This window comes from Eubalaena glacialis, chromosome 9 (genome assembly GCF_028564815.1).
Source record: "Eubalaena glacialis isolate mEubGla1 chromosome 9, mEubGla1.1.hap2.+ XY, whole genome shotgun sequence".
Classification (NCBI taxonomy): domain Eukaryota; kingdom Metazoa; phylum Chordata; class Mammalia; order Artiodactyla; family Balaenidae; genus Eubalaena; species Eubalaena glacialis.
This window is the reverse complement of record NC_083724.1, coordinates 86,487,950-86,632,128: the sequence shown is the minus strand read 5'-3', so window position 1 is coordinate 86,632,128 and position 144,179 is coordinate 86,487,950. Positions and strand designations below refer to the sequence as shown.

Below are 144,179 nucleotides of genomic sequence, written 5' to 3'. Positions count from 1 at the left end.
TGTAAGGACCCACCTCCAGCACCGTCCCCCCAACCCCAAGGAGGGAGCTGCCTGCCAGCTTGGAAGCAGGACCCCAGTCTCCTCCAATCAAAAAGATTGAAGGATTTAAAGGACTAGCCTTTTACTGCAGTCCAATTTCTAAGCCTCTTTTACTGGGCTTACAAACCAGATCCCTGCGGGTTTTGCCTTTGTCCTGGAGTCTGCTAGGATTCTGGAAAGACAGCTCTTGTGGGATGGAATAAGCCCTTGATCTGGGACAGGGGTCGGCAAACATTTTCTGTAAAAGGCCAGAGAGTAAATAGTTCAGGCTTTGCGGGCCATATGGTCTCTGTCATTAACTACTCAACTGTGCCTTGTAGCAAGAAAGCAGCCATAGATAGTATGTAAACGTGGTTGTGTTCCAAGAAAACTTCATTCGTGTATGCTGAAATTTGCATTTTATGTAATTTCCTTGTGTTACAAAAGCTGCTTCTGGGACTTCCCTGGTGGCGCAGTGGTTAAGAATCCGCCTGCCAGTGCAGGGCACACGGGTTCGATCCCTGGTCCGGGAAGATCCCATATGCCGCGGAGCGACTAAGCCCGTGCACCACAACTACTGAAGCCCGTGTGCCTAGAGCCCGTGCTCCGCAACAAGAGAAGCCACCGCAAGGAGAGGCTCGCCACAACTAGAGAAAGCCCGCGCGCAGCGACGAAGACCCAACGCAGCCAAAAATAAATAAACAAATAAATAAATAAATTGTTTTTTTTTAAAAAGCTGCTTCTTTTTTTCCTAACCACTGAAAACTGTAAAACTCATTCATATCTTGTATGCCATGCAAAAACACACAGTGGTTAGGATTTGGTCCATGGCTGACAATTGCTGAGCCCTGATCTAGGAGATCCCTGGATGAGGGACTTCAGACAGGCCTTACCTTCTGAGAACATAAGTCGGAGAACCTACCAACCAGCAATGGGATAAAATGAGATAATGTCTGTGAAATTGCCCTGATGACTCTAAGGTGTTTTTATAAATTAACATTAATATCACTGAGGTAAGTCTTCAAGCAGAAAAGTTGGTTCCAATGTAGAAAGATGTGTAAATTTTCCAGGGATCCTTTTTAAAAGGAGAATTTCAACCTCTGTGAGAAAAATATAGTTCAAATGATCTTTTCCAAGTGTTTTGTATTTTGTAGGGAATGAAAAACCACAACCAAAATGTGACTTGTGGTTTTGGATGTTGGAGGGTTTTTGCCACCACTTATATTATTTTAAAAGTCATAAAAATCAACCACAAAATATCTAATTTCTCAAATTATTATTTATTACCATTTAATTAATCACGCTGTTGGTTGAAGCTTTTCTTCCACAATTTCCCCCTTTTCTGTGGTTTTTCTTTTACACTAACAACACCTGAAACAGAGCATTAGCCCCTGATGTCAGGGAAAACAGAAGCAAATGCAGCACCTTGAGGACATGAATTATCTCCCAGCCTCAGGCTGACAGATGTCCTGGGGGCCACAGGGTAGGAGAAACTCAATAGAAAAGGGGGTCTCAAGTGGGACCCTTCAAGTCTTGTATTCCCCTGAACTTTCTTCCTGGGGGGTGAGAGAGTCACACTCACACTGGCTGCAAGGGAAACCTGCAGGGCCGGAGAACAGGGCCAAGGAGAGCTCCTGGCCCAGACGCAGGAGTCTCTTTCCAAAGGCAGGTTTCCAGTGAGCACTCAGGGGCCATGGCTTCACAAGGACATTAACAATCCTGATAAAATGGAGGGCAAGTGTGGGCAGTACGTGTTGCCAGGCAGAGAAACCAGGAAGCCCGGAAGGAGGGAAGGCGAGGCTAAGGAAATGTGGGTGCACTTTGTTTTATTTTATTTTTTAAATTAAAAAAAATAGTTTTTTTTTTTTTACTTTTTATTTTAGTCATTAATTTCAATTTTATTTTATAAAATGAGAAATGTAGACGTTGACATCAAGGATGACTGGGGAGAAGATCTAATCTAGAAGAATTACCCAAGTTTCATCATGAATTTAACAACTCAAAATCAACCATAGATGCAAGAGAAAAGGTGGAGGGGCAGGGGAAGGAGGAAGAATGAGGAAAGAAGAGGGGAGAGGAAGGAAGTAGAGAAGGAGATGGAGGGAAAGAGAAAATCACTGAAAGAGAGCAGACCTCCTTCTGCCCTGCCATTTTGCCCATTAGGAGAGCTCTGGGGTGAGGGATGTGTCTTCTGCACCCTCCGTGAGGCTTGCTCCTTCCCAAAGTGTGGGCATCTCCCATCTAGGATTTACAGATGCACATTTTCCATTTCACAGATGCAAGTCAACTTAGCCGTGAAAGGACTAAAATAGGCAAGATAGAGGCCCCGTTTCCCCCTTGCCCTCTGCACTTATCCTCCATTTTTCCTTTCCTTCATTTTCTTCTATGTCCCCTCCCCATGAACCTTGACTAGCTGAGAAACTCGAGGTTTGCACAGTTTTCACAAGTTATTGGAATTGCACCAATGACCCCAAGCAAGAGGCGCAAAAACAAGAAGCAACTAATCACCAACCACAAGGGTTCGCTAAAAACGAAAACTGCCACTTGAGCCAAAAAGCGCAAGGACCACAAAGACCGCAAAGGACTCTGAAAACCGTGGCCCTGCTTAACTAAGGGGGTCTGCAGATTATCCCCAGTGTGCGTCAGCTGAACAGAGTCTTGAACCTCCATTTGAGTTCCTCCCATCATTTTCTTGTGGCTATACTCAACGAAAGACCAATCTTGACAAAACCTAGGTTGTTGGGTGATGATTTGTTGCCCTCCTGAAGGATTTTAAAAAGCTTCCCCTTTGCACATGGATTTTCATGCCCGTGGCTGTTTTGAGGGTGGCTTTCCTGCACAGGACCTGGAAAGATCCCACGTGAGCCCCCCACACCTTTCCCTTTACCTCTTTCATACTGTCCCCCACATTCATAAATCTAGCAGACCAGAAGTTCTTGGCAGAATGTTATATGGGGGAACCTAAGGGTGGTAGGCTTAGGGCTAGTGGAGGAACCACGAGTTTGCGTTTCCACACCCAGCCTCGTTTCAACCAGGATCCCTCCAGCTTTGCTTGTTGGACACTGAGTTCGCTTAGACAAATTTTAAGTACAAGTTGGAAAACCACCCTAGAAACTGAGAAGAACACCAAGAATGGAGGCAAATCACAAGTCACTCAGCAGCCCAGGGAGGGGGATGCTGTGGAAGGGAGGAAATGTCTCTGTCTTTCGAGTGCTGGCACTCTGTTTATTTATTTCTTGTCTATTCCACTCCCTCATTTACAGCAGCCCCTCCCAGAGTTACTTTCCAGCCCAGACTCACCATCTTCCTCTGCTGGCATTGCCTGGAAATAGAACGTATAACCACGTGTTGTCCGTGTGAGTACAGCACAGTGGGTGGAAAAAGGAGCTTTGAGACAGACACACGCGGGCTAAGATCCCTGGCTCTGCCACTTATGACACCTACAACTTTGAGATTTTTTATTTAATTTCTATGAGCCTCAGTTTCCTTTGTGAAAAAATGAGGGTACAAATATTTAATACCTCTAGAAGTCAATAATTTTTTCCTTCCCCTTTTCTTTTTAACTATATCCACTTAACTTCCATTAAATGAAGAAATGCAGATCTCCCAGGAGTACAACATAGCACGATAGCCTCACTTCCAGCATTAGTTTCAGAAAGGAAAAAACACATCTAGGACAGGGAAGCTCAACGTCAGCTGTTATTGGGGTATGCTCATCAGAGACCATCTCAGACAAAATTGTCTTTTTTACCTTTTTCTTTATAATAGACTTTATTTTTAGAACAGTTTTCTATTTACAGAAAAATTGAGATGATAGTCTAGAGTGTTCCCTTATACTTCACATCTAGGTTACCCATTATTAACATCTTACAATTAACGAATCAACAGCAATTCATTATTATTAACTGAAGTCCAGATTTTATTGTTATTTCCTCGGTTTTCCCCTAATGTCCTTTTTCTGTTCCAGAATTCCATCCAGGTTACCACATTACATTTAGTTGTCAAGTCTACTTCGATTCCTCTTGGCTATGACCGTATCTCGGTTTCCTTGTTTTAGATGACCTTGACAGTTTGGAGGAGTACTGGTCAGGTATTCTGTAGCATGCTCCACTACTGGAATATGCCTAGTGTTTTTCTCACGATAAAACTGGGGTTATGGGTTATCAGGAGGAAGACCACAGAGATAAAGGGCCATGCTTGCTACATCATATCAAGGGTACACTGTGACCATGACTTATCCCTGTTAATGTTGGCCTTGATCACCAGACTGAGGAAATGTTTGTCGGGTTGCTCCACTGTGAAGCACTTCCTCCTGAGAGACCCACCGAATGCAGTTCCATGTAGGATCCTCTGTGTTTCTTACACCCCCCACCCCTCATCTGCCAGGCCAGCTTCCCTTCAGTGCATGAACTGCATAAGCATGGGACTCCAGTTATTTCCCTTGCAATTTTAGCAAATTTCAAAGATTTCTAAATATTCTCAAAATGTCTTTTCTCTCACTCAAGTCATGAACTTTCCTGTTTTCAGCAAAGCATGACTTTTACTTTGAGCTCACAAAGTGAAATGTAGGATGATTGTACACCCACATCTACATTCTTGGTAGGAGCAACATTTCTGGTTGCTACAACTGCTCAATTCCAAATATATTTTCACGGATCAACAGGAGAATGGACTGCAATTTCCCAGACAAATGTTCCTCCCAGGCAGTGATGCCACTACGAAGAATGGGCAAAACTGTGTAGGTATGCAACTCAAGGAAATAAATGAATCAGGCTAGGCTAGGTGTATGCTGCTGTAAGAAACAACCCTCAAATTGCAGTGACTTCATATATAGTGTTTCTTCCTCATTCATGTGAAGTTCTCTGTAGATCTGCTGACTCTCAAGGATAATCACCTTGATTGGAGACAGAGTGATCAGTCTTCTTTAATTCCGTATCGCCTGACTCAGCTCCTGGCTCTGTGATCCCCTCACAAGGGGAAGAGATGGCTGAGAAGTCACATGGTACCTTCATGGCCTCACCTTGCCACTTGCATTCACACTCCATTGGCCAGAACAGAACACGTGGCCCCACCTAGCTGCATGTGGGCTGCGTCCTGAGAATTCTTGGATCACAGGCTCAAGTCCACCCTTCTATACAATCAAATTTTTCCTTTTGGGATGAAATTCTGTGCCTGACACAAAGCCTCCCAAACTTCTTCCCAGATTTTCCCCCCAAACGCATAGAACTAAATAAGCCAAATGTTGCTAAGTTTCAATAACCTTTACCTTTACTTTACATTCATATTTCTCCCTCAATATAATGTAACCCATTGTTTTAGAGATCAGAAGTGGGTCCTGCCCAGTATGACTGTTGCTCAAGACTTAACCCTAATTGGTTAAATGTTCACCTTGTTCTTGGCTCACCTCAGTTTTTTAGTTGTAAAAATACAAAACATTCTACAGTCTTTTTTTCTTGATTTGTTTGTTTCTCCACAAGGGCATGTTGATGTATCCTTTCCCCTAAATTTGCAAACTTAACTCCTTTTATTTCTACTCACCAAAACTGATGTTTTTTCTCCCCCTATTAACTCCTTCCCCATCCCTTCCTGAAATTCTTTGTCTGCCCACTCCACAGGGGATCACTTAGGCTGTTGTCGCTTCATCAATCTGGACCTCGGTTTTATCATCTGTAAAATGAGAGGTTAGAATGAGCTGTGCCTTCCAATTCCAATGGTCTAACAATGTGTACAGAACCTTTTCTGTTGTTGTCTCTTGGCATCTGCCTCAAGATTTTACCCTTTTAAATCATGGGATGTGCTTATGAGGCAATTAAAACCTGACATGTTTTAAAACAGAAAATAAATAAGCCTTATGAATTAAACCTTGGATTTGAAATCTCTCCTTTACTTTAGAAATTTCACCTTTCTTTAATATTCTCAAACAGTTCTTCATGAATTGGATCATTTGGAATCATTCTTTAATTTACATGCCTAATTATAGAGTTTACTCAAATTTAAGCACTGTTGTGAATCATAAAGAGTGAAAATATAAAATTCTCCCAAAAAGAATAATGGAATTGATTCCTAGGTATTTTCCTTCCATGGTGTTCCCAAAGACTTAGTTACATGTAACCAGAACTAAATAGAATTATTGAGTTAATTTTGAAGTTAATGGCTACCTACGTTAATGAGATGCTTATATAGAAACTTAATCCTTCACTTGTAAATAGGTGATTTTCTTGTTTGCTTTAATTGCATAAAAATATTACAATAATATAAGTGAATTTTTTCAGAAAATGGGATCAATCCTATCTCTGTCTCCTTAAGAGAATTTTTGTGTTTGCCATTTCTTTTCAAGATTAAACATTGAAAGAAAACATAGATTTTTCCTCAGTTGCTATGGTTATTTATTAAGCAGTATCAACTTTTAAAACCATTTAGCCATATGTAATGTTTAGGTCATGGCAATGAATGCAGTGACTTTCCTGCCAAGCTGAGAACATATCCATGGACTCTTGCTAGCAAATGGTTGCTGGTCCAATTATCCCCCTATCCAGGAGCACACAAGAATTCTTTGTGAGCTTTAGTTACAATGAAGACCATTAACAATGAATTCTACAGTGGTCTGGGCTTTTCAAAGATGGGGTAAGGAGAGAGGATAGCAGGTAGACATGAAAAGTATAGATACATGGAACACGTTTTGCCCAACTGCTTTCCTCTCTTAACTTTGTTGCTGTTGTTGTTCTGTTCTTGCTGCTAATGCTGAAATGTAGAGAAAGTACCTCAGCTGCTGGAGAGAGCTTTCTGTTAGCCATTCCATATTATGTGCATCATTGAATACCAATTAGTGCATGATTTCCACTTTGGTGCTGACTGAAGTTTTGGAGTATTTTAAAACAGAATTCTGGGATTTCAGCTGTGGGAGTTTACTCTAACCCTGTGCTTTCACTGTAGAATACCCCTCTGGCTCTAGGAGACAGGTCTGTGGGGGGTAAGAGCCCTGAACTTGGGAGTCTTAGCCCAGGAATTGGCTTCTGACTGCCATTTCCCAGTTTGTGACCTGGGATGAATCATTTATCATTACCATTTTATGAGAAAATGGATGGGTGGAAATGCTACTGTCACTTGCAAAAGGCATTTGTAAACAATAAAAATGTTATGATTTATGATAACACTATTATAATCCAGGCAGCCTAGTGTTGGCATAGAGACAGATAAATAGATCAATGGAACAGAGAAGAGGATCCAAAGATAGGCCCATACAAAGGTGCCAAGGCAGTTCAATGTTGAGAAGATTGTGCTTTGTGTTTTTAGCAAATGGCAATAGAACTACTGGACATTCATGTGCAAAAAAAAAAAAAAAAAAAATGAACCTCAACCATACTTTCCATCATATATAAAAATTAACTCAAAATGGATCATAGACCTACATGTAAAACCTAATGCTATAAGACTTATAGAAGTAAACGTAGAGAAATATTTTTGCAACCTTACTGCAGAGAAGGAAAAAACAGACATAAATGAATAAGTATAGTAGAACTTTATCAAATATAAAATCTCTATTCTTAAAAGGCCCTGTTAAGAAAATAAAAAGGCAAGCCACAAGGTGAAAGAAAATATTCACAACACATTTATCTGACAAAGGACTTGAATTCAGAATGTATAAGCTTTGCTTATGACTCAAAAATAAGAAGACAATCCCATATTTTTAAAAAGGAGATTCAAATAATTGGAACACACAAATCACAAAAGAAAATATACAAATGGTCAATAAGCACATGAAAATGCGTACAGCATCATTAGTTATTAGGGAAATGCAAATTTTAAAACCACAACGAGTTAATTGCTATATATCACTAAGAATGGTTAAAATTAAAATACTGCATGTTGGCAAGGATATGGAGAATATAAAACCCTCATACACCGCTGGTGGGAATATAAAATGGGACACTTTGGAAAACAGTGTGGCAGTTTCCTATAAAGAAAAAGTGTATGTTAAACATATACTTACCATATGTTCCAGCAATCCCACTCCTAGATATTTATCCTAGAGAAATGAAAACATATGCCCATACAAAGACTTGTCCTGAAAGTTCATTGCAGCTTTATTCAGAATAGCCAGAAACTGAAAACAACCCAAATGTTCATCAACAGGTAAATGTATAAACAAATGATGGTATAGCCATACATTGGAATACTATTCAGCAATAAAAAGAAATGAACCACTTACACACAACAATGTGGATGAATTTCACAAACGTTATGCTGAGCAAAAGGAGAGAGATACTATCTATATATGCAGTATGATTGCATTTATATAAAATTCTAGAAAATACTAAACTCGTTTATAGTGACAGAAAACAGTGGTTGCCTGGGAACTGACTACAAAGTAGCATAAGGGAACTTTTTGGAGTGATGGAAATATTCCACATCTTGAGTATGGTGGTGGTTAGACATTTGTAAAAAACTCATTAAACTTATAATAAATAAGATTGATTTTACAAATAGCTTAAAATGTTATACAAATGTAAATTGCCAGGAGAAGAGGTGTAATGTAAATCATTGCATATGTGTGATATTTGAATTTATATGTTATACCAATAAAAAATGTAGGTGCTGGAATTCAGATCCCAGTTTTGCCTCTGATCATTCCCAGCCATACGACCTTGGGCAAGTTATTCAATCTCCCAGAGACTCAATTTTCAAATCTGTAAAATGGAGACTATCATAGTATCTACATCACAGAGCTTTTAAGAACTATTAGATGTCAAGTGTTTAGAACAGTGTTTGTAAATATCAGGTATTATAATTATTAATGGACTCTAAATTAGTCTTTTCTTTCCTTCTTCTGTTAACTAGGTTATATTCAGTCTCCAGTGAGTAGGAACAATGGGGAAGAACCTCACAAACTGTCTCCACTGTCTTGATCCCCTTTCTTACTCTTAATCCACTAAGACTTCCCTTTTCCCAGGATCTTGAAGAACCAAGAGTTAAGGCAGATCCTTTCCAGATCGGCATTCAAACCAAATCAGGAATCCTCCAATAGTTTTCAAGTGCAGATGAGGGACTTTCTTATTTCCCACCAGAATCTGCACTTACAATGTGACGGCATTAATAGCTCTGTTTGTCACATGAATTTTTCAATTTTTCTTTTCCTTAAGCTACTGAATAAAATCCAGACAGCCCCTCATTGGCACCTCATTGCTCTCGGCACAGTCTGTCTTCTCACACCCCTGGTGGCAATTCTTTATCGCCAAGGGGGAGGAGGAGTGAGGGGCAAGCCTGGAGGTTTTCTTGCTCCTTCAGAATAGTTTTCAACTTCATTAAGTGGAGCTCTTTCCAGCACACTGTGCCACCTAAGAGACCAGGAAAATAGGCGGGTGTCTCTCCTCTCAGCCCGTCCTGCCTGTCCTCCTAAGCTAAACTTTAACTCCCACAAGGACCCTTCAGTCAGGCCCAGCCCTTGACCTGTTCCTGGCCGGGGTGCTTTGGGTCAGGGGGTTGAGCCTGAGGTTGGAGGTGATGAGCCAGGCCCGCAATCTCTCTCTTGGCACCTGCTTTTTTAGGATCATTTCACCTGGCCCTCCAGTGCCTTGCTGGGGTGAGAGCCCTGTCCCAAGCACCAGCTGGCTGGGCGTGGTCCTGGCACCCTGCAGCCTCCTCCTCCTGAGGGTTGGATTCTGTGCCCTGCATCCCTGCCCATTGACAACGAGTATTAGACTCTACGGTCCCACGAAAGACACAGGTCTTAGGGTTACTCAGGCCTGATTCCGAGTCTGATCATGCCCCATTTTAGCAGTGTGGTGTGGTTTGGATGAGTTTTTAGCTTCTCTGAACCTCGGTTTACCCTTCTATAAAATGATATAATAATGTGCACCTTTGAGGTTGTTGTGAGGAGTGAATTAGATCAAGTGTGTACTCTTAACACCATGTCTGACCCACACAAGTAGGCCTTCAGTCAAGGGTGGATAGTAATACCGTATCTTGTCCATTTGAAACGAACATCTCCTTTCACATTTTAATATCTCTGAAATCAGAATGTGTGTTACAACAGACGGCATCTCAATCACCGCAGGCAGGAGACTGGAGCGACATGGCTGCTGTCGCCTGCCCACATATCATTGTTCCCGGAAACTTGGTTATTCCTGATGGATGGACAGGACCATAGTCTGAGTGCCTCCCATTGACACCTCTGGGGTATGAGGAAAGCAAGCATCAAATCTTGCTGAGGGGTGTCAAAGACTAGAAAGAAAGTCCTGAAGACAAGAGCGGAGCCGTCTTTATGAAGCGCTGCCTCACCAGTGCTCTCCTCTTGATGGCCCAGAGGATGATCCTGTGTGCAGAAAAGCATGTACATTGACAGATTTGAGCTGAGAAAACTGTTCAGATGAGCACATGCTATATGTGAAGAAGGTTTAAGAAGTCAAATAATTTGTTTCTATTCCTCTTCTTAGGTGAGCACAAGAATAATATAAGATGGTAATCTCTGAATCCAAAAGAGCTCTTTCAATAAGTATTAAATAAGTCCAAGTGATCTGAAAGTGTTGTGTTACATTTGAATAGGGACCATATTTTCTTTCTTTTTTAATGGCATATAAACTATGGTGCATCTTACCACTGACAAAATAAAATAGCACAAACAGGATCGCCCAGAACATGATTATTTTCTCCCTCTTGACTTGGGAAATTCCATTTTTCCGGGAATTCTTTTGTGATTGAGTCCCTGGGGATGGCAACAAATTTCTTATCATTGCTCTTGCGTGCTGGCCCCTGGAGGACTTGGGAAGGAGCAATGCTACTTCCTCAGCCCCCAGCTCTGCTCACTCTTGGCATCGTACTCTTTCCTTCAGGCATCCCTCTGAGGTTCCACATGGGCAAATCATGGGCATGTTAATTTTTTCATGTCTATGAGTGAACCTGTCCTAATTATGACACCTACAGCATGAAGATTTAAGCTAGTCATTTGCTCTACCTGATGAGAAACATAGAACTAATTTTTTTCCTGGTGATCCAGTGGTTAAGAATCCATCTTGCAATGCAAGGGATGCCAGTTCGATCCCTGGTCAGGGAACTAAGATCCCACATGCCATGGGGCAAACGTGCCACAACTAGAGAGAAGCCCTTGCACTGCAACGAAGAGCCTGCATGCCTCAACAAAAGATCCTGTGTGTCGCACCTAAGACACGACGCAGCCAAAAAATAAATAAATAAATATTAAAAAGAAAAGAAGCCTATAATCAGTTATTAAAAAAAAAAAAAAGACAACCAATAGTGTTATACCTTAGTACATATCCTCTCTAGACAGTGGTTCTTAACTCTGCATATTAGAATCACAAGAGGTTTTTTTTTGGTTTTTTTAATGCTGATACCTGGGCTCTCTCCTGGATCAATTAAATAAGGGAATCTCCTAGAAATGGGGGCTTCATGGATTCTGCAACCCCCCCCCCCCCGCCGCTAATCTGGATTGCATTGAGAGTTACAAATCATTTATTTATTTATTTATTTATTTATTTATTTATTTATTGGCCACACTGTGTGGCATGCAGGATCTTAGTTCCCCGACAGAGATAGAACCCATGCCCCCAGCAATGGAAGCACAGAGTCCTAACCACTGGACTGCCAGGGAATTCCCCATAAAGCACTAATTTAGACTTTGAGTAATGCTGACTTAAAGTGGGCTAGAGTCGTGCCCTCTTCCTGTCTCCTATGCTAAGGCCCAATTTCAGGATGCCTTAGGAAGCACACGAGGGGATTTGTGGCTGGCCTACAACAAAACGCATATTTTAATTATTTTCATTCCTGTTTAATTGTTTAACAAAGGTACTGGAAGAGTGCAGAGACACTTTCCATCTCTCAGGTTAAAGCCACAGAATTTGAACAGCTACCAGTAACCTCAAATCTCACAGTTAAGCTCTGACACCTCATTTTATATTGAAACTAAGTGAATTTTCTGGGATTTTTTTATTGTGGTAAAATATATACAATATGGAATTTATCATTTAGACCATTTTTAAGTGTACAGTGGCATTAAGGACGAACTACAAATATTCATGCAAGTAACTACAACCACACACCTATATTCAAGATGAAAATCCCCAACCTCCCACTCCATCCCTCCCCCAACCCCCTCCCCCTTGGCAACCACCAGTCTGTTCTCTATGTCAGTGATTCTGTTTCAGCAGATGTAAGTTTTTATATTATATATAGAATGGTTAAACAACAAGGTCCTACTGTATAGCATAGAGAACTATATTCAGTATCCTATGGTGAACCAAAATGGAAAAGAATATAAAAACTGAATATATAACACAACATTGTAAATCACCTATACTTCAATTAAAAAAGAAAAAAATAATAATTTAAAGCAGAAAACACACACACACACGCACACACACACAAAGATGAAAATCCCCTAGGGTGATGGTTACAGAGAAATTTAGATGAGAATCTAAGAGATACTTTACCTCAGAGAACTGCTTTCCAGTAGCTACTTAAAAAAAAAAATTAAAAACAAGCTGCATTTGTAACTGCATTTAAAGCTTTCTCAACAACTAGGGGAAACAACGATGACAGCTGCCCTGAGTGTCCATCAGTGTGCCAAGGACTTTCCAGGTGTAACATGGGGCTCACAGACCTTGGTTCAGTTCAACCATGGCTTCATCCAGTGCGAGTGTCTCCATTTAGACACCCACTCCTGGTAGGAAGGCAGCAGAGCAAAATCTGCAGGCCTGGCTGGGTATCTTTGTCCACTGGTGAGTCAGTTCAGGTGGCATAGAGTTGCCAGCAGCGAAGATGGAATCATCACTTGGGGAATGTCCTAGAGGAAGGGATGTATGGAGGCTCAGGGGTCTGGTGGTAAGAATGCCCATCAAGGCCCTCCCTGTGATCCTTCTCCTGATGCCCTCGCCCAGCACTCCCACTCCCCCATTGACAACTCCCCGGGATGCCACCCCAAGCATCAGAACCCCATCATCCTTCTCCCCACTATCCCACTCCATCCTCCAACCCCTAAGGTTCCCATCCCTGCCCTCTCTTGATCCTCAATCCCAAGTCTGGGTTCACTATTCACAATAGATCTTATAACTTGTTAAAGCCAAATCCCAAGTCATTAGCTGCAGAAAAACTGGTTCACTGTTTCTCAAGAGAAATGGGAGAGGTGATGACCCACTTCTTCTGAAGCAGCCAAGAAAGGGAAGATGCAAACCCCACCCCCCAATACTTGACACTGTTAACACTAAACTTTTACATCCTTCTACTGATACATTATCTCATTTTATCTTTCAAAACAGCCCAAGGAGGCAGATACTATGCTTTATTTTTTTTCAGGTGATAAATTCAAGGCTGAGAGAAGGGGAGTGACTTGCCCAAGGTGACACAGCCAATCGGCGGGCGGCCGGGATTGAAAGCTGAGGCTGTCGGTCTCCAAAGGCTGAGCAGGCTCTTCACCCCTAGTCTATCTGCCCGCATCTGATTCTCATCCAAGTTTTTGCATGAAAAGGTCATTTTAAACACTGTTAGAGAGAAATATTCCAGGTACCTAGGTTTAGAAAAACATTATTTGTTTACTGATCAGTTTTTCCTGGCAACTGTCCTGAGAGACCAGACGTGTTTTGTTGGATAGCAGAGCGCTATTATTGCAAAAAGAAGAGAGGCTCAGGCACAGCTGGGGATCAGCTGTCTGCACCGTGTCCTTGCGTGGCCTCCTGGGACAACAAACTCCCCTTTGCTGCTTCAGATGCTGCGAGTGGGTCAGAAAAACACACTCAAGGTTTCCCTTTGCTGATGACACTTTTCCCGCTCCCTTTTTAAGCAGCAATAAATCTCCTTCAGACATTCCCAAGCCTCCCTCCTATTTTGAATGTTGGGGCAGTGACCAGTTTCAGCTGGGTATGAAAGTCATGTGGGTTTTAGACTTTTACACTCAAATGTCTAGTGTTCTTTATCAAGACAATGTGCTGTGAGGGAGGGAAAGACGATTTCAACAGAAATGGCCTGGGCAAGACATCAGAAAATGTCAATCACAAACCAGAAAATGACAATAACAATAATAATAAAATAGCTAATATTCACTCAATATTTACTACTATATGTTAACTATTCTAAGCTTTTTATGTGTTACATTATGTATTAACTTATCTGTTCTCCAAACAGTGCTATGAGTTAAATATTAATAATTATGATTTCATTTTTCAGAAGAGGAAACTAGGATGCAAGAAAGTTAAGTAACTTGCCCAAGTTCACAGAACTATTGAGAGTTAGTCCAAGATTTAAACTCAGGTAGGCTGGATCCACTGAGCTCTTAAATATTGGGATACTCTGAAATGATTATAGCTTGAAACTGTAATTATTTAATTTGAGGGGAAGAGTCATAGTTATTATTGGAGGAAATACCCAAACATAACTAATATATTGGTTATTAAAAGGATAATGCATAGCTAGGGAAGGAAGAGCAATTGCTTATAATAGAATGGCTATTTAGAGAGGAGAAATGCCACCTGCACATCCTGGCTGATGAGCATCCTGGAGAAAGGGAGAGATGCCGCCTGAGGCAGCTGACCTCAGACTCTTCAGCTTAGGCAGAGCCCAAGGTGAGCAGAAAGTTCAGTGGGTCTCTGGGCTGGCATTCAGGAACATTCTCATGAGGGGCAGGTGTTCTCCAATAACCTTGAAATCTGGTGAAAACTCCATGTATGTCTGATATAACTTGCGTTTTTAGAAGCCTCATTCCCAGACTGAAATTCCTGCAGGGTCCCTGCAGAAATCGGTGTCTTGCTCCACTCTGTGCCAGCCCAGAATGCCTAGCAGAAGTCTGAGAAAAGACAGATAACAGTCCTTTGGGGAGGGAAAAAAAATAAGTAATTCAGGCAGGCAAAGGGACTGGTGTGCCAGTTTGCAAAATCCTTCGGTGAGATGACCACCCCCATTCCCAGCGCTCCGACCTTCCTGTTTGGGATGTATAGTTTCAGAAGTGTCTCGCTAATGCTTGTAAATCTTCCAGTATTTTTGAATGTCAAGTTTAAAAATATTTCAAAGTGTCCCGGTCCTGTCCTGTGACTCTGGAGCGTTGAATGCTACAGCAGAGATAATGCAGGCAGCTCGGGACTACTGCTCCAGAGAGCTGAACTGTGGCTTCGTAAACTTATCATGCGAATCCATGATGTCATCTGTTCCCTCAGAGTTTGGGCTCCAGAGCCCCAGACCACCCACGCAGGCGGCTATTCTCTCTGCGCGTTGTCGGGAGGGACCTGCCTTTATAAATGATTCGAGGTCTAAACGGAGGACGTAGCTTGAATTGTTATACAAAAGTGCTGCCTGCGACAGTGATAAGCATTTGGACATGTCGATGTGGTAATTTTTTTCTTATTTGAACATTTGAAATTCTCTTTAACACACAGTGGAAAAAGGCTGAGAGAGTGAGGCCAGAGAGGTTTCAGAAACAGGTTGGAAAATCTGTGATAGAAAAGTATGCAAGAGGGAAAATATGTAAGATGGGAACTCTGGAAATATTGGGGCAATAAGTAATTAGATCATCAGAGATGTGAGATTCACACGTGACTCCCCCCTCCCCTAGTTATAAGAGGGAAATTGAAGGGGGGGGGGAATGCCACATTGCTGAGATGTAAAGAAATGAATTTTTCCAAACAATTTGAAGAAAACCAAGACATTTGGATATTTCTGACTAATCCTTAGTTGGGAAGGAGGAAGAGCTCATTTGGGACCACAGAGTGAAGGCACATGTCTTCTGGACCAATCTGCCTTTATAACAAGCAGCCCTTGACCACTGGGGCCCTGGTAATGTGGCAAGTGATGGGAGGGAAGGGACCCTGTTTGCTATTTTCCTTGGGGATAGTTTGAGGGTAAAGTGTAGGAACAGTGAAGGAGAATAATCAGATCCTAAATTTATAGCACTGCACACACTGATATTGTTAGATAGAAAGAAAAATTAACGTAGAAACTGAAACACCAGTTCTGCTTTGTCCCTAGAGAAACAAGTCCTCCTTAGGCTGGGGTCTTGATCTTTTCTGAGCCATAGATCTCTTTAGCAGTTTGGTGAAGCCTATGGATAAATAATCTTTTCAGAATTAAGCGAAACACATAGGATTATAAAGACAATTAATTATATCAAAATGTGTTTATCAAAATATTTCAAAAAGTCAAGGGGGGAAGGAGTCAAGATGGTGGAGTAGGAGGACGCAGAGTTCGCATCTCCTCACAACTAGGGTACCTACCAGATGCTGGTGAGGGACCTCAACACCCAAGGGGATGGGAGGAACCCCTGAGTGACTGGGTAGGATGTTGGGGGGAACGAGGGGGGAGGAGAAGTGGAGGCCGGATGGGACTGGCACCACTGAGGGGTGGATGGGGGAAGGGAGGGATTCCTATGCCTGAAGAGGCCCACTCACTGAGAGGGAATCAACGGGACTAGGGGAGAACCTCAGGGGTTTGGAGGATGGGGTTAACACAGCTAGTTTTTACCCCGCCACTCAGGCCCTGGGAGCCTGCTGGGGTCCCAGGTCTGGTCTTCCACCCTCCGAGGCCTCCTCTGACTGCATGGGTACTGGGGCCATGGAAGGGAAGGGGGGGAAGAAGAGTAGCGGTGAGCAGGGAGGGACCCTCGGGGGAGGAGGATGGGGGGGGAACTCGGCTAACATTTCCCCACCACACTCGGGCCCTGCAGAGGCTGCTGAGGTCCTGGGCCTGGCCTTCCACCCTCCAAGACTGGAGGCACCCCAGGACCCCCCTCTGGCTGTGCTGAGCCAAAGCTCCACTCTCCATCACCCCCAAGGGCTTTCTCTGGCCGTGGGTCCTGAACATAGGCCCCAACCCCGCCTAAACCCTGCTCAACTTAAGCCCCGCCCCCCACAGCCAAGACCTTTTTTGGCTTTATTTTTTTGCTACTGTATTTCTGTTTTAACTTCTGGTTGCTGTTTCATTTATATTTTTATTTTTTCTAATATATCTGTTAGTTTTGTAATTTTATTTTATTTTTTATTCTTTGTTATTGTTCTGCTCCTTTTTTTTTTTTTTTTTTTTTTTTTTGCCACACTGCACAGCTTGCGGGATCTTGGTTCATGGGCAAGGGGTCAGGCCTGAGCTCCTGTGGTGGGAACACTGAGTCTGAACTGCTGGACTAACAGAGAACCTCAGACCCCAGGAAATATTCATCAGAGCGAGGTCACCCAGAGGTCCTCATATCGGCACCAAGACCCGGCTCTACCCAACTGCCTGCAAACTCCAGTGATGGAAGTCTCAGGTCAAACAACCAGTTAAGACAGGAACATAGTCCCACCCATCAAAAAAAATAAGATGACAGAAAAAATGTTACAGATGAAGGAGCAAGGTAAAAACCTACCAGACCAAATAAATGAAGAGGAAATAGCAGCCTACCTGAAAAAGAATTCAGAGTAATGATAGTAAAAATGATTCAAAATCTCAGAAATAGAATGGAGGAACAGATCAAGAAAATAAAAGAAGTGTTTAGAAAGGACCTAGAAGAACTAAAGAACAAACAAACAGAGATGAACAACACAAGAACTTATATGAAAAATACACTAGAAGGAATCAATAGCAGAATAACTGAGGCAGAAGAATGAATAAGTGAGCTGGAAGATAGAATGGTGGAAATAACTGCCAAGGAGCAGAATAAAGAAAAAAGAATGAAAAGAATTGAGGACAGTCTCAGAGACATCTGGGACAACACTAAATGAACCAACATTCAAATTATAGGGGTCCCAGAAGAAGAGAAAAAGGGTCTGAGAAAATATTCAAAGAGATTATAGTTGAAAACTTCCCTAACATGGGAAAGGAAATAGCCACCCAAGTCCAGGAAGTGCAGAGAGCCCCATATAGGATAAATCCTAGGAGAAACCCACAAAGACACATATTAATCAAACTAATGAAAATTAAATTCAAAGAAAAAAATATTAAAAGCAGCAAGGGAAAAGCAAAAATTATAAAAGTGAATCCCCATAAGGTATCAGCTGATTTTTAAGCAGAAACTCTGCAGGCCAGAAGGGAGTGGCAGGATATATTTAAAGTGATGAAAGGGAAAAAACTACAACCAAGATTACTCTACCCAGCAAGGATCTCATTCAGATTCAACAGAGAAATCAAAAGCTTTACAGACAGGCAAAAGCTAAGAGAATTCAGCACCACCAAACCAGCCTTACAACAAATGCTAAAGGAATTTCTCTAGGCAGGAAACACAAGAAAAGAAAAAGACCTACAAGAACAAACTCCAAACAATTAAGAAAATGGTAATAGGAATATACATATCAATAATTACCTTAAACGTAATTGGATTAAGTGCTCCAACCATAAGACACAGACTAGCTGAATGGATACAAAAGACCTGTATATATACTGCCTATAAGAGACCCACTTCAGACCTAGGGACACATACAGACTGAAAGTGAGAGGATGGAAAAAGATATTCCATGCAAATGGAAATCAAAAGAAAGCCAGAGTGGCAACACTCATATCAGATAAAATAGACTTTAAAATAAAGACTGTTACAAAAGATAAGTAAGGACACTACATAATGATCAAGGGATCAATCCAAGAAGAAAATATAACAATTGTAAATATTTATGCACCCAACACAGGAGCACCTCAATACATAAGGCAAATGCTAACAGCCATAAAAGGGGAAATCGACAGTAACACAATAATAGTGGGGGACTTTAACAACTCACTTACACCAATGGACAGATCATCCAGACAGAAAATTGAAAAGGAAACACAAGCTTTAAATGACACAATAGACCAGATAGATTTAAGTGATATTCTTAGGACATTCCACCCAAAAGTGGCAGAATACATTTTCTTCGCAAATGCACATGGAACATTCTCCAGGATAGGTCACATCCTGGGTCACAAATCAAGCCTTGGTAAATTTAAGGAAATTGAAATCATATCAAGCATCTTTTCCGACCACAACACCATGAGATTAGAAATCAATTACAGAAAAAAAAACTGTAAAAAGCACAAACACATGGAGAATTTAGCCTTTAGGTTATTTAGCAGCACACTGTGAACACTGCGCTGCTAAATAACCAAGAGATCACTGAAGAAATCAAAGAGGAAATTTTAAAAAAATACATAGAAACAAATGACAATGAAAACACAATGACCCAAAACCTATGGGCTGCAGCAAAAGCAGTTCTAAGAGGGAAGTTGATAGCAATTCAATGTCACCTCAAGAAACAAGAAAAATCTCAAATAAACAATCAAACTTTACACCTAAAACAACCGGAGACAGAAGGGCAAAGAAAACCCAAAGTCAGTAGAAGGAAATAAATCATAAAGATCAGAGCAGAAATAAATAAAATAGAAATGAAGAAAACAATAGCAAAGATCAATAAAACTAAAAGATGGTTCTTTGAGAAGATAAACAAAATTGATAAACCTTTAGCCAGACTCATCAAGAAAAAAAGGGAGAAGACTCAAATCAATAAAATTAGACATGAAAAAGGAGAAATTACAACTGACACTGCAGAAATACAAAGGATCATAAGGGACTACTATAAACAACTATGTGCCAATAAAATGTACAACCTGGAAGAAATGGACAAATTCTTGGAAAGGGACAACTTTCCAAGACTGAACCAGGAAGAATTAGAAAATATAAACAGACCAATCACAAGTAATGAAATTGAAACTGTAATTTAAAATCTTCCAACAAACAAAAGTCCAGGACCAGATGGCTTCACAGGCGAATTCTATCACACTTTTAGAGAAGAGCTAACACATCCTGATCAATCTCTTCCAACAAACTGCAGAGGGATGAACACTCCCAAATTCATTCTAAAAGGCCACCATCACCCTGATACCAAAACCAGACAAAGATATCACAAAAAAAGAAAATTACAGACCAATATCACTGATGAACTTAGATGCAAAAATCCTCAACAAAATACTAGCAAACAGAATCCAACAACACATTAAGAATCATACACCATGATCAAGTGGGGTTTATCCCAGGAATGCCAGGATTCTTCAATATATGTAAATCAATCAATGTGATACACCATATTAACAAATTAAAGAATAAAAACCATCTGATCATCTCAATAGATGCAGAAAAAGCTTTTGACAAAATTCAACACCCATTTATGATAAAAACTCTCCAGAAAGTGGGCATAGAGGAAACCTACCTCAACATAAGAAAGTCCATATATGACAAACTCACTGCAAACTTTCTCAATGGTGAAAGATCAGGAACAAGACAAGGATGTCCACTCTCGCCACTCTTCTTCAATAAGTGGTGCTGGAAAACTGGACAGCTACATGTAAAAGGATAAAATTAGAACACTTCCCAACACCATACACAAAAATAAACTCAAAATGGATTAAAGACCTAAATGTAAGACTGGACATTATAAAACTCTTAGAGGAAAACATAGGAGAAACACTCTGACATAAACAAGATCTTTTTTGACCCACCTCCTACAGTAATGAAAATAAAAACAAAAATAAACAAATGGGACCTAATAAAACTTAAAAGCTTTTGCACAGCAAAGGAAACCATAAACAAGACAAAAAGACAACCCTCAGAATGGGAGAAAATATTTGCAAACGAAGCTACGAAGGATTAATCTCCAAAATATACAAACATTTCATGCAGCTCAATATCAAAAAAACAAACAACCCAATCAAAAAATGGGCAGAAGACCTAAATAGACATTTCTCCAAAGAAGACATATAGATGGCCAAGAGGCACATGAAAAGATGCTCAACATCACTAATTATTACAGAAATGCAAATCAAAACTACAATGAGGTGTCACCTCACACCAGTCAGAATGGCCATCATCAAAAAATCTACAAACAATAAATGCTGGAGAGGGTGTGGAGAAAAGGGAACCCTCTGTACTGTTGGTGGGAATGTAACTGATAGAGCCACTATGGAGAACAGGTTGGAGATTCCTTAAAAAACTAAAAATAGAATTACTATATGACCCAGCAATCCCACTACTGGGCACGTACCCTGAGAAAACCATAATTTTAAAAGGACACATGTACCCCAACGTTCATTGCAGCACTATTTTCAATAGCCAGGACATGGAAACAACCTAAATATCCAATGACAGATGAATGGGTAAAGAAGATGTGGTACATATATACAATGGAATATTACTCAGCCTTAAAAAGGAACAAAATTTGGTTATTTGTAGAGACGTGGATGGACCTAGAGTCTGTCATACAGAGTGAAGTAAGTCAGAAAGAGAACAAATATCATATATTAACATGTCTATGTGGAATCTAGAAAAATGGTATAGATGAACCTACTTCCAGGACAGGAATAGTGACACAGATGTAGAGAACGGACATGTGGACATGGTGGGGGTGGGGGAGGGGAGGGTGGGATAACTTGGGAGATTAAGATTGACATATATACACTACCATGTGTAACATAGATAGCTAGTGGGACCTGCTATAAAGCACAGGAAGCGCAGCTCTGTGCTCTGTGATGACCTAGATGGGTGGGAATGAGGGGTGGGGTGGGAGAGAGGTCCAAGAGAGAGGGTATATATGTAAACATATAGCTGATTCACTTCATTGTATAGCAGAAACTAACACAACATTGTAAAGCAATTATACTCCAATAAAATAAATATTTCAAATAGTCATTGACATATGTGCTTCTTTATTGACTCTTTAAATAACAAGATCCAGGGGTGAGTTTAGTAACTACTATGATTCCCAATTCCTGGTGAACATAAAGAGCAGCCCTGGATAGCTTCAGGTATTGTGTATGATATGTAGGATTCTGAGGTTTCCGTTGGTGGCAAAGTCACAGGCAGTGCCCTTACAATTTGTGGTCAGTTGCTTACATTTATAATTGAAGAAAATGCTGAATTTCAGCTAGATGTTAAAAATAGAGATTATCTTTTCCCCTTCAAGTTAATGGTCGCTCCTTTTAAGAGCCCCTATCCTAAGGAAGGTGTTTTCAGGCAGCTAAATGACCTCAGCATTGGAGAAGAAAATCAGTTCTGGCTAGTGAGGTGTCTGACCTCAGATTTTTCCTCAAATCATTTCATAAAGAAAATACTGAAAGAATCATTTTCCTAAGAGTTCCTTGTGACACTGGGGCACAAGGAGCTATGCTTCAAGACCTCTCTAAAAACTGTGAAACCAATGCAGACTCTCCTCTTTGGAGGAGAATGCCCTGATGGGGATGGTGGTGATGCCAGATGGAGGATGATGGGCTGGTCATCTCTGATCTACATGTTAGCAGTGCTTGGCCAATAAGACAGTGTCCAGTGGAGGTAGAATAGGCTGAAGAAAAGAAGGAAATGGGGGGAAAAAACCCTCAGATATCTTCATTGGGCTGATTAGACTGGTTTGTGAACCCATATGAGTATTCTTCTGCAGAAGCTCGGAAATCCATGGGGTGGGGAAGACTTCACTGTTGGGTCCTGTATTAATAGAGATAGGAGACTGTCAGGCAGCACTGAAAACAGGCTTTATTGGTTGCCTAATCTGGCATCCAACTCTACCCTTCCTTTTCCTAACAGTATCTAGAACCTCATATTGCCTCCAACTCCTCCCGCCAGCCCATGTGATCTCTGTTTGGGGGGAAGTTTCAGGAGTAGGGCATGACCAGTTTAAGCCCGTCACTGTGCTTTCTTCTTCTGGCCATAGTCATTGATTCAGGGGTGGGCATGCCACCTGAACTGATGCAATCCAGGTGACTTTCAGGACTCTTTCTGGGAAGCCTGGGACAGAAGCATTCTCTTTTCCCCTGAATTGGCAGAGGGGAGATATGAAGCCTGAATCTGCAATGGTCATTTTGCTACCAAAAAGGAAGGCCAGTTTGGGGATAAAGCCAACACAGAGAGCAAGGCATAATTAATGGAATCTCAGAGAAATGAACCAGGGCCCCAGATGAAACAAACCCCAAATCTCAGTCTACAGTTGAATTTCCAGTTAGGAGAATCAATGAATACCCTTCTTATTTAAGCCAGTGTGCATTAGGCTTCCTGTTATTTGCAGCCCAAAGAATCCCAAATGATAAAGCAGGCTTCCTGGAATAATTAAGCCGACAAAAAGCACCAGATTCTTTAAGGAATCCCTAGCACTTCCCAAAGTTTCACCCAAACATCTACAATTCTGTATACTCTTCCATGTTGCGTCTTCAAGGGGCTGAAGTAGGATGTGTGTCTCAGAGTCCAAACTCCCAAAGTGAATTCTCAACTCGATGGAGTTTAACTTATCTCATGACCAAGAGCAAGACACTTTGCCTCTCTGAGCCTTAATGTCCTCATCTGTAAAATTAGACCACAGATGTAAATGGTTGGAGTAATTGATCCCAAAAGCTTCTTCTACCTAACATAGATCCAAGTATATCACAAAGAGGTGAGCTAGTACTAATAGTCACCCCAGTTTGACTGATGGCTTGGAAGAGTGGTTACCTCTCTAGGATACATTCATAGCTGTGTTAATATTATAGAACTGAGGGCTTTATGTGACCATGAATATTAATAGCCCAGGGAATATAAGACTTTATGTTTAGAGATTTTCAGTCATTCATTCATTCAGTTCTATATACCAGGAATTGTAGCAGGCAGCAAAGATATGGAAATAAAAGATAGGCACAGTCTTTGTCTTTAAGTGGCTCCCAATGTAGCAAGGAAGACAGCTGGACTGCCATGTATAGTTATGCAGGTTTTACACTGAACAACTCTGGGGTTGCCTTTCATGCCAATGTCTATGTGAGAGCTCAGGGAGACAAACAAGTAAAAGTAATAATTAGATAAAGTGCAATATGCTGGACAGTATATACGCTGTGATCCCATCTGTGTAAGAAAAGGATGATGAGACATGTATCTATATCTATATGTTCAGATGATCTCTGTAAAGACACATGAAACTGTTAACTGAAGTTAACTCTGGAAAGTGGGACTGGAGGGAAGTTGGAATGGAGAAGAGGGAAACTTTATACTTGATATCCTTTTGTCCTCTTTTATTTGTTTCCTATGAGGCAAATTTATCATATATCAAGATACAACTTTCAAACTTCAGTAATTATAGCCTAGTTGAATAAGTGCTCAACGGAGATACCCCTGATCTGCAACATCATGGAGGTATGTCCAAGCCTGCCTGGTGTGATGGTTAATTTTACATGTCAACTTGACTGAACTAAGGGATGCTCAGATAGCTGGTAAAACATGATTTCTGGGTGTGTCTGTAAGGGTGCTTCTGGAAGAGATTAGCATTTGAATCTGTAGCCTGAGTAAAGAAGATTGCCCTCATCAATGCATGTAAGCATCATCCAATCTGCTGAGGGTCTGAATAGAACCAAAAGGCAGAGAAAAGGGGAATTTGATCTCTGCCTGAGTAGGGACATCCATCTTCTCCTGCCCTCAGACATCAGCGCCCCTGGTTCAGGCCTTCAGACTCAGACTGGGACTTATCGCATCGGCTCCCCTGGTTCTCAGGCCTTTGGACTCAGACTGAATTATACCACCAGCTTTCCTGTTTCTCCAGCGTGCATAATCTCAACATCCATGATCATTTGAGACAATTTCTATAATGTATAAATAAATATCCTGTTGGTTCTATTTCTCTGGAGAACCCTGACTAATACATCTGGGACGGCAGGAGCCATTCAAGTGATAGAGGAAGAGGAGAACATTTCAGACCAAGGGAACTGCATGGACAAGGTACAGAGGCAAGGAAGAAGGTGGTTGCTTCTTCCAAAAATTGAGAACTTGGCATAGTTCTCATGGAGGGTATATGGGAAAATGACAAGAGCCGAGACTGCAAAGATTATGCAGGGCTCAGGATTTAACCATATCAAGGCAGGTGGTATGGATCCACTGCAGGACTTCAAATAGGGGAGTGACATGTTTATATTTGGGTCCTCGTTCATTCTCAGGGTAAAAAGGAGGTTAAAATGGAGACCATACATGTGGCATCCATACACACACACACGCATATACACACGTACACACACATATAAAACCTATATCAGAAATGTTAGCAAACACTTTATCTAGCCTTTCCTATTTTTTCTTCCTTTGCTTTACTTTCTTTTTAGTATTCAAATCTTCAGTCTACTTAGAATTTATGTTTGTGGTGGTAAGTAGCTTTGCTTTGCTTCCAAATGTTTAACCAATTGTCACCTTACCATTGATTGAATAGTTTATTCTTTTTTTCACTTATCTGAAATGCCATTTTTGTCATATATTAAATTCCTGTAGCCATCAGAGACAGCTTCTGAACACTTCCTTTTCAAGTAAGTCGTCTATTTTGTGTCATGTTTTTCAAAACACTATAGCTTTATATTTGTTAATATCTGATAATTCAAATATTCCCTTATCATCTGCTTTCCCAAATGTCTTAACTATTTTCATAAAAGTATTCTCCCAGATTAACTTTACAATCAGTTTGCCGAGTTAAAAAGAAAGAAAATCTCTGAGATTGTTTTGGAATTGCACTCAATATATGAACTAATTTGGGCATAATTTAGCACTTTTACCATTATAAGTTCTTAAATTCATTAAATCTGAGATAGTAAATTAGTCTATCCCTCACTTTTTAAAAGAAAATAATAGTTTTTAAAAGTGTGTTAAGAAAAGAGCACAGAAGTAACGTACATATTTGGTCTCCTCCCGACCCTGCACAACCAAAGTTTGAAATGATCTTTTATCATGGAGGTTCAGTGTGAAAAATTCCAGTACTTTATAAAATAACAAGGGCAGAGCAAAGATAATTCCATTAGCACCATGACACATGACACACTTCCTCATAAAGCCTTCCAGAAGTCAGCAAGACATGTCCTGAAATAGTCTCATTTACTTTTGTGGTAAACAGGTCCCCTGCCAAACAAAGCCACCCTACTAAACTTTCAGGTGAGAGTCTTTCTTTTTTTCTTGTTTTTTACTTTTCAAGGGCAGCCTCCCCCCCACAGAACTCCAAAATAATGTCTCCTATGAATTGAGAAGTCTTAGCAGCCTGGGGACATAAACACCCCATATTTTAAGGAATCTCATTACAGTTTTGTTTCATGCTAGCAACTCTTGACTAGAAGCTAAGACAACTTAATTCACTGTAGCAAGTCCTAGGGAGAGAAACGGTTCTCTTTAGGACTTTGAATGTAATGACATCTGCCAAACTAATGTTAGGAAAAACACACTGAGGGTCTGTGGCCAAATTCCACGGCAACAGCTGGTGAATCACAGGTGTTGTCAGGAAAGCCTCCAGCCTTGCTTAAATGTTCCAGAGAGTTCTTTATTATTTTAAACACCACGTTTGGAGAGTGCTTAATTTGCTCGAATTCAAAACATTCCTCATGGGCAAAGTGCAATATAAACAATGCTCCAGGAGAAAGTCAAGTCAACCTAATTTGTTATTTGCAAACAGGGTCGTGAAAAACAAAGTGCTTAAGCATTTTCTGACGGTGATGTTGCCACTTAGGCATTTAGGAAGGTTATGCAGGAAAAACATTCTCCTAGTTCACCCGACCATAATGTGAGATTTTTGACATTAGTTGGGGGACATGGAGACTTCTAGACAAATTCAGTGCATCTGCCTTTTCAGAGGGGACGAGATACCCAGCTAGAGGCTTTAGGATGGCGTGCAACCTTCGGGGTGCTGGAGCAGTTTGAATGCACTCAGATCTGCCTCATGAGCTCTAGTCTTAATCTCCATTGTGGCCTATGGTTTAGAAAGTGAAAAAAATCACCCAGAAGCACAGAGCCCATGGGTACTAAATCCCACTTCACACAAGAACATACCTGAGACCAAGTGTGTTGTCGTTGTGCCCGAGCAGGGCTTTCCTTTCTGATTTAATATGGCCCCTATTGTCACATATGATTTCATTCATTCATTCCTTCATTTTTCAAATATTTAGTAAAGAGCTATTGAATTCCAGGCCCTGTGCTAAAGCAAAGACACACAATGGGTACAGATATCATCCTCATCCTTGAGGGGTTGTGGGTGAGGGAAGGACAGACGAGAAATAACAGTTACAGCAGAGGAGTGAGTGCTCCCAGAAGACAGAACAAAGGAGGATGGTTCAGGTCACGGATTTCTCCATTTGTCAGGGGCAGTGCCCCACTGCCCCTCCAGGAAGAGCTCCAGCCTCACGACTTCAGCAATCAACCCATGTCAACCTTCTGACCGGAGCGACTGGTCTGGGAATAAACCTGTTATCCAAGCTGGTAAGGAAGGCTGTCCTTTCTCTCTGCTCACCACCCAGGCCATCAAAGCCACCATGACAGGAAAGAACAGTGCCAAGTCCCTGAGAGGAGCAAAGATGAGGCAGAGACACAGCCTCCTGAGAGCATCGAGACCCAGGGCCACCTCCACCCAGACCTCTCTGTGGTTTGACTATTTGATTCAATAAACCCCCTCCTCCTTTTATTTCCTTTGCTTGAGCTAATTTGAACTGGGACTCTGTCCCTTGTTGCCAAGAGAGTGCCATTTATTCCATGCACCAAAAGATGGGTATAGGCAGGAGTTAGGAGAGCATGAGGGTGGATGGATGCACCGAACCCAGGCTGGGGACCAGAGGGAGGCTTCCTGGTGGAAGTGGTACCTAAACAGATGTAACTAACAACAACAAGACCCGGAGCTGCTCAGCTCCATTGTTTTGTTCCCCTTTATAAAATAAACAAACAACTCGTTTTCTTTCCCTTTCTCCTCTGAGAAGAAGTGTACTACACACACACACACACACACACACACACACACCCCCCGTCAACGGGACCCTCTAAGTGTGGGTGGGCGGGGTCCTGGGATGAGCGTCCAGTATTGTTCCCTGGAGACGGAAGCGAACTGACTAGGGAGCAGAAGTGCAGAAGGAAGATACCTCAGAGCTCGAGGTGATGTAGCTTTGTGTTGTCAGGATGCCATTGGCATGTCCATGGACGGCCGAGGCACCTGTAGGCCTGAGCTTCCGTCACTTAAGCAGATCGGATGGTGACCCCTCCCCGTCCCACAGTGGTCACTAGCTAAGCCAAATCCTTCCCTCCCAAGAACCATACTTCCCATGCTTGCTCCCACTTCCCCACTACCCAACTCCATCACCCCCTGGGGAAGAAGGGGAGCCCCTTCCTGAATGTTCAGGGGGCCCAGCAGCTAGACAAGGCAGGGAGGGGCATTTCACCAGAGGGAACAAGAGACACCCAGGCACGAGAGCACAAAATGGCACATTGTGTCCAGAGTGGTGCCAAGTGGTGCCACCATTAGGCTGGACTGTATGTCATCAGCAATGCATATGTACATGACCTTGAAAGGCTGTATCAGGGGAAAGTGTTTTGCGGTTGTAAAGTGCTCAACAGAGGCTATTTTCTATTATGATACATATCGAAGGGTTGTTTGGAGACCCAAATGAGATCACACTCCCATAAAGTGGCTCTGAAGGCCAGGAAAGCATAGCACACATGCTAATTAACAGAGTTTGGTGTACAGCTGGGTTACTGTTCAGACCACAAAAGAATAGTAAAAATTGAACTAAAAATTTCCCCCAAATCCACAGTACTAAATGTGTTTGTTGTAAACTGAGTATTTTAATTAAAATACTTCCTATCACCTCTTTATGGATAAATGAATGATTTCATTGTCTATTAAAAATAATTTCCTGCTAACAATTAATTAGACCACCAAGCTTCATGCTTTGAGCCTGAGAGTTGTTTTATTGATTTACCACATCACCAAACCCACTCAATATGGCATCTAAAATATATACATATGTATGAATGTATGTGTGTGCACATATTTTTTGTTTTCAAATCAAAACAAAACAAATCATTACCTTAGGACATCATTACCTCACTCTCAAAATGCTGGAAACGTGTCTTAGTTGTTCATCCTGTCTGCTCACAAATCCTTCATTCCCAACAGCTGCTCAGAAACTTAACAGCATTTAAGTTTTTTTTACAGCACTGGATTTGGGTGTAATGTGGCTTCTTTCATTATGAAAAGACATAAGATAGAAACTAGAAGTATAATTACAAGGAAGGAAAAGGAAAATTATTATCTATTCAAGGTGCTATGATTATTTACCTAGATACCCAAGAGAATTAGCTAAAACATCCCTGACACTAATAGGAACATTTGGTGACATTGATGGCTATCCAATAAATACCAGAAGGACCATGGTTTCCCCACCTTCCTACAAAACTATTTGGAACATATTATGGGAAACAGAAGTCTTTGTGGGTATCATAGTGGTGCTGAGTGTTGTCCCTTTGGGCTCCAAAGAATTCTGATTGTGCCCATGGCTTCACCAAGTCTCCCATGGAAACAGTTCCTCAGTTCCTAGTCTTTCTTCTCCAAACACGGAGGCCCTGACCTAGCTCCAAGGACAAGGTGAGACAATGACATCTTACTCATTGCGATACTTCTTGAAAAGCAACCTAAAAATAAAGGTAGCGTACAGAGATGCTTCCCTGCCTCCTTCATAGAAATACCTTTTTCTTTCTCACTCAAGAAGCAGTGTGAACATCTTAGAACAACATCTTCACAGCATGTGCAGACCCTGGTTCTACACACACCTACCCAGTATCCCCTCAGAGTGGTTTTTCCTGGACAAAAAGACAATCTATCCTCAAGAAGCATTTGTCTCCATCTCCTGCAATAACAACATCTGCAATTTTTAACAAAAGATTGCTTTCAGTTTCTACCTACCAAGTTCACAAAAATTTAAAGTACCTGTATCCCCCAATGTTATGGGAGGGGCTTCCTCAAAGTTCAAGGTCCCACTTTGTCTGCACTGAGCTGGCTTGAAGCTCCCTTAAGCTGAAACCTTGAAGGCAAGCAGAAGTTCACCCAAGAGGAGGAGAGGAGGGGATGGGGAGTGGTCTTGGCAGAGAAAACAGGAGGCGGGAGGGAGAACTCACTAGCAGGGGAGTGTAGCTGAGACACTGAGATTGGAACCTGCAGATTGAAAGTGACAAGGGATAGATTAAAGATATAAGTAGGAGGTCCAGACCACAGAGGTTAAGAAGACACTAAATAGTCACTTCCCTTCATCAGACTTGCTTCCTGTACTGTATGTTGTAGATTCATAGGAAGATGTCAATGAGAAAAAGTTCTTTTTCTTCTAATTTGCATGATGTCTTTCTTGTCTATGTTATTCCCCGACAAAGGGAACATAGGTAATGATGGTGACAGCTACTAAGAAACCAAGAAAAATCCCATTCACCACAAACCCCATTCTTTAAATCCTAGAATTCATGGCTCCTGCCATTAGAGCAAAACTGGAAAAAGGGCCGGAGTCAGAAAGATTGGCATAGATTAGTGAGTTCTCAACCCATGGGAGTCCCTGGAGTCCACCCAGGGAATTGGGTGAGGTTTTGTGGCTCCAGCTACAGAGTCAAAGAGCTTGTCCAAGAGTTTGTCCGCATGGAAGCCAATCAACTATAGCCATTGGTAGAGTTAGACTGCCCAGGTTCCAGATTGGCAATATGCACCAGGACATTCCACACATTAATCAATAATGTTAAATAGAAATTTTAATACAAGGGTATTCATTGCAAGAATATACAAACATTTTTTAAAAGGAAGCCATGTAAATGTCAGACGACAGGCAGGGTTTTTTTTTTTTTTTAATCTATCTTTCTAGGGAAGCCACAAAATAAAAAACTAAAAATCTTGTGCTTGAATAGTATTTAACAGTATGGAGCAGTTCTCAAAATACATCAAGTTAAAACCTGATTATCAAACAGTATACTAATTACGATTTCCACGTCATGACACATGTTCGAAGAAGATACAAAACTCAGAAGGCAATACTCTAAAATACTAACATTCACTTTGCCTGAAAAGTATGGCTTTGGGTGGTTTACTTTTCTTGTCATTCTTTTCTGCTTTTTTTTCCAAGTGTTAAAAAATGTAATATTGTTATAGTCAGAAAAAAAGACAAAAAAAAAATATTCAGAAGATCCTGTTTTACATGGCAGCGTGTTTTCCTGACTGGTTGTGCATCTGAATCACATGGCGGTCTTTGTGCAAATAAACAAAGGTGGGATTTTCCAGAAGGTTCCAGAAAAACGAAACGTTTCTATGAGAATTATCTGTCCATGTCTATACTGGAGCAAGAAAACACAGACACAAATACACATGCTTTTTCTGTTGTGCTACCCTAGAATATTTGGGAGCTTGGCTCCAAGTCCAGAATTCCAGTTGCCTCCTCCAAATCTGGGAGCCTCTTGCGTCTGTGAAACGCAAGCTGCAGCTCCCATGGGAGAAGACACTCCTCAGCTTCCTGCCTCATCGCAAAGAAAACTGCCCTTGTGTGCACAGCCCTCACCACCAGGGCAGAAAATGAGAACCGCTTGGAAAAACAGCAAGATGCCTGTAAAAGTTTGTTTGGTGTCTCACAAAATAAAATCCATCTTTCTTCACCAGATGAGAGTCATTGCTTTCAGATGATTTGGAGGGGGAATCATTCCCTGCTCTGAAACTGGAAAGCTGGCAAGTTTTCCAGAACTATATTTTCACGGACAGGATGGAGAACCTTATGAGAAAATGAGAAATACGATTTCAGGGGCCTTGATTTCTACAGGATTTTTGCCTCCTATAGATTCTTCCAGATGTTCATGAGATCTATTCAGTCAGAATCTCCAGGGATGGGGCTCTGGCATCTACATTTTAATAAGATTTACAGACGATTGCGGTGGAGAGCAAAGTTTGAGAATGACTGTTATGGCAATACACCAAAGGGGAACTTGAGTAGAAAAACAGCAGCGGTTAAAGCACATGCAGCATTTGCAGTCATGATATTTAAATTCAGCCTTAAAATTTTTTTTTTAAAAGACTGTCTCCTTTGCTAGAAAGGGCTACATGCCATTATTTCACTTCATTCACAGAATCCTCTCACAGTCTGAATAGGAACAATAAAGCAACCCAAAAGCACACCCAGTCACAGCCCTAGGATGCCACATAAATCAGCTTTGGGCAAGCTGGACCGAGCGGAGTGAGTGCTGCCGAGGCAAAACAGCCCGTCTGGTGACCAAACACTTTTTGCCTATTAAGTGCATGTGTTGACTTTGTGTGTGGAAATAGAGAGTCCAGTTACCACAAGCCCAAGGGTCAACAGCCACTTGGCGGCCTCTTTGCACTGAACAAGCGCTGAATTAAATACAACCAGGATTTGAACAGCTCGGCATCCTGCTAGAAGTTACTTTTCAACGTTGCATGAACACATGTCCTTATTTGTAAAGGGGATTTAAGCCCATTCCCCAGGTGTAATTGTTAATAGCACACCTTTCACTCTCAGACTTATCCCAGTTTGTGGATAAATCATATGGTCACCTAACTTCAAGGTCAGGGTGATTGCACGTTGGCTAAGCGAGTGTCGGGAAGGAGAATGATTAGTAACTCCCCCAAACAGTCATGAAGCAGTAACCAGCCAGCGCCCTTCACTTGGCAAGCAGCAAAAACAACTGTTAAGGAAGCTTCCCTCCATCCTCTCTCCCCACCCCTTTCCATTCACTGTATATATTTTTAACTCTTTCAGTTTCTTTAATATCCATCATCATCTGAGCAGCACAGGGCAGTAACTGTATGTCAATTTTCACTTTGCAGCATGCATGCTTTATTCCCAAATTACCCCAGTAACCCAAATAAGAAAGGAGAAAACACACAAAGAATTACTGTGGCCATCTGGAATGCATAATGTGGAAAGATCTGCAATACATTACATGGTCTGGAAAGTGGCTGGTCGAGTTCCAGAGAGCTAAGACAGACTTCAAAGTCTGGCTGTACATCAGTGAAACTGCTGATCGGCTCCGATATTTAAAGTGGGTGTAGATGAATGAATTTATTACCGTTTTTATCTTCTAGGCTCAGATGGGGAAATGGGATCATAGTCAGGTTCTCCTTTAATTTCATGCTGAATTTTTTTTCTTAGATTTTCTTTTTCTCCTCCTTAATGCTGTACTATGTTTTGATTTTTCTTTCTGGACTGAAACATTCCTTCCTTATCTCTGCTATGAACCTGGAAACTGACTCATTTGTATGAATAACTTAACTCCAAAGACTGGTGACCTGATCATGAGATGCTGTGGACAAAACAGTCTCAATTAAAAATATATATATATAACTCCATAGTCTTTCTTCTTCCGCCAATGAAGCAAGTCAATAGTTGAGATGTGAACTCAGCTGCATGGAAATTATTTCTAAAATTGAATTTGGGTGATATCTAGTTGTATTTCCTGATTAGAAATACTTCATGAGTAAAACCTGGACTCAATAAATACTTGGAAACACTTGATTTGAGGACCGCTGTCAGAAACTCCCTTTAGGAAGGGATGAAAGAGTATTTCTTTGGTCAACACCTGAAAATCCCCTGGAGAAACAAGCATCTTCTCATCTCTGCCAACTGGGTTGCTTTTATCTCCGTACAAATTTATCTTGACCCTTAAAAGAACCCCAACAAATAGAACCCTCAGCCAACTCCCTAGCAAATGCCTCCATGTCTCCATCCTCAAGAGCTCTTAGGGTTACTTGTCTAAACTCTAAACACAACTCATTAGCTAGGAAGAAGCATTGCTTTGGATCTCTTCGGGGAATGAGAAAAAAAGAATTATTTTTCACACACACACAAAGGAAAGAAGCACACCAAGAAGGGAAGGGTAATAGTCTCACGATGACCTGCAATGACTGTGTTCCTTCTTTACTACTTTCCAAATATGCATTGGAAATTTCTCGGATTTCTACAGTAATTAGATTATTAAAACATAGCTGAAGTTCCTCCAAAACATTTAGGAATAGCTCAGGACAATACGGTAAAGTAAGGTAGAGTTTCAGTTCCAGGTTCCCTCTCAAGTTCCTGGCTCCTTTTTCACTTTCAAGGGCTCTTTCTCTACCTCCCTCCGCCAGGAAGCACAGAACAAGATATTAATTCTTTAACGAGTGGCCCCTCTCAAGAATCTTTTGCATTTTAAAAGGGAGTTGGCACACGGACTATGTTTAACCCAAGGGGAAGAATTTCTCATGGTAGGACATGAAGAAAGAAAATTGTGGGGGGGCAAAGGGGGTCTCTGACACCCTTCAAACTATATCATGACAGTGCTTTCCTATACTCAAAGGATGATGTTAGCTAGAGTTCTGGAGATCAGTGAGCTATTTGGATGCTTTTAGAATAAAAACATAATTGAATATGCTTTCTATCCATGTGCTATATTCCCAACTCAGTTATAAGACTTTTTCAAAAAACAGCTGACAGGTGCTCTTTATTGGTTTCCTAAGACTGTCATAACAAAGTGTCACAAACTGGATGGCTTAAAGCAACATGAATTAGTTACCTCACAGTTCTGGAGGCTAGAAGATTAATTCAAGGTGTGGGCAGGGCCATGTTTCCTCCAGAGCCTTATAGGGTAAGAGTTTTCCTTGCCTTTTCCAGCCCTGGGCTTTCCTTGGCTCATGGTAGCATAATTCCAAACTCTGCCTCTGTCATCACATGGCTGCCTTCATGCCACCAATCTCTGCATCATCTTCTCTGTGTGTGTGTGTCTCTGTATCCAAGTTTCCCCTTTTCATAAGGACACCAGTAATTGTCGTTTAGGGCACATTCTCATGATCATGTCTGAACTTGAGTATACAGTAATCCTTTGGTATCTGTGGGGAATTGGTTCCAGGACCCCTGCAGATACCAAAATCCAAGGATGCTCAAGTCCCTTACAGTCAGTCTCCCCTATCCACGGATCCTCATCTGGATCAACCAACAGTACCCGGCGTAGTATTTTTCATTCGCAGTTGGTTGGATAGGTGGAACCTGCAAAGGAAGGCTGGCTGTGTTCACAAAGATCCTATTGACTAAATGAAGTCACATTCACAGTCGCTAAGGGTTAGGACTTCAATATATCTTTTGACAGGGACACAATTCAACACGTAACATGCTCCTAGAACAGAACAATTGAAGAAGAACAAAGACTGGTATCATCTCCTACAGGACAGCCCTTAGCTCCTCCTTGTTGGAAAGATGTAATTCAATCTTGAAAAGCCAAGGACAAATGCCATGACAATTCTAGAGACTCCAGATAGTTCTAGAGTAGTGAGAAGACAGATAGCTTCATGTCTTCCGTATCTTGGTGCCTCAGTCTTCACATGTGCAAATCAGGGACTGTAAAACTTACCTGTCCTGCTTCTACAGAAGAAAGAGAACTGTTTAATATCCTGCATAACCAGCATATCCCAGTGGCAACCATCTGGCTGTTCCCCACGTGAAACCTCCCCAGCCACTTTCACCTTGTCCTTCAACTGTTCTCTTAAGAAAAGAGAAAGAGACCTCGAAGAATATGTATTTGGACTCTGTGGGGAATGAAAAGGGACCCAAAATTAAGAAAGAATATCTGTTTCTCCCCTGACCCACAGAGACATGTTGATTCCCCGTTTAACTCAACACTTCCTCCTGTCTAAATTCACAAAGCACCCTTCCCTCTGCTCTGTAATTGACAAATCTCACTCCATCATATCCTGTATTTTTTCCACTCTTTGTATGTCCTAGAAATTATTTAGCATAGCAGATACCTAATATAATATAAGTTTAGGGCTAAATCCTGAAATACGCACCCAGTTTCCACCCTAAAAAATCCTCCCTAATGTACTGACCCTTAGACCTGAAAGTGCCCTGGAAGAGAATCCATCCCGCCCAGCTTAGGTACTCATTGTTGTTCCCTGTGGCACACAAAATAGAGTTTTAGCTTGATACTCATGGCCCTCAATTACCTAATCCCTACCTGACCTTACTGCCACTGTCTTTCTTTACATTGTCTCTTATCCTCTACATGCTGGTAACGCAGATTACTCATCTTTCCTATTCCACACACATTTGCCCCCTTCTTTTAATAAATGTTATTCAAGTTGTTCCGTTTTGCCTGGAATAGCTTTAACCATACACATATTTAAATTCTGCATATTTAAACCCTAAGTAACCTTTAAGTTACTCTCAAGTTACCCTTCCCACCCTCCCAGTTGGAATTCATTTGTCCAAACAATCACTCACAGCATTTGGATCTACACTAACATGTTCTATCTTGCTGGAGTAATTTATAATTATCTACCACCACCACCCCTTACCACTCTGAAATCCTATGAAATGGGAACCTCAATTTATCCTTCTCAGCATCCCCCCCCATAAACCGTAGCTCAAGGCTTGCACAGAGCATATGCTCATAAATACTTTAGTCCAGTTCTGAATAAGACTCAGCTCAGGCTTTGATCTCTGTTCCTAACACAAACTATGCCAAGTTATTGACATTTTATTAGTCATTTATACTTTAGCATAAATGTGGTTCCAATCTTTTCATGAGACTGTTGCAAACGTTAGAAAACATGTGTGCATGATGACAAGGGTCAGAAGGCAGAATTGAGATGATAAAGGGTTCCACTGATAAAAAATTCCCCTCCATTCTCTTAGGAGACATGAACTTCACTGAGGTGTGTCACTCATTCTGCTGCCTATGAACTTGCGACCAAGGTGGATTCAGAAGTAAAAGCTCCCAGAATAAATCATTTTTTTTAGTAACTACATTTCAGTATCTCCCATTAGACCCCTGAATCCCCCTCCTTCTCTTTGGCAAATTCTTACCCAAAGAGCTCTCACCCAGCAAGTGGTTTCTTCCTTTTTAAGTTCTTCATTTCATTCTCACATGGTTCTTGATTTCTGCACATTTTCCATCTTGTGGCTAAAGCCTTGCTAATAGAAAGGGAGCCTTCCTGTGGATTTGCATTCAATCTTTAGGACAAGTTTCATTATGATATCATGTCCTATAGGAACTTAAAAAAATAGCGATTTGGAGCTCTCCCTATGGTTCTAATTGTCTGGTGTCATAATTCACATGCATCTGCTTTCAAACCCACCACCTTCTGGGGCCAAGGGAGGGTCACATGACCACACTGAGTGGCCTGGTGGAAGCACCAAGGACTTCCAGAATGACAGTGCCATGTGATGACAGAACACTAAATTTACCTTCCACCTGGGCAGCTTTGAGAGAAGTGCTATAAAGGGGGCTGGCCAGCTGATGAAACTTTCAAAGCCTTAGATCCCTGCAATTTTATCTCATCCCAAGTAAATTCCTTTCTGAGCTGAGCATGTTCATGTAGAGATATGGAAAGGAGTTAGAGTGATCATCAGGTCCACATCCATGTCATCAGATGATCTCCAAAATATCTAGAATTAATAGTTCAGTGGGAAAGGAATAGCACTTGGAGCCAGTCACAGTTTTAAGGCCTGTGAGCCTCAGTGGTCTCATAGGTGGGATGGGGATAGCTGGTGACCCCACAGAGCTGTGTAAAGAAGAACCAGGTGAGTAGATTGCCTAGCACAGAGTCAAGCTCATAGGACATGCTCAAAATATATTCTTCCCCCGTCATCCTGCTGTTCCCTTTCTCATTGACTCTACATATAAGTAGGGATTCCACAGCTTCATTCAGTCATCCATCCCAGAATTTCACTCTCCTGATAAAGGTGGATAGAGCAAACACCCTCATCCAGGGCCTCGCACCTAGTGCTGTTTCCCTCCAACCCATGAGCCCTCCATACAAACACCAAACTCCACTGTCATTAATTTTCTCCCCCACTCCTCAGGCTTCTCACCACAGCTTAGAGAGGGAAAAAAAAAAAAAACTGAACAAATGATTTCCAATGTAAAAATCTGGCAAGGGATTTTTAAAAAAAATTACCAGTGCTGTTCAACAGAACTTTCTACAGTGATGGCAATGTTCTGTATCTGCACTGCCCAATGCAGTAGCCACTAGCCAAATGTGGCTAGGGTGAATGAAGAACTGCACATTTAGATTAATTAAATTTTTAAATTACTATTTTTAAATTTAATTTTAATTAATGAAATTAAATAGGCAGGTGGTTACCATATTGGACGGCACAGATATAGACCAATGTTTCTCAAGCTTCAATGTACATATCCTCATGGGGATCCTGTCAAAATACAGGTTGTGATGTGGTAGGTCTGAGGTGGGACCTGAGATTCTGCATATCTAATACATAATGCTGATGTTGCTGGACCAGAGACCATACTTTGAGTAACAAGGATCTAGCCTATGTTATGCAAAGAACTGGTTTTCGGGAAAAGACAGCAACCTGAAAAACAACAGAGAAAGGATATGAATAGATAGTTTACAAAAGAGGAAATCCAGAGGGCTATTAAGCATATGAAGATGTCCAAACTCATTAGTGATCAGTGAAGGCAAAATAAAACAACACTATTTTATCACTTAACAACTGTAAGACTGGCAACGATTAGAAGGCTGGATGTCACCAAGTGTTAGTGGAGATGTGAGAGTACAGGAGTGCTATATCCTGCTGAAGGATGAGTGGGCTGGTGCAGACATCCTGGAAAGCAATCTAGCACAATTGACTTAAATGAAGTAGTTGCATACTCATGACCCAGCCATTAATTTCCTGACTATGTATCCCAAAGAAGTTCTCACACAGGTCATGTAAGAAGGTTGTGACAAGTAAGCAGAGCCAAGTTAGGCATACATCACTGGGGCAGTGGATGGTAAAATGTGGTGGGTGCACAGCATAGGATACTATCCAGCATTTGGAAGCGATATTTGCAATGGGCCTGTAGCAATACTGATGGGTCCTAAGATGGTATCACTGAGCGAAAAAAATATGAATCAGAATGAGACATACAATACAATACCATGTTCAGAAATTAAAGTACCTGCTACAAAATTACAAGTCCTGTTTTGTAAAAATACATTTTAGATGTATGTTTTGTATACAGTTAGAGTGAGGGGGCAGAATGGGAGTATGGAATGGGGATAAAAAGGAAGAAATGAAGCAAGATAAGACCTTGCATGGATTGTGAATATGTGGCATGTAGCAAAGGAGAAGTCTGGAATTCAGTACCCTCGACAAGCTGGCCCCCATGGCCTGACCAGCCTCATCTCCTACTGTGTCCCCCATGTTAACCCTCCCTAGACTGCCGGCAAACTGATTCTATTGCTGTCCTCCAGACATGCATGGGCCATTCCTTCACCGACTCCTTTTCCAAGAGTGGAATCTTCCTAATCCCCTGATCCATGTGAACCCTGGGCTATTTCCTTTGGGAAATCTCTCCAATCATCAAAACAAAAATGATCACCTCTTTCTCTGACATCTGCCATGCCTACGTTCTGCACCTCTCTTTTGGCACTGATCATACTGATTTGCATCCTTGGCTGCTATTTTTGTAATGACATAAAACTAAGCAAAAGAACAACCAGGGCATCAACAACAATACAAGTCCCCGGAGCCTGTAAGCTTCTGGAACACAGGGTCAGTGTCTTGCTTCTCTTCCCGATCCTCATCAGGGTCTATCACTATATATTTCAAAGACCTGCTTTACAAGAGCTGACTGATTAGGTTAACCCTCATCTTAAAAACTATTTCTTTACGCAAAAAAAGTGCAGTATTTAGTCCTCAAATTGAATAAGTCAGGAGTGTGTGGAAAAATAGGGTTTGCAGACCAGTGTCACTAGTGATCCTTATAAATATTTTTATATCCATTAAACTAAAGCAATAAAGATAAGACACTCTGTAAAGATAACGTCAACAGTACTTTATATATCCTAAAATAATCATGAGGAACACACTGTTCAGTTAATCACAATTTACCATTGCTTATTGTCTAGAATCTTTTCAGGATATCTTTCTTCAGCAGTTTTAATGTGATGCTTGTAAATTTGACATTCTTTGTTTATAAACACTGGGCATGATAATAACTACCATTTGTTGAGTATCTACTCTATTTCCAGCTGTACAGACCTTAGCTCATTTTTCTCCTCACAACACTGTAGGTTATACTGTCGAATCCCCATTTTATAGCTGAGGAAACAGAGGGTCAAAAGCATTGAAGTAACTCCCTCAAGGCCATCAGCTAGTGATCAACCAAGCAAACCTGGTTTCAAACCAGGTTCGTTTGGCTCCCAAATCCAAACCCTTTCTACAATCCACTTCTGCCAAGGAGTTTTCTAGTGTGTCTGATTCTCCAAGCCAATGTCTATTTGATATTATGACTCTGAACATCTAAGTCATAAAAAGTGGCCTGTGATTTACATAAATCAATGGTTCTCAAATGCATATGCACTTCTAGAACTATGATTACAGCTGAATTGGTCTGGGGATACAGTTTTAAAAGATTCCAGGTGATTCTAATGTGCAGCCAGAGTTGAGAACCATTGACACAGACTCAGAACAGGTGCCCAGATATAAGTCTACATACACTGGAATGGGAAGGGACTTGTATAATAAAGTTGCCCTCTTGTACAACATAGGGAATATAGCCAATACTTTATAATAACTATATGCGGAGTATAACCTTTAAAATTTGTGAATGTATTGTACACCTGTACAATATTGTACACCTGTAACTTATATAATATTGTACTTCAACTATACTTCATATTAAAAAATTTAAAGAAAAAGCTTTGATAGCTTTATCACAAAATTTAAATAAAGACACAATACAATAAATACAGTATTCTAAAGCTGAAAAAATAAAGTTGCCCTCAGCCCTTTTTCTAAATTAAATCTCTGTAAGGACAAGTTTGCCATCATTTTTTTCTAAAACGTGACTAATTTTCTCTCATCTTTCTCCAGCTTCTTCTTGCCTTTTTGGAACACAAATATCAAAACAGGAAATAAATATTCTGGTAAGAGTCTGATAAGTGCAGAGCATCAGAGCAGTGATATTTTCAGGACTCCCTTGGTCAGGGTAGGCTAGCTGCTGTAACCAACCAACCCACGTCTCAGTGGCTTAAAAGATAGAAATTTGTTTCTCATGCTCATAACGGTTCAGCAGGCTGCCTTCCACAAAGTGACTCAGGGACCGAGGCTGTCCACATCTTTGCCATCTTCTACAGCCTCTGACCCCTCTGTTGGATCCTTTCTATCTGGCTGGCAGATGGGGAAGAGAAGTTCATCTTATGAGGGAGGATTTTACAGACCAGGCCTGGAGAGTTGCATGTCCTTTCTGCCAACATTGCTGTTTAACTCAACTCAAGGTTGCTTATGACCTTCAGATGTTTCCCTGTAACTTTTATCCAAGTTGTCTTATCTATTTTAAAAAGGAATTAACATAATATTTATTGAGGACCCACTATGTTGCAGGTTCTAGCTAGTTATGTTTCATATGTTATCTTATTACATTATCAGAATAATCCTGTGAGGGATGTGTTGTGTCATTATTCCCATTTTACAGAGGGTATTGAAGCTAATGGAATTTAAGTGACCCAACCACACTTAGATATCAGATACTAGAGCTCAGGTCTTCTACTACTTTCCATTGGAGTGTTTGGCTTTGATTTTTAAGAGCATTATATCGAAAGCTGCTCAAGATGTCCGATGACAGAAGAATAATTTAGAGTGGTAGACTTTCCCACTTTCCCACCTTGCCTCCCAAAACTGTGCAAAGTCCCCTGGGTCTCTCCACAGTGTGCATGGTCACCTCAGTTAGATGGCATCAAAATGTCTCACTCTTAGTTATTCTTTAACATTTGTTTGAAAATAAAATCAAAGTCTTCTGATATCAAAATCTGGTTCATTCATTATTAATTATTAATTTTAATTTAATACAAATCCTACAGACAGGTGTAGGATTAAGGTGGATTGTCTCAGAGTCTTTCAACCTCTAATAAATCTGTGTGAATATTTTGATCCCATTGACAAGAAGTTGCTTCATTCCCAGAGTGAAGATTTTCCGTATTTTAACCGCCAGAAAGAAAGCTCTAGCCTGGGAACATTCTCCCCGATACCCAACCAAGTTTCTTACTTCAAATCTCTTCCCACTCAATTCTTAAATATCCAGACATTGAATCCAGCCTATAGATCCTCCCAGTTCTGCTTCTGTACTTCCTAAAAGAGATGCGGTTAGACCTCTCATTCACTCATTCAACACATTTTAGTCAAATGCTCACTTGGAGCCAGGTGCAGAACTAGATGCTGGGAGGGATACAGTGATGGAGAAGGCCCCAAACATTGCTTCAATGAGCTCACAATTTATTGTGGAGGAGGAATACACAACCAGCCATGATATCCCCTGATATTCACTCAAGGATAGAGGTGGGCTAAGAGTTATAGGGACATAGAGGAGAGAGAAACTAATTCTGCTGGAGAGGGGAGAAATGAAGTGGCATTAGGAGTGACATTTGACATGAGCATTAAGGGAGGGTGGGAGCTTTTAAAACAGAGAATGAGAGGAAGGGCATTCCAGGTCAAAGGAATGGCATGACCAAAAGCTCAGAGCACATGGCTTGGAATGGCCAGTAACTGGGTGAAGCTCAGACATGGTGCTCAGAGATGAGATCAGGGAGAGAATTTGCTAGTGGAAGCAACTGGAGTCATTACAGTTTACTGTTGCTGTTATTATTTTCTTGTTGCTATTTGTTTTTGATATTTTATTTCAGAGAGTAAGTAGAAAAAGAGCATCTGCAGCTAGGAGGACCAATGAGGAGACTGCTGCAACAATCCTGAAGAGGAAATGATGAAGGACTGAATGAGATCTTTGGGGCAATGGAGGGATAACAAGATAGAAGAGTCATTTCAGAGATGGAATTGGGAAGACTTGGTATCTCCAAGGGATGGAGGAAAGGGAGCAGCAAGCAGTGGCTGCCTCCCCCATCTTGGGACTGGGCACTGGCAATGTGGGGGCACACTTAACCCACGGAGCCAATGTCGGGGGAGGTCAAGCAGGAAGAGGGCTGTGATCAGTGAAGACAGGACGGGGGATGTGACAGAAGACAGTGTCTGAAGCGGCCACCCTGAGCTTCTGGGTGGTGACCGATGGATAAGAACCCCATTGCAATAGATACCTGAATGCTGACTGTGCCCTTTGCTGATGACATAATGATGAGACAGGTAGTAGCATTTGGTTTTAAGACCAGGAATCTGATGACTGGCCCCAACTCTGATCTGCCACTAACTGTACCACCATAAGGGTCTAGTCACTTAATTTCTGTGTTTCAGAATATTCATCTTTAAACTAAATCTTGTAGTAGATAACCTCCAAGGCAGGGTTCTAAACTCCTTTTCTGAGGACTGGACCTAGCTCATAATGAAAGATCCACAGAGAAATAGGGAAAATCAGCACAGTGTCATATAAATATTTAGGGAGACATACAATAACTAAATAACTAGAAGCTTGGATGGATGGATGGATGGATGGATGGATGGAGAAAGAGGAAAAAAAAGAACTCCAAGGTTGAAACTACATTTTCTGCAAAGGACTTTCTTTTATTCCAAGGATATATTTTTACTTCATTTTTGGTGTTAAAATTGTTTTCTTTTGTTAAACAGTGGTGAGAGTTGATAGCAGTTTTTTTAAACGTTTAAATTTTAAACTTTAAGGTTTTTAAACTCGAAAACTTTCCAGACTTCTGTAGTTCTCAGGTTTGGGTTTTTTTTTTTCATTTAAAAATTTTCTTATTCTGTAAAATTGAACAGCCTGGGAGCCAATTTCCTAGCATTTCTGCCAACTGTAGAGGCAGGGGCCAGGCTACAACAACAGAATATTGTTTTCTTTTTACAGCACCTGCCCCTGCCCCTCACCCTCACCCTACCCTCTTGAGCAGCTGTTATCCAGCGAGCACCAATGGCCCACTGATGAGTGGAATGTGATCCCATCCCAACCCAGAAATTAGGGGATTTGCTTCTGGGGACCTTCAAAGAGAATTCACATTTTTTTGGTCTTTTCTCCTTTATTCCTTTTATTCTCTCTTCTGCACCAAAAACAAAAAATAAAAGAAAAAGAAAGGCAAGCAAATCAGTGGGAGGACAGAAAATTTGTTCTCCAGATGATATTTCTGTTCATCCTGGGATCCTTTAAATGTCCAACATCCCAAGCCAACCTCCCCCACCTACCACTGGAGCTGAACCAAGGTCTCCTGTTACATGGCCATAGAACTGTCGGCCAGGACACATTTTTTCCTTCCAAAGAGTGGTTTGCAGTTGGAAGGTATAGAGATTGGTTATGCTAAAACTTCAGTACATGATCAGATAACACAGATTAAGTTGACGTATGACAGGATCTCACCCTATAGGGCAATTGTGGGATACCCCAACTGAAACCTCAGAAGATACAACCATTTTCCTCCTTCATGGAAACTAAAGATGGTATCACAAATTTATACACTGTCCCTAACCCTATTGTGTACCCACTAATCATAATAGACACACTAAATAATAGCTATTATTTTTCTGGCATTTACTATGGACAAAATACTCTTAACACCAATCTCTAAAGTAGAAATTATTTCTCTCTTAATTAGAAAGCTGAGACTCAGGAAAATTAGTTCTTTGCCAAAATTATATAATTAGTCAGTAATGGAGATGGGATCTGAATCCAGACTTGTCCAGTCACAAACCCTAATTATGGCACAATCCAGAGTAAGCCCCTCCCCCATTGTTCCAAGGTATGAAACCATTGCCAAAGCATAGCAAGGCAATGGTGTGAAGAGATGGTCCCTCTTGCAATCTGACAGAGGAGCTAGACCTGTAAACAACGAGTTAGACTACAGGGCACATTCAGAGGAGGGTTATGATGCTGTGGCAAAAAAGATGAATTGTTACCTCAGAGAAGCCTTCCATCAGGATCGACATTTGAGGATCAGATGCTTGGGCTCTGGAGCGACTCAAAATTCTTTCGAACAAAAAAGCCAAGATTATTATTTCACAAGAAAGATAGTCAAAGTCATGTTCAAAGGCAAAATTCAGCTTTCTTTTTATGAAACCAGGCTATTAGTCTTCAGTAGAAAATTATCACCTTTTTCCAGATGAGCTTGTTCCTGAGGTAGCTAGTGAGAAAACCACTCCCAGCTCTCAGTATAGGTGACCGAACTGCCTCTGGACACTGCCATAAACATCAATAATAAATTTAGGACCTACCCTGCAGCTTCAAAGATGGCAAAGCACAATCAAAGATGGATTTCCTTTGAAAGGACGAAGGGGCTTGAAGAGGGGCAGGGTGAGAAGAATCAGTGAAGAAAGGGATACCCATGGTTTCTGACTAGTACAAGAAGCAGGACCGAGGTTCAGCATTAAGACAAAGCAGGACCAGGTAACCTGGGGGAGAGAACCCAGTGTGGTTGTGAAGATGAAGAAAAAGTTCCAGGTGGAGGTGAATGAAGTTAAAGGAGGATCTCTTAGTCAAATATGAGAGATATGAGTGTGTTTCAGTGCAGTTGAAAGCAGAGAGGGAAATGTTGAAGACACAGGTGAGAGGAGAGACAGCTGATGATGTGGGGCTGCTAAGGTGATGGAAGCATGGCTCAGGGGCACCGGTGGTGGGATGAACCACAGCACAAGGAGAGATGGGTGGGTACTATGGACACAGGGCAGATGAATTTAATGTGTTGCTAGAAATTGAGGGCTGCTTGCCTAGTGTCTTTTCTTTTCTCTGAAAAGAAAGAATTGAGAGCATCTGTTGAGGATTAAGACTTGAAGGGTGTACAGAAAGTTTAAAATAACTACTACAGAGGTGTGAAAGCACTACAACATTAGTAATATGGTGACATCCTGAGCAGTGCTAGGGGCCAGACTGAGTCTAGGGTGGAGACAGTATGGCCCGCAGCTGTGCAGCTTCATGTCGTCCACCATCCCTCTGTCATGGGGGCCAGGAGCCCAGGAGCAGAGGTTGGGGTCACACCAGATAGGTGGGTACAATAATCAAGCCAAGAGATTAGGGAATTAAGGAGGGAAGTGAAGTGAGAGGACATCCCATGTTGCAAGAATATAGTCCTGCACTCTCTCAGGAATTATGTTAGAACACTGTACTCAGTCATAGGGGCCCAGGGTCTTCAGGTGGCTTCAGAGACACTACTTGACCCTGAACTAGAGTCTCCTCCAGTCTTTCCCTGTGCCCTTGTTGGTTTGCCCCTGATTGGATCCACAATCTTTTCAGCCTTCCCCCATCCCCAGGAATAGCCATTGGGACAGTGTTACCTTGGCCTTTATTTGGGGGTCTTGGGAGTGAAAAATACAGATCTCCATGATCTGGGAAGAACTGGTTTGATTTAAATTCCTGGAATTTAAATTGGTTCAAGATGGTGGAGTAGAAGGACGTGTGCTCACTCCCTCTTGCGAGGGCACCAGAATCACAACTAACTGCTGAACAATCATTGACAGGAAGGCACTAGAACTCACCAAAAAAGATACCCCACATCCAAAGACAAAGGAGAAGCCACAATGAAATGGTAGGAGGGGCACAATCACAATAAAATCAAATCCCATAACCGCTGGGTGGGTGACTCACAAACTGGAGAACAATTATACCACAGAAGTCCACCCACTGGAGTGAAGGTTCTGAGCCCCACATCAGGCTTCCCAACCTGGGGGTCCGGAAAAGTGAGGAGGAATTCCCAGTGAATCACACTTTGAAGGCTAGTAGGATTTGATGGCAGGACTTCGACAGGACTAGGGAAAAGAGAGACTCCACTCTTGCAGGGCACACACAAAGTAGTGTGCACAACAGGACCCAGGGGCAAGGAGCAGTGACTCCATAGGAGACTGAACCAGACCTACCTGCTAGTGTTGGAGTGTCTCCTGCAGAGGCAGGGGGTGGCTGTGGCTCACTGCGGGGACAAGCACACTGGTGGCAGAGGTTCTGGGAAGTACTCCTTGGTGTGAGCCCTCCTGGACTCTGCCATTAGCCCCAACAAAGAGCTTGTAGTATCCTGTGCTGGGTTGCCTCAGGCCAAACAACCAACAGGGAGGGAACTCAGCCCCACCAATCAGCAGACAAGTAGTTTAAAGTTTTACTGAGCTCTGCCCAACAGAGAAACACCCAGCACTATCCACCACCAGTCCCTCCCATCAGGAAGCTTGCACAAGCCTCTTAGACAGCCTCATCCACCACAGGACAGACCGCAGAAGCAGGAAGAACTACAATCCTACAGCCTGTGGAACAAAAACCACATTCACAGAAAGATAGACAAGATGAAAAGGCAGAGGATTATGTACTAGATGAAGAAACAAGATAAAACCCCAAACAAACAACTAAATGAAGTGGAGATAGGCAACCTTCTAGAAAAAGAATTCAGAATAAAAATAGTGAAGATGATCCAGGACCTCAGAAAAAGAATGGAGGCAAAGATTGAGAAGATGCAAGAAACGTTTAACAAAAACCTAGAAGAATTAAAGAACAAACAAACAGAGATGAACAATTCAATAACTGAAATGAAAAATACACTAGAAGGAATCAGTAGCAGAATACCTGAGGCAGAAGAATGGATAAGTGACCTGGAAGAGAGAATGGTGGAATTCACAGCAGTGGAACAGAATAAAGAAAGCAGAATAAGAAGAAATGAAGACAGCCTAAGAGACCTCTGGGACAAAATTAAATGCACCAACATGCGATTTATATGGGTCCCAGAAGGAGAAGAGAGAGAAAAGCGACTCAAGAAAATATTTGAAGAGATTATAGTTGAAAACTTCCCTAATATGGGAAAGGAAATATCCACCCAAGCCCAGGAAGCACAGAGAGTCCCAGGCAGGATAAACCCAAAGAGAAACACACCAAGACACATAGTAATCAAATTGACAAAAAATAAGACAAAGAAAAATTATTGAAAGCAACAAGGGAAAAATGACAAGTAACATACAAGGGAACTCCCATAAGGTTAACAACTGATTTCTCAGGAGAAACTCTAAAAGCCAGAAGAGAGTGGCACTATATATTTAAAATGATGAAAGGGAAGAACCTACAACCAAGATTACTCCACCCTCAAGGATCTCATTCAGATTCAAAGGAGAAATCAAAAGCTTTGCAGAGAAGCAAAAGTTAAGAGAATTCAACACTACCAAACCAGCTCTACAACAAATGCTAAAGGAACATCTCTAAGTGGGAAACACAAGAGAAGAAAAAGACCTAAAAAACAAACCCAAAACAATTAAGAAAATGGGAATAGGAACATACATATCGATAATTACCTTAAACGTGAATGGATTAAATGTTCCAATGAAAAGACACAGACTCGCTGAATGGATACAAAAACAAGACCCATATATAAGCTGTCTACAAGAGACCCACTTCAGACCTAGGGACACATACAGACTGAAAGTGAGGGGATGGAAAAAGATATTCCATGCAAATGGAAATCAAAAGAAAGCTGGAGTAGGAATACTCATATCAGATAAAATAGACTTTAAAGTAAAGAATGTTACAAGAGACAAGGAAGGACACTACATAATGATCAAGGGATCAATCCAAGAAGAAGATATAACAATTATAAATATATATGCACTCAACATAGGATCACATCAATACATAAGGCAACTGCTAACAGCTATAAAAGAGGAAATCAACAGTAACACAATAATAGTGGGGGACTCTAACACCTCACTTACACCAATGGACAGATCATCCAAACAGAAAATTAAAAAGGAAACACAAGCTTTAAATGACACAATAGACCAGATAGATTTAATTGATATTTATAGGACATTCCATCCAAAAACAGCAGATTACACTTTCTTCTTAAGTGCACATGGAACATTCTCCAGGATAGATCACATCTTTGGGTCACAAATCAAGCTTCCGTAAATTTAAGAAAACTGGAATCATATCAAGCGTCTTTTTTGACCACAATGCTATGAGATTAGAAATCAATTACAGGGAAAAAAACGTAAAAAACACAAATGCATGCAGGCTAAACAATACGTTACTAAATAACCAAGAGATCACTGAAGAAATCAAAGAGGAAATCAAAAAATACCTACAGACAAATTACAATGAAAACACGATGATCCAAAACCTATGGGATGCATCAAACGCAGTTCTAAGAGGGAAGTTTATAGCACTACAAGCTTACCTCAAGAAACAAGAAAAATCTCAAATAAACAATCTAAACTTACACCTAAAGTAACTAGAGAAAGAAGAACAAACAAAACACAAAGTTAGCAGAAGGAAAGAAATCATAAAGATCAGAGCAGAAATAAATGAAAAAGAAACAAAGAAAACAATAGCAAAGATCAATAAAAACTAAAAGCTGACTCTTTGAGAAGATAAACAAAATTGATAAACCACTAGCTAGACTCATCAAGAAAAACAGGGAGAGGACTCAAATCAATAAAATTAGAAATGAAAAAAGACAAGTTACAACAGACACCGCAGAAATACAAAGCATACTAAGAGACTACTACAAGCAACCCTATGCCAATAAAATGGACAACCTAAAGAAATGGACAAATTCTTAGAAAGGTATAACCTTCCAAGACTGAACCAGGAAGAAATAGAAAATATGAACAGACCAATCAGAAGTAATGAAATTGAGACTGTGATTAAAAATCTTCCAACAAACAAAAGTCCAGGCCCAGATGGCTTTATAGGTGAATTCTATCAAACATTTAGAGAAGAGCTAACACCCATCCTTCTCAAACTCTTCCAAAAAATTGCAGAGGAAGTAACACCCCCAAACTCATTCTATGAGGCCACTGTTACCCTGATACCAAAAGCAGACAAAGATATGACAAAAAAAGAAAATTACGGACCAATATCACTGATGAATATAGACAGAAAAATCCTCAACAAAATACTAGCAAACAGAATCCAACAACACATTAAAAGAATCATACACCATGATCAAGTGGGCTTTATCACAGGGATGCAAGGATTCTTCAATATACGCAAATCAATCAATGTGATACACCATATTAACAAATTCAAGGATAAAAACCATATGATCATCTCAATAGATGCAGGAAAATATTTTGACAAAATTCAACACCCATTTATGATAAAAACCCTCCAGAAACTAGGCATAGAGGGAACTTACCTCAACGTATTAAAGGCCATATATTACAAACCCACAGCCAACATCGTTCTCAATGGTGAAAAACTGAAACCATTTCCACTAAGATCAGGAAAAAAAGAAGGTTGCCCACTCTCACTACTATCATTCACCAAAGTTTTGGAAGTCCTAGCCACAGCAATCAGAGAAGAAAAAGAAATAAAAGGAATACAAATTGGAAAAGAAGTAAAACTGTCACTGTTTTCAGATGACATGATACTATACATAGAGAATCCTAAAGATGCCATCAGAAAACTACTAGAGGTAATCAATGGATTTGGTAATGTTGAAGGATACAAAATTAATGCACAGAAATCTTTTGCATTCTTATACACTAATGATGAAAAATCTGAAAGAGAAAAAGGAAACACTCCCATTTACCATTGCAATAAAAAGAATAAAATATCTAGGAATAAACCTACTTAGGGAGACAAAAGACCTGTATGCAGAAATCTATAAGACATTGATGAAAGAAATTAAAGATGATACAAACAGATGGAGAGATATACCATGTTCTTGGATTGGAAGAATAAATATTGTGAAAATGACTATACTACCCAAAGCTATCTACAGATTCAATGAAATCCCTATCAAATTATCAATGGCATTTTTTACGGAACTAGAACAAAAAATCTTAATATTTGTATGGAGACACAAAATACCCCAAATAGCCAAAACAGTCTTGAGGGAAAAAAATGGAGCTGGAGGAATCAGACTCCCTGACTTCAGACTATACTACAAAGCTACAGTAATCAAGACAATATGGTAGTGGCACAAAAACAGAAATATAGACCAATGGAACAGGATAGAAAGTCCAGAGATAAACCCACACACCTATGGTCAAATAATCGATAAATAAGGAGAAATATACAATGGAGAAAAGACAGCCTCTTCAATAAGTGGTGCTGGGAAAACTGGACAGCTACATGTAAAAGAATGAAATTAGAACACTCTCTAGCACCATACACAAAAATAACCTCAAAATGGATTAGAGACCTAAATGTGAGACCGAACATTATAAAACTCTTAGAGGAAAACATAGGAAGAACACTCTTTGACATAAATCACAGCAAGATCTTTTTTGATCCACCTCCTAGAGTAATGGAAATAAAAACAAAAATAAACAAATGGGACCTAATGAAACTTAAAAGCTTTTCCAAAGCAAAGGAAACCACAAACAAGACAAAAAGACAACCCTCAGAATGGAAGAAAATATTTGCAAACAAATCAACGGACAAAGGATCAATCTCCAAAATATATAAACAGCTCATGCACCTCAATATTAAAGAAACAAACAACCCAATCAAAAAATGTGCAGAAGACCTAAATAGACATTTCTCCAAAGAAGACATACAGATGGCCAAGAAGCACATGAAAAGCTGCTCAACATCACTAATTATTAGAGAAATGCAAATCAAAACTACAATGAGGTATCACCTCACACCAGTTAGAATGGGTATCATCAGAAAATCTACAAACAACAAATGCTGGAGAGGGTGTGGAGAAAAGGGAACCCTCTTGCACTGTTGGTGGGAATGTAAACTGATACACCACTATGGAGAACAGTATGGAGGTTCCTTAAAAAACTAAAAATGGAATTACCATATGACCCAGCAATCCCACTACTGGGCATATACCCAGAGAAACCCATAATTCAAAAAGACACATGCACCCCAATGTTCACTGCAGCACTATTTACAATAGCCAGGTCATGGAAGTAACCTAAATGCCCATCGACAGATGAATGGATAAAGAAGTTGTGGTACATATATACAATGGAATATTACTCAGCCATAAAAGGAATGAAACTGGGTCATTTGTAGAGACGTGGATGGATCTAGAGACTGTCATACAGAGTGAAGTATGTCAGAAAACAAATTTCGTGTATTAACACATATATGTGGAATCTAGAAAAATGGCACAGATGAACCAGTTTGCCAGGCAGAAATAGAGACACAGATGTAGAGAACAAACATATGGACATCGAGGGGGGAAATGGGGGGAAGTGATGATGGGATGAATTGGGAGATTGCATTTAACATATATACACTAATGCGTATAAAATAGATAACTAATAAGAAAGTGCTGTATAAAAAATAATAAAATTCCATAAATAACTACATAAATAATAAATAAATTCCTGGAATTCCCTAGAGAGAGTCTGACAACTTCGGAAGATGTATGAATTGTTGTTGTTTTTGTTCCTTGTTTTCTTAGAAGGAAGGTGGATTTGCATTTTAATTTTTAAATTATGATGTAGTATGTCAACACATGCTTCATATACATTTTATAAAATTAGAGATGTATATAGAGTTCAAAAAAAGTAAAAGTACCCCTTTACCCACAGCCTGCACTCATTTCTCTCTTGCCAGTAGGTAACTACAAGTATCAACTTGGTGATTCATCACTCCTACCTTATTCTGTGCGTTTACAACTTTAGATATACACTTACATATGAATATATATATCTATATTCACGTTTTTCATAAATCGTATCAAGCAATACATATTTTTGTGTGATCACTTTTTCCATGCCATATAAATTCCTTTTTCTTTTTAAAATTTTATTATGGAATATTTAAAAACAGAGAAAATAGAAGATTGAGTATAACAATAACCTATGTACTTGCCACCTAGATTTATGTAACTATTCATATTTTCTATATTTCACCAGATTTTTTGAAGAAGTGAAACTTTGCAGATAAAGTTTAATTGCCCTTCTTAGCCCACCCCAGTCCTATTCCCTTCCCTAGTTTCCCAGAAGAAGCCACAATCTGGAGAAATTGTTGGGTATACTTAAACATTTTTTTTTAAAACCACACATGTATGCTTCCATAATCTAATTATGGCATTGTTCTGAGAGTTTTAAAAATGCAGAAATGGTCTCATACTGTACATGGCTTTCTGTGACTTACTTTTCTTCCTCATTAATTTTCTAGATGTATCTATGTTAATACATGAGTGCTAATTAACTTATTTTAATTGTTGGTTTTCTTTGAATATATGACAACTGCTTTATCCATTCTTCTTTTGGTAGATATTTAAGTTGTTTCCAATTTTTGTTGTAACAAACTCTGCTGCTGTGAACGTAGTCCATGGCCCCTTGAGCAGATGTGTGACAGTTTCTTTTAGACACATGCCTGTCCCTTGCAGGACTCTTCAGAACTTGTATTAACAATGAATATTGGTCAACTGTTAATTTTACTGAAAAAGTGACATGCAGGTATGTTCAGTCGAAGAATACAAAGTATCTCTGCAAACAGGTTATGTTGCTTTCTTTGCAAGTGTTGCAGGTTTTAATGAGTCCCCAATTTCCAAGAAATTGGAAGTGAGGAAATAATATCATCCGCTGAGATTAAAAACTCCCATCCACCCACAATGTATCACAACAAAGATGTTCACAGTCCCCTGAGTGAATGACTCCCAAGCCAGGCAAGATTTAACTGTAACCTGAATGAAACATTCATGTTCTGAAGAACACAGCAATCAAAAATGGCCCTGTCTTCTGGGGAAACAGAAAATGGGAAGCCTAGGGCAAAATTCAACAATGCTAGTCCAGGTATCGCACAAATATAAGGGGAAGCCAGAACTACAGATTTCTAAACCAACTCTGCAGAGAGATGATGGGTACATAGTGTTATTCCTTATTCAATCCTGATATTCCCTATTTTTGCCCCGATTATCAACCAAAGATTACATTGGGCATTAGGACTTTGAGTGTTTCTAGTTATATGCCATACTTTAAAAATGTAAAGTAATGAATTGGCATTCTGATATTATAACATTTTCATGCACATTGTTCTTTAAAGTCCCACTATGAATGGGGTCCCTTCTCAGAATGCTGATAACCTCAGGTACAGAACTGAGACCCTGAGCTCCAGAACTGACCGGTGGTAAAATATGGGTAATGAATACACCTGGGTGGGTTCTTGGTCACACCACTCTGGCTCTCTTTTCCTGGGTCTACAACATACATGAATTCTATTGTGACCCCGTGCACATGGTTTCTACAGTTTATATCTTCTGCATTCCAGAAACCCTGAAGAACATCATGTATCTTTTTTCTGGCAAACACAAGCCATGGTGGTTCCAAATCCCAACAATTTTAAGGAGGCAAAATATCAGCTAAGTGGGTGGGTCTAAGTGCATATGCTTCAGCTTAAAAGAAGTTACTGCACCTCTGGGAAATTAGAGTGACTTAACCTTTTCATTGTATTGTATTTTTTCTTTATACCTTTATGCAGTTTTTCCTGTGTTATACATTTATACCATCTTGATGAAAAATGGTTATGAGAAATAACATAAGCTAGATATTGAGGGTTATTTGTATGTGGCTTAATTGGTGTTCCAAACATCAGGAAGAACACTTCAAGGGATGTAAGGAAAAGCCACATTTTTGGTTTATGAAGTGAGAGCATTAAATGACCCATCTTGCAGAATGCTGGGTGAAATAAGATGGTGATTAGAGCAAAGAAAAAGGAACTGTGGTTACATTCTACCCTATGACCACTTTCCCACCAAATAATAATAGTTGTGATAATTACTAGTTTGTTCAAATAAGAATTTGCATCTTTAAATATGTGCAAATCACCAGCAATCCCTGCTGTTGTTTCTGATGTTTTGGCATCACATTAAAAAGTTCAGGATTTTTAATGAAGGTCAGATTCCTTCATAACAGGAAAACATCTGTCATAAACACTATACAAATATTTACAGGGCTAAGCTGGGTAGTATGCAGTCTCCCCTTCCTAATCGGAACTGTGTCCCCAAGGGCAAACACAACAAGCAAACAGCAAACAAAGCAGGTCACAGGGCGCTGATATGAGGGGCACTGACACGCTGTCAACATGGAAATTCTCCAAGTTGGGCAAAGAAAGCACATTGTAGGTAGTTCCCAGTTTTTTGAGGTTCTTTGATAGACTCTTTGCTATATGTTATTCAATGAGGGTCTCTCTTCCTTTGTTCTTTTCATTGCAGATGTTCTCTTTTCTTCATGAGGGATATCTGAGCCCCAGATGCGTTATTTTTCCTTGATAAACTCCTCCACACCTCTATTCTGTCTGATTTAATTCAGTATAGCATTTTCATTTTACCCCACACTGAGATAACATTTATCTCTAACCATGAATATCTACATCAGTAATGCCAGAAAAGAAAGGGACTGGAAAGATTTGATCAGCTTCTCAGTAAAAAAGACGATAGAAATAACAGAGCCTTAATGAAAAGAAACACCATCTGTCTTCCAACCTCTGTTCCTCAGTCCCATGGTCACCACCATCACACAAAGTGGCTCTCCAGATGTAGATCACTATTCTCTACCAGTTCTCTATAAGTCAGTGGATGAGAGGTAGAATTTTGCTTTTGATGCTGTAGTCAACCACAGTGACTTACATGAACTCTAAATTAATTATCATTTCCATCAGCTTTAAGGTTTGTGAATCCATAAAAAGGTCAGAGTCTAGGTGTCACAATGCTTTACTTAGCAATCAGTATCAAAGCTCACTCTAGGAAGGCAAGAATCCTTGATTTGCATACTCTCCCATTATTCTGATTTGCTACCTTTCACCCCAAATGTGGGAAGAAGATAGATAGTGTGAGTTTGGAGACTGGCAGACAAAGGGTCTAATTCCAAATCTGTCACTTCTTGTGTAACCTGAGCTCATTAATAAATTTCTTTGCCATCAGTTTTCCATATCTTAGAAATGGAGTTTTTGCAGTGGTTGAGTCAATGTTGTAAAAGCACTTAGCCCATGTTTTAAGCCCAAAAAGGACTCAATAAAGAATATTTCTTTTTCTGCAATTCTATTCCCTCTCCTTCCATTTTCCTATACATTTTAATCCAAACCTGTAAATAACTCATGGGTCAAAGATAAAATTAGAAGGGAAGTTAGAAAATATTTTAACCGAATGAAATGAAAATACAGCATATCAAATTTGAAGGACACTACTAAAGCAGTACACACATAGAGGGGAATGTATGGCACTCAAATGCATTTATTAGAAAAAAAGGAAAGTTCTCAAATAAATGGCCTGATTTTCCACCTTAACTCTCTAGAGAAAGAAGAGTATATTAACTCAAAATAAGCAGAAGAAAAGAAATAATGAAAGACAAAGTCCAAATCAATGAAATAGAAAACAGTGAAATAATCAAGAAAATCAATAAAATTGAAACCTGGTTCTTTGAAAGGATTAACAAAATTGATAAATCTCCAGCCAACCTGATCAGGAAAAAAATGAGAAAAGACACAAATTACCAACATCAAGAATGAGGGAGGTGGCAGCACTATAAATTCTACAGATACTAAAATAATAGTAATGGAATATTTTGAACAGGTTTATGCTAATAAATTCAAGAACTTATGTGAAATGGACAAATTTATTGAAAGACACAACTATCAAAGTTTATTCCAGATGAAATAGACAACTTGAAGACCATATGTCTATTTTAAAAATTGAATTTTTAGTTAAAACATTCCAACAAACAAAATTACTTTCCAGCAAATTCTATCAAACATTTAAAAAAGAAAGAATATCAATTTAAGACAAATTGAAGAGAAGGGAACACTTCACAACTCATTCTATGACGTCAAAATCAAAAAGATACCCAAGCCAAACAAATACATTACAAGGGAAAAAAAGCTATAGATCAATGTCCCTCATGAATATACACACAAATATTCATAAATTTTAACAAACTGAACCCAACAATATATAAAAAAGGATAATACATCATGACAGGAATAGGAATGCAAGAATGGTTTAACATTAGAAAACCAATCAATGCACCATACAATCATCTCAATCAATGCAGAAAAAGTATTTGACAAAATCCATCATCAAAATCTGATAAAAGCTCACAACAAACTAGGAATATAAAGAAACATTTTTAATCTGACTAAAGAGATCTACAGAGACCTACATCTAACATCATACTTAATGGTAAAAGATCCTATGCTTTCCCCCTAAGGCCAGGAACAAGGTAAAGATGTCCACTCTTGCTATTTCTATTTGACATTGTCATGAAGGTTCTAGCCAATGCAACAAGGCAAGAAAGTGGAAAAAGATGTCCACACTGGAAAGAAAGAAGTGAAACTATCTTTATGCACACATAACATAAAGTCTATATAGAAAATTTTATGGAATCTACAAAAAATTGCTAAAATTAATGAGTAAGTTTACCAAGATTATATAAGATCAATATATAAAAATCAATTGTATTTCTAAATACTAACAATGAACAGTTGGAATTAAAATTTTTTAAATACCATTTATAATAACAAAAAATATGAGATAAGTCTGACAAAAGAAACGAAAGACCTGTAGACTAAAAACCACAAAATATTGCTGAGAGAAATTAAAGAAGCCCTAAGCAAATGGAGAGATACACCTTGTTCATGGGTGAGAAGACTCAATACTTTTAAAATGTTAGTTCTCCCCAAATTGATCCCAATCTATATCCTAGCAGGCTTTTTATAGAAATTGACAGTCTGAGTCTAAAATTCATATGGAGATGCAAGGGACCTCAAAGAACCAAAACAATTTTGGAAAAAGAGAAAAAAATTGGAGTATTCACACTGCCTGACTTCAAGACTTATTATAAGGTCATAGTAATCAAGACAAATGTGGTATTGGTTTTAAAATAGACAAATATATTAATGGAACAAAATGGAGAGTCCAGAAATATACCCAAACATATATGATCAACTGATCTTGACACAGGTACAAAGGCAATTCAGTGGAGAAAGGATAGTCTTTTTAACACATGATGCTGGAACAATTAGATAGCCACATGCAAGGAAAAAAACAACAACAAAAAAAGGAGCCTTGTACTGAATCTCACACCATATGCAAAAAATTAACTTAAAATAGATCATGGGCCTAAATGTAAAATTTAAAACTATAAAAATTCTAGAAAGAAAAACAGGAGAAAATCTTTGTGACATTGAGTTAGGTAAAAATTACTTAGATACACACTGAAAGTATAATCTATAAAAGAAAAATTTGATATATTGAGCTTCATCAAAATGAAGAACTTCTGCTCTTTGAAAGACATTTATTAAGAGAATGAAACAAGCCACAGATTGGAAGGAAATATTTGCAAATCATACATCTGATAAAGGAAATTTACACAGAATATTTTAAAAAACACCAAAGACAATAATAAAAACCTAAGTTTTAAAAAATAAGTGAAAGGTTTGAGCACATACTTCACCAAAGAAGACATAGGAATTGTAAGTAAGCACACAAAAAGATGACCAACACCATTAGTCACTACGGAAATGTAAATTAAAATCACAGTGAGATACCATAATATATCTATTTATATGTCTAAAATTAAAAAGACTGACCATTTCAAGTGTTGGTTAGGATGGGTAGCAACAAGAACACTAACTAATACAGTGAGGCTGGGAATGCAAAATGGTACGACCACTTTAGAAAATAGTTTGTCAGTTTCTTGAAACATTAAATATACACCTAACAAAATATCCAGCCATTCCACTCCTAGGTATTTACCATGAGCAAAGAAAACACAAAGATTTACACACATATGTTCATTCCAGCTTTATCTGTAATAATAAAAACAAAACAAAAAACTAGAAACAATCCCAATGGTCATCAAAGTGGATAAACAAATGTCATATGTTTATTTAATGGAATACTGTTCAACAATAAAAAGAAGTGAGCTACTGATACACACAATGACAAAATGAATCTCAAAATAGAATGTTGACTGAAAGAAGCCAGATAAAAAAGAGTAAATATTTTATGATTCCACTCACATAAAATTTTAGAAAATGCAAACTTATCTACAGTGACAGAAAACACTTCAGTCGTTGCCTGGGGACATGGGGTGAAGGGGAGAGGTGGAGGGAATTACAAAGGGGCACAAGAAAACTTTTAGGAGTGATGGATATGTTCACTATGTTGATTTTGGTGATGGTTTCACAATATAAACCTTACCAAATTATACGTTTCAAATACTCCAGTTTTTTGTAAGTCAATCCTAGCTCAATAAAGTTGTTAAAATTAATTAATTAAAAAACATTATCCAAATATCAGTTAAAAATGAATATCCTAAATTAAAAAGCCATGTAAAACTATGCCCTGAGGTGCACATGCTCTGATGAGTTGGTCAGTGGAAACTGACTTCATCCTGGCCTCCCAGTTTGGGGTTCACTCTTGTTTTTTCTTGTGTAGCAGTTGTTGATACTGTTACTCTATTCCTCTACCAGCTGTGTCTCTGGTTGGGGAGGTGGGTTAAGGATCTCATGTGATCCCACAGATTCTTCATACCCTCAAAACAATTTTGAGGTTCCATCACCCATCCTCCCATAACCACTTTTCAAATGAATAATGATCTTTTTTTTTTTTTAAAGTATTATTATTGCTCTTTTTATTAAGCTGGTTGTGGGTACATGGGCATGTGTTTCACTATTATTTTTTTTTAAGCTGTATCACTCTACTGTATACACTATTTTATGTGTATTATTTTATTTTTATTTTTAACATTTTTAAATTTTTATACAATTTTTAGAGGTTACTTTCCATTTACAGTTACTACCAAATATTGGCTGCATTCCCCGTGTTGTACATCCTTGAGCCTACCTAGCCCCCAGTAGTTTGTACCTCCCACTTCCCCACCCCTATTTTGCCCCTCCCTCCCACTGGTAACCCCTAGTTGGCGTACATTATGCTAAGTGAAATAAGTCAGACAGAGAAAGGTAAATACTGTATGATATCGCTCATATGTGGGATTTTTAAAATATAGCAAACTAGTGAATATAACAAAAAAGAAACAGACTCACAGATATATAGAATAATGATCGTTTTAAATGTTGCCTCTTATTAAACATCTACTATGTGCCAGGTAGTTGACATGTATTAGTGCAAATGCTCACAACAATCCTATGATATATATAATTTTCTCATTTTTCAGATGCATTAACTTGACTAAAACTAGTATTGATAGTAAACAATAGGGATAGAATCAGGACCTAGACTTGCTCACTAAAACATATCTCGCCAGATAAATTCCTCGTGGTGGCAGATAAATCAGTGCTCTGGTGGCAGCACAACTGTCATCCTTGATCAAGAAAAGAAACAAGAAAAGAAACAAACCAGATAGGAGTGGAGCACTTGGACTTGCCCCCCTCTGGGTGTTTTCCCCTTCAGGCTTCAGAACTGGCCTTTGAAAAACGTTTAGCCAAGCCCTGAATGTGTTTTACCAAACACTTTTTCCCTTGATTTTTAAACCCATGTGTTATTTCAGGAATAATAGAAACCATATGTCTCTGACATATTTACACTTAAATCATCAAGATGTTTTGTCAGAACTTTTTGATGTCTTCTGAGATTTTTTTTTTTTTTTAATGAGACCCTCCTAGAAGCAGCAAGTCCCCATCACAAATAAACAAATTAAAACAAGAAGCAGACTGACTCAGGACCCAGTTTCAGGCTGGCCGTGTGGGACAGACTTGAGACTGGGCAAACTGCATCACCCTTCCCTTGTCTCAGGAGGAGATGAGAATAGAATTTGGTTTCTGATGGTCATTTCAGAGTTTAATCCTGTTTCTAGCTTCAGATGAAACCATGAAAACTTGCATTCAGTGAGAAACTCTACAGATCAGGTGACATTGCAAAACCTGTTCTTAGAATATTGGAAAACCAAATGCAAAAGACAGAAGGCAAATCAATGTACCAGTTTATGAGATTTGATGAAGCTTAAAGCCTAGATTGAAAGACCCCTGAGAAAATGACCCCTTTGCAGAAGATGTGATCACAGTTGTTCAGACAAGCTGGCCCGTGTTATCTCTAACAGGTGTCCCAGCACACCAACAGCCTAGAGCCTTCCTTCTTGTTGGGGATACTGTGCTGAGCTCACCCATAGATCACACAGCCTGGTCCCCTAGAATTTTTCTGAAGACAAAGATAGGTTAGTGTTTCCAAAAGTCCTTTTCATAGGGTCAAGCACATTGGAGAGAAGCCAAGTGAATTTTGAGAGTCAAGACATTGTTCTCAGAGCATCTCATGGCATCACCAGGATTGTGCTGGTGAAGAGTGGACAGAAACAGGTGCTGGTTTCGGATCCCAGCCCTGCTACTTACCAGCTGCGTGACCTTGGCAAGGTCTTTAACCTCTGCAGCTCCTTCTTCACTAGAAGGATGTAAGAATGGGTTGGTATGTGAATTCGTAATACTGACACGCACACAAGAGGCTTGTAATAAATTGAAGTTTTTATTCTGACACCTGAAAGAGTGGGGAGAAAAATCTTTAAATGTTGATTCAAAGGAGCAGCACTTTGTGCTTCAAGATCTTTGGCTAATACACTTCATAGAACACATAAAAATATACAACCATTAAATTTGAGAGGTGACATCATGGTCCAGTGTCAAGCCTTCCCTGCTCAGAATCCTCATATGGGCTACTTAGTTTTCAGTCTACTAACAAGTATCTGTTTATCACATAAGGCACTGTTTTCCATATCCATGGAGTATGAGGTTATCCATGTCTGTGTATTTTGATATTTTATGTGTTCTTAAGAATTTTAGAGCTGGAATGTTGCCCGGTTTTGTAAATGAGGAGGAAACTGAAGTCAGCAATGTCGAGGGACTTGTTCAAGGTCACAGTGTTATTTATTAACGTTTGGGGATGATCTTCCAGGCCAGTGTTCACCACATCACTCCAGTTTCCAATCTGCAGTACCCTTTTTGTTTGTTCTTCTCTTCTTTCCTTTAAGCACATTACTGTATTTAAAACATAACCCAGAATCAACGTGCTCTATTAAAAAAATACCCTTGTCAACTCTACAATTGTACCTGGCCCTCTCAGCCTAGGCTTGTGGCCAGAGTGTGAGGAAAGCTCCGTCCTGGGGGACTACTCAAAGCATGGGGCCAGTGGACTGTTAGGAACCCTGCAGTCGGCTGACACATGGGGCCGCCTGCTTGTGATTTCTAGAAAGCTCGAGGGAACTGATGGGTTTGGGAAACATTTCTGTAGAATTTTGCTAACAGAAAAAAGAAAGGGAATCTGGTCTATGTTAATTGACAGATTACTCCAGAAGAATGTCCAAAAATATAAAATATAAATTGGCCAATTCAAGAATGTCTGGAACAGGGAACTTTGCTGAGATGCCCATGTGCATTGAGGAAAGTGATGACATTTGCATTCAAGCCAAACTCCAGAGTCACAGTTTCCACTTTTTATCCATTCCCACTGCATTCTCATCTGCTTTTCTGACTTGGGTTTCCTAAACTGGGTTGGGGGTGGGGCTAGAGCTGGGGTCCACATGATCTTGATTCCTGTTAGCCTTGGTTAAATTTACCCTTCTCCACTGCACCAGGCCCATGTGGCCAGTGGCTCCCAGAGGCCCCCCACCTCTGTGCAGCGAGAGAACTCAGAGCAAAATAAGAAAAGGCTTAGCTAGCTTAGGGCCAGGACTCACAGATGTTTCCAAGAGAGGAATTGGTCACCAACAGGCTCAGCAAAGGGGAGAAGTGGCCTCCGGTTGCATGAAGGGGAAAAGATGAAAGCACATGCTAGGAGGAATACTGCCCCTTGGAGGAAGGGAGGGCTCATGTGAGAGTAGGACAACTGGGAGGACCCCTGCCCACCTCCCAAGCCATGCCATGGTTTTTCGGACAGCTTAGCCGGGGATGCAGCCCAGCTGTTCCCAGTTGTGGGAGTCAGGCACAGAGTGGGGAAATGTGGGAGGTCCATGAGGACATCAGCTACCTACCCCCAATGTCAGCTGGCTGCTCCCCTTAAGGAAATGCCTGTAAACTTGTCCCTTTTCTTCTCTGTCTCTTGGTCAATAGTTATAGGTACATAGATTTTAGGACCTGTGGTTACGTAACCTTTATTTTACCACTTAGGGATCATGGATGCCTTGGTGTCCCACCCATAACCCATTGGCACTCACAGGTCTGTGGCTTAGTTTCTCACTGTAGCCACCGAGGACCCTGCGGAGGGACTGCTCTGCCACATGAACACGCTCTGCTGTGTCAGGGAATTTACAGGTCCAGGGGGCCGCCCACACCCAGTGACATATGGACACATAATCCAGATGGAACAATTCTGGGCAGTGTCCTATAAAGAGTACCAGCAGGAATGAGCAACAACTGCCCTCAGGGGTAAATAATTCTCTAGCCCACACTGTACTGGCAGCTCCCCAATCTTCCGTCTTTCTTCCCTACACCCACCAGTGCTTCGGCGGATCACTGCCCAAGTAAATGACTCACTTAAGAATACTTGGTTTAGGGTCTGCTTCTGTGGGAACGTAACATAAAATATTAAGTTTCTGTCATTCAATAAATACTTCTTGAACAGTGATGCACCAAGGATTGTGCTAGACACCAGGGGTGCAGAGAAGGAAGGAGTAACAGGAGACTGAACAAGACACACTCACTCAGTTCCTGTACTCTGCACTTGTGTAAAGGGGATAAAGCCAGATGCTGTTTGTGCATCTGCCTTTATCCCCTTTACACAAGTGCATACAACATATGTCAAGTAGCAGAAATTGTGAAGTTCCATAAAAGAAGAGAAAAAATTTACTATGGAAATTCAGGGAGGAAACATGGATGTGGCTAGGGGCTTAGAAGGGGAATTGGAAAGGCTTAGCGGGGAGGCAGAGTAGAGCTCAACCTGATGGCAGGGGATTCACTTGGACAGGTAGACACAGGTGATGAATGTCTTCTCCGAGAAGAGCTGACCACATGAGGGCACCACTCTGGCCCTGCTGGCAGATCCTGGTGAGGCTTGAATCCCCAGGCTGACCAGTCAGCTTGGGTGAGGGGGCTGTCAGGGAGCTCAGCTCAGAAGCAAACAGTCTTTACTGGACAATTCAGCCTCCCATGGGGAGTCTCTTGAAAGTAAGTTATTTTATGGTACTGACAGTTCTCAGGCAGGGAGGGAGTCCAGAGACTGTAGTAACCATGTCTTTACTTCTGCATTCTGATGGTTTGACATCTGGAGCCTTGCTGATTTTGAAGGGACTGCCCCTCCTCCAGTTAGCCAGTTCCTAGAGATAGAAAATAATTTGCCCACAAGCACACTTTACAAATATAAATCCACACTGCAACCACCTCCTTTATGGGGCTTTCACTCTCTGGGTCACTATCTGCCTGTCCTACCACCCCAGGACCAGGTACCAGACAATGCCCCTGTGCCCCAGAGCCTGCTGAAATTATTCAAACCAGCCAATCCTAGTTTACCCTGCTTCACACTTTCCTTCTCATGGAAACCACAGTAGAGGCTCTTGCCCACATTTCTTTCCTCTCACTCCACCTCCTGACCAACCTGGTGCTTCCCCATGTGGCCCTTCATGGTATGGCCTGCCCCCTCCTCTTGGGCTCTGTGAGTAACAAATCATCTCTTCAGTGGCACTTATCTCCTGGTCTGTTGGCCTTACCATACCTCCAATTTTCTATTAATACCCTACATTTTAAAACAGAGATTCACAGAGCAAAGGCAGTAAGAAGAAGATTTTAATACATACGTGACCAGAATAACTTGTACCCAGAATATATAAATAATGCCTACAAATCAATAGGGAAGACAGAATATCCAATTTTTAAAACGTGCTAAAGAATTGAGTAGACACATTACAAAAGAGAAAGTCAAAGTGGTAAATAAGTGTATGAAAAGGTGCATGATACATCATAATACCAACAGTTGGCAAGGATGGAGAGGAATTGGAACTCAGACTGCTGGTGGGAACCAGCAGTAAATTGATACAACCACTCTGGAAAATTCTTTGGCAACATCAACTAAAGCTGAACATACGCATCTATTGTAACCCAGCAAATCCACACCCAGGTATAACCCTCAAATTGGTCAGATTAAAATGTCAGTAAATTAAAACTTTGCAGAAATCTTCAAAATCTTTTAAACAAAGGTATATATATCATCACCAAAGCACATGTACACTATTAGAATGTACATAGCAACCCTCTTTGTAATAGGTTCAAAGGAAAATACAAATGTTCATCAACAATAGAATGGATACAATAGCAGAATGTTCCTACTGAGGAATATTATACAATAAGAACAAATTATATCCACACGCAGCAAGAAGGGATCTCACAAACACTATGTTGAGAAATACAGATGACACTACAGAGTTCATATGAATGATTCTATTTATATGAAGTTCAAAATATACATATAAAGACAGAGCTGGCCTGTGGTGACAGAAGTCAGAACAGTGGTTACTTTGGGGAAGGATATTGTCTGGGATGAGGAACAAGAAACTTTTCTGGAAGGCTGGTAATGTTTTATGTGCTGGTCTGCATATAAGTTACATTGTCCCATACACTCATGACTTGTACACTTGTATGTATCTTATACTTCACTGTAGATAGTTACTAGAATAATTCCCTGATCTGCCTTCCTATCAATTTATTATGGAGGTCCCTCTACATCTCTCTCAACAATTAGGCATTCACTTTGTTTCTGCTCAAACTCCTCTCAAGTAACAGACAGGCAAGTAGAGAATTCTTTCATAACAGAATTTAGAAGACGAGGTAGAGAGAATTCTAAGAAGCAAATCACCAAATGACTAATTTGCTGAATATCTAAATTCACCTATAATCTTGTAAATATATTCATGAACATATTCTTGAACATAATAACAACACACTTCTGGATGCATTCATGAATTAATCAGGCTTCCATGCTTCACCTTTGAGGACATCCTTCTTCCCTTTTGCAGTTTTTTTCATGTATCTTTGAACATCATTTTTATTGTTCCCAATTCGTTCTCTTTTTCCCCATCCTTTCACCTAGGCCTTTTCTTAAATTTGTTTTTCTAATAGTAGCCAAATTTTAACATTTTTAATTCTAATGAAACATCATATCCTCCTTCAAGGATTTCTATTTATGGTGAATGGTGTATTAATCTTACAAGGAAACTGTAAAATACACTTTTCTGAACAGTAAATATGTTCATAAGAAGCACAAATCCTACGTTCCTTAATAATTACTTAAATTGCTACTCTGAAAAAAATTAAAAATCAGACAAATGTAATTTTGTAGATATCTCCAAAAGTGATAAAAACTATATCATCCAATATACATTTCTTTAAATTATATAAATGATTAAAATTTGTAACAAATAAACAAATCACTATTGGAGAAGTTAGTCAAAGAATTCTACAATTGCTAGACTTTTTGGTGAATGAAAAAATGGCTTTTAAAAGATTTCAGAAGAACTCACAATAAACTGAAAAATTCACACAGGAATAACTGAAATTGAAAGTAATTCCAAAAATGTTATAAGAAAGATCATTATAAATACTGAGAGTATGAAAGGGAACCTCTCCACCTTGGGAAGGCCTGAACACAGAAACATAACCACTGCCATCTTCCTTCCTCACTGTCTTAACATGCTAATGGCTCTGCACCACATTTCACTTCAGCTTGTGTTTGACAGTAGAAATGAAGCCCCTATTTGTGGAGAGGAAGGGACAAAAAGAAGAGGAAGAGAAGGAAAATGTATTCAAGGGACATTTATTATGATTTTCTCCCACCTTTATTGAGATATAATTGAGATGTAACATTGTATAAGTTTAAGGTATTGATTTGATACACTTACATGTTGCAAAATAATTACCACCAGTAGCCTTAGGTAAGAGTTCCATCCTGCCACATAATTACCATTTCATTTTTGTGGTGAGAAGGGATACTTATTGAACACTTGCTCTATGAAAGACACTATAAAATTGTACAAAGATAGTTAAAGTTTTCAAGGTAATAATAACAAATTATTATTATTATTACGTATGCACTCGCTGGGCTCTGTCTTCAGCCCAACATTTATCACTTTAATCCTCACAACAGCCTTATGAGGTAGGTACTAGTATCATCATGACCATTTTATGGATGCAGTAACTGAGGTACTGGGAGTTGAAGTAACTTGTCCAAGGTGACGCAGCTTGAAAGTGACAAAGCTGGGTTTGAACCTTTGTAGTTTATGCTGCAGAATCTTTGTGCTCTGTGTAGACAGTGATCAAGCTCAGGGCATGTGACCACTTAGTAGCAGCTCCATCAAAGGGTCAGCTGAGAAATAAAAGGAGACAAAAAATCATTTAGCTACTTGGCAAGAAAATTACATAAAAGGAAGCCTTCAGATGAGTGTTGCGCTCTGCCTTTCCACAGTCAGCCTACCCCTATTATCTTTTATCGGTGCCCTCATTACTATGTCAAATTAAGAGATGACATCAGCTCTCTTCTGCTGCCACTTTGCCACTTTGCCCCAAGCCCTGCTCTCATTCAGCCAGGTTAAACCATCTTCCTTAATTACCAGTAGGAGCTCAGTCTTGTGCAAGGAGCTCTCGGATGATAAATTAAAACAAGGGACCTCTGTTTAGTGCATGAACTTGGCCATCACAGTCACCTTCATTATGCTATGATGTCACCCAGGGCCAGGGGGAAGTTCTAAGGGCTTAATCCCTGGGAGGCCTGGGAGGCCTGGGAGGAATGTGGAGGGGGCATCGTGGCCTCGGTGCACCTCCTCTCCTGGGGAGAGCCAGCTGCACATGGGCGAAGGGACAGGGAGTGTCCCCAGTTGTGCCTTCTTTCCACTAGGGAAGCAGCACAGTGCAGTGGACCAGAGCATGGCCTTTTGGACCAGACAGGTCTGTGTTGAACCCTGGCTTGGGCATGACCTTGCTGTGTGGCCTTGGAGAAGTTTCCTCAGTTGCTCCAGTCCATGGGGTAATGATATCTAGCTTGTAGGATTGTGAGGAGCAAATGGCATAGTGTGTTTTAGTGACTGTTACAGTTCCCAGGTGAAATAAGCACTTGGGGTTTCTGTCATGAGAAGAGAAACCCTGTTGTCATTAAGAGTATCTCCAAACTCCCCAGGAAAAGCAGGACCAGGACCTCCTGTGACTGCCCAGGCATGTCACCAAAGACCTGGTCTTTGATCCTACTCTATGATCTCGAACAAGCTGCTTCACCTTTCTGAGCCTCAATTTCCCCTTTTGTGAGATGGACCTCAGATTTGTGAGCCTTGACCCAGATAATGGATGTCCGAGAACCCTGCCCAGTGCCATCATTTATTTCTAAATTGGGATGGGAAACAAAGGTTTGGGAAGCACAGAAAATGAGGCTCGTGATTTCTTCCCAACCATGTGAAAGCTTTATTATAACCAGCTTCCAGACAAAGGCTCTCAAACTGCTCTGCTGAGATCGTGTTCTGTCACAGAAAATGTTGTTTTCTGACTCATTCTCTCTCCTCTTGCATCAGCTGCTGGGACTGAATATTCATATTGGCTTCTAAACTCTCCACTTCTGGTTGATCCACACGGGCTACAAGCAAGAGACAGGAGTCCAAAGATGAGCCTTGCCTGCATCCTTCCTCAGTAACCTCCACTGCTATCCACACACCACTGTTTCCACTGTGCTCTTGGTCACCCACCAGGTAAATCCCCAATCTGCAGTCTCCTTGGCATCCTCTCTGCCCCTGCTCCAAGTTTTCAGTCTCTCCTCTGCTTGGGGGACGAGTGAGAACTCCCACAGCATGCACTTGACAGGCAGACAGGCCCTGAGATTTTAGAACTTTGCATTGGTTGAGACTTTTGGAGCGCACACACATGCACACGTTTAAACACTCTCACACAAATACATTCATGTGCAAACATATACATACACACACCCTCCACCATCCACAGAGGAGACAGGATTTCACATGCGTGGCACACGACCAATGGATGAGAGCCCCCAGCCTCTCATGGAAGTTTTTGCAGATGATTATAGATGGGTTTTGAACAATGAGGGGAAAAGCTTGGCATAAAGGCAGCTGTGAGCCATGTCACAGTGATGACTTAGCAGCTTCATTAGATCCAGAGCCAGCCCCAGTGATGCGTGCTTATGGGAAATATCTCTGCCACAAAGACAAGGCCACCCATGCAAGCTGTTGCCTTCTTGCTTATCCACATCCTATTTATAGCAGTAGTTCTGTGAAGCAAATGTTTCAACCATACATCTGCAAGCATTTCTGGCTCTAAGCTCATTCCTTCTTGCTCTCAAGATGCACCACCAGAAGCTCCCCACTAGGGTATTTCTAAGGGTAACAGGGGGATGCACAGTCACCTCCAACAGAAACTCTGCTGAATCAGCAGCAGAATCCATGCTGGTGGAAAGTCAAGCCATATAAGGTTCTCAAAGAAAGGGCATGGCTCCTGTCCCCTCGCAAGCCACGAGAAGACCCCCTCAGACATGCTGGCTGATGGAGACTTGTTTCCCCTGGAGTTGGAGTGGATGGGATAAGACAGAACATGCCCACGGCTGTGCCAGTTCTTCTTACTCAAGAGCCACGTGCTTTATCATGTCAAATGATGAAAATATTTTGTTTTCTACCTTGCTTGGGGGCTTCCCACTTTGGCAGGGATTACATGGATGCCAAAGCAAACCGTCTGCTAGGAATGTGAGCAAACTGGCTGTGAGCAGAGCCCTCAAGATCCAACAAGCTGCTGCATTTTGAATCCAAGGAGTCACTGCTCACATTCTCTTTTTCTGGGGACTTTGCAAGGCTGTAATCTCCCCACTTGTGAATTTGATACTGAAGGTCGATTTTATAAGAGCTCTGACTCTGACATGAATTTGCTCCATCTTCTTAGAAAATATCTCTAAATTACTTGTGAATTTGTTTCTCCAGCTAAAAAGATCAGGATGATGCCTCACCTCTCACCCCACCCTCACCACTAAATACACCACACGCCCCAGCCAAACTCACCCCGCCCCGCCCCTTTGCCCTCGGGCCTTCGCTCATGCTGCTTCCCCTGCTTTCCCTAGAGCAGCCTCCTTTCCTTTTCCACTTCCCTTTAAGGTGCAAGACAAGGGCCACCATTCTACTGAAGCTTCCCTCAACCATCCCAGAAAAAATAAATTATCCCCCTCATGGTTTCCCCTGGCTGCCTTAACAAATACCACACACTGGATGGCTTAAACAATAGAAAGTTATTTTCTCACAGTTCTGGAAGCCAGAAGTCTGAAACCAAGGTGTGGCCTGGGCCAGGCTCCCTGCAGAGGCTTTGTGGGAGAATCTGTTTCTTGCCTCTTGCAACTTCTGGTGGCTCCAGGCATCCTCGGCTTGTGACTCCATCAAACGTGCCTGCCTCCCTCTTCACATCACCTTCTCTGTGTGGCTCAGATCTCTCTCTGCCTGTTCTTATAAGGACACATGCCATTGGATGTAGAGCCCACCTGGGTCATCCTGGGTGATGCCATCTCAACATCCTTAATTACATCGGCAAAGACCCTTTTTCTAAATAGGGCCATACCACCCTGAATATGCCCGATCTCATCAAATAAGGTCACTTTCATAGGTTCCAGGGATTTGGACACACACAGATCTTTTTGTTGACCAGCTTTCAACCCACTATTACCCCCTAACCAAAAACCCACCACCCCACCCCACCGCATACTATAGCCCCCCAAAATATATCTATCACTAAGTTATAGCACTTAGCACACTGAGCCATAAATGTCTCCCCTTGCTGCCACAATCAAGTCTTTGAACTGCATAAACTCTGCTGGCTTTTGCTTTCAGATTACAAAGTCATTATGTGCTTGTTACAGTAGACGAGCAGTAAAAGTAAAGCCAGAGTCTCCCATGCTCAGCCTAATCCAGTTTCAGGGTCTTGCCTCTGCTCCTCAAGGTGGCCAGACTTAGCAGTTTGGTTTGTGTTCTCCCCACAACGTTAACACTTATACAAACATGCAAAATATATATTTATACACACCCACCCATACACATACACAGGGCCTTTGTTCTCCCCTTAAAAGAATTTTGTAAACCTCTTTTGCTACTTAAGATTATATCATGGATGTCTCTCTCAGTGAGATAACTTAACCTTTTTAGTAGTTGCGTAATACTCCACTGCATGGAGGCACCACGGTTTAATCAATCAGTCTCATATAGATAGATATCAGATTGTTTATCTGTACTTTACCACTAAAAATATGGCCATGGAGCTTTCTCTTACGAATATGGCTGGTACATTTCTGATGATGATGATGAAGTTGGGTTTTTTTTGTTTCTTTTTTTACATTTAAGGTTTTAGTACATCTAAACCAGTGGTTCTCAACTGGGGGCAATTTCCTCCCCCCATCCCCATGATGATATCTGGACACATTTTTGTTTGTCACAACTGGGGAGAGGAGGAGGCTACTGGCATCTAGTAGGTAGAGGGCAAAGATGCTGCCAAACATCTTGCAGTGCACAGGTCGGCCCCCATGACAGAGAGTCATCCAACCCCAAACGTCAACAGTGCCAAGGTGGAGAATTCTGCCTAAAGTACAGTTTTGTAAGTAGGGTGAGGCAAAGGTCTATCTTTGTTTCATTTATAGGGATTGTTAATTATGTCCATATCCATTATTTATTAATCATTCTTTTCTCACTGAAATCAAATGTTATTTAATCCCATATTTTCTTCACATATATCTTTATTTCTGAACTCTGTTTTCAGAGCCTCTGATCTTTCCACTGATCTGTTTTTCTATTCTTGTGCCATTGCTATCCAATTTTGTTTAGCTTGTTATTTTTTATTACAAAATGCAAACATATACTAGGTATAAACTCCTCATTTTTATAGCCTTACAACTATCAAACTAAATCTGCTTTACAAGTTAAATGGAAATAAAACCAGGGACTTCCCTGATGGCTCAGTGGTTAGGAATCCACCTGCCCATACAGGGGACATGGGTTTGATCCCTGGCCCAGGAAGATCCCACATGTTGTGGAGCAACTAAGCCCATACACCACAACCACTGAGCCTGTGCTCTAGAGCCCACGAGCCACAACTACTGAAGCCTGCATGCCTAGAGCCCATGCTCCACAAAGAGAAGCCACCCCAATGAGAAGCCCACTCGCCGCAATGAAGAGTATAGCCCCTGCTCACTGCAACTGGAGAAAGCCCGCGTGCAGCAATAAGGACCCAATGCAGCCAAATAAATAAATAAATTTATTTTTAAAAAATCACAAAACCAGTACACTTCAAATTAACACAAATTAAAAATGTGTTGCCATAACACAGTTCCTGATCAGAATTGAACAAGGTACTCAGTCCTACAGGGTAGGTCCCTTCTAGCTGGGGATGCCGAGAATATTTGTCATGTGAAGACCTTATGCTGTCTTGTTGTTTGACCTGATGTCCACTTTTGTTGTCACTAAGCCACAATGGTATTTGGCATTCAACACAAACACATTGTCAATGTTTTAAATCTACCTCTATTCTTATTAGTACAGGACTATTAAATCAGTGTTACTTATCACCAGTACAATAATAAATGCATTGTAACCGTAAAAGCAAATATAACAAGGAGATTTTGTGGCAGTCCTTAGTTATCAGTGGCCATCGGATGACCCAGAATAGGATTATGTTTATTTTTTGCCATTATAATTTCAAATAAAAAACATTTTAGGTTTGCAGAGAGAATTGTCAGATCCCAACAAATATCCACAGACACCAATTTGAAAACCTCTCCGTATGTCTTTCTCCTGTCATTTAAGTTTTCCTCCAGAGCTGCCCACTGCCAGGAGCATGAGGGCTCACATGGTATTTTCCTGTCGTGGTTTCAGTGCCATACTATTCTGATTCCAGAAGTTTTATATCTGGCTCAGCAAGTCCTCTCTGTCATTCCTCAGTATTTTCCTTTTTCAAATTTTTATTAGAAAATCTTATACATTTGTACTTTCATATATATTGCAAATAAAGAGGTACAATTCCTAATGCTCCATAAAAAAAAAAGAAGAATTCTGACGGGAAATGCCTTTCATGTAGCCAGTGACTTCATGAGGGTCCAGACCTGAGATGTGAACTGTTTCCTCCAAGAACATGGTATATTTCTCTATTTGTTTCTACCTTGTTTTAAGTCCTTTGATATAGTTTATAGCATTTTTTGTTCTTATTAAATTTATTCCTGATTATTTCATAGTGTTCATATGTATTGTAAATAGGATTTTCCCTTTCCCTTTTCTAACTAATTATTGCTATATCAGAACAAAAGGACTATTCATTGATTTTGTATATTTATATGCATATTCAACACATATACTTTATTAAAATCTCATGAATTCTAAATGTTTTTTTAATAATCTTTCAAGTTTTTTAGGAATAATTAGTATTTTCTGAAAGCAAAGATTATTTGGGGGACTTTTCATTCTAACACATATTCTGCTGATTGAACTTTCTAAAACCTTTGAACAATGTTGAACAATATCGGTGGCCATGGGCACTCTCTTATCTTCTAATTGTTGAAAACATTTTACCCCTTCATGTTTTGTTTATAGTCTTTAGCATATTTACTTAGTTTACTTCTGTCTAAACTAAGTTAGAAGAAGATGAAGAACATTCTTTAGACTTCATCACATGCTTCTTTAGAATCTATTAATACCATTATTTGTTCTTTCTCCTTTAATTGAATTAAGAATTATATTTCTAGATTTCTTGATGGTGAACAATTTCTTCAATTATAAACCCTACTGTGTTATGCTATAACATTCATTTTTTAAGCATTTTCCTGAACTTCCTTTGGTAATTTCTTATTCAGAATTTGTCATCTTATTCATATGTTGATTGTTCTATAATTTTTGTTTCAGTGCCATCTTTCTCAAATTTTGATACTAAGGTTATGACAGTTTGAAATGAACTGGGGAAACTGCCATCATTTTCTATATACCAGAAAATTTTAATAACATAGAGATTGTCTGTTCTTTGACTATAAAACGAATGTTAGCTGTGAAAATCAACAGAGCTTGGTAGATTTTTGGTATGTTTATGTTTTCTACCATTGGGCCTACTTTGTTGCTTTATATTTTGTTAGAAAATCATCAGTTTCCAGTATTTTTCAAATGTATTGTAGAGTTGCATAAAACAGGGTTCCCCAACCCCCAGGCCTCACAGCAGGAGGTGAGTGGCAGGCAACCGAGCGAGCAAAGCTTCACCTGTATTTACAGCTGCTCCCCATCGTTCATATTACCACCTGAGCTCCACCTCCTGTCAGATCAGTGGCGGCTTTAGATTCTCATAGGAGCTCGAACCCTACTGTGAACTGCACGTGCGAGGCATCTAGGTTGCGTGCTCCTTATGAGAATCTAATGCCTGATGATCTGAGGTGGAGCTGAGACGGTGATGTAGCACTGCGGAGCAGCTGCAAATACAGATTATCATTAGCAGAGAGGTTTGACTGCACAGAGACCATAATAAATCAATTGCTTGCAGACTCATATCAAAACCGTATCAGTGAGTGGCAAGTGACATTTAAGCTGCATCTGGTGGCAGGCTTTATAGTGGCCAATTAAGCTGCATCTGGTGGCAGGCTTTATAGTGGCAAGTGACTTGATGTACTTCAGTTGTACAGCTGCATCTGGTGGCAGGCTTTAAGTCAGAATCTGACACTTATTTTAGTCCGTGCATGGCCCGCCCGTTATTTTATTTGCTACTTCCGTCCGCGCCTCTTTCCTGCACTGCGCACTTGTCTCAGTCTCAGTTTTGTTAAGCCCACAAGCTAACCCTAGCCATGAGTAAAATCAAACATTGCTGGAGAGCTTCTTTGAAAAGGGGGAAGGAACCAATGATGAGACAGCGGAAGACTCTAAGACTGACAACAAAAAGCTGCATTTAAAAGAAAATACCAAGAGTCCTACTTAAATTACGGGTTCATTGAAACAGGCGACTCACATTCTCCAAGCCCGCTGTGTATAATATGTGGCAACTGGCTATCCAACGAATCCATGAAACCTTCAAAACTGCTTCGCCACATAGAGACCAAGCACCCTGCATTGAAAGACAAGCCTTAGGAGTTTTTCAAAAGAAAAAAAATGTGAACACAAAGAACAGAAGCAATTATTGAAGGCCACCACTTGATCAAATGTGTCTGCACTGAAAGCAACATTCTTAGTGACTAACCATATTGCTAAAGCTAAGAAGCCCTTTACTAATGGTGAAGAGTTGATCCTGCCTGCTGCTAAGGACATTTGTTGTGAACTTTTAGAAGAGGCTGCAGTTCCAAAGGTGGCACGTGTTCCTCTTTCAGCTAGCACCATAACTAGATGAATTGATGAAATAGCAGAGGATATTGAGGCACAATTGTTAGAGAGGATTAATGAGTCACTGTGGTATGTAATCCAGGTTGACAAGTCTACCAGTGTTGACAACAAGGGAACAATGCTTGCTTTTGTGCCATATATTTTTCAGGAGGATGTGCATGAAGATATGTTATGTGCACTTTTGTTGCCAACCAACACCACAGCTACAGAACTATTCAAGACTTTGAAAGATTACATATCAGGAAAACTGAATTGGTCATTTTGTGCTGGTATGTGCACAGATGGAGCGGCTGCCATGACTGGACGGCTTTCTGGTTTCACTACTCAGGTCAAAGAGGTCGCTTCTGAATGTGAGTCTATGCACTGTGTCATCCATAGAGAAATGCTGGCTAGCTGAAAAATGTCACCTGAACTTAACAAAGTTTTGCAGGATTGATTAAAATTATCAACCACATTAAAGTACATGCCCTTAACTCACGTCTGTTCAAGCAGCTCTGTGAGGAGATGGTCGCAGAGCACACATGTCTTCTCTTATACACAGGAGTGAGATGGCTTTCTAAAGGTAGATCACTGGCCAGAGTTTTTGAGTTATGAGAGCCACTCCAGAGATTTCTTTTAGAAAAACAGTCACCACTGGCAGCACATTTCAGTGACACAGAATGGGTTGCAAAACTTGCCTACTTGTGTGACGTATTCAACCTGCTCAACAAACTCAATCTGTCACTTCAGGGGAGAACGACAACTGTGTTCAAGTCGGCAGATAAAATGGCTGCATTCAAAGCCAAACTGGAATTATGGGAGCAACGAGTGAACATTGGGATTTTTGACATGTTTCAAACATTAGCACAGATTTTGAAAGAGACTGAGCAGGGGCCTTCTTTCTCCCAGCTGGTGCATGATCACCTATCTCAGCTTTCAAAAGAGTGTGGGCATTACTTTCCAACCACAAAACACTCCCAAACTGGGAAGGAATGGATCTGCGACCCATTTGTGAATAAGCCAGGTGAATCGACTTTGTCTGTGCTAGAAAAGGATCAACTGTTTGATATCCCAAATGACAGTGGCCTTAAAAGTATGTTTGAGACAACTTCAAATCTCCATACCTTCTGGATTAAAGTCAAAGCAGAATATCCTGAGATTGCCACAAAAGCACTGAAAAGCCTCCTTCCATTTCCAACATCCTATCTTTGTGAAGCAGGGTTTTCTGCAGTGACAGCAACCGAAACAAGATCACGGAGTAGACTGGACGTAAGCAACACAGTTCGGGTGTCACTGTCCCCCATTACCCCCAGGTGGGACCATCTAGTTGCAGGAAAACAAGCTCTGGCCTCCCACAGATTGTGCATTATGGTGAGTTGTATAATTATTTCATTATATATTACAATGTAATAATAATAGAAATAAAGTGCACAATAAATGTAATGTGCTTGAATCATCCTGAAACCATCCCCCACCCTGGTCCGTGGAAAACTTGTCTTCCACGAAACCGGTCCCTTGTGCCAAAATGTTGGGTACTGCTGGCATATAATATCCACCTATAGTTTTTTTTTAGTATCTATCACTATACTTTATTTTTTATTCTTCATGTTGAATTTTTGGCTTCTGTTTTTCATTCCATTCTATGGTTTTATTTATTCTATCTTTTAAAAAACTAGTTTTTTATTTTATTTTAAAAATTTCATTAATTTCAAGTTTTATTTTGTTACTCCTTTTCTCCTAACTCCTTTCATTTACTATATTCTCCTTTAGTCAATTTTCTTAATATAATAAAGGCTATGTATTATAAATATACCTCCCAGGATAGCTTTGGTTGTATTCCCTAAGTTTTCATTTTAATTTTTCTATATGATTTCTAATTCCAATCTTTACTCTTTCATGTAGAGAGTTATTTAGATAAATGTTTCTAAAATTTTAACTAATTAAGATTTTGGGTAACATCTTTTTGTTAGAGCTCTTCTAGGTTTGAGGGTTTGGGGATAAAGGATATTTACAAAAGCTCCCTTATTTGAAATTTCCTAGGTCTTCATTCTAATCAAAGACAAAATCAATCTTTGTCCCTACTCCATGAATTATAAAAGAACGGTATATTCTCTGTGTGCAGAGATAATACAGTTTTACAATTGTCAGATTATTAGATTTTCCTAATTTTTTTGGTTGAAGAAATTTTATTTAATATTTAAATCACAGTTTCTAGTCACATCTCATCCTTTCTATAAGATTCATTAACGCACCAAAACTTCTTGACAATGGTATCTTTCCCGCATGTAAATCTTTGCTCTGCTTTCATTTGTGTATATTTCAGAACATTTTGAGTCTTTTTTCAGATAAAGGTGTTGCATTTTCTGAATAGTTACATATATAATCTCCAGTTTTTTTGTCCTTATATTAGAAGAAGTCCTGGCAGAATAGAGGATTTTTAATCACATTTTCTTTTAATAGTTTGTAAATGTGCTTCTATTTTCTTTTAACTTCTAGAATTGCAGATGAGAAGTCCAATACTAATCCGATTCTCTATACTTTGAAGGTAAGCATTTATATTGTCTGGAAGTTTACAAGCTTTTACATTCATGTTTACATTTCAGAAATTTCATCAGGAAATGTCTAGATCTGAGCTGTCCTGTGTGATAGTGACCTGCCACGTACGACTGTTTCAATATAAATGTTAGTTAAAATTAAATACCATTTAAAAGTCAGTTCCTCAGTCATACTAGTGACATTTCACACACCCGGTAGCCCTGTGTTGATCGTAGATACCGTTTTGAATGGCACAGAACATTGCATCATTGCAGGAAATTCTATTGGCCAGCTCTAGTCTGGTCTGTATTATTATCATTATTAATAATACTACTATTAATCCTACATGACACTTGCTGAACCCTTTCTTTTTCAAAATTGAAGTTCTTTAGTTAAAAATGATTTCTTTTATTATTTATTTATAACTTCTCTATACCTTTTTTCCTATTGAAATTCCTCAATATGATCTTCTTAATTCTCCAGGTCACTTATAATTTCACTCATTGCTTTTTCTTCTTTCCTTCTTTCCATCCTTCCTTTCACATTTTTCCTTTATGAAATATTTAATTTAGTCATCAGCAGTGATTATTCTCTTTATCAGTTCTTCTGTTAAATATTTTAATTAGCAAAACATTTTAGTTAAAAATTCTTTGGGGAGGGCGTTCTGTGAATGTATCTCCCTGAGAGTTTACTTTTTTTTTTTTTAAGTTAAGCATTCCTTTATCTCTTCTACTCTGGTTGACCCATCACATTGGTCTTCCTCCCTCAGTTGATTTCATTCTCAAACACAGCATACTTTTGTACTTTTTCTTGCTGCCTGTAGCTGTGGCTCTCAGGCAGTCTTGGAACCTGTATTAGTTTCTCCTGTTCCATAGGACCCCTAGCTGGCACCCAGACATCACAGACAACTGAAGACTCACACCAGGTTCCCTTTAGAGCCTCAGATTTCCATTGTTTAATTTGCTCTCCCAAGTCGTTAGAAAGACCAGCAATAAGAACAAGGCTTCCAGATGCCATCATCTGGATTCTAGGCTCTTAAAGCCTCAGATTTTCTCTTATCTGTCATTGAAGGAGAGCCCCAGGAGGGTTCTGGGTGGAACTGTTATCAAAGTTGACTCCAATTGTTGGCGCCAAACCACTGAGAATTTTTTTTCCCAGAAACCACTGGCTAGAGTGAGAAAGGTGGTTTTCACAAGGGAGTACAAATTAGTACAAGCATTCTGGAAGACAATTTGGCAATATGATTCAAAATTCCTAAAGCACAAATTCTCTTTAACCAATCAATTGTATATTTAGGTGTTTATTCTGAGGAAACAAGTAATGATATGTACAAAGATTTAACTATTAGAATATGATTTAATAGTATTTATGGTAGTAAAACATAAATAGATGATAGAGAGATAGAAAATAACTTAAATATCCAATAATAGCAAATCAGCTGCAATAACTGTAATATATTCATTAATACAAAACAATGCAGGCGTTTATAATGAGACTGTAGATGTTCATGATATAAGATTAACTAAAAAACAATGCAAATGAGTATGTGCACTGATTCTACTTTATACTACATCTAAATCTACAAATGTCTCTCTATATATAAAATATGTAAGGCCATATCAAAGTGTTAAGAGTGGTGGATTGAGTGATGTTTGATCATTTAAATTTTTATTTTCTTATTTTTCAACATTGAGCATATTTTGCTTATGTGATTTTTTTAAATAGCAAACTTATATTTAAACGCTTATACCAGAACTCCAAATGAACTTTTCAAAATGTTCAAGTGTTTTAGCAAGCTACGTGGTTACATGATCCCAGCTCCCTGTTCTTGTCCCTTCCAGAGTTAGCCTCGCCCCAGCTGAGCCTGCCTCTCCCACATCACCTTCCAATACTCCATCCCCATTAGATGAGCTGATGTATGACATCATCATCACGGTCTTAAGGAAATCATACTTAAGGAGAGGGAGCAATGCTTCCTTCCCCATTCTCCTTCCTGCTCTTTCTCCAGGTTCTTGTTTCACCAACGAAATCTAAGAGGGAGCAGGAATGGGGGAGTCAGGGCATCGCACGTGCTGGAGCTGAGGGTCAGGGAAGAGCAGCTGGGGCTGTGCAGAGATGCCTGTGGTCCTGCCCCAGCTTCGAGACAGTGAGGGCTGCAGGGCTGGGTCCATCACCAGGGCAGTGGCAATAAACAGGGTACCAAGTCAGACCAGGGCCAGCTACAAGGCTCATGGATGACAATTTACCTGCTGGTCTGGGCTCCTTCAGTGTTCCCTAATGAACAATGACATTAGTCTCAGAGTCTGGGATGGAAGGACAGAAATTTTAAATCTGTTACTGCCTGCTCAACCCTGTTCCGGGCACCACGTGGTGAAGAAGGAGCATACCATCTTCTCTCCACCGGGCTCTTAAAAGAAAGCGCCAGTGCTGAACAACATAGAGATTCTCAGGCCACTTAGTAACTGTCTTGAGGCTGACATTTTGTTATACCCAAGTTTTACTTTCTGACAAAATAAATGAGAAAAAAATGGACAAACTCTTGTTGAGCAGAATAATAAATCAAGCTGGCACTTAACCCGCTTGGCAAGTTAAGTTCTCTTTAATGCACTAACAGCCTTGGAAGCTGTCTCTTGGCACAAGTCAGGATACTACTCAATGGAGCCTTCCCACCAAGACAAGGCTCCCTCCTCCCTGGAGACGTGTGGCCTTTCCAACCTTGGCTCTACTGATCAGTCTGTCCCTGGTGGCGTCTTAGGCCTGGGGGGGTCCCATGACTTTTCCCACCCATCCCTCTCCATCCAGCATCAGCCCATGAGAGTGGGAGCCCCTCAAGGGCAGAAATCCTTTCTACCTGTAGCCAGAGAGCCAGCAGGGCTTTGGTTACGTGCTAAAGAGGTGGGTAAGAGGCCCAAGACTCAGATATGGTGAGGGACTGCCCCTTGACCTGGGTCCTTTTAGTCCTGACAGCTTACCAGAGGATGAGGCAGGAGGAGACACATTTGAGTCTTTAGCATAGAGTTTGGCAGGGGGCCTGGGGAGGGGGGTGTCAAAATAATAATTCCCCCACTGTAGACAGGGGGCCAGAGGCCGGTTTCTCTTCAAGTGAAGTGACATCCTCAGGGGCTCCCAAGGGCCCTTCATCTTCTAAAATAAAATCTCCATCATTCCCTGCCTTTGGACCAGTACTCCTCAAATTGCCGTGTGCACACAAATCACCTGGGGGTTTTGAAAAAAGGCAGATTCTCATAGGTCTGGGATGGAGGGCTGAGATCCTGTGCTCTAACGAGCTCCCAGGTGATGCTGCAGCTAGCTGCTGGCCCACAACTCAGGTTCTAAGGAGGCTTGAAGCGACACACATCATACAGAAGCCTGCTCTTTCTACAGTTCGAGTGGCCTTCATCAGCCCCCCGGCAGGATTTCCCTCCTCTAGTGGCCTGGGGAAAAGACAGAAAGATGCTGAGATGAGAGGATGGCCTTGTTTACCAACAGTTCCAACAGATGCATCACCTCTTTCAAGCTCACCAGCTTTCTGCAAAGATACTCTTTATATTCTTCACACCTGAGATCATTCTGGGCATTTAAGGGGTTAAAGGGGCCAGAGACAGAGAGAGAAAGCTCCCTTTTCATGGCATTTCTAACAAGCTGAACCTGATCCAAACCTTGTTTAATGAGCATGTATTTTATACAAATAAGCTCACAGGCGCATACTCATCTCTAATTAAACCAGAAAGGACTCATTTGTTCTAATTGGACTGCATAACTCAAGAATTAATTGTGAGATTGTTTAGAATTGCAAGCTTGTGACCCATTCACCAACAGGGGAAAAAAACCCTACTTTAAGAATTTCACTGTATGTAATTTTTCTGGACTTTTTTTTTTCTTTTTAATTCCTGGAACCCTTAATGCAAGTTGAACTGATGATTTACAAACAAAAGCAAAAACTTCTAAGGGCAGCTTACTGTTCAGTGTTACAAAAGCCTTGGCAAAGGTGAAGATAGCAACTCAATTGATCATAATATTCTAATGCGCCCCTGAGAAAGTGCCCTCATAATTAAGGATTTGCACAATTTCTATGGTGGGAATCATGTGTCACATCATTTATCAATATCAAAAGAGTCACTTTTGTATTCGGCAGTCCAGAGTGCCTGGAAACAACAGACCCTCTCACCCTATGCTAGTCTCAAGCCACATTCAGCCAAAGGTGCAAGAGGTTTTTATTGGCACATCTGGTGCCCTTGGGTGGCACTGATTACCATTGAGTTTGCAAAGGCTTACTTGACAGGGCTTGGCATCATAAGTTCATGAGCTGCCCTTCTCTGCTTGGGCTCTCTCTTTTGCATCGTGTTGGTACAGCTTGCTGAGAAACACTGGTTGTTTGCCTGCAGCCTTTTCAGCTCATCTAGCTGCAGCTCATACTAGCCCTTTGGTCTACAAAAGTTTTGTTTGTTTGTTTGTTTGTTTGTTTTTAAGGATATAGCTATGTCATCCTGACTGCACTCCATGAACCCATCGGGATAGGGACTGGTGTCTTTAGAGGACTGGGCAGGCTGGGACCCCTGTGCTCTTTCACACCTGGGCAGGGGTGGGAGGGGTCCACTGGTATAGCTCTGCTCAGCTAGCTGTGCTTTGGTTACTAATACTCTGCCAGGGGCAAAAGGAAACCCAGTTCACTGCCAAGAGCTAGCTGGAGCTTGTGATGCTGACGCTTGGAAAAGTCTTGCTTTGACTTGTACACGGAAAGAGTACGTTTCAAGTTGAATGTCAGCGATGGAGAAAAGGGGGATGTTTGAGATGGTCTTCCCATGAAATGCTGCATTTCATGTTAATGACACTTTAAGAGAGCATATTCCTGAGCAGGTCAGATTTCGGCTGGGTGTTTTTCCACCTCACAGCCTTTACCCCCGCAAATGTACAAGTTTACACAGTTGCTTGTTATCAACTACAAACCCTGGACGTCCTTAAGTTTTAGGGATGGAAAATGGAGATGACTTTGCCAGAATTACATAGTGTGAAGCAATCCAAAGCAGACTGTAGTCATCCAGGATGGGAAAATGGATCTGAACTAAAACCAGGAGAACTATTTTATTTTGGGAATGGATTTTAATAAAGATCAAGAGAGACCCACAGGCTGATAAGTGTGCCCAGCAGAGACCCGTGTCACCTATCTATGAAACAGGTCCCGCACATTATGCCAGGACATGTGGAAGATGAATGTGGACCAAAATTCTTCCACAAGGAGGGAACAAACTTAACAACTCTGAAACCCTGAGCAGACTGTAAGTGAACTTCTCACTAGACTGTGAGGTCTTTAAGGACTGGTTTAGATCTCTGAGTTCCTGTCATCTAACATGGGGCCCTGTCCCAGGCTTAGCAAATATTTTTGGAACGAATGGATGAACAACATGAGACAGAATATAACTAAGGTAAAGCACAGATAACCACTGCCCTAGCAGCTCAGAAGGGGACAGACCACAGTGAGATGGAATAAATGAGGAAGGACTCTGAAGGATGACTTAAGCCTCGATTCAGACAGTGATCTTAAATATACCACGGCCTCTAAATCTCCTGATTCTTATTCCAGACTTTTTCCCACTCTTCTAAGCTTCCTTGGACCATAAACTGTTTGAGGTTTTATTCCCTGCAGAGGAAACTTGATTTACAGACTCCTAATCCCACTGCCCATATTAGGTAACAATCTTAGCATCATGAGCTTAAGCATGCAAAATACATGCAAAAATAAAGAGATGATGATTTTTGTTTCATTGTGTTTGTTGCACAGGAAGAATTTTATTAGCCAAAACCTGTTAATTGTATATATTTTTACATATACAATAATATGCATACATAAGAGAATTTTAAATATTTTAAGATTTAATTGTTTAAAAAATTTTACTTTAAGTATATATTGTGTTGGTTAGGCCAGGCTAAGCTATGCAGTGGTAATAAGTGAGCTCTGAAATCTCAATGGCTTTGCACACCAGAAGTTCATTTCTCACTCTGCTATATGTTCAGGTCTATGGCAGGGAGGGGGTTTTTACTCTGGCCACCACTTCGGTTCCTATGAAGATACAGCTGAGAAGGGTCATGCTCCAACTCTTCTACACTTTAGCCCAGAAATGACACAAACCATGTCCATCGACGGCCCATTGGTCAGAACTAGTCACGTGACTTGCTTTAACTACACAGGAACTGGAACTTATGGTCAGAACTAGTCACATGACTTGTTTAACTACATGGGAACTGGAACTTATGGAGAGTGGAGGGAATATGTAGGGAACACCGTCATCCTTTCCAGAATCACTCTCTGCAAGAAAATTCCAGGACCACCATGGTGGTAAATGCATTGCTCTAATGAGGTGTAGTCCTCAAAGAGAAGATGTTCTTCCTTTCTTCTTAAGAGACCCTGCAGTGGTGGGTAGCAGGACATGGGTAACAGATTACCTGAGATGGGGCTCCCACTGGCATCCCTGCTCCCCTAGCAAATATGAAGTCCAAAAACAAAGAGGAAATGGCAGTCACCATGGGCTAAAAACTTACCAGGGAAGTCATCAACCTCTAACAGTAAAACTTGAACTCCCAGCTAAGAGGCCTCTTTGATCTTCAAGGTCACTGATGTACCTCTCAGTTGGTGATACCAAAGTGCCCATAAAGAGTCTAGAGCAGGAGCCACAGCCTACGGGGCAGGGCAGGTTGCAGCCTGCAGGGAGATGCTGAGGATGGAGTAACTGTTGGGCCCAGTCTTCACATTCACAATGTCCCCAATGTTGTCTTTGTTGTCATTTCTAATGAGGGACATCATACAATTCTGGAAATACACTATGTAGACTGAATGTTTAAAATATATCGTAAGTTTTTTTAAGACCTATTTGGTGTTTCTTGCTTTTTTAAATACTGGGGACTTCAAAAATTGGATATTCAAAACCTCAAAAGTCCCTGAAGCTCTGAGAGGACTTACCAGGGATACATAATCCAGTGAGTGAGTTGACAAAATCAGTTGCAAATGTATGTGGGTGTTAGCCCTCTGGAGACCAGCAGCTCTAACCTGAGACCACCACAGAGTCATGACCAAACTCCACCCCAGCAGGGTGACAGGCCATACTGACAAAGACAAGAAGACCCACTCGTGGTGGAGACCTTCAAGCACAGCTTTTCCAGCCACCACCCACCATGTGGTGTGTAGCTGGCCTCTAATGTCTCTGAGGGATGTCACTTGAGCTGCCAGAACCTCAAGGTGTAATTGACTGAAGTCGGTCAGCTTTTTCAGGTTAAGAGGATACAGCATTAAGCCAGTGTGGAGATTATTGCCTTTCAGGACTGGAAGGCTGGTCCTTGGGGATGGGGGTCTGGTCCGAGGCCCACTCAAGCCCCATCACCTGAACAAATATCTCCCTGTCACACCGATGTCACTGGAGAGAACAGCTGAGGTTCAGCCAAGCATCTGCTGAGGAACCGTCTCTCCGATGTCAACTCTCCTGCTGGGGGCCCATCCTGCACTCTGACAGTGTTCCTTGAGTTCTCCTTAAGTGAACAAAAGGAAACCCAGGATGGCATTTATCCAGGCTCACTGACTAAGCCAGCACAGTTGGCTCTACCATCCTAAAGACACCTCACTGATCACCAGCTCCAAATAATCTCAAAACTGGACTCTGTAAATCCTCCTCTGGGAGACAGATTCAAACCAGGAACCACGATGTCCTCTGGACCCCAAAACACCACTCCCTGTTGAGGGAAGATGGGAAGATGGGAGGTCCTCCAGAGGCTCCAGACTGGGTGACAAAGCAGAGGAAGGCCTGGCCTTGGGGCAGGGCAGGAAAGCTTGCCTGGAAATGTGGTGTTTGTTCTCGGTGCCTCCAGCCCAGGGCTGCCTGGGAACTGAGAGAGGAGCAGGAGCCCAGGCTGCAGGTGTGCAGCATCTGTGTAGATGCTGAACCTGGGCCAACTTCAGCAAAGGCGAAGATGAAATTGGGTTGTGGGACAATTATTTTGCTTTCCTCTGCCAGCGGCAACTTGTGTTTGAAACTGCATTTTGCATTAAAATATGGAAAATGTGGTTGAGTTTCTTGTACAAGGCAGCAGACAGGGCCAGATTTAGGTCATCTATTTTCTGAGCTAAGAAAACACTTATTTGGGCTTTCAAAAAGTTTTTTCCTACTTTTAAAGGTGTGTCAGTGAAAAGTATTTAATAAGTGCCTGATAATGCATGGCCATAGGCACCCTTCATAAAAGAAAGGCTTCACAGACACAGGCAAGTGGGACTTTATTATTTCGCACAGATGAAACGGACTTGAGTGTATCCTGCAAATTTGAAAAGTTTAAGAAAATCTTAGATGGTGAATTTGGGATGGATGGTCCCTCTCACCTTGGAGAGCTTTCATGGTGATGTACCGGCCATCTCCGTTACAGACACTGCTCTCCAATTCTTTCCTTCCTTTCAGTTTCACAAATAGTCACATGCCCAGGAAATTCTTCAAGGAATGTTCAGGCTGTGCTCCTATTATCAGGAGTACACTGGAGAACTCTGCTTTTAGAAACTCAGGGATTTTGTTTTATTAAAATGATGTCCATTTAAACAACTCATGCATTTGGACCTCTCTGGCTCACATCAACTCCAGAAGGACTAATCTGAAATATATGTAATGAAGGAAATAATGTCCCGTTCGGAATTTATCCAAGCAGATGACCAGGTCAGGAAAGAGTCAGACTCTTCTGCAACCACCCCCCACCCCCCGCCGCCTCCATGGTATCACCCTCTGGGCTGTGGACAAACCACGTGACCTAAGTTACTTATTGCTGACCAGCAAATGGACTCTTCTCTGTGGATTCTTTAAACTCTTCTTCCTCCTGCAGCAATGTTCCATTCTGATTTATTTATACGGATCACATCTATGAGAATAAAGAGTTGGGGTCATTCATTAAAGACATGAGGCTCAGAGTGTTGGAAAGAATGATTCTAACGTATCTGCTCGAATTGAGATTCTCCAAAGCAATGAGGGTAGATAAGGTCTTAAGAATGGATGGATATTTTTTAAAGACATGGAAATGTGTCTATGGGCCTTTGCAGTGTACTAAGTATCTGCATGCTTTCTAAAGTAAAGTAAATAAGCCAAAAGCCTAGCTCTGGCCAAACAAGCCCTTAAATTACTGTATTTAAAATGAAAAGAAAGAAGAATTCCAAGTGAAAAGAAAAAGAATAATTTTGTCTATAAAGATCTAATTAGAGAAGAAAAGCCTCTGGCTGAGGAGGTATGAGAATCCAACCTATAATAATAAAGTGCTGGAGATACACAATGATTTCAGATTTTTATTTAACAAGAATGCTATGGGAAGCGAAGCAGATTTGGCAGACTTGGAGTACTTACAGTGTAGTGACAATAAACGGGTTTGAGCAAAAGGACATAGTAATAAAAGAATTACAAATTGCAACAAGTGCTATGAAAAGAACAAACAAATGGTTGACTTAGAGAAGAGCAAGTCATAAGAAAAAGGCCATCAGAGGATGTTATATTTAAGCTGAGGCCTAGTGTGAGAAGGAGAGGGAAGCGTGCTTCCAAGCAGAATGCTTGCATAGCTGGAGAGGCAGGGAATAGTTGTGCATGTTTCAGAAACTGAAAGAAGCCCATGTAGTGTGGCTCAACCCGCGAGACCAAGGGGAAGAGTAAGATGAGGTACAGTGAGAGGTAAGCAGTGGCCAGATCATGAGGGCTTCCCAACCACAGTGAGGATTTTGGATTTTACTCGATGTGCAATGGGAAGGGGTCAAAACCAGTAATTATGATTTGATCTGGCTTACACAATCAAAAGATTATTCTGGATCACATATATACAATGGAATATTACTCAGCCATAAAAAGAAATGAAATTGAGTTATTTGTAGTGACGTGGATGGGCCTAGAGTCTGTCATACAGAGTGAAGTAAGTCAGAAAGAGGAAAACAAATACCATATGCTAACGCATATATATGAAATCTAAAAAAAAAAAAAAATGGTACGGATGAACCTAGTTGCAGGGCAGGAATAAAGAGGTAGACATAGAGAACGGACTTGAGGACACAGGGTGGGAGGGCAAAGCTGGGGTGAAGTGAGAGTAGCATCGACATATGTACACTACCGAATGTAAAATAGTTGGCTGGTGAGAAGCAGCAGCATAGCACAGGGAGATCGGCTCAGTGCTTTGCGATGACCTTAGAGGGGTGGGATAGGGAGGATGAGAGGGAGGCTCAAGAGGGAGGGGATATGGGGACATGTGTATGCATATGGCTGATTCGCTTTGTTGCGCAACAGAACAAACATGGTGTTGTGAAGCAATACTCCAGTAAAGATCTATTAAAAAAGAAAAGAAAGAAAATGATTTAGGAACTGTTAAAATCGTCTACAGGAATTGTTGGAATAGTCTACGTAAGTGATACTAGTGGCCTGAGTGAGGGCAGTGACATGCAGGTGGAGAGTGGTAGACCAGTTGGACTTTAAAAGTTTTGTCTTGGACTTGTCAACTTAGATATATCTGCAAAACATCCAAGGAGAGATAGTGAGCAGGCAATTAGATATACGAATCTGGAGTTTACAAATATAAATTTGGAAGTCAGAGGCACAAAGCAGTATTTACATATCTGGGAATGAGTGAGTGCGAGAACACAGAGTGAGAAGAGGGAAGAGAACTGAGCATTAGGAGCTGCCAGAATGTCGATATTAAGTAGCTGATGTGTAGTCAGTAGAGGAAATAGCTTTAAGTCTTTTAGCCCTAGCTCTGTCACCAAGAAGTCTGTGTCCTTGAGGAAAGAGACTGGATTATGTGGACCCAAAGTCTCTTAGTGTTTACTGCTCTATGATTTTATCAAAAGGCACTTTCCCAACCCTGCAGTCAAAGGAATGTTGGGTGAATTCAAGACTTTCATTAAAGAGGTCAGCTAGGATGACACCCACATCATCTTCCCCATGTTTCTGCAGACAAAATGCTGGGCTGAGTAAATGCTGGGCCTGATCTTCCTGTGGATAGAACCCTCAGATCATAGCAAAGAAAACTTTAAATGATAAGAAGGACCAGTGACGGATATTTGTCAACCTAGAGGTCAAATTTAAGTGTGCTTTGGGGGTGAGAAAATAACCAGATAAAGATTAGGAGAGCCAGGAAATTCTCTTTCCAACCAGAGAGACTTGAGCACACCATCAGCTCTTCAGCAAATGAAAGTGGACATTTCTTATTCTGCTTTTGTGAAAATAGAAGCAAGATGGACTATCTCATCCTTTGGATCACCTAAAGAAAACACTTCTCAAGGCAATGGGAGGGAACCTCTCTCAGTAGCATTCCTTTATGAAGAGCTTCCACAAAATGAATGTTTTTTTGTAGAGGACATTGAACTACATATGGGTTCTTCTAGGTCCCGAATTACTCTCTCCTGAAGGTTATATAGTTTGGGAAGCTATATTCAGGAAACAAATGGGAGGCTGTCATTAATAGAATTTTTTAAGGAGTTGTATGTATGGTTGGTGTATCAGTTTGTACTTGCTGTGTAACAAGCTGCCTCAAAACTTAGTGGCTTAATGTATCAACCTTTATAATTTCTTACAATTCCATGGGTCAGCTGAGCAGTTCTCGTTTGGGCTGGCTTGGATGATCTCTGCCATCAGCTGGATGGTTTTCATATCACCTTGCCAACTAGTGCAGGTTCTTTTTTTGCTGTAGGGATTATGGCGCTCCAAGAGAGCAAACCTCTATGTATGTATACTTTTCAAGCCTCTGCTTGATCCACATTTGCTCCTTGGCCAAAGCAAGTCATACCAGCAAGAGCTGATTAATCTGGGAGGGGACCAGCCAAGGGTATGGATACAATGAGACATGAATAATTGGGGGTCATTACTGCCACCATCTACCACAGATAGGAGCTATCTGATGCTATGGAAGAATCTGGAGTTAAAAAAGAATAATTTAGGTACCTACCATGAGAACATCAGCCCCTGAAAATATTTTATAATTATCTGAAGAAAATTTAAAATTTCAATTGGCTAAAAGCACTCTTAAAGTTAAAAGGTAAATATGAACTGAAGAAAAAAAATTTCCAACATAGAAGACATACAAAGGACCAATATCCCAATGTATAAAAAGCTGGTACAAAACAATGAGGAGAAGACAGGCCCCATAGTGGACATTTGCTATTTTCTAGACTGGGCAGTTTGAGAGCGCAGTGACCATTGAGAGCAGGTGAGAGATGGGAGGAAACGTGTCCATTCGTGGCAGCTTAATCCACCCCCAACTTCCCCCACAACCTTGGCTGTGTTTTCTGTACCCAGTCCTGCCTTTGTTCTTAGTCATTTTCTGAGCCTTATTTTTTACCCTTCCCATCAATTCCAAGAGCTACTCCATACCCTAAAACATCAATTTCCCATCTGCTTAAATTGGTTTCTATTGTTTGCAGCTCAGAACTTCAACTCATACACACCCTAATCGAAAAATTTGCAAAGATTATGAAGAGAAAACTCATAGAAGGCAAAATACAATAAATCAATGAGAAGGATATCAATCGTATTGTCGTCAGAGATCAGCACATAAACGTAATGCTGATGTTCTTTATACATAGCACAACAGAAATAAAAACTGATTAACAATCTCCACAGCACAGAGAATGCAGAAAACACACACTTTCCAGTATGTTTCTGGGAATGTACACTGTGTAATGTTTGGAGAAGGCAATTTGACATTGTGTATCAAAACATAAAATTTCATGTTCAGCAATTCTACTTCTTGGACTTCTACGAAATTATGTGAATGGATATGTATGTATCTGGAGGACCACTGCACAAATGAGAAAAACTTTATGTATTTATATATATATATATATATATATAATATAATAATATATGAATGTAATGTTCTTTATATTACATTTATATTATGTTAATATATTATATGATGTAATTTATATTATATATGACTTAAAATATAAGCATATAATATACTTAAAATATATTTTTATGGTATTTAGATTATTGTTCAAAGTGTCATGAAAAGCCACTAGATTTCCTAAGAAGGATGAAATAGGACCTGATTTATGTTGTTAAATAATATCCTATGCTGCTATGTAAGGCAGAAAGAGAGGAAACAGTGGCTGGAAGCAGGTGCACCAAACAAGAGGCTCAGTCCAGGTGAGAGAAAGTGGTGTCTGGGATGAGGTCAGTAGCTGTGAAGATAGAAAGACATGGACACATTCAGGATATACATTTTGGAGCTAGACTTGAAAAGACTCAGTGATGGATTGGATGTGGAAGGTAAGGTAATGAGAGGAATCAGAGAGGAGTCCCAGATTGGATCCCCTCAGTTGGGTAAGACAGTGGTGTCAATTATGGAGATTCAGCAAAGGGAGAGGGTGAGCAAATCCATAGCTCCTTATGGGCATGCTATTTTCAGTGACTTTTAGAGTAGAAGTGTTAGTGAAGCATCTGGATAAATGAGTCCTCTGGGCTCCAAGTCAGGAATAGAGATGTAAACATGAGAAATATCAGCATACAAATGGTGTTTGAAGCATGGGACCAGGGGGGGATCACCTAGAGCCCCAGAGAGAAGGGGTTCCAGGATGTAGCTCTAGGGATGCCCCAAAGTTGAGACATGGAGAGGGAAGGAGGATTCAGCAGGAAATTGAGGATCCCCCAATGAGACAGAAATAAAACCAGGCAAATATGAAAGCATAAATGCCCAGAGAACCCTGAGATGGGCAAGTGTTTATCTGCAAGGGTCTCTGTCCTCTTCGGAGGAATAACCAGCTCTGTTCTGTGCCAGAGGCAGTGGAACACTGGCAACACCTTAGTACTGCTGGGAAAAGACTTTGAGGATGGTTGCATTTCAGGGTGAAGGAGGAGTTCTAAATAGCAGATCTATTTACAACAGCCGAGAAGCTGGCTCATAGATAGGCCACTGAAAACTGCTGACTGTGGAGAGGTTTGATAATCAGGTGTATCTGTCAGGATAGGCCAGGCTATGATGCAGTAACAGATAAGCCCTGGAATCTCAGTAGCATAATACAATAAAACCTTCTTTCTTGATCATATCGAAGTCTGAGGGGATTTGGGTGCCATCCTCTACCTTGTAGCCCTCTGGACCATGTGATCTCCAAGATCGCCAAGGTAGGGGAGGGAGGAATGGAGGAAATATACAGCCTCTTGGCCAGGAAGGAACAGACAATACCTTGACATCAACTGATTAGAACAAGTCACATGACCCAATCTAATTGCAAGAGAATCTGGAAAATGCAGAGGGGCGAGTGGACTGTTCAGTGAGCGGTCCACTTTCTGCTGCAGTGGACCATATGCAAAATTCAAGGAAGGAAATCCACCTTTTGACCCTTCCAACCTGGCAGCCTGTGCCTCTTTCCCTTCCACCTTTTTTCTGCTAACTCAAGTTCCTACCCTGTCTCCTTTCCTCAGGACTTGGCTCTGCACCACTCAAGAACTAATAGCACCTGAAGGAGACAGTGCTTCCATGGGAATCTGCTTTTACTCATTAAAATGCAAAGCAAGGAGCGAGTACATGAAGCGCTACCAGGAGCCGCGCTGGGACGAGTACGGGCCGTGCTACCGCGCGCTGCTCCACTACCGCCTGGGCCGCCGGCTGCTGGAGCAGGCGCACGCGCCCTGGCTCTGGGACGACTGGGGCCCGGCCTGCGCCTCAGACGACTCGGCGTTGTCGGCGTCCTCGGGCGCCAGGGCCCCCGCACCCCAGTGCGCCCCGGCCTCGCCGCCGCCGCCCGTGGAGCCAGCGGCGCGCGAGGAGCCGGAGCAGCGGGCGCGCGCGGCCCCGGAGGAGGAGTTGGGCGCGGAGGCCGCGGGGGACGCGGACGCCGCGGAGGACTCGGCGCTGCCAGCACTGCCAGTGAAAGACATAAAAGAAAAACCTGAACGACAGATGAGAACCAGAGAGTCTGACAAATTACCCAGCAGTACCGAACCTCAACAACCACCAAGTGCCTTACCTGCCAGAGGAAGTAGGAGAGCGGTCAACAGTCCTCAAAGGTCATCAGCTAAAATAAAAGAACATAAGCATCCGTTTGTCCTTTATGGGTGGGGAGAAAAACAGACGGATACAGGAAGCCAAAAAACTCACGACGTCTGTGCTTCTGCCCCAGTGCATGAGATTCATGAATCCGCGTTGCGAGCCAAGAGCAGAAGGCAGGTGGAGAAGAGGCAGCTGTCGGCTCAGAGGCAGCGGGCTCACTCCGCCGACGTGGACAGAACCAGGCGGGTCAAGCCTGCCTCGTCGGAGAACCCGTGGATGACGGAGTATATGAGATGCTACTCCGCCAGAGCTTGAGGGGAGGGACAGTTGCTCGGACAACCTCTTTCAAAAAGTGTAAATGAAAGAAAGGAAAAAACAAAACAAAAACCGTCAAAAGAAACTGGACACAGGTTTAAGAAACCAACTGATTATGCAAGATTTTTCTTAGGGAATTTCTAAAAGATTGTCTCTTTTGATGAATCCTGGTCACCTACCTCAGCAGTAGGGTGACAGCTGAAAGCCATAGACATTTGGTTATTTGTGAGAATTCCCTAAATCTTTGATATTCGTATAAGGGTTTTGTTTTAAAGTATCTTAATCTTTTAAGATACTGACACCAAATGCCTTTAAATGGCTTACAGATTCTTAACTTCAGTATCTTCCCTCAGTTTAGGTGGAGCCTGTGTTGCTCTTGTTCTGAACAACTTCTGAGATTCCATGGCTGGTAAGATCACACCAGCTTGCAGCAGAAGACTCATTTTCCTTATGTGTAGATTTCTTTGTGAAAGAATATCAAGTTAAAAGTGAGTTTCAACGCTAGTACTGATTACATGTGTAGTGAAAGTAGAGCTTTGGTAGTTCCTAACAATTAAACCTTCTTTTGCATTTCAGTTCAAAAAAAATGCAAAGCAAGTCTGTGTAATGACAGCATTTCTGGCCCAGTAGGAAGAAGAGAGAGGGGCCAACATGCCAATTATGCATTTATCTAATTTGTGTAATAATAATGACTTCCTTTTATTGGGTGTTTACTACCTTTTGCTGCTAATATTTTTACTGTTATTACTATTATTTTGAAAAGCAGGGTAGTCAAATCCCAAGTCTGTGACTTAGCAACCTTGAGGAAGTTACTTAATCTCTCAATTCCTCCACGTACTCAGACATTTAACATGAAAATAATGGTGCCGCCTCCTTGGAGCCCTGTAGAGGATGGGAAATGACAGATGTAACATTCAAGTTGTTATAAACAGAAGAAGGGCTAAGAATTGGGCTTCTGAAGAGCCAGGATGGCAGCCCCAGCTGGTCCACGGGACATTTTTTCCTGAGAGGAAGAGAGAAGCTGGTAGAGGAGAAAAAGGAAGTGAGGTCATTCTGATGGAGGTCTTTGAAGCAAGGCTTGAGGCCCTCATTCTTGGTCTGGGTGCAGCTGTGGATGGATCCTGGGACCGTCACACCACAGTGCCAGCAACCACGTAGCAACCAAAGCCCCACACCACATGGCCCCCCAAACTTGGAAAAATTCCACGTGGCCTCTCAAAGCCAGTTTCCCTCCCAGGAGTCCCAGTTACCCTCCGAATCCTTGCATGGAGACTGGCCTGTTTCCATCTAAGGGAAGAGGCTGGCAGTGTTCTAAGAGTATTGACACAGCAGCAGTCTAATTAAATCCTCATGGGAAAAACATAGCTACAAGTTGGGGCCTTCCCTGACGCCTTTCTCTGAGCTCCTGCCATCCTCTGCTACCAACACTGGAGCTAATAGCGTCACTCTTGCCATGATGGCACTCTCAAAGGTGCTGAAATGTTATTTGAAACCAGACACCTTCTGTGGAGAGACCCCTCGGGTAGTAATTCTGGGTGTGACCCAGGCCAAGCAGAGACCTGGATGAACTGATCCACAGTGTGGTGAGACGTGAGTGCAGTGGGAGCGGGGACACTGGTGACAGACGGGCCCCGGGAGATGGGAACTCACATTCCTGGCCCCTCGAGTCACCCACAGGCTGGTCTCAGGTCTTTCCTGCATGGAGCCATCTCTCAGTCACTTGAGCTGAGAACTCTGCCATCCTAGACGAGACAGCCATGGGAGGCATGGGAGGAAAACTAGCAGACAAGATCATCAGGACTTTATTTGATACAAGACTCCAAAGTTTCCATTTCTTCCTTCCTCAAAACCAGGGCTAAGTGTATTTCCCAATTCCTGTTGTTTTTAATAATAATAATAATTGACATTTATTAAGTATTTAAAATCTACTAGACCTGCCTTGTCCAATGTGGTGGCTACCAGCCACACAGGGCTCTTCAGCACTTACCATGTGACAGGTTGAACTGAGTTGTGCTGTAAGTATACAACACACACCACATTCTGAAGACAGTGTTTAAAAAAATGTAAAATGGGGCTTCCCTGGTGGTGCAGCAGTTGAGAATCCGCCTGCCAATGCAGGGGACACGGGTTCGAACCCTGGTCTGGGAAGATCCCACATGCCGCGGAGCGACTAAGCCCGTGAGCCACAACTACTGAGCCTGTGAGTCTGGAGCCTGTGCTCCGCAACAAGAGAGGCCGCGAGAGTGAGAGGCCCGCGCACCGCGATGAAGAGTGGCCCCCGCTCGCCGCAACTAGAGAAAGCCCTTGCACAGAAACGAAGACCCAACACAGCCAAAAATAAATAAATTAAAAAAAAAAAAAGCTTAAAAAAAAATGTAAAATGCCTCTTAATAATTTTTATATTGATTATATGGTAAATGACAATATTTTGGACATGCAAAGTTAAATAAAATGTTATTCAAATTTATTTCACTTTTTTTTTTCTTTTTTTTAATTTCATTTCCCGTCTTCAAGCAGTTTGGGTTTTTTTTTTTTTTAATTAATTTATTTATTATTATTTATTTATTTATTTATTTATTTATTTATTTATTTATTTATTTATTTATTTATTTTGGGGTGTGTTGGGTCTTGGTTTCTGTGCGAGGGCTTTCTCTAGTTGCTGCAAGCGGGGGCCACTCTTCATCGCGGTGCGCGGGCCTCTCACTGTCGCGACCTCTCTTGTTGCGGAGCACAGGCTCCAGACGCGCAGGCTCAGTAGTTGTGGCTCACAGGCCTAGTTGCTCCGTGGCATGTGGGATCTTCCCAGACCAGGGCTCGAACCCGTGTCCCCTGCATTAGCAGGCAGATTCTCAACCACTGTGCCACTAGGGAAGCCCTTCACTTTTTTATTGTTTTTTAAAATTTTTTATTGAAGTATAGTTGATTTACAATGCTGTGCTAGTTTCAGGTATACAACAAAGTGATTCAGATATATAAATACATATACCCATATATGTGTGTATATATACATATATATATGCTTTTTCAGATTCTTTTCCATTATAGGTTACTTCAAGATACTGAATATAGTTCCTTGTGCTATACAGTAGTTCCTCGTTGTTTATCTATTTTATATATAATTTCACCTTTTTTTAAACATTTTTTAATGTCATTACTACAAAATTTAAAATCTCATCTGTGCCTTGCATGATATTTCCTTTGGACAGGACCACGTTAAATGGTGTACTGCGCACTTTTCATATTAACATTTAATTTAACATGTTTTTCATGTCAGAGCTAAAGATGCTTTAATTTTTTTTCCCTTTATCAAGGCATCATCACAATCAGGAGTTTATATATCATCTGTATGTATCTTGCTACACTCAATGTAGTACAAAGTAGATGAGATAAGCTTTCTTCCTTAGCATTTATTATAAAACATAGCTAGACTTACTGCAGTGGAACTAATATTTAACAGATAGCTACAGTATTTGCCTGTTGTTGGTTTTTTCTTTTTACTGTTAAAAGGGTCATTTAATCTTCAAACGATGTCCCTGAGGTCACTTGGATTTTACAGATGGGACCTGCCCAGGGTCACATGTGCCCATCTCCTGTCTGACTCCCCTCCTACCTCAAACCCCTTTACTCACTCTCTTCACACCAGCCACTCAGCTTCCACCATGTTCTCTACACACCAGGCACACTCTGCCAGCTCTTCTCTCTACCTGGAATGCTCTTCCCTCAGATAGCTACTTGACAGATCTTCGGCATTACCCAAATGAGATTATATTTCAGCAGAATTTTAATTACTGATCCCCAGCTTCCTTTAAATTTTGCTCAGTGTTATCTTTATAAAATATATCTTGCCCATCCAATCTTTGTACCCCCATTCTCTTCCAGCTCTACTTCATCATTTTTACTAGCATCTTCTAACTATTATGCAGTTTACTTGATTGTTATGCTAAAATGTAAGCACCCCAAGGGCAGGGACGTTAGTCTGCTTTGTTTCCTGCTATGACCCAATCCTTTAGGATGGTACCTGGCACAGAGTAGGGTGCAGTAGCTTGGAAGATAATAATGGGAGGCTTGAATAAAAGTGATTGACTTTTGATTAGGAGGTGGTTCATCAACTTACATGAGAGCAGTTTCAGTGGGACACAAATGCAGATGTCAGAACACAGAGAGCAGAAAAGCAAATGGGAATCGAGCAAACACAGAATTCAGCCAGCTCCAGCAAGAGGATGGGCAGCGTCGGGAAGATAAAGCTGAGCAGCTCAAGGAGAAGGCAGGGTCAAGGGTTTGTCTTACGATGGTACAGACTTGCTTACATTTGTAGACCGAGCGTAAGAAGTTTGTGATCAGGAGAAGATTAATGATTAGAGAGAGAAAGAAAAATTAACAGAGTGAGGTCTGGGGAAAAGAAACCAAAAGCACGCCATCAGTGGACGTAAAAGTACACTTCAGTGTACTACACAGTAGATGTAAAAGGACACGGTATACACAAAAGATGTAAAAGTAGTCTCATGCTTCAGAGACTGCTTCAGGAGATACTTTGGTTGCGGCAAAAGCATCATCTCCATTCAACCAAAAAAGAAGCAGTTTCAAGAAGTTATGAACCCTTTTCAGAAGCCCTTGGGGCACTCCCTCTCATGTCTCATTGGCTAGAACTGGTCTCATGCCCTCTCGCAAGCCAATATAAGAGTATTGGAATTATCATGATTTTTTAGAGCAATCTGGATTTACCCCTGAGCTGGACATAGAGTCACCTTCTCTGATGGGTGATTACCTAAAAATGTTGGGGTTCACCAGCCAAGCAGCAGGGTCAGCTACAGGGAATAACTCTTTTCGTGTGGGATTCACTGTTATTTAACACATCTGAACTCGACTTGAAATCATCTTGAGTATCACAGTGGGGTGCAGCCCACACTTTGGGGAATTAGCAGATAATCCATTAAACCCAGCTTTGGTTGTCTTTAAAAGTAGGATCTGTGATCATAAATCGTATGGAGATAGATAGAAGTGAGGCTGGGGCTGCATCAGGGGATGAATGAGGGAAGAGGTAGTGTAGAGTCCTAACACCTTTACCAAAGATGGTTTCCTAGCCAGCCAGCAACTCAAGACCTTTTAGCCACCTCCTCTCATCAAAAAGCCCTTTCTATGTATCTTCTTCACACAGGAAACCATCTTCAGGATGGTCAGAACTTGAAAAACTTGTTGCCAGTAAGTTATCAACAGCCAAAAGAGCCTAACATAAAATTTTTCTTCAGGGATTTACATTTATGTGGGAGAAAATACCTCTACACAAAGAAATACTTGCGTTAGTGGGGAAATTTGGAGCATAGAACATAGCAGGTATAAGGAATATTCAAGATAGGGGACCTCCCTCTTTAACTGATATTTTCTCAAATTGTACCTCACAGGTACACCTACTAACTGAGAGGAATGCCTGCCACACGTGTATAAATATATGCAATATATACAAGTAATTGTAAAGTAATGTGATTAAGAGTCATTTGGGACTTATAGAATTCAGCTCACTGCATTTTAGTTAGGGTCTCATAAGCTCCATTTTGCCCAGAATTGTGCCAGTTTTCCTGTGCACCAGTGTATTTATTAATAGCAAACACCCCCTTTGCTCTCAAAATTAAATAGTTATCCTAATTATATTAATCCATGTGCGGACACTTTTAGATATATATTTACTCACAAACCATGTATGTACATGAGAAAGAGACACTGTACACATCAAAAAGAGGCGGTGTTCTAAAAGCTAAGCAAGTGTGTTGTTTGGACTCGGAACCCATCATCCCTTAGGAAAAATGGTGGTTGGGTTCCAGAGACCTTTTATGAGCGGGGATCCTCACTCTGCTCTCTTCCACCCTGCTCTGCCCCAAAAGGCTGGTCTGAATGGCCAGTACTCCCTTGTATTGGCCCCCTTTGTTCTTTGGCTTCTGGATGGGTTCACCCAATGGGGAGAGGGGAGGTGGAGGTAGAGATGTTGACTCCCCTGGCTCCCTGCCGACTTAACACAAGCCGGTTGTGTTTCTCTAGCAAAGGGACCTGGCTGGTGGCCCTCCCCACAAGGTCTCTGTCTCCAAGTTATGGCAAGTTCTTCTCCCATTGTCTCTTCAGGACTAGACGTGGCACCTAATGTTCCCTGTTGCCATTCTCCAGGCTACTACAGTATCCCCTGTGATCTCTCTACATCCTGCCCACATCTTTGTAAACAATGTCCTTAAAGTCTCCTAAGTTACCTAATTTGAGTGCCATGTGTTTCCTCCCTGACTCATACAAGATTCCTTTGTGGACCGCTCCAAGAAACCAAGTACCCTGTAACACAGTGTCCCATGGGAAACTCATTCCACAGAGCAAGGCAGATTGCTGGGAGATCACCCACTTCCAGTGGTGCCCCAGCAGCAAGGGGGACTCTCACCTTCCTGTGCTGAGTAAATGGGAGTGCACAGCCTCACCCTCCAGTCCCAAGATTCCAGCAGTTGCATGGAATCCGAGGGGAGGGCAGCAAGGTGTCCAGCACTGCAGGCAGCAATCATGCATGGGCAAGGGAAGCAGCTCGACCGCTTCAGCTATCAGTTATGAGTTCAACTGAGGGTTTATAAGTCAGAGGTGGCTTAAGTGTATGCGTGCCTATGTGCGTAGAAATAGTAACTGACTCACCACGTATTTATTGAGCGACTCCTATGCACCAGGCATTGTGCTTGGAGGACTTTACATCTGTATCTCTTTAATCCTCAAGACATTCAAGAATTACAGATAGATAGATGGATAGATAGATAGATAGATATTGATAGATATACACACTTCTTGATATATGTAATATATACATATCATATCAAAAAATCTGCAATTAAAAGTTGAGCTTAAAGGTACAATTGAGAAAAAGATCAACTCTTTCCAGAAACTGAGATCCAGAGAAGTGAAGTGGCTTACCTGTGAAGGCACATTGGAAAATCATGGTGGAAATCAGTGGATTTCATTCCAGTCTCTCAGGATATCTATCTGAATAGTTGGCAATCCCTCTTCAATGCATAAGCCATTTGATATTTTCTGGTTGACAATAAATACAGCTGCAAGAGCACTAATCGATATATGTATGCCCATGAAGAAAGAGTCTTCCCCTTCAAGCAATGAACTCATTCCATCCGTGATTAACACGAATATGTTATACAAAGAACAGTACCCAGGGGATTCTGTCATGCCCACTATGGAAACAGTCACACTGACAAGGGTACATTGAAAGCCCCTGTGATAAAGAATGCTATTTCTGGCAGGCTGGGGAGAGCAGACCAAGATGTCCAGGAGGACAACAGACATATTTATGAAGGAGAAAAATGAATGAAGAAAATGTGCTGTCACAGTCGGTTCAAATTCAGCTCAGTCTGTAGGGAAATCCTGTAGTTCATTTGCTCAGGGGGTTGTCACAGACCTTCGGGAGGAGCCATAGAATGTGCGCTGGTGATGAACACACCTCAGGGACTGGCCCCAGTCTCTTCCTTCCTTGGCTCCCTTGTTTATTTCATATCCCCAGTCAACACTGAGGAGACCTGGGAGGATTCCTATTTCCCCCCAGTCCTGACCCTGTACCTCTCTCATGAACTGCTATAAGCTCTGGGCCCAGCCAAACATCTTCATAGAAGCAGGAAGGGAGAAACCACATGTGCCATCCTGTCTTCTCACCCCCAACTCATTCAACACCAAACACTGATCAACACAGCGTTCTCCCAAGCTCTGATGCTCTGCACATACCAGAAAGAATGAAGCCATGAAACACTATCCCTCCTGTGCTCTCTTGCCCTGGTCTCATGGTTTGTGCAGTTTGGGCAGAACACACAGCACCAAGATGGCCGCCAGAACACTCACAAATCCTCTTAGTGTTCCCTGGAGTCTCCCTGTGTTTGAGCCAAAAAATGACTCATGGATGATCAGTTTCATGGTGCTAAACCCCAATCCCATGATAGCGTCATACTTCATTGGCTTTGACATGCTCCTTTGTAACTGAATCTTTAACAGAATTAGGTTCCTCTTACAATCACTCTCATGAAGTAATATTGACTACACTGGGTAATTTGCCAATCAAAGCCATTAATTTATAATCTAGATATTGTACTGAAACCAAGAGACAACATAGCATTATGGATCATGACAAGCTGTAGTTAGAAATTTTAGGAAGGTCTCATTGGGGATTCATTTGTTTTTACTGTATTAGATTCCTTTTATAAGCAGGAAAATGTCTGAATATTTTCCATCAGCCCCTCATAGATGTTATCCATGTGTGTATTCATTTTAAAGATCCAAAACAAAATTAAATCAGTATTTGAGGAGGAAATTTATGGTGAACTCTGTGGCTCCTTCTACAATTCTTTACTTTCAGATTAATGCTAGCCCAACAATATTAACATTAAGAAAAGACTAATAATGATAATAAATTACAGTTGCTTAGTATTTAGCACTTCATAGTTAAAAGTTCCTGTTCCAAGTACTGTACATCTACTCTCTCATTTAAACTTCACAACAGTCTTATAAAATAGGACTACCATTATCCCCATTTTATTCATGAGGAAACTAGTAGAACTTTAAGAGGTCAAGGTAAATATCCATGGTCACATTGCTAAGTGTGTCAAAGTGAGGATTCCAGTGAGGTCTCTCTGACACCAGATGCCTGTTCTCAAAACAAAGTTGGAGGGGAGGGAAATGAGATTTGATTTACTCTTGTCCTATATTTTTTGCCGTATGTTTGTTTTCCCATTTTCATCTTTCTGCAATGTTTGGAAGGTAGAAAAGAACAACTGAAATCTCAAAGCAATTTACAATTTGTTGAGTCAGACACAATTGACCTCAAAACAACCGGGCACGTTTTTATTTGAAGATTTATGTGTTAAATCACAGTTTATCTCTTCACAGAAAGATGATGATGTCAAAAAGAAAAAAAGATAACACCTCATACTCAGCCCAACATAAGCAATGCTGAAATCTCTGGAATTACATAAGGGTATCCCACATTAGTTATTTATTTATGCTTCAGAAAAGGTGGTGGTGGTGGTGGTGTGTGTGGGTATGGGTGTGTAACAAGGAGATAGGGAGAGAAAGAGAGAGGTTTGTTGTCTGTATTTTTGAGAGTCAAGTCTATAGAATAAGACTTCCTGTTCCAGGCAAGTTCGCAGTGAGATAAATTAGAGCTAGTACTTAAATGATGTGTGTGTGTGTGTGTTTTGGGGATGGGGTGGGGTCAGGACAAAGTGGAGTATCATTCCATTATGAGGAGGTTAGTCTAAATCTCTCAAATTTCCTCTAGTTTAAAACCTTCAGAAGGGCTGTAAGTCTTCCATTGCCAAGTGGAAAATGAACGTGTTCATGCATTTGTTCATTAATGTCTGAGTTCATTCAGTTGTTCTTCCATCAAATTCTTACTTACATTATTCACATTTAAGAGAGTCTGAAATTACATACCATTTAAGTTGCAACATAGTATATGTAATTTTCCCAATTTTGTAGGAAAAAGTAGTAATATAATGCAATATAATATTTTCTAATAAGTTACACATCGCATCACATTATATACCATGCCTACTATATACATGTAGTATTTATTTTAATCTTACACACAAGTAATAGCAGAATTATGGGTGATTTAAATTTTGTCTTTGTATTTTTTTGGTTCTTCCAAATTTTCCACAATAAAAATATATTACTTATATGCTTAGAAAACAGAATGATAATTTTTTTCAGGACACAGTCTATAAGTAAATCACCTTACTTCTTTATTTCTCAAATAGAAAAAGCCCAGTTTCCAAATCCTATAGCATCAGCTATGCCAAAGAGACATTCAGCCTATGTGAACTTGTTAACGACCTCTTTCTCATCAAAATTCTTTATCTCCACTTACCAAGCACTTTCAGAGTAGGGGGAGGAATGGACTCTGAGCTCCCCTACACACACACACACACACACACACACAGGAGAATGTGGAAAATGCAAGGATCCCTGAGTGACTTGGTTTGACAGCTATGACTTCCCGATGCCCACTGTGGAAATATGACCTCTGAGGGCCAGAGGAGTCCTGATTTGCCCACTCCCACCTGATCACCTGTCTTCCCTTTCATATAAATGAAATGAGCAGCAGAGCCCGGTCTGCCTTGCTGAAACACTGAGGATACGTCAGTCTAACTCTAAACATAATCTAGCTCATAGAACCCTTACATAGAAAAAGCAGTTCTACTTGAAATCCTAAACTGCAAGGCAATTGGTGCTGGTTTGTATCTAGAGGATTTAGGCCATTGGATGTAGCTGCAATGAAAGAAAGAGTGAGGAGAATATTACTAATGGGGCAGTGTATTTTCTGAGGGGAAATACTGGACAAATCTCTCCACATGATCAAGAATGGCACAGAGGCAGGGCAGCCAGGTGTCTGTGGAGGAGTCCACTGGTTTCTCCCCGAATGAGCACCAAGACACCTGCCGTCCTAAGTTCAGGGCAGGGGCGGGACCACTGTACCAGCTGCTGGGACTAGCAGGGTGTCCCTCAGCTGTGCTACTAGGTTGGCTCTTCTTAAAATATTTAGAAAATTTAAGAATCTTTTAATAATCTTTAATAAGCTTTCAATATGCTACAAGCATCAAAAGCAACACATGTCCTCTAAGGCAACTACTCTCAGCCTAGAACCAAGGAATACATGACTATAAGAAGTGATCTCAGCCTCTCCAAGAACTTAGCAGGAGAAGTAAGACTGAAGAACATGAAATAAATAAAAAATACCAGAAAATATTGTATATAAATATACATGAAATGACTATGAATTTTCCCCACACACTTGAGTACAAGGGATGTACCACTTTCTTATTCTTCCAGAGCAGAAAAATCTGGTTCCAGGTTCCTACCTATGTGACTAGCAGAACATCTGATGTCAGTCTTTGTGGGCCCCCTTCCCTCCTCCATCACATTAGAGATGAATCCCTGGTTATCCCAGCCCTTAGTCTGTGACAGACTGGCTCCTCTCACCCCTTCTGATTCTCAGCCTGCTGTTGGGCAAGGGCCCGCCTTCATCGTGAGGCAGTCACCAGCACATGCGAGATAGACATGGAACCCAGCCCCAGGCTGGGCAATAAGGTACTCTCCCTTACCCACTCCCTCCAAGGTCCTGCTCCCTCCTGGGTTATGAGGTGTGGGTATGGGTCTTTGACGTGCCCAGTCAAAGTGAAACAAAGCATAAAATTATATGAGAAAACAAGGCAAAAGTTAATACCTCAATAGCTTGTCCCCAGAGATTTATGTATATGTGGTACAGAATAACAGTACCTTGCAAAGCATGGTCTTAGTTAATAAGACAAAAGATTTCCGTACACAATGCTAGATTGAACTGAATGAAATTAACTAATAGCTTTTCCCAGAGTCACCCTAAACTATCCTGGTCATATCACATGCTTGGCTGGAAAGCCCAAAATGGCCTGGGCAACACACAGAGAGTGCCTGGAACGTCCCTTTGGCTAATGGAAAATGCCTCTTGGTCACCAAGACCTTGCTGAAGGCTGGAGTATATATCTTCAATTTGCAGCCACCCCTTCCCTCTTCCCTCTTTCCTCTTCTCTCTTTTCCCATCTTCTTCTTCAACTTCCTCTTCCTCTTCCTCTTTTGCTCCTTCTTCCCCCCTCCTCCTCCTCCTTCTTCTTCCTCCTCTTCTTCTCCTCCCCCCCCCCCACTCTCTCTCTATACCCCTTTACTTTAATACTCCTTTGATAAAGATGGAGGAACATTGTGCTTCTAGGCTATCTCAAAAATTTCCTCCAACATTTAACTCTCTGGGATTTTTTTTTCTTCCAAATCCTTCGTTTCTTTTATTCCTTTATCCAAGGCATGATCTGACAGGTCTTTTCTGTACATCCTCCTAGGAGATAGGGCAGTGGTGGTAGGTCTTAGTTTCATATAGACCTAGAACTAAACGTTTAAATGCCACTTTCAGTTCTTACTAGCTGTGAGACATTGAATGATTTCTTAACCTCTCAGAAACCACTTCCTCAGCTATGCAATGCTAATTTTCCCCTCTGAATGTAGTTGTGAGGGTTGAATGAGGTGCTGGGTGAATTCACCACGCATTTCCCCTTCCCCCACTGTGCAAAGTGATGAATTGCTCCTTGTGTTTAAGTGCAGAGGCAAGATCAGGGAATTCACTTCATCTTGCTCATTCTTTTTACAAACTGTCAGAGTAGAGAAAAGACTATATTTGGGGGAACTGTTCAACTTTATATGGATGGTAGGATCTTTTCTCTGCCACTCTGCATTCCTCTCAGGCAAGCAGAGCATTTTAGAAATATAGTTTTATGATGATGCTCTTCCAGTTACTTCATACCCTTAGGCTTAGAAATTCAATCTTTAGGAAGATACCACCACCTTCAAGAAATGTTTTGACAATGTGGGCAGTATCCTGCCATCACTTAGAGGTTATTTAGTTTTCCTAAAATACAGGGTGGTCAGCCAAAGTAGGGTTCTTCCCCACAAATTTTTGAAACAGCTCGAAATCTTCTATCTCTGGGCAAAGAGAAGTATTCAAGAATATCATACCATTGATACTCCTTCCTCTAGCCCCTTGACAGCACAATAAGTAGAGGCTTCTTCAAAGCACTGAGTTGTAATCTCAGTTACTGGGATCTGAATCATGGAGATGCTGCATAGCTGTCTGTGGTAGATTTCATAGGACACAAAGTCTTTGCAGCTCCTCTCATTGAGAGGTAGAGTCTGTTTCACATCTTTTCATCATGGGCTGGCCTTGTGACTTGCTTTGACCAATAGAATGTTGTTAAAATGATGTTGTACGAATTCTGGAGCTCTTGTCTAAAGAGAGCTTATAGCTTCTACTCTTGCCATCTTGGGCTACCTTGAGGCTGCCATGTAAGGAAGCTGGTCTAGCCTCCTGGAGGATGAGAGGCCATATGGAGGAGAACCCAGGTACCCAAGCCAAAAGCCAGCATCACCTGCCAGTCATGTGAGTGAAGTCATCTTGGATTCTGGCCTAGCTTATCCCCTAGATGAATGTAGCTAAGTGAGTGGACCTAGGGAAAACCAGCAGAGGAACTGCCTTGTCAACCACAGTATCCTGAAAAATAATATTTCATTGTCATTTTAAACCACTAAGTTTGGAGGTGTCTAAAGGCTAACAGAAACAATGTTTAAAAGGAGCATTTTCCATAGGAATCTATTTCCTCAACCTTGATCTCCATGTATCAAGAATAAAGGCAAAGAAAGTCTCAGGCAAATGTAGGTTAGGCCTCCACCACAGGATGGGACAGGAGTCAGAAATGAAGCCTGCACCTAATTAATGTGGCTACCCTGGCTTCATTCCTTAAATGCTCACTTTCAAATCTTCTACCTTCAGTATTGTGTTTCTCCAGAAAGCTCCTGTTGAAATGCAAATATGTCAACAGAGTAACATATTAGTACTAATTTGTTAAAGGTAATTTATACCTTAGTTAAAATAGTTTTTTATTTAAGTTACAAGTTTTTGAGCACTGGGTTAAGAAAGGATACAAAGATTATAATAATAACAACAACAATAATAACATTCTAACAACAATGGCAGTGTGCAGTCTATGAGGTACATAAATTGTTTGGAATGATTCTGTAGAAGATATTTGCTCTTCTTCCTCATTTATTTGTCTACTCAATCATTTATTTATATCAGTATGGACACATGGGTATTTATTTTATGCTTTGGATTATAACCCTATAGTATTTTGTTTATTTTGTTGCTTAAATTTTTCCAGCTTTGGCCATTGGGAGCTCCTTTAGTTGGCTCCCATGTTCCTTTGACAGACTCCTATTATTTTGTTGTTTTGTTTTGTCTTGTTTGAGGACTTCCTTACTTTCTAACATTACAAGATGCCCCAGGCTAATCTTATATATTTCCTGCACCAGTCCTACAGTCAACCATTTATCCAAAGAGTCCCTGCTTCTTTTTACTGGAGAATGATATTAGAATCTGAGATCTAGGCATTAGGTGCACTTGTTGCTACTGGGGCCATATTTACTTTTCACTTAAAAAAACCCTAAGTATGTAGTGTACCTTGAGATATTAGCTAGTAATAGTAGTAGATGTATATAATCTATAAATACATAAATATAAATATGTTAGGAATACATGTCCCACTTTTTTTTAACCCCTGCGTAATGAAAAATTGCTCGGTGACTACTGCTCTAGAGCACTGTCATTAAAGAGACTCAGCTCTCACAAATCCTAGTCTCTGTGATTCTCCAGTCTGATTTCATGCTTCCAAGAGAGACTCTATTGCTCCAGAGCTGGGTGTCCACTTCTCAGCCAAGGGTGGTAAGACATGGCTTCCTCAGGAACCCCTCTGAGTCAGGAAGGGTCCCAAGAAGGAGCTGGTGCTGTGAACTGGGCAGCTTCCCCAGGAGATGCCCACTGACGAGGGACACGAGGCAGGGTGGCCAGAGAAGGAAAGCACAGTGGGGGGAGCTGAGCTAACTCTGACCTGCAGCAGAGCAGACTTTCACATTCCTCCCGGGCCACCATCACCTTGGGCGGCCATCTCCTGGCTATGTGCCCCCTTTCATCAGGAACACCAAGGGAGACACTTGGGGCTGGCCAGTGTCCCTGTGGCAGAAGAACAAGGAAGAAACTCTTCACATCCAACTCTACATACCCATTCTCTATCCTGGGAAGAGTAGCTTGTATACATACATGTAAACACAGGAACGCAGAACACGTCAGAAACATCAGGAGGACTCAACGCCCTCACCCCCAGGTCTCTTGAGGGGCTTTGTGCATCACCTCATTTGTCTTCTAAGCAGTCAGTTGGAGAAAGGGAAATGTTGGGCCTCTGTTTCTCCTTTTAAAAAAATACTCTGAAAAACAAAGTGCCTTATTCTCATGGAGAACGTTCTCAGAAACCCCATTACTCTTACTGGCTGCAAATATGGCAAACTATAGTTGCTGACTAATGCAGGAGTTTGACCTTGGTTTTCAAGGTCAAACTGTAAATTTGTTGGGATGTTGGCAGTGATTTTGGCAGAGGCCATGCTAACTAATGGACAGGGTGGGAGAGATCCAGAAGATTTTGTTCTGGATAAGACAGGATTGGGTTACCCTAAAAAGCAGCCTTATTCCTGGAAGCTGGCCTAGACGTTTTCAACTTTCCTATTAGAGAGAAGGAACAACATTACTTATTACCTCTGGGAAATGTAGGGTGTCACAACCTGAGACGTCACCTCAGGTCTGCAAAGAGGCGCTCAGGATACTTGCCCATCAAGGTGGGAGCTGGGACCTGCCTTCCCCCTTTCCCCTCACTTCCATTGGCCTTACTAAGAAGCCTTCGGGTCTGCAAGACTCGCTTCTTAGCAGCTGGAATTCCAGCTGAGAAGACTCCCTGTGGCAGCCACTCCAGCCCCCAGCCTCTCCTGCTCTCCTCTGCTGCTGTCCTCATGAAACACTCACTCCCCACAGCCTGGCCAGGGAAACAAATGCATTTCTGTCCATGAATCCACAAGACTTCAGTTTGGGGTTAAAAGCATAGAAAATCATAGTATCAGTTATCAGTGTCATAGCTCTAATGTTACCCTCGTCAAATCACTGCTGATTAAAACCAGCCCTGTTAATAAACCACAGGCTTTATTTCCCCTCAAATGTCTATAACCACTTTCTGAAACCCCTATTAAAAGGCAAAACCCAAAGAAAAACACAGCTTCGGAGCCGGAGTGCTGCTTATTCCCCAGAGAAGAAGTGAACAAGAAAGAAACGGTTCTTTTTTCTCACCTTTCCCCCAATTAATGGAGTCAAAATTTTGTCATAACTAAAGGGAGAAATCAATAAGAAGCAGGCGGGCATTATCAGTGGTCTGCAACATTAGATCAGCTGAGAACAGCCCTCCTCTGCCTCCTAAAAAAATACATTTGCCAGCAATTCCCTGTGTCTGACTCACATCCTTATTACCTCCTCCTCTTGCTTTCCCCTTAAGGGACTGATTTTTCCTCCCATCTAAGCCAAAAAGAATTTCTCTGGATTAAGGAGACTGATGAAAGCATTTTTAATATTTGAGTTCAGGTTTGCAAGCTCCATAAAACCGACGTTTCCCCTGCTTTGTCTTCTCCACCCCAACTCCCTTGTCAATAGTTTTTCTCCTTCATTTGCGCTACAGAAACCAGCCAAGGACCTTCTCCGGATGGGGTCTCTGGCCCCCTGGCCGCTTCCCCTGCAGGACTCCCTGCTCCCTGCAGCCTCCACTCTGTGGGCCCCAGATGCAGGATGTGACATCTTTCAAAAATCTTTCAGAAAGTGGGGGTGGGGGCCCGGGGGCGGGGTGGGGGGCTACTTATAATACGACATCTTTCACGTTGATGCCATATGCCTTTCAAGTAAAGACTGGTTTGACGTGCTGAGCCACTTGGAGGGGAACAAGTTTCAAGCCTGAAGGGGAAAGTTTTGACAATTCATTCCAAGGAAAACTGGAACCTTCCCCACCCACCCTGCCTTTGACTAATAGGAGGTGAAAAGGAGGGAAGCAGAGCCTTCCCAGGGCAGGAAGATAATGGTCTCTGTTCTTTGTTCTTCCCACATTTGCATCACTGTTACAAAGTTACTTTCCCTAGCTCCTCAAACTAATGGAGGCTTTGCCAAATTTACCTTAAATTCCAGAAACCTTGAAATTATCATGTGTAAATAAGACTGCTTGAGTAACCTCACCAGGAACAGCTCAAATCCAATTCAATTAAATGGTTCTTGGGAGGCAAGGGGCATAGTTTTTTTTCATTCTTGTTGTTTTTGTTTTTGTTTTTTTTAAGTTGTACTGATTGGGCCACCCTGAGACTGTTCTGAGCTTGTGGACTGAAATCTGATGGCTCCATTGGGCAGCTACACCATACCACCCAACTGCTTGGCCTTACTGTTGTACCAAAAGTTCCCCTGGCTTCCGGGCAAAGCATCATTTTGAAACAGTAAAAACCATCTGCCATCAAATGCCTCACTCCGACATTTTCCATCCCTTTTCATATCCAATCGCATCACCATCCACAGGACGATTGTTTTCAGATGATGGCAATGTAACAAATGACACACTAAATGACAGATTGGTGTGTGTGTGTGTGCATTTTATGATTGGCTCTATACCATTCTTTGTAAGAGGGCATGATAAATGTTATCTCAAGGTACAGCACCCTGAAGAGAATGGCTGACACACAAACAGTGCAATGAATCATGCAAGAAAATTGTCCCTCTAATGGAGGGGAGATGAACCCTTTTGTCTAGATTGAGTAGATTTTAAAGTGTGAGTCCTGGCCGCTCGGAAACCCTGAGGGCGCAGAAGTGGCTGCCGTGTGGTGGCTTGAGGAGAGGAAGATGAGGGCCAAAAAGAGCCTGCCTTGTGGCTGACAGGACCTTCGTGCTCTGGCCAGGTGTCAGGCCTGAGTCTCTGAGGTGGGAGAGCCGAGTTCAGGACACGGGTCCACCAGAGACCTCCTGGCCCCACGTAATATCAATCAGCGAGAACTCTCCCAGAGATCTCCGTCTCAATGCTAAGACCCAGTTCCAGCCAATGGCCAGCAAACTCCAGTGCTGGACGCCCCATGCCAAACAACCAGCAAGACAGCAACAAAACCCCACCCATTAGCAGAGAGGCTACCTAAAATCACACTAATTTCACAGACACCCCAAAACACACAATTGGACATGGTCCTGCCCACCAGAAAGACAAGGTCCAGCCCCATCCACCAGAACACAGACACTGGTCCCCTCCACCAGGAAGCCTACACAACCCACTGAACCAACCTTACCCACTGGGGGCAGACACCAAAAACAACAGGAACTACCAACCTGCAGCCTGCAGGTTCTTACTTTTTTTTTTTTAACATCTTTATTGGAATATAACTGCTTCATATTGTTGTGTTAGCTGCTACTGTATAACAAAGTGAATCAGCTATACATATATGTATAACCCCATATCCCCTCCCTCTTGCGTATCCCTCCCACCCTTGTTATCCCACCTTTCTAGGTGACCAAAAAGCACTGAGCTGATCTCCCTGTGCTATGCAGCTGCTTCCCACTAGCTATCTATTTTACATTTGGTAGTGTATATATGTCAATGCAACTCTCTCACTTCATCCCAACTTATCCTTCCCCCTCCCCATGTCCTACATCTGTGTCTTTATTCCTGTCCTGTCCCTAAGTTCTTCAGAACCAATTTTTTTTTTTTTTTTTTAGATTCCATATATATGTGTTAGCATGCAGTATTTGTTTTTCTCTTTCTGACTTGCTTCACTCTGTATGACAGACTCTAGGTCCATCCACCTCACTACAAATAACTCAATTTCGTTTCTTTTTATGATTGAGTAATATTCCATTGTATATATGTGCCACATCTTCTTTATCCATTCATCTGTCAATGGACACTTAGTTTGCTTCCATGTCCTGGCTATTGTAAATAGTGTTGTAGTGGGATTGCTGGGTCATATGGTAGTTCTATTTTTAGTTTTTTAAGGGACCTCCATACTGTTCTCCACAGTGGCTGTACCAATTTACATTCCCACCAAGAGTGTAGTAAGAGGGATCTCTTTTCTCCACACCCTCTCTAGCATTTATTGTTTGTAGATTTTTTATGATGGCCATTTTGACCGGTGTGAGGTGATACCTCATTGTGGTTTTGATTTGCATTTCTCTAATGATTAGCGATGTTGAGCATCCTTTCATGTGTTTGTTGGCAATATTTATATCTTCTTTGGAGAAATGTCTATTGAGGTCTTCTGCCCATTTTTGGATTGGGTTTTTTTGTTTTTTAGATACTGAGCTGCACAAGCTCCTTGTATATTTTGGAAGATTAATCCTTTCTCAGTTGCTTCATTTGCAAATATTTTCTCCCATTTTGAGGGTTGTCGTTTCATCTTGTTTATGGTTTCCTTTGCTGTGCAAAAGCTTTTAAATTTCATTAGGACCCATTTGTTTCTTTTTGTTTTTATTTCCATTTCTCTAGGAGGTGGGTAAAAAAGGATCTTGCTGTGATTTATGTCATAAAGTGTTCTGCCTATGTTTTCCTGTAAGAGTTTTATAGTGCCTGGCCTTATATTTAGGTCTTTAATCCATTTTGAGTTTATTTTTGTGTATGGTGTTAGGGAGTGTTCTAATTTCATTCTTTTACATGTAGCTGTCCAATTTTCCCGGCCTCATTTATTGAAGAGGCCGTCTTTTCTCCATTGTATATTCTTGCCTCCTTTATCAAAGTTAAGGTGACCATATGTGTGTGGGTTTATCTCTGGGTTTTCTATCCTGTTCCATTGATATATATTTTTGTTTTTGTGCCAGTACCATACTGTCTTGATTACTGTAGCTTTGTAGTATAGTCTGAAGTCTGGGAGCCTGGTTCTTCCAGCTCCGTTTTTCTTTCTCAAAATTGCTTAGGCTGTTTCGGGTCTTTTGTGTTTCCATTCAAATTGTGCAATTTTTTGTTCTAGTTCTGTGAAAACTGCCATTGGTAATTTGATAGGGATTGCATTGAATCTGTAGATTGCTTTTGGTTGTATAGTTATTTTCACAATGTTGATTCTTCTGATACAAGAACATGGTATATCTATCCATCTGTTTGTGTCATCTTTAATTTCTTTCATCAGTGTCTTATAGTTTTCTGCATACAGGTCTTTTGTCTCTTTAGGTAGGTTTATTCCTAGATGTTTTATTTTTTGTTGTTGTTGCAATGGTAAATGGGAGTGTTTCCTTAATTTCTCTTTCAGATTTTTCATCATTAGTGTATAGGAATGCAAGAGATTTCTGTGCATTAATTTTGTATCCTGCTACTTTACCAAATTCATTGATTAGCTCTAGTAGTTTTCTGGTAGCATCTTTAGGATTCTCTATGTATAGTATCATGTCATCTGCAAACAGTGACAGTTTTACTTCTTTTCCGATTTGGATTCCTTTTATTTCTTTTTCTTCTCTGATTGCTGTGGCTAACACTTCCAAAACTATGTTGAATAATAGTGGTGAGAGTGGGCAACCTTGTCCTGTTCCTGATCTTAGAAGAAATGGTTTCAGTTTTTCACCATTGAGAACGATGTTGGCTGTGGGTTTGTCAAAAATGGCCTTTATTATGTTGAAGCAAGTTCCCTCTATGCCTACTTTCTGGGGGTTTTTTAATCATAAACGGGTGTTGAACTTTGTTGAATGATTTTTCTGCATCTATTGACATGAGGTTTTTATCCTTCAATTTGTTAATATGGTTTATCACATTGATTGATTTGCATATATTGAAGAATCCTTGCATTCCTGGGTAAACCCCACTTGACCATGGTGTATGATCCTTTCAATATGCTGTTGGATTCTGTTTGCTAGTATTTTGTTAAGGATTTTTGCATCTATGTTCATCAGTGATATTGGCCTGTAGTTTTCTTTCTTTGTGACATTTTTTCTGGTTTTGGTATCAGGGTGATGGTGGCCTCGTAGAATGAGTTTGGGAGTGTTCCTCCCTCTGTTATATTTTGGAAGAGTTTGAGAAGGATCTGTGTTAGCTCTTCTCTAAATGTTTGATAGAATTCACCTGTGAAGCCATCTGGTTCTGGGCTTTTGTTTGTTGGAAGAGTTTTAATCACAGGCTCAATTTCAGTGCTTGTGATTGGCCTGTTTATATTTTCTATTTCTTCCTGGTTCAGTCTTGGAAGGTTGTGCTTTTCTAAGAATTTGTCCATGTCTTCCAGGTTGTCATTTTATTGGCATATAGTTTCTTGTAGTAATCTCTCATGATCCTTTGTATTTCTGCAGTGTCAGTTGTTACTTCTCCTTTTTCATTTCTAATTCTATTGATGTGAGTCTTCTCCCTTTTCTTCTTGATGAGCCTGGCTAATGGTTTCTCAATTTTGTTTATCTTCTCAAAGAAACAGCCTTTAGTTTTATTGATCTTTGCTATCGTTTTCTTCATTTCTTTTGCATTTATTTCTGATCTGATCTTTATGATTTCTTTCCTTCTGCTAACTTTGGAGTTTTTTTGTTCTTCTTTCTCTAATTGCTTTAGGTGTAAGTTTAGGTTGTTTATTTGAGATGTTTCTTGTTTCTTGAGGTAGGATTGTATTGCTATAAACTTCCCTCTTAGAACTGCTTTTGCTGCATCCCATAAGTTTTGGGTCATCGTGTTTTCATTGTCTTTTGTTTCTAGGTATTTTTTGATTTCCTCTTTGATTTCTTCAATGATCTCTTGGTTATTAAGTAGTGTGTTATTTAGCCTCCATGTGTTTGTATTTTTTACAGATTTTTTCCTGTAATTGATATTTAGTCTCATAGCGTTGTGGTTGGAAAAGATACTTGATACAATTTCAGTTTTCTTAAATTTACCAAGGCTTGATTTGTGACCCAAGATATGATCTATCCTGGAGAATGTTCCATGAGCACTTGAGAAGAAAGTGTATTCTGTTGTTTTTGGATGGAATGTCCTATAAATATCAATTAAGTCCATCTTGTTTAATGTATCATTTAAAGCTTGTGTTTCCTTAGTTATTTTCATTTTGGATGATCTGTCCGTTGATGAAAGTAGGGTGTTAAAATCCTCTACTATTATTGTGTTAGTGTTGATTTCCCCTTTTATGGCTGTTAGTATTTGCCTTATGTATTGAGGTGCTCTTATGTTGGGTGCATCAATATTTACAATTGTTATATCTTCTTCTTGGATTGATCCCTTGATCATTATGTAGTGTCCTTCTTTGTCTCTTGTAATAGTCTTTATTTTAAAGTTTATTTTGTCTCATATGAGAATTGCTAGTCCAGCTTTCTTTTGATTACCATTTGCATGGAAAATCTTTTTCCATTCCCGCACTTTCAGTCTGTCTGTGTCCCTGGGTCTGAAGTGGGTCTCTTGCAGACAGCATATATATGGGTCTTGCTTTTGTATCCATTCAGTGAGGCTGTTTCTTTTGGTTGGAGCATTTAATCCATTTACGTTTAAGGTAATTATCGATATGTTATGTTCCTATTACCATTTTCTTAATTGTATTGAGTTTGTTATTGTAGGTCTTTTCCTTCTCTTGTGTTTCCTGCCTAGAGAAGTTCCTTTAGCATTTGTTGTAGAGCTGGTTTGGTGGTGCTGAATTCTCTTAGCTTTTGCTTGTCTGTAAAGGTTTTAATTTCTCTGTCAAATCTGAATGAGATCCTTGCCGGGTAGAGTAATCTTGGTCGTAGGTTTTTCCCTTTCATCACTTTAAATATGTCCTGTCACTCCATTCTGGCTTGCAGAGTTTCTGCTGAAATATCAGCTGTTAACCTTATGGGGATTCTTTTATGTGCTATTTGTTGTTTTTCCCTTGCTGCTTTTAAGATTTTTTCTTTGTATTTAATTTTTGATAGTTTGATTAATATGTGTCTTGGTGTGTTTCTCCCTGGATTTATCCTCTGTGGGACTCTCTGCACTTCCTGGACTTGATTGACTGTTTCCTTTCCCTTATTAGGGAAGTTTTCAACTATAATCTCTTCAAATATTTTCTCAGTCCCTTTCTTTTTCTCTTCTTCTTCTGAGACCCTTAAAATTCGTATGTTGGTGTGTTTAATGTTGTCCCAGTGGTCTCTGAGTCTGTCCTCAATTCTTTTCATTCTTTTTTCTTTATTCTGCTCTGCAGTAGTTATTTCCACTATTTTATCTTCCAGGTCACCTATCTGTTCTTCTGCCTCAGTTATTCTTCTATTGATCCCTTCTAGAGAATTTTAAATTTCATTTATTGTGTTGTTCATCTTTGTTTGTTTGCTCTTTAGCTCTTCTATGTCCTTGTTAAACGTTTCTTGTATTTTCTCCATTCTATTTCCAAGATTTTGGATCATCTTTAATAGTAAAGATCCATTAGTCTGAATTCTTTTTCAAGTAGACTGCCTATTTCCTCTTCATTTGTTTGGTCTGGTGGGTTTTTACCTTGCTCCTTCATCTGCTGTGTGTTTCTCTGTCTTCTAAAATGAGTTAAGCAAAATGGCTTAACTTATTGTGTTTGGGGTCTCCTTTTTGCAGGCTGCAGGTTCGTAGTTCTTGTTGTTTTTGGTTTCTGCCCCCAGTGGCTAAGGTTGGTTCAGTGGGTTGTGTAGGCTTCCTGGTGGAGGGGACTAGTGCCTGTGTTCTGGTGGATGAGGCTAGATCTTGTCTTTCTGGTGGGGAGGACCCCATCCAGTGGTGTGTTTTGGGATGTCTGTGACCTTATTATGATTTTAGGCAGTCTCTCTGCTAATGGGTGGGGTTGTATTCCTGTCTTACTAGTTGTGTGGCATAGGGTGTCCAGCACTGGAGCTTGCTGGTCATTGAGTGGAGCTGGGTCTTAGCGTTGAGATGGAGATCTCTGGGAGTGCTTTCACCACTTACTATTACATGGAGCCGGGAGGTCCTGAACTCAGCTCTCCCACCTCAGAGGCGCAGGCCTGACACCCGGCCGGAGCACCAAGACCCTGTCAACCACATGGCTCAGAAGAAAAGGTAGAAAAAAGAAAGAGAGGAAGAAAGAAAAGAAAGAAAGAAAGAGAGAGAGAGAGAGAGAAAGAAAGAAAGAAAAGAAAGTTATTAAAATAAAAAAATAATTATTAAAATTTAAAAAATTTAAAAGTAATTAAAAAAACCAAAAAAATCACGGACAGACAGAACCCTAGGACAAATGGTAAAAGCAAAGCTATACAGACAAAATCACACAAAGAATTATACACATACCACTCACAAAAAGAGAAAAAGGGAATATATATATATATATATATATATATATATATATATATATATATATATATATATATATATATATATATATATATATATATATATCGTTGTCCCCAAAGTCCACTGCCACAATTTTGGGATGATTCATTGTCTGTTAAGATATTCCAGAGATGCAGGGTACATCAAGTTGATTGTGGAGCTTTAATCCGCTGCTCCCTAGGCTGCTGGGAGAGATTTCCCTTTCTCTTCTTTTTTCGCACAACTCCCGGGGTTCAGCTTGGATTTGGACCCGCCTCTGCGTGTAGGTCGCCTGAGGGCGTCTGTTCCCACTCAGACAGGACGGGGTTAAAGGAGCAGCTGCTTCGGGGGCTCTGGCTCGCTCAGGCGGGGGGGAGGGAGGGGTACAGAAGCGGGGCGAGCCTGCGGCGGCAGAGGCCGGCGTGACGTTGCACCAGCCTGAAGCGTGCTGTGTGTTCTCCCAGGGAAGTTGTCCTTGGATCACGGGACCCTGGCAGTGGCAGGCTGCACAGGCTCCTGGGAGGGGAGGTGTGGAGAGTGACCTGTGCTCGCACACAGGCTTCTTGGTGGCGGCAGCAGCAGCCTTAGCGTCTCATGCCCCTCTGTGGGGTCCGCGCTGATAGCCGCGGCTCGCGCCCGTCTCTGGAGCTCCTTTAAGCGGCGCTCTGAATCCCCTCTCCTTGCGCACCCCAAAACAATGGTCTCTTGCCTCTTAGGCAGGTCCAGAGTTTTTCCCGGACTCCCTCCTGGCTAGCTGTGGCGCCCTAGCCCCCTTCAGGCTGTGTTCACGCCGCCAACCCCAGTCCTCTTCCTGCGATCCGACTGAAGCCTGAGCCTCAGCTCCCAGCCCCCGCCCGCCCCAGCTGGTGAGCAGACAAGCCTCTTGGGCTGGTGAGTGCTGGTCGGCACCGCTCCTCTGTGCGGGCGTCTCTCTGCTTTGCCCTCCACACCCCTGTGGCTGCGCTCTCCTCCGTGGCTCCGAAGCTTCCCCCCTCCACCACCCATAGTCTCCGCCCGTGAAGGGGCTTCCTAATGTGTGGAAACCTTTCCTCCTTCACAGCTCCCTCCCACTGGTGCAGGTCCTGTCCCTATTCTTTTGTCTCTGTTTTTTTCTTTTTTCTTTTGCCCTTCCCAAGTATGTGGGGAGTTTCTTGCCTTTTGGGAGGTCTGAGGTCTTCTGCCAGCGTTCAGTAGGTGTTCTGTAGGAGTTGTTCCACAGGTAAATGTATTTCTGATATATCTGTGGGAGGAAGGTGATCTCCACGTCTTATTCTTCCTCCATCTTGAAGGTCTCCTCTCAGTGTTGGCTTCTTGAGTTGGAGCTACAACCTTCCGAAATCTCCAAACAATGAAGTGGAAAGTCTTATTCCACACGTGCTGTGATGTCATGGCAAGACCCTTTGTACAGGGCTGACACCACTTGACTGAGTGGCTTGGGAAATGACCACTGAAATCCCTCAAAGCCATTCTTGATTAGTAGAAAATTTCCCCCACATGAAATAAATGACCCCAGCACATCTCTCAAACTCCCACTGAAGAAATTTAGGGATATCCAGACATCCCCATGTTCACGACTGAGTGTCTCAGTGTTACCTTTGCTCCTCTGGGGCTTGACAGACCCCTTGATGAAAACACCAAAATAGCCTGAGAAGTGCACGTGTTGCCAGTGAACTTGCTACCACAGACACAGAATCCAATATGGTACAGCTGGAAAGTTCAAAGGGCCTGGACAAGTTCCCAAATTCTATCAGGATTTCTGAGTGATCCAAACTCATTCTTCCTGTCACTGCTTTTCCAGTGCTTAGAGGTTCTCACACAGAAGATTAAAAATGTGGAGGTTTTCCCTTCTTGTAGAACTGCAAATAAAATATCCCCAAGAGAAGGTATCCTTGATGAATAAACACATGACTTTCATTTGCCTGGCTCTGCAAAAGTGCTTTTAAAGTAATCCCTGCAAAATCTCCATGGACCACGACTCACAGGCTGCCTGCTCCCCAATCCTAGCACGAGGATAACACACACCATGGTTTTTTCCTTCCTCTTTTTAATCAAATGCATTACAGCATGCTATTACTCCTGGGGCTACAGTTCTACAGATGGTTTTCCAGCAGCACTGTGGACTCCATTCAGAAGGAAATGGAACAGTATTTCCCAGCTTAGTACCTTAAATCAGTTCGTTTTCCCCAGGTCTCCATGCACGCTGACCTCACTTTTTAACTGAATTCCAAGAGGACTGAGTCTGTATCACAGCAGACTGGATCATGTGTGTCTGGTATTACATACTGGTGCCAAAATAAAAGTAGCTTTCTGTCCTCCTTGGGGGAAAGGGGGAGGGGTGTGGGGTTGAATAACCAAAGGCCAAAACAATTCCTTGAACTTCTTTCATGCTAGATTCATAGAGGCCATTCATTAGGTTAACTCAAATCCATAAAATATATCCATATAATATTTTTTACTGATTCTGTCCGGTTTGTGTTCATCTTGGTTTGAAAGTCCTTTGGTGGCACAACAGAAATAGGAGCCTGTTCATTTTCCATGCATATCCTCCCCAGCAGCAACTCCAAGCTAGTGCCCATCAAATTTCACATCAGTCTTTTCTCCAGGATGACCACTGGTCCCTTAGTTGAAGTCTCCCTTCAACAGCTGATGGTAACAGTGGGATTTGTACCCACTCCTCTAAATCTGTTACTTTAAGCCAAAAACACAAAAGAAACCCTTCTTTCTGATCACATACCCAGTCCCACGTATCTCCTGAAGACAATTCCTATTTACACTGATATTATGCTGATAGACAATATTAACAGATAATCCCATTTATTTGTTAAGATGTTCCAGGCACTCTGCTATATACCTCATCTCGTTTACCCCCCATAGCAATCTACATAGTGCATCTTATTAACCCCTTTGAACTGAAAACTAACCTGACAGTGGTTATATGTGTCCATGATCACTTAGTTAAAAGAAATAGAGTATGAGGCTCTGGGAACCTAAATCTGAACAAGGCAAAAGCAAGGAACAAAAGGATGGACAGTGAAAATTTCAATACCATGTGATAAATCCCAAAATAGAGTCATGCAGAAACCATGGCGTTCCAGAAGAGGGCATGATTAACTGGGTAGGGTACATGGATGGGAAGACTGAGGGAACTGCTCAGAAGCGAGGAAACTTGAGCTGGACCTTGAATGATGAGTAGATACTGACAATGCTGATATGGAAAAAGAGCAGCAGGAGCCCGGAGGTGTATCCAGGGAGATGGTACATCATGTCACAGGGGCCCGAAGAGCATGGCGTGGTCCAGAGCCCCACATAGTTTGGTGTAACAGGAGCAGAGAGTATCTGAGGAAGAGAGAATGGAGGACAAGGACAGTCAGGTGGTCTGGGATCAGATTGCGAGGGCTTTTTTTTTTTTTTTAATTTATTTATTTATTTTTATATTTATTTTTGGCTGTGTTGGGTCTTCGTTTCTGTGCGAGGGCTTTCTCTAGCTGTGGCAAGCGGGGGCCACTCTTCATCGCGGTGCGCGGGCCTCTTCACTATCGCGGCCTCTCTTGTTGCGGAGCACAGGCTCCAGACATGCAGGCTCAGTAGTTGTGGCTCACGGGCCTAGTTGTTCCACTGCATGTGGGATCTTCCCAGACCAGGGCTCGAACCCGTGTCCCCTGCATTAGCAGGCAGATTCTCAACCACTGCGCCACCAGGGAAGCCCCTGCGAGGGCTTTTTATGCCCTCTTTAGGACTCTGCATTTTACGCTGTAGGTGACAGCGTGCTCTCAAGGGCAGTCATTATAAATTTGTATTTTGGAAAGATATCTCTGAGAACAGCATGAGCTAAAGGCAGGGTGACCAGTTGTCTGTTCTAGATAATCTGTAACAGAGATTGAGAGGAAAGGGAAATGCATAACAGATTTAGGAGGAGATGCAGTAGGATGTATGAGCATGGAGGGAAAGCAAGTAGTGGTGGAAAGAAAGTTGGATTCTAGGGTAGCAGTAGTGTTTGGGGGTGGATGGTAGTGACCTAAAGAATGCAAGGAAAAACTATTTTTTGTCCGGGGGAATGCAGAGTTAAGATTGTATTACATTATGTTTTCCATGAAACACTGATGTATTCCATGTGGACATGTTGGAGGCCCCTCAGAGAGAATCTAGAAGGCGCTGGCCAAGGTGTAACCGTCAGTATGATTCTGAAACCCCTCAGGAGTAAAGTTGACATCCAAACTTTTCACAACCCTAGAGATCTTGGTAGAAAGAATCCACACAAAACCTGCGTCACCCTATGGAGGATCAGGAGCAGAGGCCTCCTCCCTCATTCAAGCAGCCATCTTCACCTTTTGGCACCTGTCTAAGCCTCTTAGCCAGACCCCAAGGTGAAGGATGCTCAATGAAGGGTTTCATTGAAAAATAACACCCAGGTAGGTTCCACAGCCCCTCTGCGCATTCTTGAAAGTAGAGAAGCAGTAGGAAGGTCTGCAGCTCAATTGAACCAACATTTATGTGGCATTTGCTATGTACTGTGCAGAGCATAGGTCCTCAGAGCTAAGATCATGATGCTTGACCTAAAGGAGGTCACAGTCTGTGCAGGACTAAGAGGATAAGAGGGGGAGTGACTGAGAAAGATGGAGATGGAGAAAAACACAGATCCAGAGGAGCAGCAGGGAATGGAGTCCTCCTTGTCCAAGGTCAACCTGACTGCATCCTGCTCATGGTCAATAAAGACAAACCCAGGTCTGGAATGCAGCACACAATCAGGAAAGCTTCCATCTTCATACTGAGGTGGCCAAAATATTTACTGCTTCATGTTTCTTTTTCATAACACTCATAATATTAATTACAAGTAAAATCAGTGACTTACTTGGTAATCATTTTCTTCATGTTTGTCTATGCTTATCTTGCTTAGCATAGTTCCAGGTACATGATTGGTGCTTAAGAAAATATTTGCTAAAGGGAAAGCTTTTAGGGGAACTGGAGGAGGAAAGAAACCACATCTCAGGCAAATAAAATCACGTGCCCCAGAGAAGCCACCCAGCCCCCTCCCCCAGTATGCAGATGCCAAGGATGTAGCATTTCACAAACCAGACTTACTCCGCAAATCCTTTCTTCAAGCCTAAAATTTCTCACGAAGATTACCACTATAAGCAGTAAAACATAGGAATCTGTCTTGAAACAAACATACTCTAGTAAATATTATTCGTCTTCCCAGGATGCATTCCCCATTTATTTATCCTCTTGGATTTTCATTCCTGAGACTTTATCCTCTGAATGCTTTCTATCCATAAATAACTTGTGTGTCCATTTCAAAGGTTCCAGCTATCCATGACCACTTGAGAATTATAATAAAACCCAGCCCTTGACTCTGGCACCTCCGACTTCTGCATGCCCTCCTTTTGATGCAGTTAATTGAGAGCAACATGGAGCTTCTCTGGATTAGGTAGTGAGTCTGGACTGCATGGGAGTGAGCTAATGTGCAAATGGACTTTTAGGAAGTCAAAGGACCTGAAATAAAGCATATGCCCAATTTTGAAAATGCAGAATAAGCTGCCACATGAAATTTTATTTTGGTTGCAGATGTATTCTTTGAAGGCAAGGCATGTAAATTACCCATCTTTGTTGAGACAGTGCTTACCCAGCAGTTGGCATGGAGTAGGTCCTCAGCAAATGTTTGATGAACTGAGCTGAGCATTTATCACCACTACAAAGATTCTAGAGACATCTGTCTACTGGACCATCATGGCATTCATTTAAGATCAAATGAAAATTTTTGCCCCCAAAGAGCTTACACTGTGCTACAAGGCCACACTCAAAAGGTGGGGCTGAAAAAATTAATAAGCTTATCAACAAATCTCTTTTGGTTCCAAAGAGTGTAGGGTGTGTGCACACACACACACACACACATACTCAAATATGTACATGCACACACACTCATGGAAGTATGCATGGGAGTTCCTGATAAATTAAGTATATTCAAGAAAAGGTAAGGAAAGATAAAAAAAAGTGAGTCCTGCTGAGTAGAAAAACTAAAGAGAGCTGAGGGCAGCCAGCCTCTGACTTGTGGACTCCTTTTCTGAACTCACATTTCTGCATGACCAGCCCAAACCTAGCTTCCTTCACAAAGATTCTCTTGACCATTCTCATCCTCGGGTATTGCTCCTTTCTTAGAACCACAGTAAATGTTTAGTCTGGTTAAGAGCCAAATGAGTGGGCTCTAGAAAGAAACCAGTTGGTGAACCTATCAGAAATAAGCTACATGTTACATACCTGTCAGAGCCTGCTAGTTGTAAGCGATTCCTGTCACTTACACTCTATCACCCCCACACCCCTGTTCCTCTCTATCACTCCATCCTGATAACAGATCAAGCTTATCATTACCTAGAATAATGTTATTTGTCTATTTACTCATTTATTCTCTGGGTGTTTTCTCAGAACCCTTGGCTATTCTGTTAATCTCTGTAACTCCAGCCCTTAGAAGAGTGTATGGCACATGGTGGACTATCAGTGAAGATCTGTTGAATGAAGGATTAATTTAAGAATAGATATTTATATGATGATATTGACAAACTTCTTTGGATGAGTAAATATTTTATGTAAAATACGATGTAATATATGTAAATATATGATATGTAAAATACTCGAAAAGGTGCCTGGCATATTGAAACCACTCAACATGTTATATTTTATTAGTAGTAGTAGTGCTATAATCACTACTAGTTTTTATTGTCCCAGTCTCCTCTTTCTGCACCTTTTTTAAAGTTCTTACTAGTTTTCATCTCTTTCTCAGGCACCCAGTTACAGCTTTTCTCTATCCTCCTTGCTATCAAACCTAACTTCCAATCCTTCCCTCTATACATGTGAATATATATGTGAAAAGAGGATCATTCTTTAAAAGTAATAACCTCCCAGAGATATTTGCCTTTCAGCACTCATCAAAAAAACACTCACCAAAGATGTCACACTGAATGAAGAATTTCAGATACTAACTGATGGGCTGAAATGTATATCTAGGATCACTACTTTTTTTCAGTGTCCCTAATATTACACTGTGATATTATCACATCTTACAGATCAGATCTTTCCTTAAAGGTCAGTGCTGAAGACCCAACTTTTGACAAAAGTCTAAAAATAATCTATATCTCCTATATTAGCTTAAACTAAGCTTTATGCAGCAAAGCAAAATAAGTAACATTTGTCTTTCTCCAGCCCAGCCCAAGCCTTGCTCTTTCTTGCACTCCCTCCACTCTCTTGGCTAGCCTGTGCCCTCTTTACTTGACTGTCCCTAGCTGTCCTGTTGAAACTCACTATTTGAGAATAAATTTTTTCTATCAGTCAATTACTCGTAAGTAAGAACTTCAGTCAAGGTGCTACACGTGTAGAAGTACTTATCTCTCCTATTTCATTTTTTAATTGTAAAATGAGAGGAAATCATTGGGAAAGAAATTTCAAGAATCTGTGAACTGACAGGGCAGAAAATATTTGGGAGGAGCAGGGTGGAAAATCCTGGTTTCTAAACCACTTGTCACTGACCCATCCAATAGATTAGAAAAGGCAATCTTGGTTCACATTTTCTCTTCTGTCCATAGGTTCTAAATATATCTCTCAGAGACAATGTATTTGGATAGAATTTTTATAAGGAAGAGTTGAATTTGCTAATGAAAATCATATTTGGTGTACTCATCAGATTGAAAGGTATCCCATTATTTATAGCCCTTTTATCTATGTAAAGAAGGAATGACTGTGAACTAAAAATATCCTAAGATATTTTCAGCTTGTTCCAAACAGAATGCATTTTCTCCCTGTTTATATTCAGAGATAATAATATTTAACAAGCCTATTTGGGGGCAGTTTTTCCCTTTCTCTTAGCTGTGAGCCCATCTGTTCTTCATATAAATTTGGCTTCAAACTCCACATCATTAAATTGTGCAACAATGCTATATAATGACTTCACTTGAGCATGAGAGAGGTTTCATTGTGAAATTCTCTGTTACGTGGAGCACTTGGTTTCAACTCTGTAGCATTCTCTGACTGTAGGCTGAATATGGAATCTAGGATTTAGACAAGTTGCCTATAATCTTGATTTACTCAACAAACACACATAAACTCCCTCTCCTCTCCCTATATGTTTTATCAGGGTGGGTGAAAACACTTGTTGAACAGGTCTTAGCCCTCCCTGGGGTTTGATGACTCCCAAATAGGGGTCATTCTCCTATTTTCATGATGCTGACCCTTGGGATAGGTAAATTGGAGAATGAAAATTATTTACATTCACTAGTCAGTTTCCCTGTCTTTTAAATTACAGGAGAGGAAGCCTATTTGGGGGCAGTTTTTCATAGAGAATATCATAAGATCTTATAATGGGAGCTTGGAGGGCATCTAAACCAAACTTCCTTCTTCATCACAGATGCTAGTCACTCAGTCACTTGTCCACAGTCATCTGCTTGGTAAGTGGCAGGCCTGGTCTCAGAGCCAAGTTTCTGATTCCTTGAGCTCAGGGTCCTTTAAAAGCTAAACATTCTTACATTCTTAGGCTCTTTACTGCAGACAATATATCCAGATAGATAGATAGATAGATAGATAAACTATCTATATATAGCAAACTATATATCTATAGTTTGCTAATGCCACATCTACAGAGCATTAAGTGAAATGAAAGTTAGATCACTCTCTAGAATATTCAAACAATTCAGGCAAGACTAGAGGATTATTTTCCCTTTAACTGATCAAGAAAATTCAACTCATCTGAACTCAAACTACAAAAGTATAATGCTGGTGTCTTTTATGTTATTCATCTCATTACTTATAAGAAAGTAATTACATTTCAGGAATATATATATTACATATACATTACAATCCCTCTGCCCGGACCACTCCCCATTTATGGGGGCATCTGACTCCCTCTCACTTTTTGAGTTTTAGATGAAATGTCACCTCCATTTCCTCACCCCCCTCCAATATAAGGTAAGTTTCCTCAGTTATTCTTCCTCATAGAATTTTTTAAATTCCTTCTAAAGCACAAATCACAATTTTAAATTGTATATATATATACATATATATATATATACACACACATACAATTTTTGAAAATGTATAATTAACTTACACATGAAATACATATAACATTATATATATTCATGTATTTCAAAGACCCTTAAAAATGCACCTCTTTGGAACGGACCAGACATCAAGATACTGGGAGAACGCAGACATGTATAAATATAGATAGATCAGTGGCTTTCCTTCTCTTTCTCTTTCTTAAATAAAAGCAGCCTTCAGCTAGGAAGGCTTTCCTCAAATGTTCTTAATCTGGGAGTCTGTGGAATGAAGGTCCAAAAGGATCATCGGAGAATCTGCGAACACTCTATAATTACATGAAAAAAATTTCTCTATGTGTGTATGTGCATTTTTCTGGGGATTAGGGGTCAAAGTTTTCGTTAGGTTCTCAAAAGGGTCCACTGGTTTGTGTGAAAACCTAATGCTTAAATAAAAGAAAAAGATGCTGTTCCTCATGTAGGGACTTTGGTCCTTGTCACTTCCCTCATGAACTCCCCCTTCCTCCATGGGATCCCAAAGGAGGCTCCATGAAACCCCCTGGGCTCTGCAGAGCACATTTTAAAAACTCTTGCTACAGGAATCACTTAAATAAAAATCTAAACTCAAGAGTTTTGAGCTATATGTTGCCCATAGACACTCCCTTCAACATCTGTGGATGGCATGTGGTCCAGGCCTGCCAAAATGAGGAACTTATAAAGAAATTAGGAGATGATGAATATCTGCTAATAACTTTGCAACTTTCACTGCAATGCTATGTCTAGAAGCAGTCTTGTTCCATTCAAGAAAACAGGTTAAATATTCTCCAGACACGTCTCTTAGAGTTAACTACAATAGCAGGAATTAGAGTATCTTCAGAGTTAATAATATCTGGACATTCTAACCTTTCCTAGAATTAAATAAAAAATAAACTCTTACAGTCAAATAAAAAATGTACTTTAGCCCTAAGTCTACAGAAGGTAAAACATGAGGATAGAAGGAAAACATGTGATAATGTTGGTCAAGCTGATACTACCCAAGTGATAAGAAAGATCATCATTGATAATTTTGTGTATTCAGTATACTCATCTAAAAATATTTCAAGGTGCAAGTCATATGCAAAATGTTTGCACTAGTCTGGGTTCTTGGTGGCAAGCAACAGAAATGGACATTGATTAACTTAAGCAGAAAAAGGAACTCATTGAATGGGTGCGGGTACCTCAGGGAATCTATGAGAAGGCTGGAGAACAAGATGTGGAGGGACTCTGGGAAGGCAAAGAGCAACCAAGATCCAGCCACAGGAACTGTCTCTTTAGGACATGCCCAGTGGTACCAGGGACAACAGGCACTCATTGTCACCACCCTCCATCAATAGACTCTCCAGTCCACTGTGCTGGACACCAGCCTCTGCAGCAGGAGCCATGAATAGTCTCTAACTAACCTTGATCTTTGTATCAGTCCCTGAAGACCCTCTGGAAATTCTGTTCTGTATTTTAAAAAGATAATTTGTGGTGGTGTGGAGAGTGCACAGACTCAGTAAGAGATTAGAGGGAGGGTGACCAGTTGTAAGGTTTTTATAATAATATAAGCAAGAATTGTCAAAAGTCCTGTGCTTGGTGTACTCAGGGCAGGAGTGCATCTACCCAGGAAACGGCTGAAGACAGTGGTTCTCAAACTTTAGAGGGTGTGAGGACCACCTGGAGGACTTGTTGAAATACAGATCACTGGGTGCCACCCCCAGGGTTTCTGATTCAGGAGCTCTAAGGTCAGACCTGAGAATATACTTTTTTAACAAGTTCTCAGGTGATGCTGATCTGGCTGGTCTGGAGCCACATTTACACCCTCAATTTAAGAGACAAGGAGCTGTGGGGTTAGCTGTGTGGTGAGCCCAAACAGTCATCTTAAGAGTGGTGGTGGGATCTTGAGTTTTGGCATGAGCATGTGAGAACAGCACAGAGATTGCTTATCCTGACAGCTCTCCCTGAGAATTTTGGGCTGGGGTCAGGAGGAGGGGGTTTCATAGAGACAGAAAGAATAGAACACAGCAGACTTCCCTAACTCCACCAGTAGTACAGAGCCCAACAATGCGGTAGGAGAACTTAATGACTACTGTAAGTCCCCTACATACGAACGAGTTCCGTTCCGAGAGCACATTCGTAAGTTCAATTTGTTCATAAGTCCAACAAAGTTAGCCTAAGTACCCAACAAACACAACTGGCAATAAAGTACTGTACTGTAATAGGTTTATAATACTTTTCACACAAATAATACATAAAAAACAAACAAACACAAAAAATAAAGCATTTTTAATCTTACAATACAGTACCTTGAAAAGTACAGTAGTACAATATAGCAGCTGGCATACAGGGGCTGGAATCGAGTGAACAGGCAAGAAGAGTTACTGACTGGAGGAGGGAGAGGAGGCGAGAGATAGTAGAGCTGAAGGATCGTCAGCAACAGGAGATGGAGGGCAAGCTGCAATCTCACTCACACCTGACGTTGATGGCACAGGTTCTGGTTCCTTGCTGGATTCAATTCTAGGTACCCTCTTGAAATAATGATCCAGTGATGTCTGGGTAGTAATTCTTTTTTTCTCATCATAGATGACACAGTAGCACTGGATTACATTCTGTATTCAGGTTCTGTGCCTCAAAAACTAACAGTGCCTCCTCAGGTAAAGAAAATCCCCTTGCCATTTCCTGCATCATGAATCTTTTCACTTCTTCAGTTACTTCTGCCTCTTGTCTCTCTTTATTCTTTCTCTGGGCCTCCAATTCAAGCAGGTCTTCATTAGTAACACACGTTCCCATCTTTGAAAGTTCTCAACCTGAAGGTTCGTTATGTAGGGGACTTACTGTATTGATTTCATCAAATGCACGTAAACTCCCCTCCACTGGGGATAGAACCATCTTTTATTCATAGTTTTTATTCCCAAAGTACCTGGCACACCGGAAATGCTAGTACATTCTTAATTGATTTCGTTAGTTCTAGACTAAGCTACTTATGATCAAATGTCAACTTATCTTCTTCTTTCTCCATCATCTCCCTGCAGAAGATCATATCCATTAATATCATTGGTGGGATTTCTGTTTCTTGTAAATATTGTAAATCAAACCTCAGAAGACCAAGGTGGATAGATAAGAAATCAGCAGCCATATTTTCCAATAAATGTGTCCAATAATTAAGCAATAAAACACCTGACAAAAAAAAATCATGGAATATTATCTAGCCTTTAAAAAGAAGGAAATCCTGCCACATTTGTGACAACATGGATGAAACTAAAGTTATGCTAACTGAAATAAACCATAGGACTTAAATGATGAGTTAACGTTAGGACACTATTAGATTCTATCAAGCAGATTCCTACAAGCCGACGGGAATTAGGCTGTTGGCCAAAGGGAATTATACCTTTTGGGATGTTCTGTGGTTATTCCCAACCTTGAGAAGGCTAGATGCAATTAAATTTGTAGAGGCAGAACTCAATTCTCTCCTTCCTCATCAGCAGAACAAATGAACTCAGAATTTACCACCAACATATTTCTGTTGATTTAAAGAATAATTTTGTAGGGAACCATCTCTGAGTTTTCTGCCTTTCAGGGAATTATTACAAATGTGGACCATCTTGAAGAAGGAAACAATCAAAGAATTATTAAACATGCTACAGAGAAAATGAATTTACTGAAGCAATGAAAGTTTGAAGATGTTAGAAAGACAGAATTAGTAGTAGACTGTTAAGACTCGAAGATAATAGTATTGTGTTGGCATGATCTTAACAGGGTCCTTGGGCAACGTGGTTAAAAGACCAAATCATGAATGTCAAAACTGGATCTGTTCAGGAGGTCCCCATAATGGAGGCCCTAAATAAACTCTGGTTTCATCAAAATATTTCATGAATTACTAACAAAAAATTCCAGAAACTCTGTTACCAACTTTTCTGGGACAATCTGATGTTTCAGATTTTTATTGGAGTCTGCCTTCAACCCATCATTTCATGTCTCTGAGACCCTATTTGCTCATCTATAAAATGAAGTGTTAACTAAATTATTTAAATATACCATTCTTCTTTTAATACTCAGTGAGGTCTATAACTCTTCTTTCAGACATATTGCCTTTATTTTTTAAAGCAAAAAATTACACAGGTAATACATGAAAATATTTCTTTATAAAAGTAATAAAACATTATAAATTAAAGTCGACTTTATCATTCCCGATCCCAATCCCCCCACCCATCTCTTCTAATCACCATGATTACCTGCAGATTTTTTAAATGCTTTTGCTTACATACATTTGCTCATGGAAAATATAGAACCCTGTTTTATTTGTGTGTTTTCACATGAAGTGTATTCTATTAAATATGTCATTCTGTGATTTGATTCTTGTTTGTTCCACAACATTCGTAAAGATCTTCCCACATCAGTACATTTAGATCCACCTCATTTCATACTATGCATGTACCATCATGCTCCCAGTCATACCCATCTTAATGAACATTTGTTTCACTGAACATCTTTGAAAATACCTTCTTGTGTGTAAATGGAAATACTAGAGTCAGTAGTGCAAAATGAATTTTCTGAGTCATGGATTTGAATCCTTTAAATTTTACTAACTGTCAACCAAATTATCCTCCAAAGTAGCTATACCATTTGATACCAGCAGTTCATGAGACTTCACTCTTCTCATGGAGAAGACTCTTGCTCATGTCAAACTTTAAAACATATATACAATGGAATATTACTCAGCCATAAAAAGAAATGAAATTGAGTTATTTGTAGTGAGGTGGATGGACCTAGAGTCTGTCATACAGAGTGAAGTAAGTCAGAAAGAGAAAAACAAATACCGTATGCTAACACATATATATGGAATCTAAAAAAAAAAAAAAAAAAAAGGTTCTGATGAACCTAGGGGCAGGACAGGAGTAAAGATGCAGACATAGAGAATGGACTTGAGGGGAAAGGGTAAGCTGGGACAAAGTGAGAGAGTAGCATTGACATATATACACTATCAGATGTAAAATAGATAGCTAGTGGGAAGCAGCTGCATAGCACAGGGAGATCAGCTCGGTGCTTTGTGACCACCTAGAGGGGTGGGATAGGGAGGGTGGGAGGGAGACGCAGGAGGGAGGGGATATGGGGATATATGTGTACATATAGCTGATTCATTTTTTTATACAGCAGAAACTAACACAACACTGTAAATCAATTATACTCCAATAAAGATGTTAAAAAAAAAAAACAAAACTTGCCACCAGACTGGATGGAAAGAAACATCTCGTTGTGTGACCCTGATTATAGGTGACATGACCACTTTTTCACATTATCTCTTTTTACATTTCCAGTTTACATATGGTGCCCACTCAAAGCTTACTGGACATGGTCTCAACGGTCTGAGTTCAAATCCTGTCTCTGGTATCTCTTGGCTGTGTCAAGTCACTGAATCTCTCTGCCCACAGTTTCCTCAGCTATAAAAAGAGAATAACAAGGCCTGTTCTGTTTGGCTCAGTAACAAAAACTGATTGAATACTTTCTAGGCATTGTTGAGAGCTATGCAACTATATCAGGCAAAGGTGATAAAAGGAACAGAATCTCTAGGAGTGATATGAAATAAGGGAGTTATTACAAGAATATGACCTTTCACAATGATGGGGAGGGATTAGCGCTGTTGTTATGACTGGCACTGGCTCTAAAGTCAGCAGGGCAGGTGGTTGGGAAAGAAGTTGAAAGATAGAGATGGAGTTGAAGTGGAGAGAGCAAGAACAAAGTGGGACCCCTGACAATGAGCTGGAACCCACAAGGACAGACAGAAATCCACACTGGTCTCTTCAAAAATTCAAATTAAATGACGTGACTCTGGCGTCTTTCATCACTGAGCGAAATATACACTTGGCCCAGAAGTTGAAGAAGCTGAAGGATAATCCAGTGGACCTGGGGAAGCTACCATCAAGATACAGGAGCAGCCACATGTGAGAGCTGCAACAGCACCAGAGCTTGGCCTTATGTTTCTGGGGTTAATGAGAACACTGCTACCTGTCACTTCTGCCTCCAACATCTTGTGGCTCTTGTCAACCTGGAACACTGCAGGCAGAGATTTCTGGGAAATGTAGTTCCACCTCAGCTAAGCATGCACGCACAACATTATAAATCCACAACAGCAACTCCAGGAAATAATAACAAACATCAACTGTGCTAGTCGCAAACCCATTATCAAAATGTTTGATCTGTGCACATCGTGCTCATTTCATTCTACAGGCTGCATCTTTCTACACTGGTCCATGAAGAGTAACATCAAGGGAGAGAAGTGGTCAATTTTCTATGCCTTCACAAATCAAAAGGACAACAAAATTTTATAATAAAAGAGAAAAACAAAATTTTATAAGAGAAGAGACTGATAACAGAGGCTGAAATAAAATCTGTGGATCTGTATGCTGCTTTCAGGGAAGAGAGAAGAAAGCTGAACTTAATTCCCTTCTTTGTAGATCCCAGCCATGCATAAGTGCTCAGAGAACCCAACCTCATGGGTTTTCCCTATTGCCAAGTGAAGTGCATCTTTGTCTCTTGGAACAGTCCTGCTTTACAGGAAAAGAATTAAAAAGCGAAGACCATATAAGGACTACGCTAATTATGAGCTGGAATGTGTCAGCCAGAAATGAGTTACAAGCTGGCCAGGGCCTGCAAACTATAGTTAGATATTTAATAAAGTTCAGGCATGCAGCTGCAAGCACTCCTGGATGCTTGCCACCTTTTATTATGGTGGCACCTGGCAACATGCTTGTAGTTAAGGGTCTGTCAGCCTTTCCATTAGACACTCCATCTTTTCAGGACTCTCTAAATCTCTTTTTTTTTAATCACACAAATTAGAAACTTGTATGTAGCTTGTCCAAAATGAGGCTGTTTTGTGGTGGTTGTTATTGTTTTTCAGATTTGGAGAAGCTCAATCTGGTTTTGCCATTTATGGTACCAAAAAAAAAAAAAAGAAGGAAGAGGAGGAGGAGAAGCAGGAAGGGAAGGGGAAGAGGAAGGGAGAAAGAGAAGGGAAAGAGGAGGGGGAGGAGGAGAAGAAGAAAAGGAGGAAGACATCCAAAAAAGACAAAGTTAGTAGACAGATTGTCAGTTTGGTCCCAAGTTTTCCTACAGAAATGACGTGCTCTTTCTGGGACCACACTGAAAAAGGAAAATACACTTCAGCAAAGTGTTTTACCTAAAATATAAAATCTGTTTTTAGATAAGTCCAAAGATAGCTAAAGATGTGGAAATAAAGCTTTCTATTTCTTAGCTTGGTATGAGATTGTTAGCTTGATAACAAAAAAGAAATCAGGGAACACTTTTATGCTTCACCATATATTCTTCCCCACCCCTTCACCTCTGGTAACCACTAATTTTAAAAAGCAATCTTCCATTGGGAAAATGTTATACACAACTCAAGAATACTGGGTTAAACAGGAGAACTTGTAGTAACTCCTCGGTTCTAAGGAAGGAAGGAAGGAAGGGAGGGAGGCAGGAAAGAAGGAAGGAAGATATCACCTCTGTAAATGTGCTCACTGGTGTTAAGATGCATCCCAAATTCAGAAAACAAATATAAATAAATAAATATATACATATTTGAGGGAAAGAGAAAGTGTCTTAGAATAAGAAAATAGGGCATATAACTCATTATCATTTACAAAGAAATTTCAACCAAATTTTGCCAAATCTTTCTTCTCTGCCCTCGATGAAATACCAGGCAGACTCCAATTATTTTTCTATCTATTATTCAGGTTTCAAAAAGCCAGTTAAGTGTAGAATCAAACTTTCAAGATCTTATTGAATTTAAAATTTCTCCCCTACATCAGCTTGAGCCTAAATCTGCTTGGAAGTCTGCAGGAGTCGAAGGGATGTGCTGAACCTCTCTGTGATTTCTTTTACCTTGCCACTATCTCTTCTCCTCCTCCCCTCCCTCTGCTGCCTCTGGCTTCTCCAACTTTGGAGTGAGGCAAGGATTTGGTCTTTGTCAAACTGACCTCACAGCCGTTTCATCCAAGACAGTACTGACTTACCTTGGGGGCTCCCAATCATACCTGTTGTCTAAGATATTTCTATGAAGTGTTTGTAACCAACAGTTACATGAATTTCACTAGGAGGGGTCTGGTAAACCTCCACTCCCTACATCCAGCTCCTATGATAGTTTTGTCTTGTAGCATGGGAGAAAGCTGAAGAAGACAGACTTCCCATTAACATGTGGTTAAATCTGAGTGATGACCACAGTGATTGATAGCCTCCTCCCTATACCTGACTTTTTTCAGATACAAAGGGACAACATTTCTTTTATCAGGACAGAATGCAGGGCATAGCTATTGGCATCTTGGTATACCAGGCAGTTGTGCTAAGATTTAGACTACACTAGAGCCTTCAACATGCTGAAAGCAATGAGGCTACCAAGTGGGAGGATGAGTGGGAAAGATGAGAAATTGTAGGCTGCTTGCATGTGAAATATGTGTGAGAAACAGAGGCCGAGAAATCCCACCATGTAGAGAGTAATATGAAAGCTTTTACTACAAAGGTTTTTGGTGTATTATTTAATGTAAATCTGCAACTATTTATTTTATACTTTGATAAGTAAATATATTGTAGGTAACAAGAGCCAGATTTCTCATTATTGTAGAAAGAATTAAAGCTAAGGAAAGGGAGAGACTAGAATGAACTCATGTGTTGGGTTGGAACCAAAGGTATGAACTCATGAATTCAATGTGAACTCATATATATGCAGATAGATAAATATAGAAATATAAATGTATTTGTGTGCACATATGTTTCCTAGTTCTGTCTGCTGAGGGAGCCTAAGAGCAATGACAATCTCATAGCAATTTGAGCACACCCAGAACCCAGATCTTGGTTTCTAAACACCAGTTTCCAATTAAAAGAATCAGAGCTCCTTGGGAAAGAGGTTGATTCCACCGTTGGGCCAGGAAAAATACAAGATGAGCCTGGAAGATCTTGTGATGCCAGAAAATAAGAAAGTGTTTGAGAAAAGATAAAGGCATGCCAAAGAACAAAAACCCAATCTAGAGGGGCTCCCCGTGTCAAAGCTGCAACAGTTTGATCAAAAAATAATTATAGTACTTATTATAACCCATAGAATAAAATACTTATCAATGAAGGCATAATGGTAAAAATGAATAATTGGATCGATAAGTAAATTGTGGGGGGCAGACAGCTCTTCTTTACAGAAGAATCCCAATTAATTAATGTAGAAGGAATGAAGGATATTTAAAAATCACCATTAGGCAAATACCACAGTAATAATTGTTGCAGGCAAGATGTACCAAAGTATGCTAAAATCATTGGGCAAAATTTGAGGAAAAACAAGATATTAGCATAGTCGCAATGTATCTCACCTAAGATATTTATCAATTATATAGGGGAAAATAGTAACATTACAATGAAGAAACCCAACAGACACTTTAATCAAGTGATTGAGATTAATATCATAAGCAATAAAACATTTACCATCATGAACATCCTGATATGATGCACTAAGAAGGACACAACATCACTTCTGTGGTATTCTTGCCAAAAATGCACAATCTCAATATAATCATGAGAAAACACATATTGAGAGACATTCTACAAAAAAAGTGACCAGTACTCCACAAAAGTGTGAAGGTCATGAAAGACAAGGAAAGAATGCAGAACTGTCATGACTCGGGGAGACTAAGGTGACACAGCAAATGAATGCAGTGGGAGTGGGCCCAGGAATAGGAAAGGAGCATTAGAGGAAAATTTGGTTAAATTTGAATAAAGTCTGTAGTTCATTTAACAATATTGCACAAATGTTCATCTCCTGTTTTGATAACAGTACTCTGGTTACAAAAGCTGTCAACATTAAGGAAACCGAGTAAAGAGAATATGTGAACCCTCTGAACAATATTTTCAACTTTTCTATAAGTCTAAGATAGTTGTAAAATAAAATGTTTACCAAAAATGTCCTATAAAGGAGAAAGGTATTTTGCATTTTTAAATTTTTTATTTATTTTATTGAAGCATAGTTGATTTACAATATTATATTAGTTTCAGGTGTACAACATAGTGATTCAATTATTTTTATAGATTATACTCCATGGAAAGTTATTACAAAATAATGGATATATTTCTCTGTGATGTACAATATATCCTTGCTGCTCATTTATTTTATACATAGTAATTTGTAACTTTTAATCTCCTACACCTATCTTGCCCCTCTCCCCTTCCCTCTCCCCACTGGGAATCACTAGTTTGTTCTCTATATCTGTGAGTCTATTTATCTTGTGTTATATTCATCCATTTCATTTTTTAGATTCCACACATAAGTGATAACATACAGTATTTGTCTTTCTCTGACTTATTTCACTAAGCAAAATACCCTCTAGGTCCATCCATGTTGTTGCAAATGGCAGAATTTCATTCTTCTTTATGGCTGAGTAATAGTCCATTGTATACAATACCACATCTTCTTTATCTATTCATCTGTTGGTGCACACTTAGGTTGCTTCCATATCTTGGCTATCATAAATAATGATGCTATGAATTTTGGTTGTATGTATCTTTTTGAATTAATGTTTTTGTTTTCTTCAAATATATAGGAGTGAAATTGCTTGATCATATGGTAGTTCTATTTTTAGTTTTTTGAGGAACCGCCATACAATTTTCCATACTGGCTGTACCAATTTACTTTCCCACCAACAGTGTAGGAGAGTTCCTTTTTCTCCACACCCTCTCCAGCATTTATTATTTGTAGACTTTTTTGATGATAGCCATCCTGACAGGTGTGAGGTGATATCTCATTGTGGGTTTTTTTTTTTTAAAGGGAACGCTATTTATTTATTTATTCATTTTGGCTGTGTTGGGTCTTCGTTTCTGTGCGAGGGCTTTCTCTAGTTGTGGCGAGCGGGGGCCACTCTTCATCGCGGTGCGCGGGCCTCTCACTGTCGCGGCCTCTCCTGTTGCGGAGCACAGGCTCCAGACGCGCAGGCTCAGTAGTTGTGGCTCACGGGCCTAGTTGCTCCGTGTCATGTGGGATCCTCCCAGACCAGGGCTCGAACCCGTGTCCCCTGCATTGGCAGGCAGACTCTCAACCACTGCGCCACCAGGGAAGCCCCCAGTAGATTGTCTTTCTGTCAATGGTTTTCTTGGCTGTGCAAAGGCTTTTAAGTTTAATCAGGTCATATTTGTTTATTTTTGTTTTTGTTTCATTTGCCTTAGGAAACAGATCCCCAAGTTTATTGCTATGATTTATGTTAAAAACTGTTCTGCCTATTTTCTTCTAGGAGTCTTATGGTTTCTGGTCTTACATTTAGTTACGTCTTTAATCCATTTTGAGTTTATTTTTGTATATGTTGTGAGGAAATGTTCTTATTCTTTTACATGTAACCATCCAGTTTTCCTAGCACCACTTAGTGAAAAACTGATTTTTTCTATTGTATAATCTTGTCTCCTTTGTTGTAGATTAATTGACCATAGGTGCATGGGTTTATTTCTGGGCTCTACATTCTGTTCCACTGATCTATCTGTCTGTTTTTGTGCCAGTACCATGTTGTTTTGATTACTGTAGCTTTGTAGTATAGCCTGAATTTAGGGAGGGTGATACTTCCAGCTTTGTGGGGTTTTTTTTTTTCCTCAAGATTGCTTTGGCAAATTGGGGTCTTTTGTGGGTCCATATGAATTTTAAGAGTATTTGTTCTAGATCCATGAAAGAAAGTCATGAATATTTTGATAGGGATTGCATTAAATCTAGAGAATGCTTTGGATAGTATGGTCATTTTAACAATATTAATTCTTGCAATCCATGAACACAGGATATCTTTCCATTTCACTGTGTCATCTTCAATTTCCTTCATCAGTGTTTTATAGTTTTCAGAGTATAACTCTTTCACCTCCTTGGTTAAGTTTATTTCCAGGTATTTCATTCATTTTGATGTGATTTTAAATGAGATTGTCTTCTTGTTTTCTCTTTCTGATAGTTCATTATTAGTGTTTAGAAAAGCAACAGATTCCTGTATATTAATCTTGTATCAGTGCAACTTCGCTGAATTCATTCATTAGTTCTAATTGTTTTTTGATGGAGTCTTTAGGATTTTCTATATATAGTATCATGTCATCTACAAAGAATAACAGTTAACTCTTCCTTTTTGTTTCTTTTTCTTGTCTGACTGCTGTAGCTAGGACTTCCAATACTATGTTAAATAAAAGTGGTGAGAATGGGCATCGTTGTCTTGTTTCTGATTTTAGAGGAAAAGCTTTTCACCATTGAGTACGATGTTAGCTGCGGGTTTGTCATCAATGGACTTTGTTATTTTGAGACATATTTCCTCTATACCAACTTTGATGGCAGTTTTTATCATGAACAGATGGTCATTTTTGTCAAGTATTTGTCTTTATCTACTGGGATTATCCTGTGATTTTTATCCTTCCTTTTGTTAATGTGGTGTACCACATTAATTAATTTACAGCTATTGAACCATTCTTGCATCCCTGGAATAAAGTCTACTAATCATGGTGTATGTTCCTTTTTATATATTATTGAATTCAGTTTGCTAATATTTTGTTGAGGATTTTTGCATCTATATTCATCAGAGATATTGGCAGATTGTTACAATTATACAGATTGTTAAATAATCATACAGATTTAATAACAGTTTGAGCTCAAGAGAGTAATAAAAACTGTGACTATCAACCAAGTTGGCACTTTACAAATGATCTTCAATTCACACAATAAACTGGGCTGGGGAGGGGGGCGGAGAGATGTCATTTGAACTTTAAAAATGAAGAAACCTTAGCTCAGGCATGTAAAGTTCCAGTGTCAAAACCAGTGAAAGGTAGAATTAGAATCAGTAAAACTGAGTGTGACTGACTCTAAACCCCAAGTTCTTCTTCAGTGCACAACTCCACTGTAGAGAAGCCAGTTCTGCATGGAGCAGGCCATGTTTTGTGGATGTCAGTATAATTAAGAGCCTTACAGCTCAGGCTCTAGAATCAAATGGTCAAATTCCCAGCTCTGACATACCTTAGCTATGGAACTTTGGATTCTGAACCTTATCCTTCTCATCCGCAAAATGGGGATAATGGTGCCTACCTCACAAGTTCATTATAAGAATTTAAAAGATCTTAATACTCAGCATAGTTCCCAGCACATAGAAAGCTCTCAAGAAATGGTAGCTTTGTACAATCAATTAACATCCCTAAAAATATCTGAATAAAAGAACCTCTGTAAATATTGCTGAAGATCTAGTATCTAAGTGCTCTTAATGAAAAGCTCAGTTAGCATGCTGCTGTTCATAGGAGACTTTATCAAAGGTTGGGAGTGGGGCAAGCTGTACTTGGATTCAACATAACTTAAAACAGCTTACAGCATTTTTTCACCATCTTCCCTTATTATGCATACTAAGCATTTGATCTTCAATTCTGATACATGCAAAGAAAACTTGATATTGCTTGTATTCGTTTTCTTTTGCTGCTGTAACAAATAACCACAGACTTGGTGGGTTAAAACAACAACAATTTATTTATCTTACAGTTTTGCAGGTTAGAAGTCCAACATGGTCTCACTGGGCAAAACTCAGAGCTGTGTTCACTTCTGAAAGCTCTAGAGGAGAATCAGTTTCCTTACCTTTTCCAGTTTCTAGAGCCTGCCCATATTCCTTGGGTCATGGAACCTTCTTCCTTCAGAGTCAGCGAAAGTGGGACTCTTTCTCACATCACATCACTCTGACCGTTCCATTGCCACATCTTCATCTCTGACTCTTTTCTGCTGCTTTCCTCTTCCATTTACAGAGAAGGAAACTGGGGCTCAGCAATACTAAATAATCTGCCCAGCTGGTGTATAGTAGAGCCAGGATTGAAATACAGTTTTACATTGCTCCAAAACCTCTACTCTTAACCACTATGACAGAATATAAATCTAAGGTATGAAAAACAGTTCAGGAGTAATTCATTCTCTTATTTAAAAAATAAAATAAAAAAGACTAAAGCCTTGAAATGAATGTGTCCCCGTGTGACACAATTACTGGCAACACATTGTTTCCACCCACCACTCTGCTAGGGAAACTTGGTTTGGAAGCCACTTTTAGGGCTCTGCACCGAAAAAGGTAACGTGATGCTTGAGTTTACATCTGCTTCTGAAAGGGCTGTAGGCTGAGACGCCACAGTTTCCATCCCAAGGATTTCTTGACTCACTCACACTCCCCTCTCCCTTGTAGTTTTCACCCAAAACAGACACGTGGTTTCTATTCTAGACTGAGTCTGCACTGAACACTCCCAGGAAAGCCTGCCATGTTGTTTTCCAGCACATTCTTTTCAAACAAGAAACAAGCCAAAAATTGTTTCTGTTCTTTCACTTAAAAAGAAATTATGAACATTTCCCTGTGTGTGCAATGTCTTTATAGTGTCTCTAGTAAATTATTTTCACATGTTGTCTACCAGACCCACTGACTCTGCTGAAAACCCTTATCCTCATGCCTGGGATGACCTCTCACCCAAGGAGCCAGTACCCAAAAGGCAGCATTGGCCAACTGTGCTGTATGCTTCATTACCCGGGTAATTGCTGAGGCAAATGAGTTCTAGCTAATTACTAGTGTGGTCTTAATCCCAGCAACAAGTGAAAGCAAGAACTCTCACTGACATTTCACTCTATACTATAATGAATACAACTTGCAGTTTTAGTTGATGCCAAAACATTCACTATTATGAACAGAATCTGAAATCCCAAGGGAATTAGATAGATGAGCGTTTTAATGTATGGGATTTTTCTTTCCCTACTTTTGATTTGCTGCCAGGTATTTTTTAGTGCAACTCGATTTCCTCTTTACCCTAGGCAACAGCATGAGCCTTCTACTATAATTTGCAATTACTATTAAGAATCACCTGACTCTAGAACCTGTTGAAAATACCATATATCAGAATTTAAGACATCTTTTGTAAGGATAAAAATGAAATAATAGATTTTAAAGTTCTTTTCAAAGATGAAAGCACAATACAATCATAAGGCATCATTATTATCCCCTTATAACTATGATCTATAATGCCCCATATAAAATATAATTTGTTAATTATTGCATGTGGCGTCAGTAATAATCAGTATATACCTGGATAATTGTAAAATGTAGCCTCTTTGAAACAAGTAATCCAAGAGTATTTTCTCTCATCCCCCAAATGCATATTTGAATTGCTCTGATTTGGGGATGCTTCCAATTTCTTAAGAAGAGTTAGCTTTGAGACTGATAGCACAGGTGGAGATAGGAGCATAGCACATTATTTAGCAGCCAAGCCAAGACTAAAATTCAGATCTTCTGATGAGTAACTAAGTGTCCCTGGGCAAAGTATGTAATCATTTGGGGTTATAGCTTTCATATCCTTTAAAATGGGGCTGATAACTTACATCTAAGAATGTTGCAAAGATAAAGTGAAACAAAAAGGAAAAAGCACTTCGGAATGTTAAATGTATATGAAATCAAGGCTTATATGAACAGTAGAATGAACTATTCATAACAACATTAGTAGTTTCATCATGAAATGAGGACATTTAGCTTATTTTCTTGTCAAAACTGCTTTAACACCACGTTTCTGCACTTAAGCGTTTTGGCAAGGGTGAAAGTTTTGTTTGAGCTACAAAACCAAGTGGGAGAAAGGAGACTGTCACCAGTTCTTCTCTGATTTGAGCCCCAAGAAAAGATGGTTTAGGGATTTGTACATCTCCCAGTTGTGTTGAATTTGGTTTGTTCGCAGCACTGCCTCACTTTATCTAGAAATCTCTCTGCATTCTCAAATGAGCACTGTTCTCTAGGGAAACAATGGCCTCAGTCAAACAGGGAACTTCCAAGAAGAATCCCTCCATCTTAATCTTTTTCAAAAGGAGGTTTGGACTATAGTCCAGGGCCTCAGGGCTTAGATGAATTTAGAGAAGAGATGGGGATTGTAAATGCAATTGCTAATCCACCCCACTAGCGTTTCCTATCTTGCCAGAACACAGATATTGATGGGTTCTCCTTTTCCTAGAGTACATAAATAAAAGCAAAGCTGGGCACAGGCAAATTTACAAAGTATGCACGCATTCAGCCAGCTAGTATTTATGGAGTGTCTGTGTGTACAGAGCACGCTGTAGGTTCAGGAGACTCAGCAGTGAACAAGACAGATACTTATCTTTTACTCTAGCAGAGCAAGAACGACAGGAAACAAATCAATAAACAAGAACATGTCAGTTATTACAAAGCCTTTCTAAATCATTAGAATAAGGCTACATGATAGAAGTAAGTGGGTGATCAGAAAGTTCTTTCTGAGATGACATTATAAACTGAAATATCAAGGACGGGAAGGCTCGAGAAGACTAATGCCCCATCTTAGTGTGACGACCCCCCCACCTTTACTCTGCTCCTTTTCCCTTCTTTGCTTCCCCTACTGTAGATCTAGGGCACCTACATTTAAGTAGCCTTCCTAGCTGCTTGGGCATCTTCTTAGCTTCTTGATTCATTCATTCAAGACTCAAAAAAGGTTTGAGCCTTTGTTCACCACCTCTATCCTAAGTGTTGGACCACCTCAGACCATCCTGCAATGTTGGTATTATTAAATCTATGTTACTGATGGAGCTCAGAAATAATAACCACCACAGCAACCAAAATGTATTAGGTGTTTACCACATATCCAAAATCTGATAGATCAAAGCAAAAGATCAATGGCCACAGCAATCACCAGAGACTTAGGACCAAGGGTCTTCATTTTCCTGGGCTATAAAAACTTGCAGGGAATCTATGAACCCAAGGGAAAGTGACAAAATACCAAAATCAACTGATAAATTCTTTACCTCAACTGTGGCAGTGAGGGATTGAGCCAGATTCATTTTTATTTTAAATATATATATATATATATAATATTTAATGTGTACATAGTTTACATAAAATAAATACATATATATATTTATATACATGAAATCTTACTAGCCCTTGAGAACTTTGAATCAGGTCAGTGTGAGCATGTCACTCCTTCAATAAACTTTCAATGATTTCCCACTTCCCACACTGGGAACTGCAAACAGGTGACTTACAGGTGACCTACAGGCCTGCCAATGTCTTAGCGGGGAGTTCAGGAGAACACACACAATGTTGTAAAGAACAGAAAATTTCCCATTAAAACTCCCAGGTTCCCCAGAATCCTTTGAAAAAACAGAAGCTTTGGCATATTTGGGCCCCATTTCCATGGGGCACAACCAACTGGAATTGAACATCAACTGTCTACAAGTTTCCATAAAAAGCAATTTTATTAAATGTCAGTTTCACATAATTTTCTAACTTCCATTTTGGTTTCTTTGATTCCTGAGAGATTTAGGAGTGTATTTCTAAATTTCTCAACCTATACTGTTCCTAAAGTTATCTTTCTGTTATCGATTTCTAACTTAATTGTATTCTTTTACATAATGAGGTCTAAATGACATTCTCATTTTTTGTTGAGAATTGCCTTATGTGTAAAAACAAGGTTAGTTTTCATAAATCTTCTGTATGTTCTCTACTGGTTGGAGAAGTGTTCCATATATGTCTATTAGATCTGGTTAATCTATACACTTACTTAGTGCTTATCTGCCTTGTCTAGAAATATCTGAGGGTATAGTCTGAAAACCTCCCACTATGATGGTTGGTTTGTTTGTCTATTACTGTAATTTTGTCAAATTTTGAAACTCTTTCAGTAAGTGTGATATTCTCCAGACATTTTCCAAAATGTCTTTTGCCTTAAAATAAGTTTTATCTAGTATTAATCTGGCTATACCAGTTGTCCTGAGTTCCTATTTGTCTGGTATAATTTTTTCCATCCATTTACTTTCCACCTTCTGTATCTTTTCATGTGGACTTGTGCATATCTGAATTTGCTACATTGATGTTTATTTGTTGGTTTGTTCACCCAGTCAGAAAGTATTTGTCTTTTAACTATAAATTTTAGTCTCCCAATATTTGTTTTGATTAATGATATATTTGGATTAATTTTTACCATCTTGTTTTGTATTTTCTCTTTGTCCAACTTTTGAATTTTTGCCCCTTGTCTCACCTTCTTTTGGCTTGATAGTGTTGTTTTTCCCCCTCATTTCACTTTTTTCCTCTTCTGATATGAAAATCTTATTTTGTACGTCTATTCTGTTATTGGTATCCTAGAAATGATCACTATGCATATTTAACATATTAAACTTTAAAAAATAAAGGTTAATCAATATTTTTATCTTCACTTTGAAAAACATATGAATCTTAGAGCACTTAAATATTGATCATGCTTTCCGACTTACATGCTATGTATTTGAGGATTTTGTTTCTATATTGATTTTATATGCCCATAAATTAGATTTTTAATTGTTTTATGTAGTCATTGTTTACATTTACCCCCATGTATACCATATTATTTATTCACCATTCCTTCTTGCATCTCAGGTGCTCCTCTGGGCTCATTTTTCTTCCTTCCAAAATACATTCTTTAGACTTTTATTAATGAAGAATTAATGGTAGTAAACGCCTTCAGGGTTTTGGTTTTTGGTTTTGAGGGGTTTTTGCTTATTTGTTTTGTCTTAAAATGTCTTCATTTTGGCCTCATTTTTAAAAAAATAATTTCACTGGATATTCAATTTTATATTTAATTGTCTATATCAACAATTATTTTCTCTTTGGTACATTGAAGAATATTATATTTTCTTCTGGGTTCCACTTCTGCTATTGAGAAATTAGCTGTCAATCTAGTTAACGTGCCTTTGTAGATACCTTTCTTTTCTCTCTGGTTGCTTTTTCTTTTACTGATTGCTTTCAAGATAATCTCTTTTTTTTTGCTGGTCTGCAGGTTCACTACGATGGTTTCAGATGGGTTTTTATTTTAATTCCAGTTGAGATCCCTTGAACATCCTTAATCTAAGGACTGTAGTTATTCATCAATT

At 40.6% G+C, this 144,179-nt stretch overlaps 1 protein-coding gene across 1 annotated transcript; it reads left to right on the top strand.

The window, feature by feature from the left end:
* Positions 1 to 91,773: 91,773 nt before the first annotated feature.
* Positions 91,774 to 92,601, top strand: LOC133097361 (centriole, cilia and spindle-associated protein-like). The gene has a single exon (XM_061199224.1). The coding sequence runs from the start codon at positions 91,774 to 91,776 to the stop codon at positions 92,599 to 92,601; it is 828 nt and encodes a 275-aa protein (XP_061055207.1).
* The last annotated feature ends 51,578 nt before the right edge of the window (positions 92,602 to 144,179 follow it).

What these genes read in the sequence shown, in the direction of transcription:
- LOC133097361 (XM_061199224.1), top strand. Translation starts at nt 91,774, where the DNA reads ATGGGAATCTGCTTTTACTCATTAAAATGCAAAGCAAGGAGCGAGTAC.